Source organism: Vanellus vanellus (assembly GCF_965231255.1).
Source record: "Vanellus vanellus genome assembly, chromosome: 5".
NCBI classification, from domain to species: Eukaryota; Metazoa; Chordata; class Aves; order Charadriiformes; family Charadriidae; genus Vanellus; species Vanellus vanellus.
Genome location: NC_138910.1, coordinates 14,842,088 through 14,986,266, shown reverse-complemented (window position 1 = coordinate 14,986,266; position 144,179 = coordinate 14,842,088). Strand labels below are relative to the sequence as shown.

The window sequence follows — 144,179 nt, the reverse complement described above, 5'->3', positions numbered from 1 at the left end:
ATCTAGTGAAACTTGTGAAGTGCCTGAGAAGCTAAGTGATAGTCTGCTCCTTGAACAGTCTCTTGGTAATGAACGTTTCTCTATTGAGCAAAAGGACTTGGAGGGACAGATTTCCGCTTATTTTACTAGGTGAGAAAAATCTATTAATCTCTCTCTTCCCTCTGCAGGAGTGCTATAAATGCACCAAACCATGAAGTTAAGTGTTTTTTATACCTTTTAATGACAAATTGTCCATGTTACAGTCTTTCTTTTAAAAGCAGGAACTATGTAAGGCACTTCTTCAGGAAATTGGCTTTCTCCTCATTAAGCTAATCTTTTGCCCCAGAACGTAGAGTATTCCACACAGTCACAATTGCTGAAACATGCTCTCACCATAAAGTCATTAACGAAGGCAGCTAAGTAAGAGATACCATTAGAATCATTACCTAGTGACAAGATATAAAATTATTCTGACATCTCATCTCTTAGGCTGAAATCTGTTCTCATTTGGTGTTTTGTTATCAAGACAAGAATTAAAATAGTAAAGACCGAGTTTAGCAAATTTGTTTCTGATCTTGAAGCCATATGGTCCTGCTGCATGATGGTAACTGCTGCAGCCTTCACGAGTAAGGCAATAGCGGAAGTGTGGCAGTAAATAAAAATGTGGAAAAAAAATCCTATGGTAATTATTCTTAAAAGACATGAAGTAGGTGAATGCAAAATTGCCCTATGGTGGATAACCACCATTTACCTTGGCTGTCACTGGGCCAGAGTATCGTATCCTAATCCACTGTCTCTGCAGCAGCATCACCTGGGAATCGGATCAAGTCAGGACCTGTGCTGTCATTATCTTTTCCTTCTCAAAGCACCAAAATATTCTTTCAAAAGTAGTTACAAATTAGATTTTTCTATATACAAAAATGACAAAGTCATAAATATCTGACTTTGCATCTGATCAGAGACCAAGACAGAGAGACTTTAAGTTGCTGCTGGCATAGACAGAGCTCCTGTTTTATGACTTTCTTTCTGGTGGTTTTATTTTATTTTGAGGACAGGGGAGACATATTTAACAAGTAATACTCTGCGTTATTTTTAAGCAATGTGTGCATGTGTTCGATGGGTTTATTTTGCTTTGCTTCAGCTTCAGTGATCAGGAAACACAAATACAAAGCTCAGTACAATTGTGCAGAGGCAGGTATATTGTAACACTAGTAAGCGGTTTGCCAAAGCCTCATCACTGCGAGGAAGCAGTAATGCCAATTTTCAGCTAGAAGCTCTTTTTTCAATAGCACTTCTTTCTAGCAGAAGGGAGCTTGATCTGCTGCAGGAGGGTAACATCTGCGCGTAGCACTGTAGGGTGCATCTGCACCAGCACTTTAGTTTGGCTCAGGTCCATGCTTTGGAAATGTCTCTCCCAACTCTCCCACTGTCCCGTGCTTTGGGACGTGTTGCAGAGAGGTCTCACAACAGGCCAGCTCGTTTCCTGAAGGATGTGCTTTGAGAGGCCGGTGTGGCTCCCGTCACCTTAGCTGGTTGGCCAGTGCCACCCCAGAGCCCCCACGCTCCTGCGCACCACACACCAGGCCTACAGCATGACCGTCCTGGAAGAGCCTTGCTCTGGAGGGCTGCAGCACAGCCATCGCGTTATTTCACACACTGAACTGGAAAAAAAGCAAGCCAGCTCCTTTTATCACGATTGTGGTAATAATAACAGCAATAATAATCATGATGATGATGATTCATATCAAGAAGGGCCATCATGCAGTGTGGGCATGACCTAAGAGGGAGGGAGCCCTGATCGTTACGGACACAAGCCAGCCCGTGTGTCCAGGAGCTGGGGATCACTATCTGGATACATTTTATTTCACAGTATGCACATCTAGTCAAAATATAGAAGAGGAAATACTTTCCCTGAAACTTATGAAGTACAGGCTATCCATAAGGTTTTGCACCACAAAATGCCATGGTGGTCCTGGTTTGGCCGTTGGTGATAAATGTGGATTTTGTTCAGGGTGACTGTGTGTGTTGATATTTGAAAATTAAAGCAAAGATGACAAAAGCAGCAGCTGTGCATCTTGGGGGTGGGTCTTGGAGAACATTTGCATGGCTGGAGAATTATTTGTAGAGTTTGTGCGTTTGCAGTACTGCAAGCACAGCATTTGATCAGAGACTGGGGACTAATCACAAGCAAATATAAATTAGTCAATCTTAAACAGATAGATAAGGAAGTAATGAAAGACTGAGTGTATTCAGGAATTGAAAGGAAAGGGCAGAGAAGGATCAAAACCAACCTTAAGAATGACAGTCAGTGGAGTAAAGACATACCAACCAATAAATAACCAGTGATTTCATATTTCCAACTCTTGACTCATTTTTCTTCCTCGGTTTCCTATGTTTCTTTTACTTCCATTTTGATCCCAGAAATATTGTGGTAGTGTAGAAATCCACTTGTGTGCAAGAGCTTGCATGTCTGAAGCTAAGATTGTAAGTACTTCAGGGCTAGCACTATGTCTGTTTATTAGCCTAGACAGAACCAAGCTCAGTGAATAAATAACAATAGTTTATCCTAAGGAAACTGATTTGGAAATAATTATACAATGGAGGAAAGTGCCAATATTTCAGTGCGATATTTGCATGAAATATTATTTGCAGAGTATCATTGAAACATATATTGAGGTACTGAATAAGGAAAACATTTATCCATAATAAGTATTTGATAAAAATATTGCCCAGATTTGCAATGAATAGTTCAGTCTGCATTAGTAACATGTGCGTGACTGTGCACATTATTCATACCTTTATAAATGCTGTGATAAATTGCTACAGGTTAATAGGTACTTCTATCCTTTTCTGTGTAGAATGCTATTAGGTCCAATTTTTCAGAGATGTGAGCCACCCAGAAGTTTAACTATGATAATGAGTTGCTGATAATAAGTGTGTCTGTAAATTAGGCCGTGGCAATCTTAGTCACAGGGAGGCTGTTTGGGACTGGCATGGAAGGATAACGCAGCAGCCCGAACTAGGGGCATATTCCATAGGGCTCTGTGGAATTACGCATGTGTTAATTGCACCCTAAATATTCTTTTCTCCTCAATGCGAAAGACATATTTAGAATGGATACAATTAAGCATTTAAAAGCTGATTAGAAACTGAACAGGTTGCTGATGGAAATACCTAAAAGATGGACAAGACTGATTACTGGACACTACGACGAAAGATGACAAACCCTTGTGAAAAACAAGACACACTAATCTAGAAAGTTTACTGCAAAAAGATCTCCCTACTGTGTTTCTACTTCCGTTTCATTATACTTGACATTTAGGCAGGCAGTGGGAGTCAAGCGATGTAAATAGCTGTGAATCTGGCATCCCGTTGTTAAGCTCTGGACAGGCATTGAAAAAACCCATGCTCCAAGCCACGGGGATGTATATGAGGCATGTATAAGAGAAGAGAGAAAAATATAATGTGAAACAGTAATAACATTTTCTTTAAATTTAGCTCTGTGCACAGATTCAAAAAGCTCATCATTCTAAAGCAAACTGGAGTTGTTCGATACCATAAGATGTGTGGTTTCTGAGAGAATTCAAAGTTGAGCTGGTTCAATTATTCACCCTTTGACTTCAAAGAGCTCTCTAGACTGTATCAACCCATATGTCTGGTTAAAGTCTGCATATGTTGTAAAGCAGTTTTGATAACACAGCAGTAATATTGCCATAACCAACAGATATTAATAACAGGTCGTTAAGAAAGCATTTTATCTATTTACATCGCACTCTCTCTTTGTTTATACGCATCCTAATGGATCATTATTTCTGTTTATCGGGCTAGCCACTGACCCTAGAACAGGGATGTATGCATGACTAGATTGTGCTAATAACAACACTAGCTATTTTATCAGGAAGCCATGCCTTGAAGGCTGCTGGAGAAAAGCAGGGGATTATAGCGCAGGCCACCAAGAGCACAAGAACATGATGACCGCGGAGGCCTTGAAGGTACAGGCACAGGATGTTACCAGAAGCCTTAAGCACAAATCACAGGTAGTAAATTGCCGATCGCAAGAGAAATGCAATCTTGAGAGCTGGGTAGAACCAGTTTTAGGGCCTAACTGGGACATGTGTTGAGTTGTGTAAGAGCCTATTGCAGCTGGCTGGCAGCACAGGTGGAGACACCTTTAGATGGTACACAAGATTGGAACAAAACTGGCAAGTTGCACAGGAATCTTACTTCAGAATTGGGTATGAGAATCAACCACTCTGATATCCTATATTGATACACACGTACAATTATTCATCATCATATTTGCTCTAGTGTTGTATTGCTCGTCTTTGGTTTGAGGCTTTGATTGTAATTTGGGTGCAGCCCGCAGAAAGGTATACACTTTGGTTTTCCTGGCAAAGAAACATCAACGCTAACTGCTCTGTTTCTTAAAACAGCTTTGTTTTAAACAAAGCTTGCAGACCTTCATCATCCCAGATGATGTCGTTCCATATGTTCCAATTCTAGCATAATCTGGAATTATAAATATCTGAAAATGACTTCAAGAAGCAGATATGTTTAGACAGAAAATATGGGCTTTGAGCCTATACTGTCTTTGCAGGAACAAGTTTATGATTTTGTGACTGATCTTTAAGCTAAAGAAAACCGATTTGCCTCGTCTGCCTGCTATTATTTTGTGCTGACGTAGGCTCGTAGAGCAAATAAATAAATAATGTTTACACAAAGCTGTACTAGAATCATGTAGGTTGTATAACATGGTCACACCTGAACAGCTTGATGGTGTCGGGTATGTAAATTAAAGATGTTCTTGGTGCATAAAAAGATGCTGCACGCTCTAAGTAAGAAAGCTGAAATACTGACTTACAAATTAGCTGTACCATCCGGTGCACTTGTTGAACAGCATCCATCCAGAAGACAGCGGTAAATGTGAATGATCAGCCATGAATCCACTTAGTGGATATCCTGCAAGAATAGATTTTTGAGCCCACATTTTTTATCTGCAGACAGTTCTGACAAAACGGTATTTGTGAAATGATTCCTTAGTGCAGACATTTGCTACAGGGCTGGTGTTACAGCTCCAGGACCTCCTTTTTCTGATAGGAAGAGTAAAGCAATTGACTAGGAAATAATGTGAGCGGGATTCTCATCCACCGTATGTTGACAGTGCATGTCAGCCTGGTGTCACGGGCAACCAGCCTCCCTTGGAATCACACAGGACTCTGAAGGTTACGGCAAATCCACTTTCCTCCTCCTCCTCCTCCTCCTCTGGAATAGAAGTTTCAACCTGCAGAAACAGCGTAATTTCATTCTTCGCCTTATATTCACACCTCATTGCTAGAGGCATTACTCTTTCGTTTTGAAACCTTCTTATCGCTTTTCCAGATTTGATATGCTTTTCTTTTCCTTTTTCTTTTTTTTTTTTTTTTTCCATTTTTGAGAGCTAGCATTACCGTGCTGTTCTAAAGGTGAGTGAATTACCCTTAAATGCTCCTGAGAGATGCCTTCTCAGGTGGTTCTTTTCCAGCATTATACTTGATGCTGTCTACACAAGCACTGGGTTTCTAGGAAGACGTTGATCTCCGCGATATCAAATCTTAGCATCTCCCCCCTTAAGGACCAAGAGCTTCAAACAGGCAGAATGCTCTCCACTTTCCTTTTTTTCTTGATATCCTTGGTATGTGGCCTCCGGCTGATGTATTCTGGCTCCCCACGCTGCCTCCCTTCCCTCAGCACCCTTTGTTCTGGAAAGCATTGCTTTGTAAGTACCTGTCTTCCTCTGAGAAGCAGAAGTGCTTTGCTTTTCCCCTCAGTCTAGGAGAAAATGAAGTGCTATTGGCATCCCTTGGGAATAAATAGCTTCAGCCTCCATGCTGAGACGGAAGGACACGGTGCCTTCAGACCAAGCTCTGGGGTAGCTTGTGCTGTGGATCTGAGCAGGTCTAAACCCCCCGACATGGGGTCATGTATGCCAAGTCGCGGTTCTGGATGAAGTTTTACTGTTAGCACTTCAGTAACTGATGGTCCAAGTCGGTCACTTCAGAGGTAATAGTGGTAGGTTGCATGAAGTAAAAGCACAAATGCACCTATTTTGCTGAATGTCTGAGTGGTTGTATTTTAAATATATTTTTTTTCCATTTATATTTTTATCAACTCACCTTCATTTGTCAAGTGTAGTAGATGGGAGGCCCATTTGGGCAGACCTCAATACTTTGTCTGTCAGGACAGACCCCTGGGCTCCTCCAAGATGCACAGCCCTTGGGCAGTACTGCTGGTGTGGCGGAGCCAAGAGCCCAGAGCTGGACTGGTGCCTCCTGCTCCTGTGGAGGGATGTGAAGTTAGAAATCACAAGTGATGGGCTCTGGGCATCAATCTGCATGGACCTTGCTCCAGGATAAGTGGATTTTGGACCAGAGGAGGCCACAGGGACCAGTCAATCTGACCATCTGTCCAGCGAATTTCACCCTCTGAAGCTGGTAAATTTGTCTTGTACAGTTCAGATTAATTCATACATATTGCATTTCATTGAGCACTGTATTAAAAAAAAAAAATTCCTTTTTATTTGAGGCTCAGCTTTTGCAAATCACTAATCTACAATGACAAAAAGCTGCAGGAAAAACATTGTGAGCCTTAGGTTCAAAGCCAAGAAGTGTAATTACTGATGCGCGCAACAAGCTCTCACACGTGTGGTCAGAGTGTGATCCTGACATTGATTTTTCCATTACTCTATCAAACTCCATGTGTGAAGCATTAACGGCACTTCAGCGGATGTACATAAAAATCTGTCATTTGCTACAGCTGCCTCAGTGCCTGTCCTCTAACAGCCCCAAAACCTGCCCCGTGCCCCCCGCCAGGTATTTCAGCAGTGTGAGAAATGATCACTCATGACACTCAAACTGGATGGAGAGAGGGGAGACGGCAGCGCATCCTATCTGCGAGATTGCACCTGCCAGAGTGCCCTGGATGATGTGGGGAGGGGAGTCGGGCTTTTGCAAAGTGAGCAGAAATTAAAGGGGTAATTTATCCCCCAAGAACAGGAGCTGCCAGCATGTGTGTGCCAACATGCCCCGGTGCTGCGGCGAGAGCCAGACCTGGGGAACGACCTCCTTTGCTTGGGGCTGGGTGAAGAACTCTGTCTTGTCCTCTTATTGAGCCACTGATCCAAGGCAGACATGAAAAAGAGCCTTTCTGACTTGAAACTTCCCACAGTTCCAACTTCTATGTACGTATTCCAAATCCCCCCAAAACACCTGCTGTGTTACCCACCTGGTCCACCTGCTGGCAAATTTGGGTTTCAAATGCAGCTGGTAAAATTGTTGCTCTGTGTGGCATAGCCATCTTGCGCAGAGCCTTACTTCCCTCTCTGCCCCACCGTCAGAGATTCTTTACCTTCCCTAAAATGTGGGTGAGGTGCCTTACTAGGTTCTCAGGGCCACAAGAAAGGACAGCAAAAGGGGTCAGAAATGGCACACAGGAACCGCCACCTTTCAAAAGGTGGGATTTTGGGAGGAAGGAAAGTATAATGAGGCGGGGAGGTGGTGTGGGATGCTGTGGTTGGAGAAGGGGTAAGTGGAGGCAGGGGGATGCATCAGGATCGATGCAGTATTTGGATGAATCCAGAAATAATGATCTTGTACTAGCCCTACATCTGCTCAGTCTGGAAAAAACTGATGTGAGTTCAGGAGGTTACAGGCAAGAAGATAGTAAGCAAAAGACAGTGAAATTGGGAGAGAAAGGCAGAATCGGGGGAGCGAGAGGGGATGATGAGATAAGTTGTCAAAAAAGCAGTGCAATGTTTCTGTAATGTGCTACATAGAAAAGACAGTGAAAGCCTGCTGAGATTTTACATCATAGGGTCAGGCTCTCTGGTTTTGTTGCTGTATCTTGTGTGGTTAACTGGTGCAAAAAGGTCTGCATAAGATTTGGGGTTTCTCCTGAAAAATGGCGAGAACAAGCTCCAATCTAGAGACCTGGGAAAACCAAATACCACTTCCCTGGTTTTCCTTAGCAAGCAAAATTTCTCCACCCACAAATGCTCTGACACTGTCCAAACAAAGAAGCCGGCAGTAGAGGAAAGGGAACATGGGAATATTTTTTGCTTTGTTTCCTATTACTTGCAGAGAAAGAACAGTATTTCTCTTTACCCTCAAGCTTCTTTTAACTTTTACCATACTCCATCAAACTCATACTCCTCTCACCGCCCCCCTTGGCAATAACGTGCCACAAAACCAATTCTGTAAGAGTCACCCTGTCAACTGAACCCCGCTCCTGCTCTGGTTGGGGAGCATCGCGTCTCTCTGTCAGCCTGGCTCCACAGGAGTCACCTCTCTGGTCCCACTTGGAGTTCCTCACAGCTTGACTGAGACATAGGGCCAGCAGGGCCATGGGGGAAGCAGCCTGGCTCTGCGCTCTTTGCCACCGCTCGCAATGATGGTCTCTCTCTGGGCTGGTCACTTGCCAGGAATCACGTCTCGCAGGGGAGACCTCGGAGCCGTTCTTGTACTTGCAAATGGTGCTGCTCTGCCAGCATCTGGAGGACTGAAGCGCTCTGCCTGACCACCAAAGAAATGTATTTTGAAAAGCAGACATGAAAACCACCCACTGCCCTGCCACATTCGCCTTTCCCCGTGGTCTTCGTCCCCAGTGCCACCTCCAGCTTGGCCAGCAGGTATTCTCATCTTTATGGCTACTTCCCAGCCTCACCTTTCTATTGGAGGGCTAACAGCAGAATTAGAAATTAATTTCAGGTCTAGTGGCGGTTTTATTTGATGCAGCTGCTCGTCCGCTGGGAACACAGTTCGATGCCAAGATAAAATCGCTGGGCACTGAAAAGACTGTGCAGAATAACAGTTTTCAATCAATACTGACCTGAGCTGAAGACGAACCTGTCCATAAGAGACGAGAAGCTCTGCAGAGCTCCCATTTACAATTCCCTTCAGCACGCTACCAACAGCAGATCCCTTCTTTCACAGGTTCGTTATGAAGCAAACTGCGTTCCATTTAGGTCATGACCTTTTGTTTGATTTTTTCAGAGAATTATGACCTACTTGGTGGCACGGCTTTGGGCTTGTTTTTAGCTCTTTGGAGAAACTAATAAGCTAAGTACCAGAGGACAAGTGTTTACTTGTAATACTAGCCTCTCAGTGTAACCAACCATAAAATGTTTAGGGTTCTTCCTTGTAAATCTAACAGCTACTAGTTCTGAATCTGCTGTGTTTTCTCGTGACCTTGATGAAGTCTCCTATACCTCACTGCAAAGTATTACGTGAAATTCTGTCAAAATGAAGTCTCTGGCCTGCAACACAGTAAAGAGTCCACAGCTTAGAATAATGCTGGCTAAATTGACCTGTTACCATACCTTCTAGAACAAAGAAAAAAAAAGGAGATCCCCCCCCCCACACTCTCTTAATCCTTTCTCTATACTAATCTGAAGATGAGCCTGTGAATGGTCAATAAGGAGGCCAGGGCTCAATGACAGTTTGCTGAGCATCTGGCCTAGGTCCTCAGCTGATGTAGATCACTTATATTTTGAAGCTTATCGCACCAGCAGCAGATTGGGTTCCTGAACAGTAAATATTTACTTCTATAAGGTCCTATTCAACTTTAACAAAGCATCATTTTCTATTCCAGCTCTTGTCCCAGATTAATTCCAGATAAGCAAATTAAAGCATGTTACAGCAAGATGGGGTAACATAGGAGTGTTCTGAAGCCATGTTTTGATTTTTGCTGGAAAGGAAACATGTCACGGATGCTGTACCTTAACCAGGTCATATTGACGTTTCCCCAAATTATATTTGCCCCCTTCCTAAAACAATAAAAGTGCTAGCAGTTGGGCTGTAGCACACAGTGTATTTCTGAATAGTGTGACAAATGGCAAGGTATATATAATAAGCAGACCTCTAGGAACATGGGGTAACCAAAGACTTGATAGATACACAGCCCTGAAGACCTTACTGCGCTAAAACAGCCTCTGACCTTTGCTTTTCTTTGTCCAAGCAGAGACTCCAAGACAGGCTGTAATGCACTTATCCAATAAACTTGTCACACGAGAAAGGCTGCGCAGAAGTGCTTGGTTTGGGCCCACCTTCGCTGAAAGGTAAGAGGATCTCAGGTTGTTTACTAGAAGGTATTGCACAATTGGCAACTCAAGTTAAAAACCAGGCTGGCAGGCTCTGTGGGAGCCATACTGGATAGCACTTCCCCAGCTGCCTGGGTCAAAGGCTTGTGTAACGTCAGGAAAAAGAATGTTTATCTGTGATAGTATTTGAAGCATAAGCTTCATTAAAAATATCACCTACCGTAATTTTTTTCTAGCTAAATATGTCATTTTGGATTTCTAAGATACAAAGGGAAAAAAAGGACTACCTCATTGTATTGCCATGTATTGTTGAGTTCATTTTAGATTTTGTGGCACTCTCTTGGTAAACCATTTCATGCATTCATGTAATTATCTGACACATTTGCACGTGAGTAATAACACCAGGATGTATATATAGACTTGCTTTATTCCTTTTCCATGCAGCACCAAGTAGGAAGCTCTGATGAAGTCAGTGCAGTTACTCCAGTGCGAGTTGCATTAGTCTCATCTTCATACCCACAGATACATAAACAGAGCGATGTTGTCACTGTTTTGTTTTAAACACTTTATTCCGTGCTGAGTCTTCAAATTTATGTTATTTGACTCAATAAATGTTTGATGGTCTCAGTGTAGCATCTAGTGGAGAAAGGGTAAATAACAGAAAAAATGCAAAGCAGAAACGTGCCATTAACCCTTGCTCACGGCAGGGATGAAAATGTGCACTGCTGGGGAGTGGGAATACTCCCTTCCCCGGATCATTCAGCAAAACGCTTCAAGGGTTACGCGAAGTGGCTGCAGTTAACTGGGTACAATGCGGGGCTTGTAATCCTGGCAGAGCAGGATGGTATCGCTGGCTTGAATTCAGCTCAGGAAGGTCTTTATGTCTGAGGTATGCAATTGCTATGAAGGCAAATTGTCCTTTAGAAACTTCCCTACTCATTTTAAATTTGCTCCCACGCTGGCAGTAGTGTTTCTGTCCTGGCTTACCATCAGTTTTGTGTTTCTTCCGTTCATGCTAATGCTGTCTCCAGTCTTAACTACAGAGCCAGAGCTACTGTTCCCCAAATTCTGTCCTGTCTTATTCCCTACACAACCCACATGATGTTGGTGTTGCTGCAGCGGCTGGTTGCACTGGAAACACCGCAGCCAGATCTGGCTCAGAGTGGACTTGGCTCGGGACTAGCCCTGGACCCCGGCGCAGCCAGACCTGTGAATGCACGAGCAAAGCAGGAATTGTTCCTGCTGCCTTTCTGCAGATTTAATCTGGGATTCAAGGTCTTAGCTTTTGAGACATATCAAATCTCAGCAGGTCCTGAAAAATGGGGACCTCTGTGTAATTATTTAACAACAACAAAAAAAGCTTAAAGTTACATTTTTAACATCTTTTTTTTTCCCTGAATGTCACTATTTATAAACAAATTAGAGTAGAATATCCATGGCAAAGGAGAAGAAAGTTTAATTTTCAATAACCATGAACTTCACAGAGTAAAGAATAGAAGGCTTGTTTTATCATTATTTTCTTCAGACTTTATTGGGACTTTTTCATGTGCATAATGTCTTTAGCATTTTATGGGGAGCTGAATAAAGAAGCACAAATCCGTACACCAGAATCTGCCTCTAGGCACAATTCATAGTGGAGAGTCCTCCAGAAGCACCACTGTTAGAGGAGGGAGACAGCTATGAAATTAATGATGGGGCTGCAGAGCTAGTTCCTCATGATACGTCATGGAAATGTGCTGCCTTGGGCAGGAATACAAAGTAGTAGGTAAGTATGTCCCTCATTAAGAGTACCTCTAGAAAACACTGTGATTAATCCAAATTATCTGAGGTACAATTTCTTTGCAATTCATGAGGACTCTGTATATTGATTGCCATATACATGTAGCAAGCAATTACAGAAGCATCTGCATTAGCCTGGTGGCACTAACCAATATGTAGCAGAGACTCAAGGGCTATCCATTCTGTATTTGTCCTTGATAAATCTTCTAAGATCTGTTTACTCCTGCATCCCCGTTAGCCAACCAGAAGGTGTAAAGTGGAGGGGATTCTCATTTTCCTATCTTGGTGCAAAAAGTAAAGCTAATGGTGCTGCCTGTGAGTAGCGAGGCTGTGAGGTCATCTCCTGAAGTGCCTTTCAGCTCTATCCAAATCTCAGTCCAACCCTCCTTACTTGATGTTTTCCTGTTCCTCTGAACTGCTGGGGGTCCCATCAGGTGATCCCAGAACAAAAGCCCACTGGAATCAGAATAACTACCCTGTTTTCTGGGAACTTAAGAAAAGGCAGCAGACATCACCGAAACACTGTCTCACAGCAGTCCAGTAAGTGACAGCCTGGAGCTGCAGAGAGCGAGCTCCAGATTTTTACCTTTTTAAGTGGAGAGGAATTACTTTATGCACTTTCCTCTGTCCTAAAGGTAACTTGGGAGCGTTAGTAGCAATTCTATTGGTAAAGCCAAGCAATCAAAAAAGAGTTTGTTTCCAAGGTTGTGAAATACAAAATATAGTTGCGTTTTAATTTGCATTCTGTTTTTTTCTGGCTTTTTTGACTTTCATACTTCCAAGTCCCCGTAACTATTATGACTAGAAACGTCATTATCATTCTTATCATGAGTGCTATGGCTGCTTATAACAGTAATACATGAAAGCTAAGATTCTTAGATAATAAGGAAATTTCATGAGCTGTGGGCAACGTTACAGACCTGCTATAGATCAGATAAAAGCCACATTAAATCTGCAGGTAATTGGTAGCCTTGGTGGTGGTGTCACCAGAGAGATGAAGCCATCCTGTCCTCAGTGTGTGGTCCCTTTGCGGTTGAGTAAGATAGGTGCAGGTAGAACAGCAATGTAAATGCAATACAATGCTTTATTATTTTCAATGCAGACTACAGTCCATAGGGCTGACACTTCAGCCTTTATTGGCTTGTGTTCTTCTATGTCCCTGCTAACCCAGAAGCCAATGTTGTGTCTGTGAAAGCATCTTTTCAGGGCTCCATCCATGTAACAGCGATCAAATAGTTCGAAAACCTCCGTCTGATCAGCTTTCTGGTCCTCTTGTCTTTGCTGGTTGTTTCAGAATATGTCATCTGGTATACACCATCCATATTATCTTTAGGGTACATATATTTTTAAATAAAAAAGAACACATACAACCTTTTGCATCCTTGATCTGAAAATAAATCTTTTCACCCTATTAGAAAATGCAGTGAGCTGAGTTTTGTGTAAATGGTGATGCTTTTTATTCTAATTAATCTGGCTAATTTCTACACAATCAGCCCAAGCCTTCTAATAATTTTTTGCTATTTGTAACATGAACTTTGGAACTATTTCAGGAAGCCAGAAAGTGAACATTCTATGAATCAAGAATTCAGAACGAGTTGTACAGTTCCTGGAAAAACTTAAGCGGTCAAAAATCTCTCTTGACAATTTTAATTACTTTGCAGGGCGGCCAGAATGTGGGTGTACCAGGAAGTAGTTTGCACATATGTTTTGTTTAGCTGAGTTGCTGCTGTGCCGTCTTTTGTCTTTTTCTTAGGAAAGGTCAAATTTGGCAGTTTTCTGTACTGCACACTCGAATACATGGTTAATGCAAGGTAAAAGCAAACCACAACAGTCAATAAACACATTTTTATTTTTCTCTTTAGAGATACTTGTAAAGAACATTTACTTTTGAAACACGTCATGTTATACTGCAATGAAGAAAGATTTTTTTTTTTTAGGACCGGAGTTGCATTTCTGGCTATGGCTTACCAGCGGGGGAAGAGCCTTTCACTGGTGCTTGCTGTTGGCAGACAATGTCGACCTCAAAACCTCAACTGTGAAACTGCGGAGCGGTGAGAGGTGACATACGGCCTCCTCTGTGTTTCAGATGAGTGAGCAGTTCTGTGCAAACTTTTGTAAAGAAGACTGTGAAAGGCCAAAGTAACCAAACACTACAGTATTTTTTTAAATCCCCAGCAACAAAACGGAAAGGGATGACAGAGCAGCCATTTTCTCCTCCCTTCTTTTATATGTATTTGGGTTTTTCAAAAGGTTTCCCGATGTTTTACTTGAAACAGACCTGAAATATGAAAACTGCCCATCTGAAAGCCTGAGTTCATTCCAGCGCTTGCCTTGCAGACCAAGGAAACAAAAACAACAAAAGCAACTTATTTACGGAGGTGGAATGTGTATTGCTTATCTACACAGGCTTTGTCAACTTAAGAGAATAAAATGCCATGGCCTTCGCTTAGAAGTGGAAATCTTAGCAACACAAATGTAAATAGCATTGAATACAGAATGCAGCAACCTGTGCACATATGGGGCCATATTAGAATCACTGCTATCTGACTTTTAGCTTTGAAAGAAAACTCTCTACCTTCCTAGAATTCAGCCACATAGAGGTCAATGTAAAGTTAGAGTGATTTCTCAGTATAGATATTTACAGAAGGGCAACAAAAATTAAAGCCTGCAGACCTGGAATCTGCATGCCTGAGCTGCTCATTTCAAAATACTCATTGGATTTTAATTTTTTTTTGTTTTCCCTACAGAAAGAAATCAATAGCAGAATTGAACAAGTTCCTTACAAATTGAGCACACCGGTACTCTCTTGCTTTTTTAATGTTTCTTTTTCTCCTCTCAAATAGTCCAGAAATTTTCTGACAAGTTGCAAAGCCAGGCGGCTTTGGTGGCAGTTCTTAGCTGGACTGCTTAATGATGGACCTAGAAAAGGCAAAAACTATTTTAAAACATGCAACATAGTTCAAACCAAAGTTACAGGCTTGCTGCAGAAATTACTGGGTGAGGTTCTTTGGGCTAAGTCAAAGTCTAACTAAATGGTCATTGTTGGCTTTATATCTATGCGAGTGGTTTGCCTAAAATAAGATCACGATGGATCTCATCTCAAAACTTTGATCAAATCCCTCTTAAGGTTCTAAAAAAGTTCATTAGATGTTTCATTCATTACAATGTTTTATTGGGATTTCTCATGTTTTATACCCACGCGATATGATAAGAAGCAAAAAGTCTGAGACAGACTGCTGCAGCTGTTAATATAAGAAAGCCTGAACCAAAGGTCCAGATAACCTGGCAGCCTGCAGTTGCCTATAGTAGAAATAGAAGGACAGAGCAGTTACAGCTTCATTTCTCCTATTTACCATCTCAATTTTTGGCAATCTAAGCACAGAATTGGAGACTCTGCCCATCTTTCTGCAAAGTTAATTTGTCTAGTTACTTCTTGCAGCCCTTAGCATTTTTGGCATCTAAAATATCTCATGATAATGAATTACCTAAATTAAGCAGATGTTGTTTAAATAGTACTCCCTTTTGTTTGTTTTATACCTCCATCTGAAAAATTATTTTTAGATTCGTGGTAGTTCTCATAAGAAACGAGTAATTTCTCCCTGTTCGCCTTTCTCATGTCAGACGTGATTTTTGATAACCTGCATTATGTCTCCCATTTGTCATCTATTTTCCAGGTAGTCCCAGAGTACTTGATCTGTCTTTCTTAGAAGGCACTCCATCACTCTGATCAATCCGGTCACTCTTTTTTCTGTTTTTTTTTTTTTTCATGTTATTCTGATGCTTAAGATGCTACCACACGTCAAGGTGCTATAAGCAGAAATTTGTATTGTACTAAAGGACAGAACATGATTTCTAAGGATTCATACAGTAGCATTATGTTTTATGTTTGCTTTTTCATTCTCTTCTTTCCTTATCAGTCCTAACTGCCTCTCTGAGATAACAATTTCAGAAAACTATCCATAGTGACTCAAAAATATCTTTGCTGACTGGTTTGAGCTACTTTAGAGCCTACTGTGTTGCACAGGTGGACTTTTTTTTGTTTTCCTCACATGGACATCTGTGATCATTGCATTTTAGCTGCTATTTTATCACCTACTCAATCTTTATCATTACTTGTTTTGCTATTTTGTGCCAGCAGTCTTGGTTTTGGTTTTCCTGAATAATTGTGAATCACTGGAAAACACTGTCATCTCACTGTTCAATCCTGTTTCACTTACCACTTGTGAACACGTTTTAAAGCATAGGTCCCTTTGGAATCTCACTGGTTACTCCCTTCTTGGTGATAATTTACCCATCCATCTTCCTTTCGAAGCAGTTACTGATCACAAAAGGAGCTCCCCTTTTGTGCTTTGTAAAAATGTTTGGGGAAATCTCTGTACGTGATTGCTTAATCTAGGCTGCATGTTAAATGTTCTTCACGTCATATCTACAGTCCCTGGACCACACTCTGTCTCCCTCTGTCCCACACACTTGGATTTCCTTGCTGTGGAAATTAGACTGAGAGTAAAGGCAAGCTGGGAAGAGAAAGAGAGGAGGCAGGAGATAGCAGAAGATGGTACATACTTGGTCTTCTTCCAACAGGGAGTTGGATTACGGCTGAGAACAACTCTGATGTCCCAATGTTTATAGAAAGTCTATATAAGCCAGCTCCTCTTTATCAATGTTTGCTGACATTGCTGGCATTTTGAAAGCACTACCAGATTTGCAGTTTAAATCTCTTCCCATTATATGGTGATGAGCCATGTGTTAGACTGACTGGTCTGTCGTTTCTCAGTTTCCCCTGAAGTCTTTTCTAAAAACTGGAATGTCATATGCCACTTTCCATTCCTCCTGAACGGAGTTCACTCCAAACCATAAACTACAAAGCACAGTTAATAGTCTGGCAATTTCGGATCCAAGTTCCTTTAGAAGCCTGGGGTGAGAAACTTGTCGTCCTGGCAGGCAGGTTCTGTACAATTTACTGACTGGCTCCAAAACCATACATACTAAATTTTGTGAATGTTTTTTTCTGACTGAGCCCCTAAAAAGGATTTTGTTGTGGTGATCGCCTCAAAATCTGCCATAAGGAACAGTGGCAGAAAAAAATACTTAGCTTTTCTCCTGTGGTTTCCCTGAATGCTTCTGATATACCTCTGTTGCCTGCTAGTTCTTCATGTTCTCTGGCAGATCTCCTGTTCTTCATGTATTTGGAAAAGTTTTTATGCTTCAAAATGGTTTTTTGGCCTGCTTTATTATGGTTTTATATTTAACTTGCCAGAGTTTTTCCTATTCCTCTTTTGGACAGAAGCAGAAAATAACAGTGTTCCACAAGTGAATGCACAGATGGCATTCACAAAAGGCTCAGGTATTTGCAGTGTGTATCTAAAAATGTAACCTTGTGCTACTTTGATGTGTGTTAAAGGCAAAGGAGTTTGTTGAAGGCTGGCTGGAGAAAAAAGGACTTTGCAAAATGCGGTCTAGCGACTGTAGGTACTAATGTTTCCATCAGCTTTCTTCCCAGTGTATTCCTAAAGGGTTATTGTTTAAATATATTTTTAAGAGAAATACAGACAGCCTCCAAACTGGATAATAGCTGCAGCAAGCTTATTAAAATAAATTATTATTTCATAGTATTCTAACAACTAGTATTGTGGAGCCCTATTGCACCAGGTATTGCACAAACATAAAGAGAAAGTTCCTGCCCCAAACAGCAAAATGATTCTGTCCCCGTAGCTCATCGAGGACACTGCTGAACAAGCATTTATGTAAATACCACGTTTCACCAGTGATCCCAAAGCCATGTTCAAGCACAAACTTGCCTGCCGTTCACACTGATTGGTGGCACGCTCCACACAGGATTTGGCCAATCTCACTTTAAAGTTGTGCCTGTGCCTCTGAAGTTTCCCTGAGCGAGGTGTGTGTGGCTAAGTGTTTTGCTGAATCAGGACCCCACTTTATAGAAAATGGATCTGCTATTAAACATACATTATGCTTGATCTTAGCGTTAAGTGCCTTGTCTCCTGCCCCCTTCACAGCTAAACTCCACCTGTGGTGAGAGTCATTCATCTCAAATTGCTTTAATGCAGTGTTTAAGTATGTCATCTTGGCAACAAAGCAGTTTGCATGGTATTTCAGTGAGAGATTTAAAATCCCATTCACATTTTTAATATACATTTCTCTCACATAAATTATCGCAGTTTGGTTGGCAGGTCTTGCATGAGTAATGAGGTTGTTGGGCACAAACACATACCACAGATCTATTAAGTAAAGGAGTAGCTTTTGTTTGTTCCTAAGTTTATACGAGACCTGTGATGTTTAACTTGTACAAAATGGTTTAAGACACTGGCGTTTTACTAGCAGGACATTACTAGTCATGAGACAACATATCCTCCTCAAAATGCATCAGCGGCAGTACAGATAAATCCCCATCCACAGGTTTGAAAATTAAGCTCTTGCTATGTGAAGTATCTATGCAAAAGGCAGCTTTCATTGCTTATATGTGCAGGCAGACTGTAGCCGAAAACTTGCTCTTATATAAAAGACCCTCGCTACTGAAAGAGAAGTGAGCTGAATGCACTTTTTACATATGAAAGGAATGTGTTCTCTTTCGAGTAAATAATGACAGAGTCACATTTCAGTTTGCTTTCTCTCTTTGGTTCGTAATTTTGGGAAGTGATCACTCAGGGTATATAACACCTAATTCAGAAATCAGAATTCTGCAAAGTAAGTTCTCTGCTGAACTCCACACAGAAGGTCTGAGCAAAGTCTGTACACAAATAGCCTGCAGTGCAATTTTGCTCCATTGACGTTGTAAGAGCATGAGCTGGAGAACTTTGTCTCAATACTTATTTTTAAAACATTTAGCATTCTTGCAATGTAGGCCTGACCTGAAGTATGTTGCACACAGTGGGAATCTTCCACTGCCTTTATTGGGGGCTTTGAATCAAGCCTTCTGTAAACAACAAAATATAGGAATAATAATGTACTGCAAGGAAATAAATTTGGAACATCCAAATTGCCTTAGGGCAACTAAGATGATTAAGGGATTGGAGCATCTCCCTTATGAGGAAAGGCTGAGAGCGCTGGGACTCTTTAGCCTGGAGAAGAGAAGGCTGAGGGGAGACCTTATTATGGCGTACAAGTATCTAAAGGGTGGGTTGAAGGAGGATGGAGCCAGGCTCTTTTCAATGGTTCCCAGTGACAGGACGAGGGGCAATGGGCACAAGTTAGTACACAGGAAGTTCCGTTCAAATACACGGAAACACTTCTTTACGGTGAGGGTGACAGAGCACTGGCACAGGCTGCCCAGGGAGGTTGTGGAGTCCCCTTCCCTGGAGATTTTCAAGACCCGCCTGGATGCAGTCCTGAGTAATGTGCTCTAGGCAATCCTGCTTTAGCCGGGGAGTTGGACTAGATGATCTCTAGAGGTCCCTTCCAACTCTGAAAATTCTGTGAAATTCTGTGAAATCCAACCTTTAATATCTGTACATGTCACCAATTTTGTGTTAGATTAGCAAAACATATCCTTTCATAACAGCTTAAGGTTACATTTGCCAAGCAAATGTTCTACAGTCACATTGAGTGGTTTGGACTGCTTCTCTATTACAAGCTCTGTATAAAGTAATGTATTAATTATTGTTATTCTCAAATTGAACATAACTGTATGTTTGATATAAACCAGGCACAAGCAAAGAAAATTATATGAAAATGTGAGGCAGGCTTTGAAACTTATGTGCAAGTGGATTAAAATGCATCTATGCAATTTGTGAATAAATTTGCCGTGATCTGAAACTGAGACAACTCTGCAGCTAAGCATCCCTTTAATGCACAGAAGAATGTATCTTGTCCACTGCTGGAGAGGCTGGCAGTAGTTCAGAAATGCAGAATGCAGTTATTGGATGTCTGTAGATGCACCGCAATCAGTTTGTCAATATAACTATGGAAATGTTTAAGAAGAGCTGAAGGAACATGGCCACAATAAGGAATGGCATTACTGATGTTGTGTGTGTTATTTTGGGGCTTTATGAAATCATCAGCCTAGGAATTGTTCAATCCAGGGGAAACGTTCACATTTCAAACTTTTTCATCTTATTTATAGACTTTCATTAATAAAGTTTAAATAACAGCAATTTATGAGTTTTCTAGTCATAATCATTAAAAAGTCTATTATTTAAAAGTGCTGCAGAGATTGTGCATTATTTAAAATTCTTGCTTGACTGCCTGTCCCAAATTCAGTCTTCCAACTGCTGATTCAACTTAGTCCTGAAAGACAAGACAACTGGAGAATCCTGTGTGTCCTAGTGCTCACTCAGGAAAAGGGAGAGGAGGCTAAAAAAGACTGTATTATTTAGCCTAGTAAAACAAAGGGGGTATGACTGCTTTCTAAAAAATAATTGGGGGCAAATACTGCTAAGAGGGAAGGGCTATTTAAGCAAAAGAACAAAATTGACACAGGAACAATTTAGGCTGGAAATGTACAGAAGGTTTCCAAACATCAAAAGAACGATATTTTAGAAAGCGTCCAAATTAAAAAGAGTACATGTAAGCTCCCTTAGTATTATTCTGCATCTTACTATGGTTAGGAATTTAGTTGTGAAATCCAAGAACTCATTCCCAAACATGTATTCTATGTGTCTGTTCTTTGGTAAAGAGCTCATTGGAAGAGGCTGTATTTTAATAAATGGACATTAAAGACATTTTTAACCAGACTCTTTCACACGTAGTATAAATACATGAAAGTACTGAGTTGTGTTAAACTAAGTCCTGCAAAGCCAACCTTCCTGTGGGCCATGAATGAAAATCTTTACGTGGCCAGGAGGCACAATGCACCTCATACCTCATGGAGCTCTGGTAAGGACTCACAGGCAGAAACGGCTCTCTGGGACATCAGCAGGGTGAGGCTGGGTGGACATGCGGCCAACACCGAGGGTTACCCCATTAAGACAGCCCCATGCCCCCTCTCTGGCCCGTTTCCTCCCACCTACTGACTACCTGGCAGCGGACTTGCTGCCATTTAAGGGAGGTATCTCTGGCCTGGCAGTTGCAAGCCAGCCCCATGAAATCGAGAGGCCCAGCTCGCTGCGTGTCTCCGAAGCGCGCAATTGCTACTGTCCAGGTGAGCAGTTAAATGCTTCCCTGAGCTCTGCCTTCTCATGGCACTACCGTGTCCCTCCGGACGCGGGCCGCTGCCCCGCTGGTCCCCGGGCCTGCCCTCCAGGGAGGCTCCTCCCCGACAGGAGGGTCCCCAGGCTGTACCCGCGTCAGGGGCAGTAGCACAGGCGATGGGGAAGACCGCCGTTGCACCCCGCCTTCCCACAGCCCCACTGCTGAGGCCTCGCTGTCCGCGGGCACGCCGCAGGCCCTGGCGGCTGCCTGCGGCGTTCCGGGCTACCGTCCCGTGACAGGAGCGGAAACCGGGGCACCAGCCCGGGGCTCCAGAACCACGACCCCACTCGTGAACGCGCTCTCCGCCCCACAGCAAAAGCAGAGCAACAGCAGAATGCAGCCATCGCTAACAGCCCGGCAGTTCAGCACGACGGAGCGCACGGACCGACGGCTCAGCTGACCAATCCCCACTCACGGACGGCCGTAGAGCACCACCCCCTTGATTGACGGTAGACCGCCCAATCACACCGCAGGGTGGACGCTCTGCCCTGCCTTCTCTCTTTTACGGACACGCAGCTGGACCAATCACAACGGAAAAAACACTTCCCTTTCGACTCTCGCGAGCTTTCCCGGGCTGGCGCCCGTCCGCCCCCCACCGACGGGTGACTGCGCAGCCGCCATGTTGGTTGCTATGCTGCCAGTGCTGCCCGTATGAGGCGGGAGGGTGGCGATGAGGGGAGGAGGCTGCTGTTCCTCCCCCACAGACGCTCGCTCACTCACCGGCAGGGAGGGCGCCTCTGCAGAGCCCCGCTGCCTCTCCTCTCTCTCTCTCTCCCTCCCCGCTCCCCTCTGCCTCCCGGCCGGGGCTGCGCGCCGGTCGACTGCCGCTGTGTACGAGGCGGCGCCGTGCCCCCGTGAGGGGAGCCCCGGCCCGTGCGGCACCCGCCCGCCTCGCCGCCCCCTCCGGCCGGTCGCTGTGAGGAGAAGGGGGAAGGAAAGGCCGGAGGAGGGGGTCCGTCGCCTTCCCCCCACCCCCGCCCCGGGCTTCCCCGTCCCTTCCTCCCCCTGCCCCGTCCCGGTCCCTCGGCCCAGCCGCCGCAGTACGATGTGGTCCTCGCCGCTGCGGCTGGGCGCGGGGCGGCTGCTCTCGCTGCTCCCGAGGCCGCGGCTCGCCGGGTCGCTGCGGGGCCACTGAAGGCAGCCGAGCGGCGTGCCCGCTCCCGCGCGCGGGGGTGCGGTGCGGTGCTCCGCGGTGCGGCGCTGCGCGCGCGCGCGCCCGGTTCCCCCCCCCCCCCCCCCAACACCCCCCTCAAGTGCGCGCCCGAGCGTCTGCGGCGCGTGCACGTGCGCGCGCGGGGGGTCGCGGGGCGGCAGCGGCGAGCGGCAGCCCCCGCGCCTCTTCCCTCCGCCGTCCCCGCTCCATCTGGAAGGACGTGGCTGTTATATGAAGGTAAGGCGGCCGCCGGGGCCGCTCGGGTCTCCATGCTTGGGGGGGAGAAGGGGGGTGGCGGCGGTGGTGGTGGGGGGCTGCGCGCCGCATTCCTCTACTGTGACCCCCCTCCTACCGCCACTACCGGCTGTGGGGGCCCAGGCGCCGCCGCTCTCCTCGCCTCAGCCCACCCCCTCCCCCCCCCCCCCCCGTTCCCCTCAGCCGGCTCTCCCCCCTTCAGCCCCGTTTCCCCCATCAGCCCCGGCTCCCCCCCCCCCGCCTCAGCCCGGCTCCCCCCCCCTCCCCCGCTTCCCCCTCCCCACAACTTCGCGCACAGGTCGCCGCTGGCGGAGAGCGGCTCTGCCCGGAGCCCTTTTGGTGAAGGGGGGGGGGGGGGGGGGCGTGTTGGTGGGTGCCCCTTCTGCCCCCTCTGCCCCCTCTTCCGAAAAGAAAGGCGATCCAGCTCCGCTCTGGCGAAGGCGTCGGGGGGGCCGTGCGAAGGCGACCGCCGGCCCGCGGAGAGGGCTCGTAAACAGCCTTCGGGGGAGCCGGCGGCGGGGGCGGTTTGGGGTCTGTAAAACGTGGTAAACTCAGGCGAACGCCCGAAACGGATTTTTTAATTATTATTATTTTTTTTTAGTATGTTTAATATGAAAGTTTGCGTTCCTGTGCTTTCGAGGCACATGTGCTCGTTGCCCTGGTTATGGGCAGGGAAAATGGGTTTGAGTGCTGTCGTTGCATTCCTCTGGTACATTTTTAGTATCTCCCTCAAGCAGAAGGCTTGTATAATCGCGTGTGTCTATATGCGACAGAGGCTTTCGGCGTACCTGGTGATGGGTTAACTCGTGCATACTGTTGCAGCACCGGCTGGAAGAGGAGTTAACGTCTTTTTCCTTTCAAAAATCTCCAAGAGCTAGTTGCTAAAACTAGGTGGCTGCCGGGGTAGGTGAAATGTTCCCTCCACTTGTCTATTCAAAGAATATATGTCGTTCAGATGTAAAATATACAGGAGTGAACTTTGTGCTGCTACTTGCACCCTTCCAGAACTTCAGTGTGGCCAAGCTGTTACAATTTTTGTAACTAATAATAGAAAATATTTATGTGATTTATGTATTACAGAAGTGCTAATGGATCGCAGCTGAAGAATAATTGTTAGACTACTGCGTGCACATACATTTTCCCACCCGCGGGGCATTTCTCTTGCCCTGAGCTAAACTCTGTGTTGAATGGTAAAGGGGGGGTTTGTGAGTGCACGTTTGCCTGCTTGTTGTTGGCAAATAACTGCTCTATAATATTGGGAGCCACTGGTGTGTTCACACACATGCAGGTGTTTATGAGCTCGTCACATCACAAATGTGGGTTGCAGGAACACAAGAATGAGTTAGATGAGAATTGGTAAAACTGTTTTCTTATTAGATATGTGTATTGCAGAAAAGTTTTCCAGTTCATTGCCTAAACATAAAATATTCAGTATCGTAATCTTATGGATGCCATTTTCTTGACAATGGTTTTCTTGCTTCACTGACCTAAAAAGTTGTTTTTACATGTTGGCGTGACTCTGGCTTGCACCATGTTGATAAAATATGATTCTGGGTGATAAGCTTACAAATATGTACGTGTGTCTGTACATTTCCCAGTCATGTTTATGCTCTATAAACTCAGAAATGTAACTGTTGGTCTGATTTTCTTGAGATAATTTTGTTGGCATCACAGTTTCTGGGTATTTTTAGGTTGCGTTCATTTGTAGGTTTTCTAAGTTAGATTAAAGATGGAAATACAAGTGCATTTTCCTCAAAAGCAGAAATGTAATTAATAATTTACCTTTTGGTGCATTTTTCTTATGTTTGCAGTTAAATTTGTTTGGAATCAGTTTCAGCTACTTAAAGTTTAGTTTGATATTTATTTCTCGTTCAGTAAAATTTTCCATGAAACATATTGTTTGTTGCCATGCTTTACAATTGTGTTGTCCTGCTGATGTCTAATTTGGGTTGTACATAGCAGTATTGATTGAACACCCTTGCTAAAAATACTTTTTGGGCTGGGTATACTTACAGTGTAGCAGCAAGAAAGCTAAACCTACACTGTTTTTCTGTGGCTAGAGTTAATTTATTATTAGCAGCTACATTTTGTAAAACATGAATAAAGGCAAAATCCTGTAATCTTAGAAGTAATGCTAATTGCTCTATGGAGTGGATGAGCTCTATTAATGAACAGAGTTCATGAAGTACTATTTACATGTTATTCCATTAGCATATTAGGAATATATGGTAAGTTAATACCCAGGGTACATAATTTTGGCTCTGATCCTGCAGTGACCCCTGTTTGGGCAGAGGGATCCACCTACACAAAACTCTGCAGGAAATTAAGCTCAAACATTCGGTCTGTAGACACTAGGCCGATGTTTATCATGAGCATTTGCTGCCTGTGAAAGTTTTGTATGTTTTGTTGTTAGCCTTTGTGTTTGTGTGGCGTGTCATATAGATTGTGTGTGCAAAGAGCCGCAGGGTTGATGCCCAGAGTAGCAGCCTAATACAATTGTGCGTGTGACGTGATTATTTTGTGATAAAGAGGTTTTTTTTTTTTAAATTGCTTTCGTAGTGTAACTTAATGCTGCTGAAAGGTCCTGATGAGCATTTGTGGGTTCCATATCACTAAGGTCTTGTTATCCTTGGTGGGTTATTTTATCAACGTTTTGTTGAATGTACATGTCAGGTTTGTGCATTGCTTTATGCTCACATCTAAAAAGTGGAATCTGTACTCTACAAACATTCTGGAGACCTTAGTGAAGTTACAAGTTTGAATCTACTAGAGGGGAAGATACTTGGTTCACTTAGTCCCATAAGCTAACCTGGATATGGGAAGCAAAGACAAGAATGGCTTTCTCGTGACGGTTTAGACCTTTGGACAAGGTAAATGTGTTGGGTTAAGTGTCTTCTGAAATTTATGATACATTAAAAATTCTGATCAAAACTTAATTAAAATGGATAGTAGGTATACACATGCTTTTTTGTTGTGGAAGTCAATGTTAGATTATTTTTCTTAAATTGATAAATAGCATGTTTCTGTGGTCTGTCTTACGTTTTCATACTGCCATTAGTTAGATCCTCTAATTTTGCCTCTCTGACACACCCCCCCCCCCCAAGTTGGGGTTTAAATTTGGTACAAGATCACATGAATCCCATGCCTTTACATCCTGTTTTTGTGTCACCTCGCTTCCATTCTCACCAATTATAAAAATGGTCAAACAAGAGAATCTTTCAGCAGATGGTTGAGTGTGCTTTTTTTTTTTTTTTTAATACCACACTTTCACTCTGGTGCTGTCACTTCTTATAATACGGGCCAGACAGAGTTCTCATGGGTTTTATTGTGCTCCAGCCTAAACAACTGTAAAAAATGGTTTGTGTGCGCATATAATATGGAATTGTTTGTAGTGAAAAGAAGGAACTGTGAAGGTGGAAGAAAAAGGGGAGGGGAGGATGGCCTGAGCAGGAGACAAAACCAGAAGAGCTGAACAGTGGCCTGGTAATACAACAGCAGGTTTTTGCCGTCTGGGCCAGCTGTTCATATATGCTTGTTTGGGAACAGAGGCTGTTTTTCCTTGAGGAGTTGTAATCCATTGAATTAGCACAAAAATAGTTTTATGTAGGCTTTTGAAAGCCTCCATAGAATCACATATTCAAAATCTCCATTCTTACTTTGGAGAATTTCAGAATTATTAGAAAACTTGCTATTTATCACTTAGAAAATTAATTACTTCAAGTTTACAGTAGTTAATGTGTTTACAGTAGTTAATGTGTTCACAGAAGTTTTATTGACGTGTCGACATACCAGAATTAGATGTCCAGATGTAGGTTACAAGAATATGTTTTTTTTATGGTCATCTGGGTTACAGCATGCTGAAGTCTGTGCTGATTGTACACATGGTGTCCCCGTAATTGCTACAGAATATTACACCTGATAGTCACTTAGTTACTCAGGTAGATCAGATGAGCATGACTGGATGATTTTTTTGTTTGAAATGTGAGAATTGAACCAGCTTCTACTTTCTCAGATTATGCACCTTCAAAAAAGACTTGGTGGGGTGATGCAATTAGATCTCTCTTGGCACACTTTGTCTCACACTGCAATTACTTCTTGGACAAGTTATAAGGTGACTGTTGGATGATAAATGCAATTCTATTTGTGTGGTTTATGAGATACTGCCATCTCTACAGTTACACGAGGAAGGGGGAAATGGCTAATATCCATTTAAAAATAAACAGTCTTTTAATTATGAGTACTTATGATCTGTAATGAAGAATGCTGTGGGAAATATTTTCACTGAGTGGGGAATGAAAGGCAGTTGCCACTTAAAAGTTTTCAGGCCATCCGTAAGATTTAAGAAGGAAAAATTGATAATCCACTTGCTATGGCATGTGTGTTCTTACATTGCCTTTCTGGGCATTCCTTATCTTCTGCAGGGTAACTAGCTGAGAGAATAACGACTGAATTATTCTGCATGACCAAAAGCCCAAATTTTCAAATGAAAATCAAATGTAGTGCTGCTAGAGATTAACATTTTCGTACTTGTTTTTTTTTTAATTAGAATGGTGTAGATTAGATTGAAGGAGGATGTATTCTGTTCTCTTATCAACCTGAGATTTATACTATAAGTTAAAAAAATCACTAAATATCTGGTATTAAATGTTCAAAACCTTGTTCTAATTGGTGCTTTTTGGGGGGGTGATGTTCCAGTCTGGAGACCTTAGTTGCATGCAATTTTGCGATTCTGTTTGATAGTTTTCATAAACTAATTAAAAAAAAAATAATTTAAATGTAACCTCTTTTTTGGTATTTGTTAGGAGTAACAATGTACTTTGTTTTGGTTTTATACCCATTAGCTGTGCTTGGGTTAAACAAATGATTCTCACTTATTTTGTCTCTAAAAGGATATTAACTTTTAAGACAGTTGAGTGTACTTTAGGTTTTCCTGAGTCCTTTGGCCAGTTTGTTGGATTTGTGTACCAACATCTCTCCCTTGTACAAAAAAACCCCACCAACTAACCCCCCAAACAATGTTCTGTGTCTGCTGCAAAAGACAGAAATGAGAAACAGATTATATCAATACTCTACTGAAACTAAGTGTCTATTGAGTGCAATGGGAGTTATATAAAAAATGTTTTCTGAGATGAGAAAATTATTCTTAGATAAGTCTTATCATTTTTTTCAGTGGTGGTGTGTTTTTTTGGTTTGGTTTTTTTTTTTTTTTTTTTTTTTTTATGGCATCAGTCAGGTTTAAAACCAGAAATTGAAACTGTATCTGCAGCAGATAGTTCTCCCTGTAAACCAAAGCAGCAGCTGGGAAAAGATAAGAGCCTGCTGTGGCTCCTTTGTCTTGGAGAGATGCGCTAGCATACTTTGTCTTGGAAGAAGGTTAACAAGCAAGATTCCTGTGTTTTCTTTTCGCAGTGGAAGGTGGTATTTGCAGAAGGGTCAAGGAAGTGGATTTGATACACTGAAAAGCTGTGTTTTTTAAAAGAAGAGATTCAAGTGTGACATACCAGAAACTTGTGCTTCCTCTTGTCTCTGCCAGTAGAGATACAATGCTGAACTAACTTCATAGTTAGTTCAGCTTTGAATAGAAATGTGTTAATTCCTCTGTCCTTTAGGTAGAGAAATTACCACCTTTTCACTAAGAGCATGTAGAAATATACCAGTCAGTGGAAGGACAGTTATTGCTAATAATGCTTGCCGAACTGCCAGGTTAGCACAGTTTTGTCTGAATAAACACGTAATTTCTTGACGGTACTTTGCCTTGTATTTTCCTGAGCCATGTCAAATAGTTGTAAGTTGAGAAACATGTCCATTGTAACTTAAGCTCTTATCATAACTGATTTGAACAAAAATATAATCCAATATGGGATGTATTTGTCTTGGGACAGAAAAAGATGCTTCCCAGATCCTACTACTGTGGTTCAATGCCTTTCCTTTAAAAAAACAAAAAACAAACAAAACCAAAAAACAGACAAAATAATTTAGAAGGAACATTACATAGTAAAACTGTGGGTTTGCTTTTTTTACCATGAACCTTGTCAATGAATTCAGAAATGTTTTGATGAAAAAACCTGCAGTCTTTCCATAAAAAAATGGGCTTTGTAGAGAGTTAAAATTAACACATGTCACTTTGCGTTTGTCTGTCTTGATACTTGCAGCAAGCTTTTAGTGTCATCTGAAAAAGTAGGGAGACGTATTTTTGTCTTTTGATGTGTGAATAGGGTTGAATATGATCAGTGCTGATGACCAGTGATGTGCTGCATTGTAAATTGTTTTTTCCCATATTGATTGTATATGTGCATTGTATATGCCAGCTTTATATTGTGTCTCTAAACTGCATGTAGTCTTAGTATTGTTCTTAAAATGTTTTACTGAGTTTATATAGTGCCCCTATTTAGAAAAGATATACTTCAGGAGAAGGGATGTGTATCAATTAGTTTGACTTCTTAAAAATAAAATTTTATAGAACTTGGCACATGAATTTTAAATCACTGTGGCCTGTAACCTCCAAACTGTGAGCTGCTATTAAGGCTTTCCTTGGAAGAGTTTCTTGTTTTTTTTTGGGAGGCAGGCTGCTGTTACAACTGATGCCACAGTCTGTTTTTAGTACTTGAGTGCAAATGAGGCTATGGGTGAGTCTTGGGAATCCTAATCTGCAAGTAATTCCCCACTTACTATGTTTTAGGCTTGTGTGTTGACTCTGTAAGAAGATACTGCATCCTTTTAGCTCATCTGAATGCACCTGCTTTCTGTGGAGCTGATCTCTTTAAATCTAATGTTTGGAAGGACCTTTCCAGATGTAATGTCTATCAGAAATGGATTGTTTGAAAAATTAAAATGTGGATGCCTCTTTAAAACTGAAGGGATGTATCACCTTTGTCTAAGTCTGGATGGAGAAGAGGGGAAAGAGGAATAGAACAGCTGCCCTGTAGTGATTATAAAATGTATAAGGTTTTGAAAAACATAATTAAAAAGGAAAGGTGCATATGTTTGGTTTTTTGTTCAATATCAGCAAATCTCATGACCTCGTGGGAAGCTTGTGCTGACATAACTGTGGTACACACAACCATGGGAGGGGGAAACTGAAATGCAGAAGTGGCATTACAATGGAACAAATAGATGAGTCGCTATATTATGGGGTCATACCTCCAAATTAATTGGATATTTTTGGCTCACTTGTTTTCTGTGAGCTTGAATTAGAGTACCAATTCAGATGTTTCAGTATAGGGCTAGCAGTTGCTCCTTGTTGTGCTTCTAGCATCTCTTCTCAAGTTCACTATATGTGCAGCTAGGTAAGGAGGCACATGTCATTAATGGTGGTGAGTTATTTAACTTTTTTTTTTTTACTTTTTTAACCCTTCACTAATTAATATTTTGCTTCTATTTTCCTTTTATGATAAATTAAAATATAGTATATATGTCAAATTCATAAACTACTCAGTTTGGAAGTGGCTTGTTTATAAACCTTCAGATCTTCATATCTGGGACTAAGGAAATAATTTCATTTTGGATATCTTTGGGAAAATGTATTTTTTGCTTTGCTGTGCTTTCCTGTGTGGTGGGATTTGCTTACAATTTTTTTGGCATCCTCACTGAACAGATTTGCTATTACTTTAGAGACTTAAGGCATTGGTGATCCTGTCTTTTCCCTCAGTTCCTGGTATAGATTTGAGTCCTTTGTTCTACAATTCTTAGATTTGCTGGGGGAAGTGACTTGGTGTGAGTGCGTGTCTGGAGAGGGGCAGAATGCGGTGGATGCTCTCTGGGTTCTTTTTGTAAGGCCATTTTTGACTTTTCACAGTCCCTGTGCTTGCAGAAACTGGATTATTTTAAAATTTTGCATTAGTTAAATAAATTTTATTGAATTAAATAATAGGCATAATAAATATACTAATTAAAATATCTCTGCTTTTAAAAACATGCCACTTAAAAGGCTGAGAGAGATACAATAAGAAAAGGAGGCATGGGTAACCACTAAGGATATATGCAGTTACACATAGAACAGGATTCCTCTGTAGAAGACTAGAAAATAGACTGAAAATTAACATCTAACAAAAAGTCCTCTAAGAGGAAATTCCTATAGGAGAACTTCATTCTTGAGATTAATTAAATGAAAGATTAGAAATTCTCTAGATAGCTGTAAGCTATTTAATAAAACTGAAGTAAGCAATTAAGAGACTCAGTTGTAGTTACCAGCAGAGGCATTGCCTCCTTTTTGTATGATCCTGGTCCTGCCTGCCTGCCCACCTCCTTCCTTCCCCCCCCCGCCAACCATATGTTCTCCCTCCTTCTACAGGAAAGCTGTATGTGCAGCTCTATGCTAGATACTTTCTGCAGAAGGATTTTTGTATAAAGCATCCCTCTCTGAATAAGGGTGATGTAGATAATAACTCATTTGGCATTGAAAAAGCATGTGCAATCCTGAGAAAACAGAAATAAAAGTGCTTCGTAGGAATTATACTAATGAAATGTATGTGAGAGAGTAGCTTGAAAGAGAAACCTGATTAACATCTGAAACTTCAACTAACGTTTAGCCACCTTTGAATAGAACTTACATTGCCAATAAAGCTACTTTGTCCAATCTCTGGTTTTTCTTTCTAAGTTACCTTGATGTAAGCATTTTTCAATCCACCTCTTTACAGTATTTTTTTCCCTATATCTTCCAGACAAATAGATTAATCTTAACTGCTCTGGGAGATGATTGTAGTTACTCTGGTATCTGCAAAAGGCATTTTAAACTTAAGTCTTTCGTATTCATTCTGAATATATTTTTCATTCTGCTGCACCTGGTGCACCGTGACAATTGTGTGTGCTCTAGCAGTTGTGTACTATAAGCTGGGATGTGTTATATCACCAGAGATCCATCTATCGTCTGAGGGCAGTGTGTGATAGCAAATCATGTCATCATGTTAGGGAGAAAAATGTGTAACTGCAAATTGGCACTGCATTCCCCAAAATCGAAGTAGTTGTCATGGTTCAACAGAACTACTGTGCTACGAGTAAATGGGAAAAATACAAAAAATGAATTGTTATGTGTACCAAGTAGTGCTAGTATAATAATCTTAAGTTGCTTCAAAATAAGTTACTGGCTACTTAAGTCATTAAAAGGAAGAGCACTCAATGATGAGATTTTTTTTTTTCCGAAGTGTTTGTTACTTTCCGCTGTATAAGTTTATGAGAAAACAGATGTGGTCTTTGGTGAAAATAAAGATAGGCTGATGCAGAAGTTCTGAAAGTAAATTCTTAATGCTATTTTTTTTTCTGCTGCAAACAGAAAGCCACATTCTAAAAATCTGCTTTCCAGACTTAAATGACTATAATTAGTACTCAGAAAAAGCCACAGTGAAACTTTTTCTGTTGGCAATATATAAATATCTTTATTTTCATAACATTTAATGTTAAAACATAATCCATTGACAGACTTTAAAGCAAAACTCCAGAAAGGAAGAGATGTCTTTCCTAGTGGCCATTTATTGCATTTATGATAATTATTTGTGTATAAGTTACAATGGAAAAAAAAAAGTTGACTAATTATTACTAAAACTAATTAGAGTTATTTTTGTTTTAGCTTCCAAAATGGGCTTGAAGCCCACTTTGCTATGTACCATTAATAGAGAACAAATTGTGCTTTGAAGGCCTAAAATTTCTGAAGTTGAGGTGGGGTTCCTTGTCAGATAACACTTATTTCCTTCCAGTGTTTGTGGGATATCCAGTTGCCCTGCAAATGCTTTGAAGTGTATTAACGATGGCATAAAAATGAATGAATGCTTATGAACGAGGGCATTAGCGAATCAGGTCTCAAGTGCATCTGTTTAGTGTCTATAATATAATTAACATATATTGTACACTTCAGATATATCTGTACATGTACTAAATAAAATACCTTCATATTGATGTATAGTGGACAAAAAGATGGAGTGGTAACATTTTAAAATTCTATAACAATAAATACATGTTTTACTATAGAATATATTTGCAGAGTATCCCAAGATTTTTTTTAAATAATGCTTGAGAATAAAATACCAATGTTCATGCTTCCCATTCAGGAGTGATAGGAAAATGTATTTTGTATATTGTTTTTGTAATAGACTTAATAATTTCTGCCAATGTGGATATGCTTGCACTTCAAAAAAAATGTTGAAATGTTCTGTTGACTTTTTAAACTTTTTTTGGCAACACTAGGCTTTCCATTTATTTTGTCCCTGGTTTAACAGTTTTTGTGTGTGTTTTCAAAAGCACTTCCATTCACCATTCAAGGAATTCAATAGAATTCTAATAGGAACTGCACATAAATAACTACAGAAATCAATGCTTCAATTCAGCCAAGAGTTTTTTGCGACTTCAAAAGCCACAAGAGCATTTATTATTAGAAACATACAATTGACTTTTCTTGTATTATCATTTTGCATAGTGATTTGGTTTTTACCACCACAACAAGATGTTTGACAGTTTCATTTGAAAATGATGTATTTACATTTGGCATTCCAAAACAGTGTAATTTTTATCTTTTCTGTGAACCTCTATTCATGTCAATTTGCGTGTTCAGCTCTGTGCAAAGATTGTCAGTGAAATATTCACTGGTGGATTTCTCCTCAAAGGTCAACCAAATGTTAAACATAGTCTCCTAGTCCTGTATAGTAATGAAAATATAAAAGAAATCTTTAAAGAATTGAGTTGTTGGGTTAATTTTTGTTTGTTCAAATCATACAATGTAAAGCATAACCTCTCCTCCAAAATGCTCAATTTCCTGAGTATAACAACCACAGAAGTAACCAACCTTTGATAGAACTGGGCTGTCTTGGAAGTCAGTACAGCCTTTAGTTTTCGCATTGCACCTCAGGCTACGTCAGGTGTAACTGCCCTTTTGATCCTGAATTTTTAGGTGAGCTATAGAATGTGAGATAGTCTTGAAGGAAATTGTTTCAGCGCACTAGAAGCTTTAGAAAATTGGTGTTTTGTTTCTTTTGAAATATGCTGAAATTGATAACAAGATGTGACATGAAATACAGCGCTCTGGGTTCAGTAGTGCTTACTGCCTTGTAAATGCACCTCTTGAGTGCTGTGGCTCTTGTGGGCAGCTGTTGCGTGTCAGGTAATACTGTAGTGTTATCACCTTGGCTGGAAAGCGCATCCAGAAGAAAACATAGAGTTTTGTTCTGGTTGTCAGGAGGGTACTTACAGATTAATGGATTTTTCTGCATTCATGTTTTGTTTCTTACTGTTGCTGATAGTTTTAAAAACAAAGTCAAGTTACCAGCAGGGGCTTTTAGCTGGCAAGAGCCTTCTCCCACCCTCCCAATCTTCTGATTCCTGTTTACCAGCCAGTCTGGTTGTGCGTGAGGAGAGTGAAGTGGTGTTAGGAACTGCGTTGTGGAATTTCATCTTGTGAACCAACTGGTGTTGAGACTTGCACCCATACCTCCAGTTACCTTGAGATGCAGACCAGCAGTCCCAACCTCATCTACCTTGTTGCGTGAGCAGGTGCTGGTGGTGTATGTGTGTTTGGGCACTTGCAAAACATTTCAGTTAAGGGGAGTGGTAGGGAAGTGTGACCTGTTTCTTGTCCTTCTGTCTCCTAACATATGGAATGGAAAGACTATGCAGGTGAAACTTAACACTGCACCTGGAGAAAGATTTTAATGGTGATGAGGGGGAAGAGAGGCAGGGTAGTGCATGGTGAAGAGCAAGACTAGTAGCACAGACAATGTCGTAACTGCAGTTCCATTAGTGTTCAGGGGAGTTATATGCATTTAGGATTTGAGCGCTGTCATGGTATTATCTTAAAAAAGTGATAAAGGAAATGAAGTCAGACCTTCTGTTGGTTCCTCAAAGTTCTTCCTCATTTCCTTTTACCACTTCTGTCTAATTCAGATTGCATTTGAGTCAGCTGCTTTCATCTTGACACATGTCATTCAAGCATCCACAAAGTTAGTATGCTAATGTCTGCGTTTCAACTGACTGATAGGTACACCAAAACCTATCTTATTTTTGTCACTGCAACACGAAGCTTCTTTTAATTTCCTTGGCTGTTCAGCAGTTACAGGAACAAGATAATGGAACATTACTGGCATAATTTGTAAGCCTAACATCTGAAGTTTATTAAACATGGTTTTCTTCCTGAAACACACTCTGGCCCTTCCTGTGCTCTTGTAGATGCTTGGTATTTAACTGATATATAAGCCAGAGTGGAAGGCATCTAAAAATGGTGGTCTTGTGAGGGAAACTTGGTTCTGTAGAGGGGCAAAAAAGGCTGTTTAAATTTGTCTGAAAGCAAGCATACCTTGGGGTTTTTTCAGGTTTGTGGGTCTTCTGCTTCTTTATGAAACCCAGCTTATGACAGTAAATAAGACAAACCAGACAGCTCATGTTTTTCTTGAAACCTTTGTGGGTATTCTCCATCCTCTCTTGCACTGCTGCTCTTAGGTAGTCAGTCCCAAACATATCGGTGGAAATGAGAAAAACATCTGCTCTTTGGTTTGAATGCAGGAAAGAGAAAGAGAAGAGAAAAGAAACAGATAAATGAGAGATGGAAAAGAAACAGTCTTCCCATCTCTTGCAAGTAGCTGTTAGAAAACCTAGCATGGAGGTATTCAAGCACATTATTGGTATGGAGCAGCGAAGACTTTATTGGTTGATACAGCACATTGTGTTTTGTAGCTCCACCCTATCATGTAGTAATTCCTTTTATTGAACACTGTTTTGAACTGGCTGAGGTTCCTTATGCCCTGTTTGTAGAACAGGTGGTTAGAAATTTACCTCAGAGACAAAAATATAGTCTTAAATTTGAACTAAATTCTTCCCTGACCACTTCACTTACTGCATTTTGTACTCATTTTTGTTCCAGAAGTGCTTTCTTCTCCTGCCTGGGCAGTGTGTCTGTGAGAGTGTTGCTCTCCTCCATATATTTTTTTTTTTTTAAATAAATCTAATATCTAATTGGTGTTACATTTTAAGCTTCTTAGAATTAAAGATATGGATAATAAATAAATAATAATAAATAATAAAATGGATAAACATTCCGTTAGTTATATATGGAGAAAGAATTGTTTCAAAGTGGTTGAAAACTATAAATACATACAATTTTTGCAGTCTCGGATGAAGCAATATAAATTCTTTTTGTTTTATCATTATTGTGCTTTTTCAGGTGTTTCATTTTGGTACTACTTGGTACTGGAACAGTCTTTTGACTGTTCTTAATTGATCTACATCTTTTTTTGGAAGCTTAAAAATGAATCCATTTGAGCTTTTGCGATACTGAGCAGCATGAGAGAGGACCTTCATCTATCCCCTGGGCTGTGTGCCTGACTAAGCATCCTTATATGAGGAATTCCTTCTCTACAGCAGCATAGTTGATTTATGTTTGTATCTTATGACCTACGAAGAATATTCTCTTTCCTTCCCACTTACCTTTTAAGATCCTCTTCTGCAGAACTGGTGTATAGCCTCTTTGTATACAATTTCTATATTTTTGCAGTGGATTAGGCCTGCTTGATAGAGTATAGAGATTGTCCAAACTTACAAAAGAAATGTATGTTTTCAAAAAATAGTGTTATAACTAAATTTTTAAGAATAAATGTTGTTCTTATGTTCTGAAGACACTAATGACGCTTTAAGAATGTGGGCTTTTTTCTTAAATTTACAGTTGTGTTACTAGGAATGAAGTAAGTAGATCTTACCTAAATTTCAGTAAATGACTGGATACAGCGTCCATGAGGGGTTGTGAAAACTACTGGGATTAGTAGAGAAAGTATAAATTGGAGCAGAATTGGACCAAAGAGAAGACTGCAAATGGCTGTATTGTAAGAGTAACTAACAGGATGGAGAGAGATTATTGGTCATGCTCTTCAAAAATCAGTCTTAAAATGAATCCTGTCTCATTACATTCATTAATAACCTTGGTGCAAGAATTATGTCTCCTCTTATTAAAAGCTGCAGATAACATAGTTCAGAAATTTTTTTTAGTATTTCAGATGGCTGGATTATCCTGTAAGGAAAATAAGATAAACTCATAGATGTGAGTACTAAAAGAGTCAATACAATTTAATAGTACAAATTCAAGTATTTAAGGCATAAGAACATTTCTTTGGTTTTAGGAATCATGAATTGGTGAGTAGGAGACGAATTTGGGAACACTGCTAGTAATGTGAATAACAGTTCCCAATATGAAGCCTGAGCAAGGCTAACCAAATAGTTATCAGTGGTTCACTGTCAGAGCAGAATGTACCTAATAGTTTCTGCACCTGGTCTGCGTTGGCTAATGATTTTTATTACTGGCTTGGATAACAGAAGAAAATTTGGGATAGCATGTCTTAAGTTTCACACACAGCACCAGCTAGGGGTGACTATGAATATAGAATCATAGAATAGTTTGGGTTGGAAGGAACCTTTAAAGGTCATGTAGTCCAACCCCACTGTAATAAGCAGGGCCATCTTCAACTAGATCAGGTTGCTCAGAGCCTGGTCCAGCCTCATCTTGAATGTTTCCAGGTATGGGGCATCTACCAGCTCTCTGGGCAACCTGTGCCAGTGCTTCACCACCCTCATTGTAAAAAATTTCTTCCTTAATGTTGGATAAAAAGTTTCAATGCAGAATTTTTACATGTTTTTTTGTAAACTTGTCAAGGTAAATTAGGGTAGAATTCATTACTGTCTGTAGAATATAAGAGTGTGTTTTTAAAAATGTATCTAGAGAACTCTTTCTAAGAAATAGATCAGTCTTTTAAAAGTTTAGACAGTTTCTCTTGTACAGTTGTTTTCTAGACTTTCTTTACTTTTCATATGAAAATACACCTGGAAACAAGTAGCATTCCTTGAGAGTTCTGAAATGTCTTCATTTTTAAAAGGAATTACATAAATCGGATTCCAATTCATAAGACATGTTTACAATTTTAATATAAGTATTAGAAACTTAGTTTTAGCAGTAATCTGTATTATAGGTAGATACCCTGGTTTACTGAGTTTATGGCAATAAACTAAAATAAATGGTCTCTTACTTCAGGAGATTTGTGCTGAAACCAGCTGAGGTAGTAAGAGAAATTCTAGTTCTGTCCCCATTTCTCTGAAAAAGAATGCTGCTACTCAGTGCCCTATCAGGACAAACAAAAGGCTGATCAACAGGAGCATCTGGATCCCACTGTCCTAGTGTGGCAATACAACTAATTGCAGCTTGCTCTTATCATTTGTGTCCTAGTTCAGATTTACAGCATTTGCAATAAGATTATCAGTCTGTTACGCTTTTTTTTTTTTTTTTTGTATGTTTGGATAAAAAACGGGAAGGGAAAAAAAACCCTGTATTTGTTTCTGAGCAATTGATGTAATTTTAATAATTGTGAGGGGTAGATAGTGCCCTTTAAAGCCTTTAATACATCTACTCTATGGACTGGTCTGGTTGTCTTAAATACTTTTTTCAGTGCTGACAATGTGCCAGGGTGAGCTGATGATGCGTGTTTTTAAACCTTAAGGACGTTTGGAATGCTTTTGATGGTTTGTATATCTATATATGTTGTGTGTACCAACGGGAGTCCTCATAAAGTATTTTGCATTTTAGTTAAATGCTAAATTGCCTCTCCTATAGGCTTTCTCCTCCTGCTCATGTTTAGTCTCATCTGAGCTTACTTGCATCAGATCTATTATGATATTAAAAAAATGTACAGGATTTGTGTACATAGGAATTTCTGCTAACAAGCAAGATGATTGTTCCAAGCCTGTTCTTGTGGATGGTCTTATTCCGTAGAGTGTCTAATTGACTTTGGTTGAATTCTCTTCTGAAGTGAAATAGAGGCAGCCTTACTGTTGAATAAATGGGTGCTGTTTTCGATTATGTTAGAGAAGGAAAGAAGAAAAGAGAGGCGAAGAAAGAGAGGTGTCCAGTAAACTGGATTGAAACCTGAACATCTGAAATGATTTGTCTTGAGCTCTTGGGGGAGGCATCTTTTATTTTTTCTTTCTTGAGGAAAAAGATATTGTGAAGTCATCTTAAATCTCCTAACTAGCAAAATACATGGAAGCATGAAATATCAATATGTATAGAACATAAAATTAGAACAGTAGAGTAGTGAATATATTTCATGTGGTAGTTCAAAAATTTTTCATTACTTGGACTCCTAAGCACTTACAGCACTTCTGAAAAGTAAATTTAAAGTATTATTTCAATATCAGTCTCTGTTTTAGAAAGAAAACCTAGGTTTCTAAATCAGTTAAATTGGTTTTAAAGATTTCATTTGCCATCTGAAAGACATCTTACAACTTGTAACCTAAAGCTAACTAAACTGTCTAGTAGATATGTGCAGCTAAAAATATGTAGGGATCTTAATACTTCTCCTTTCCCTATGCCCAATTAAACATTGGCTACTGTGTATAAATATTTTTCTTCTGTAGAACTTAACTGTTCCAAGATGTATACCAATGCCTGGTGTAGTCATTTTTCCAGAAGACGTTAACTCAGCCACACATAGTTAAGCCTACATCCCCTCAACTCTTCTCATTGAGTATAGCAGTAATATATCCCTTGAGCACCATAAACCCTCTGAAGCAAGGTTTTCTATGGCTGTACAGGTTCCTAAGCGTATTTTTAAGTGGAATTATTCTAAATGCTGTTCATACTTTGTCTTTTCAGAGGAATGTGTACATTCACTGACATCTTAAGAATTGTGTTGATACATCAGAACCTTTCTGAACGTATCACTATGTTAACTCTTTCACTTACAAAGGTTTTGGCCCTTAGCATTGAGAAGAAGAACTTAAGAGCATGTGTATAGGTGATACAGCTCCACAAACCTGTAGGGAGCCTGCAGCAGTTCCTAGAGGCAGATTGTTTCATCCATTTTTAATTGCTTTTGCCCTTCTAATTCCAACGCCACCATCTCAGTACTTCTCGTGATCTCCTGCTGTGGCCAGGGTGTGATAGAGGTGGCAGGGTGTGATAGGTAGTGCAGCAGAAGCGATTACATGCAGTTGTCAGTATCTAGGATGCTGCATTCAAATAACTGTTAGAAACAGCTGATAATGACAGAAGTTTGAAAGGGAAGGAACAGATCCTGCTTTATTTTTTCTTTCTGCTGTTTCTTCTTTTCTGCTTTACCCACAACTGGGCATCCGTGCAGTCTTTGGAGTCCATCCCTGTACAGCTACACGATATTTTCAGGTAGAAGATGTATTATCAAGCAGCTACATAATCAACTTGGCCTTGCCTACCCCACCCCCTACTGCCTGAGCTGAAAGTTTTATACCAATTATGTTAGGTGGCACTGGCATGAAACTCTTCATAGCAGAGCATCTTTAGTCTCTTTTGTATTCTTGTACATCAGAATATCATGCTTTATATTTATTGGTAAAAGTGGCAATGATAACTTTCAATATGCGTTTATCTATTTGACATCTGCAGGATGAGAAAAAATGATTGTGAATTAAAGGTCTAGACTCCAGCAATATTCTGACAAATAGTAAAACTTAATACGCAGTAAGAAACTGAAGTGAAAGTTTCTGCTAGAGAGACTAATTGTAGAAAAGTGTATCAGCACCAATTACAACAGGAAAGTCTGTCTTTCCAGAAAGGTCTGCCAAAGTCATTGATGAAGATAAAATCCAGTCTTTCCTGAGCTGCCTTCTGTGATTGTGTGCCAAAGATGATATGCTAAAGAGATCATAGATTTTTATGCCAAGTTCTGTGGGATTTAAAGATTGCTTGTTAAACTAGAGGAAATTTTTTCTTTGAGTTGCATAAATTAACCTTTCTTCTAACAATTTATCTTTTGTTTATGTATTGCTGTTCGTTGTTCATTTGTACTGTCATCATCATTCCCCCCCTCACCCCCCACAGTGCGCTAGTCACTTTTTATACCACGGGGAGGAAAATTCTGCATCAAAAGGACTGGCACAGCACGCACTGCAGATAAGAACCCAAGTGCTGTGTTGGATCAGATTAAAGATCCAGAACTCGGTAATCCTGACAGTGATGAAGTATAAGATGCGAGTCCTGTGTGCAATGAACCTTTCTTGGTGTAGCCACATATGAACTAGTTATAAATCAGTTTCTTGGTTTTGTATGGTTTTAACATGTAGGTACTGATGGCCGTAACTTTCATTGTGTAGAAGATGTAACTATTTATATATGTTCATGGTAAACTCAAAAGCATTTCTGGTGTCTTTCAGGCAATGAAGTACTAGACTGAAAAAGGAAGCCACTAGTGTGTTATCTTTTAAATAGCGTTGTGTAAGCTTTAGTGTTCATTTTCTTCGCAAAAGAAAGAACAAGCATAAATTTGAAATTGTGAGGATCATGTTGTTAATACATATGGCATGTAACTATTATAAAAGACCTTATTCTAATGCCAGTACCTGATAAGAACAGCGAGAGATGTATGACCAGTGTGGGCTGCTGCCACTGACTCATTGTGTAATGACAGGCAAATTACTCAGTTTTCTGCATCTTGATCTACTCCTTTATAAATGAGAAATATTGTTTCCCAGTAAAACTCTTTGAGATCCTTGGATAAAAGGAGATTATTTTTTTGTACGCCTACTGAATATATACATTTGAAGTGAGAAAGTGCAGCAAATACCAGGTTCTATGCATGTATTTCACCAGTACACAGTACAATGTGCCTTGCTGCTCATTATGGATTGTATTAAAGCACCTTGTAGTTCTGAAGACCTTTGTAAAGCACAAGCGAAAAGAGGTGTTTAGGCCAGACTTGGGACTTGAGACTGTGTTCTGTTCAAGCCTTTTTATACTTCGTACAGCTTCAATAAAACTTCTCTGACATGTGCATTGATAAACTACCATTCAGTTTTCTTTGATACGCCAGACACTGTGCCACCTTCAGATGAAATAGTACAGGGAATCTTTTAGAGCAGTTTTCTGTCAATCTCTGTCACCTCTTTCACATTATGTCTTTGGCTATGTTTTATCACTGAGTTTTCATAATGTTTTGGGAAATCTGACCTTTCCAGAATCCTCTGTGTTAACACTACAGTCTTAATCTTTTCCTTGGCACCTCCTGAAACAAAATACAAATTAATGATTCAGACACCACAAAACAAATCACATGCTACTTGTTTCTTCCCAACTATTCTTGTCATTGTTTGCTGCATTGTATGCAAGTCCTTGTGTATTCTGTAGTGAAAGGGACCTAAATAATGCAGGAGATTTTAAGGGGGGATTGGTGGTAGATAAGTAGAGAAATGATGCAACAGTTTCAGGTATATACAAAAAATGATTTGGATAAACATGAAAAGAATGCCATTATTTCAGCATTGACATGTGGAAGTTAACTTAGGTCTGATGTATGGTTTGTTTGATAATAAATTTAGACTTATTTTGTGATACTCCATAAATAGCTGTGGAAATGGTGGAGGGTACGTGAAACTTGTGGTCTCTAGTGCTTCAAGGAAGAATATGCTGTTGTTTCTTTTTGTAAATGATTGCTTCTCTAGTTTTGCATCTTTATCTCCTTCCGTTGCATTTATCATCATTCTTCATCCCTTTTTAATTTGCTGACTTCCTTAGACTTTTCCTTCACAAGAAGTGCCTGCTTTAGCTTCATTATTTAAAAAAAATATTAAAATTTCATCCCATCAGTTACTCTAACTATCACCCCATTTCATCTGGTCACGGCTCTGCCCCAAATGCAGTAAATACGCAATCTAAATTTTCAGTTTTGTGTTTCTATTTACATTTTTTTTCCCCACCTTTTCCCCATTTTCCACTCTTTTATTCTTCTTTTGAAATTGTTTTTACCACAATGAATGGTCTTCACTTGGCTGAATGTTAATACCTTTACTCCATTTTACTTGTTTTGACCATGAAAGAAGCAGCTTCCCGCTGTTGTGGTTTAACCCCAGCCGGTGACAAAGAACTACATGGCAGCTCGCTCTCTCCCCCCACCTCCTGCTGGAATGAGAAGAGAATTGTAAGAAAAAGACAAAACTTGTGGCTTGAGATAAAGGCAATTTAATATAACAGCCAGGGAAAGAGGAAAAACAGCAACAATAATACTGGTAGAGGAATACACAAAACACAATTAATATACCACTGCTCATTCACTGGAACCCGAAGCCCAGCCTGCTTCCAAGCAGCTATTTCTGCCAGCTTCCAGGCTATAGACTGGGCATGGCATCACACAGTATGGAATACCTATGTCATAGAATCATAGAATAGTTTAGGTTGGAAAGGACCTTGAAGATCATCGAGTTCCAGTCCCCCTGCCATAGACAGGGACACCTCTCACTAGACCAGGTTGCCCAAGGCCACGTCCAGCCTGGCCTTGAACACCTCCAGGGATGGGGCGTCAACAACCTCTCTGGGCAACCTGTTCCAGTGCCTTACCACCCTTAAAGGGAAAAACTTCCTCCTAATGTTTAATCTGAACCTGCCCTCTTCCAGTTTAAAGCCATTGCCCCTCATCCTATCGCTACATGCCCTAGTAAAAAGTCCTTTCCCAGCTCTCCTGTAGTCTCCCTTTAGGTACTGGAAGGCCGCACTGAGATCTTCCCAGAGCCTTCTCTTCTCCAGGCTGATCCGTGCCAGATCCTTGTGAAAATTAACCCTATCCCCACCAGAACAAGGACACCCCCTTTATGGTCACCTGCTGACCTCCCTGTGCTGCTGTGGTGCTTATGCCACTTCACAGCAAACCATATTGGACTGAAAAATAATTTTGCCAAAATTGTGTTCTTTCTTAATTCCCCACTCTGGTTTACCATATGGCTATACAAATGGCTATGTCAGCAGTTGGGAGAGGGTGATGCAAGGCCAGACTCAGGAGTGGGTCGGGAATGCTGCTTTAGCTAGCGTTGGCACGTTATGTCAAAATAAAGAGTTCAGCAGAGTAAAGTCTAATTGTCTCTGACATGATCACATCCTACTTCTGGAAATCCTGCTCTCTGCTGCTTTTGTTCCTTAACCTCTCCCCCTCTCCCCCTTATTGTTTAACATATTTTCCAAAGCTACTTGTTCATCTTTTTCTTGTAATAAGTGATCAATAACAACATTGGTAGAAGCCTCCATTTCTCAGTGGGTGCAGGAGGAGGAAGCCTGTCATCATCAGGGCATGTTGAAAGTCTCCTATTTAAATCATTTGGGTGGGCATCATTAGTCAAACCTGTACGATCATTTGGAAATACTTATTAAATAATTACGATAAGGTTTAGACTGATAAGTTCATGGAGTTGAATACATATAAGTTTCAAAAGAATTATTTAAATCAGTTTTTTCCAAGGCAGCACAGCACGATACCTATTTAGTATGAAATTTTAAAGACTTAATCCATTTGGTAGAATCATTGGCAACAAAAAAGATGTAATATAACCTTGTCTGCTTTCATAGTGTCTTTCCAGCAGGGACCAGATACCTTCACTACAAATAATCTTGGGTTTTGTGTTCCTGAAATCACAAAGTGCACTTTGTAAACAAATGCACTAAATAATCCCACCCTTTTTTTTAGTCTACAGTGATGCACTTTCATTAGTATGCAATCAAGTTATTAATAGTGGCATAAAAGCGTTTGTTTTTTGGGGGAGTGGGGGAGAGGGTGGTTTGTTTTACTATACAGATTTTAAATTGATTCTGAAATGGTGAAATATACATCTGGATTTAAGTTACCTGCAAAGCTGGGTGTTTTCAAATCTAAGCCTAGGTTAAGTCCCACAAAGAATATGAATTCACATCTAAATACAGTTTTGCATACTGCCATGGTGCTGGGTAAATAGATGTTGTGGCTCAATCTAAACCTGTATGTAATGGTGCTTCTGTATGTGTTTAAGTCTCAAAATGGTTCAGCTAACCAAAGAATATCTTTTTGTTGTTGTTAAAATAAATCATGTAAATTATGTTCCCTGTATTACTTGGAAAAAGTAATAGAAAAAGTGGCATATTTTAAGGGTGTGATATACACCATTGAGACAATTTCTGCAGCTTGGCTTTGATATTCAGCTGTGTCCTTTCAGAAAGGAATGATATTAATTACCCTCTGGTCAACATATAAGCTGTCGTTCATTGTGTTGTCCTTGCCTTCTTTCTGGTCATCATAATCCTGACTATTGACTTTCAAAATTTCCATTTGTTTCTAGGACAAAAGGATCAATCTTTGGTTCTTCCAAAGATCAAACCATGAAGTAAAACAAAAATGTGAGCTTAATGCGCCGAAACAAACATGAGTTTGCTCAGGCTACATCATTCAGTATTAGGTTTGTTTTTTTTTTTTTCAGTAAATGAGTCATTTTCCAAACATTAATACCAGGATTTGATGCACTGCCGTGATGAAGGTGAACTGTTTATTTCCAATCTCTTGAAGTATAAACCCAAATCAGAAATGGAAAACAGACTGTTCTATGGCACGTAAAATGTACATAAATATGACTTTTAGTGGGTTTAGTCTCATGATCTTTACACCTTCTCCCAAAATATCCTAAGGCCTTACTATGTGTGCACTTGGGGATCTGATGCCCGTGTCATAAGGCTGGCAGCACTCCTCTGCCTGAGAGCTCTTACCATCGCCTTCTTCCTATTCTTAATAGTCATATAATGTCTTCTTAGCCTGTATCTGTTCTGTATTGCTGGTGCTTGCCAATAACATGGATCCTACTGCCCGCTCTTTCCCATAAGCCCTTGAACGCTGTTCTCTTTTTCCCTACTGAAAGGAAGGCATGATCTTCATTCATGAGTTGCTCTTGGATTTCTGAGGTAATATTTTTCTTGAATTGCTGCCAGTGGAGATAGTGGTTGTGTTCTCTTTACCTAAATGTTGCTGTCAAACAGTCAGTTTTCTATTTCTCCCCTGTTGCCTTGCCTAGATACTTTCCATAGATGTCATATTTTTCTCTGTAAGTGTTTTGAAAACAGGCATTTAAGTAAGGCTCTCTGATCTCCCTTAACTCTGATATCATTATTCTGGAAAGTGATTTTTGTTTATTCTTAAATTCTCTATCAATCCTATTCAGTGGAAAACTGAAAGGAGCTTCTTAGGAAGCCAACAAAACAGGAAAACAAGCTAAATACAAAACTTAATTGCAGATAAATGTTCAAACAACTGTAATTTTAAGACCTTTCCCATCCCTTGTGGTTCAGACTGAAAATTCAACAGTCCATGGAATTGCAAGATGAGATGTAAGAACCAGATTTGCGGTATTATTAAAACTTGCCATGTAATGGTGGCATGGCTGCTCCTACTCCAGCTACCAGTATCTTCCCAAATCACGTTTCAGAGGAATGTAACAGCAAGTTCACAAAATGGCTTAATAGAATATAGAGTGGCAAAAATATTAGTGCTCCTTCATTAATGTAAGTTATTTCGCTGTAGTGACCAGTGTGTGCCAGAAAGATGTACATGTAGCAGAGCCTATATGTCTGTTAAAAAAACAAAGCCTACCACAAAGTACGCATAAGCTGTAGGTTTGGGTATCTGTGCTGTTCAGTTACTTATTTTGGATTTCTTGAGAGCTAGATGAGATTTTTCTGCACTTTCGTGAGCTCTGTCAGCACTCGTTCAGTCTAGTTGGCACCTCTTCATTTCTCTCTGTTTTTTTTCAGCAGATTTTCTTAGAGAAAGGCAGATGATCTAACACTGTGAAGAAATTCTAATTTGTGTTTCTCTTTATATACTTCCAGAGGACAGATGGACACGTCTGTTATTTAATAATGCTCATGTTAGATCCTTCGTAAAGAATCGGAATAGCTCCTAGCAGTCTGCCTGCCTGTCGGTAGCAGACAGAAGCTTCTTGCTAGTTTTGTGTTAAATAGCAGGGAATTCTGCTCTCTGGGCTCCAGCTTTCAGAGTTTGAGAACAGCACATTCTCAGATGGGCATTGTAGATTCCTCATACTCTTGGCTGCTGAGAAGTTCTCTTTCTTTGAGAGCTTTTTGGGTCACCTTCTAGTAAATAAACATGCTGTGCTGGTTCTTGGAGAGTGGGAGCTATTTCTGTAAAGGATAAGGCAGTGGTGGTAATAAACTTTTCACCATTGTCCCTCTCTCTGATGCATGTAACATCACGCTCGTTCTTAAGCAGTTGCCAGAGCATCCCGACAACAGCTCCTGAATCTGGAAAGGACAAGCTTTGTTTCATTTCTTTCCTTTGAATAGTCAGAACTGAAGAACACTCAGATCTCCCTTGGCTTGCCTTCTGAGCCACCTCACCATCAACTAATGCTGAAGGAGTGGCATGGTGCACGGCACTGGCGACCCGCTGTTTCATGAGTGGTAGATAATGTTCCTGGCAGGCTCAGCTTGGTAATCGACTGATCCAGCTGGAACCACATCTCTTTTGTTCTCTGGCTTCACAGACTCCAGTTTTGGACCTGCTAGCACTGACTTCAGAGGAGAGGACCTTTTCCAGCACCAGACAAAGCTGAGACTTTTCAAACCTTTACTGGGTTTTAATGGCACCCATCAATCTGTGTGTTTCTACTCTGCAACTTTGTGGAGCCTCAGAAATCTTTCCAGTCATGGGTCACTAGGGTCGCCTTGCTGTGATCTAGGGAATAAATTGTATGCTGTTGTCGCATCTTTCCATGGAAGGTTTCAACAGTTTCACGGTAGACCAGGATGTTATTGGTGTTACTTGATTTCCTGACAGTTCTGAGACTATGAACTCTTGATAGTGGCAGCCCATTTCAACAACTGCATGGTTGTACCTAGATGTCTGTCGCTGTGGACTGGCAAATAGTGACTAGATACGTGCTGAAACATACTTCTTCTGAAATCAGTATTGCTAATGCTGGTATAGTGACTGGGATTCAGAAGGGATATGGACTTTGTCAGCTGGAGTGTTCCCTATAATCATAACGCAAATGTAGCATACTCAGATCCCCTTTGTATGCTAATAAAAAATGCAGTTTCTGTATCTTCTCCCAGTTTTATTATTCTGTAATGGGAAAAGGGACCTCTCCATTTCATGGGTTGAAATTTTTTGCCTCTTCATAATATGGCAAGCTTGTTCATCTCTGTCACGGATCCACTAATTATATCAGGAAGGGCTTAACTGGGAAAACTGAACTAAGTGGCTAGTGGTTTGGTTTTAGCTTGGCACTCTGAATCTTCATAAGCCTTACTATTCTGGGTTGTCTCCTACATCTTTGTTAAGATGAAGCTTGTTGCTAACCCAGTTTCTCATGGCATTTTTGGAAATACTGAATTTCCTAAGGTCCTCATTTAAAGTACCTGTAGTGAAAGACTTGGTCCCCCAGAAGAACTGAATCTGATCTGTGATACTCTGATGAGGGTATCTTGGTATTTAGAAAGAAAGTAATCGCATCCCATCAGCAAATATGGCTAGTGCTTGCGTAGTGTCTTCATTTTTGGAAAACATCTCTCCTGAATGTTGATGGGAGCGCGAGGAAGAGCTTTGTGCCCCCAGCTGAGCATGGTACCGCTGTGCAGAGAGACTCTGCTCTGCAGAACACCACTCCTGTTGCTTTCACCTGTGGCGCCTGCAGCTGCTTCCAGGAGAACTGGGCTGAGCTGCAGAGCTGCCGGCAGGGGAAAGTGCACGTGAATAGACATTGGAAAATAGAAGAACCCAGTTACTTGGTTTCTTTGTTAATGTGCACATTCCATACCCTGCCATATATCCCTTTTCTTTAACCTTTTAATTCTGGGATGTTATAGAGATGCCTTCAGAAGAGCTTCAGTAATGTTAGACTGCGTTCCTGTTGTAAAACACCATTAGAACTTATTAACAAACAATTTTTTTGAATGTTAGGGTAATGTTAGTGTTAATACAGCATGGAAAAATTAACTAAAATCAACAACAAACGACCATTTGGTTTTATACTTTATAGTGTTATGAAATGAGATTCCTTACATTTTCTTATATAAACCCTGAGAACCTATCTTTACAGCAGTTGGGAGGAATAATATTTTTCATAGGCAATATAAATAAACTGTACTTCTAAGATAATATAATTTAGCTCTTAGCTAAATAGCTTTTTAGCTTAGTGTATTCTTTTTATAAGGATATGAATTCTAGATAATGAAAAGTGTTGGAATAAACAGTCCAAGGCAGTATTACTGATGCTGCCTTATAATAAAAGAAGCATAATTTTTCTGATATTGTGTCTTTGCCTCCAAGGGAAAAAAATAGTGATTCTTTGTATGAGGTAGAAGTTTCACTTTCTGTCACGTAATGCAGAAGACAGCAGATAGTTTTGGGGAGCCAAGTTTAATTATAAATCAATGCGTAAAGAAGAGGATGTAAGAAAGCGATTTGGCCTGACTGCAGAGGCACATGAATGAAAAGAATTTTTAAACATAATGCCCAAGAAAAGCAGTGCAGGTGTGCTGACTCAGAGAGCTCGTCACCTTTTAATGCCTTCTTTGTAGATTCATTTGTATACTGCTAGACTGTTCCTTCTCAATACACTTTGTACAATATTTTTGCTTTAAAGAAAAAAATAAATGTAATATTTTACCTTCTGAGTGTTTCTTCACACTTGATAGAAGCTGTAAGTTTTCTTCTCCTTTTATGTATCAGAAAACTTAGCTACTGGAAAGCTATATCATGTCACTGTCAACATGTTTGTGCATGTTGAGAATAAACTTGTACTTAATCAGTTTTCCTGCAGGGATTTATCTTCTCCTGAAAGTCTTGTTTTGAAGGAAGTTGTCCCTAAGCATTACAGGCATTGAATTAATTCTGTTGGTGAAGATGATAGAAAAATGAAGCAGGGCTAAGTTCTGAAACCCAGAATTAACTCAAAATTTGTGTATCTGGGAGACTGTTAGGGAGATTTCACTTGACTATGCAGGTCCTTTACAGATTTTTCTGATGGTGTGGAAATCTTTCTGTACCTCATGTTAAAATCTGTGAAATTTAAAACATTTTAAATGACTTTTGATAATGCTGTGTAGGTAATGATGTTGCCATCCATCCCTTCCATTTATAACTATGTGGAAAGCATCTTAGCAGAGTGCATCATGCACCTTACACCCGTGGTGTTACTCTGACTTTAGATATACCCGGCATCTCTCTTTTAAGCTTGGGAGCAGCCTTGGGCATAGTTCTTGTCCCTTGGCTACAGTTTTTCTTCTTGCCTCCAGGTGGTACGTTTGGTTTCCTGTGGTTTTGGGGGACATTTTGGGAATTTCCATTGCTGTTCCATCTTCTGTTAGAAAGGAACTGTTAGAGCCTTGAGAAGTAAAGAAGGGACATGGAGGTGGTCTGGGATACTTGAAGGAGGCGGATGTTACGCAGCTGATGGTTTCACGAATAAATATTTACCTTTGCCCTTTCAGCATGGCTACTGCATCAACCTGTGAATCTGTAACCATCAGCTTGTGAATTTGACCTATGTTTGTACCTGCCTTTCCAGGGAAAACAGCAGGAACATGACCCAGGCTATTTTAAGATTACTTAATTAGTATATTATTTAAATTGCCTAATGATGCCTAATGACTTTCAAAGTGCTATTAGTAGCCACATTTAAATGTCTGAAAACATAAGCTTAATGATGTGCTATCTCCACTATCCACTGTTATCTGTTATTTCTTTCAGGGATGATAACATGTACTTGCTAAGACAAAAAGATCTTGCATTTTATGTCAACTATTCATAGAAGAATGATTCTCCCGAGAGAGCATATCTGTCTTTATAAGAAAATATAGTGAGAAAATTTCCTTGTTTATATTATCAGCTTGATAGGAATTTTTATTGTCTGTAATGATATTCGTAAAAGTAACTTAAATATTCATTATTGTAACTTGTTTTCATTTCTCTGTAAGTCTGTGCTGATACCTTTGCCTATAAGAGCCGTAGCCTTTTATTGTGACTTAATGAACTCTGAATATAAGCAAGAATTGTAGTGGGAAATTTTAGAACTGCATTTTCTTTTAAATAAAACATAAATGCGTGGAGTAAGCTCTTTTAGAGCTTTTGAGAAACTAAGCTATATTCTTCATAACGCCTTTTTTTTTTTGGAGGTTTGGTTGCTGAATTGATCTCACAGGTACAATTTCTCTTTTGTGCAAGTTAGCGCTAGTGGAAACTAATCACATCTGATCTAGTGGTGAACTTTTTTCTGTGGACTGCTCGTAATTTTGGGATGGCTGACACCAGGCTGAATTCTAGATATTCCTTCTGCCATCAACAGTCTCTGCACACGGCATTATTCAGAGGGAGACACTGCACAGATACTCATTTGTGCTCTGTATTTTGGGAAGTTTTTTTATTGGTTTTTGTTTTTTTTTCCCCCACAGTAGCTTCTCTTCCCTTTTAGAAGAGGGAAATGAATCTGTCCCAAAATGTTGACTGTTTGGCAGTTGAGCAGAAACAAGTGTTCAATGATGGCCTCAAAGGAAAGGTATTTAAGGAAGGTGATGATTTTACTTGCTGGCAGCTTCTCTTCCACTACTCTTATAGAAAACAGCGAAGATTTTGATTCTCACCTTTACCAAAAGGACAGGAAGCCAGGAAACTTGGGTACATTCTGCAAATCTTTTCCTCATTAGGACACTCAAATTTATCATTTCTGTCAAAAGACTTGAATCTTTTGCCTCCATAGGCTTGGAGAAATTTCAGAGTTTCTTTGTCAGAGATTCACATCTCTACATACCAGTGCACACTGGAAGTATGGGGTCACTTAGTACATATGGATCCTTGAGAACTGAAATGCCAGCAGAAATATGCCTACTTATTACGTCCTTTACTGTGTTTGGCCTGGACCACAATTAAAACTGAGGAAGTAGTCCTTCCTAGATTTAACAACTGCAGCATCATTTCCATGGTTATTTTTGACTGTGAGGAATTATTGCCCTGATAGTTTTCTTTGGGTAAACGTCAGCTGTCTACATGATAGCTTGTACTGAGTTTGCAGATATTACTATTATCATAAAAGTACATTGACTTGTTGTCTTACTGAGATGCTTTCAAATAGCTTTGGAGGCAAAATTTCACCCCTCGTACAGGGGTACGAATATAGTAGCAGGGTGCGTTTTATACTGTGACTGTTCCTTCGGCTGTTACTACAAATCAGCTACTTAAAATGTGTGTTCCTTACATGCTTTTGGAAATCATTTGTATTGTGGATGTTTGTTTTTTTTTTTTCTTGCAGATTTACATTACCTTTTTGTTTTGACTATGAAATCCCTTTCTGGCATTTGTAGCACGCTAACTTTGCTGAAAACATGCTCACTAAGCCTTGTGTTAGGTCTCTGCTGTCAGGTTTTTGTAGACTACTGCATGCTTCAAATGCTTGTTATGAATTGGAAACAGATAGACGTTTAGCACAATCATTCATTATTACTTAAAGTACTTTTTCAGTAGAATCAAAGGAGAACTGAGAGCACTGAGGGACTTTGTTAAAATCTGTCATTCAGACCTGCTGCCTTGCCTAGTCCCTGGCGCAGCAGAGGTGGGGCTTGGGAGCTTAGTGCTTGCACAGAGGAGCGGAGAACTGACTGCAGTGAAGATGGAACGGCCTTGCAAACTTCTGGTTTCTAACGGCCTGCGGATTATAACTGGTTTTGTTCAGTTACAATAGTATCTGTTAACTGCAGTATAGTGGAAGAGACTATCCAAAGGGGTTTTTTGCTAAGCTTTTAGTAAAGCTGCTGTATGTTGGAAGGTGAATTAGTTGGGATAGAAGGCTCTTAAGTCAGTCTGCCACTACAGTCATTTAACTTCAGAGAGAAAAATAATGCTATATCCTTTAAAACAGTGGGAAAAGGTTGTTAAAGGCTAGAACGTCTCATTCTCTCCATTATGCAGTTAAACAGCAAAATAATGTGTGTTCATTTTTAACAGTAACTTTTTTTGCGCAAGTGGTGTGAACTTCACTGTTGCATATAAAGCTAGATTAATCATTCAATTAAGATTTCTTTTAAGAGCAACTTCTATGGTTAGATTATTTTATTATGAATAAGTAGTTGTCAGTTACAGGCAGTGTAGTGGAATAGTTGATTTATGTTTCACTTACTGAAAGTTTAGTGACTAGATATATAACCAACCTTGTCAGCATGGTTTTCTTAGAATTAGGGTTTGTTTAAAAAAAAAAAAAAAAAAAAAAAAAATTGGTCTGATCTTTCATACCCCAAGTTTGAAAAGGTTTGCTGTGATGACGTGTGGACTTCTGTATTGGGCTATGGCTGCAATCAGGTTGTCGTTTATAGTTCCAGTAGGGGAAAAAGCAAAACCAGAACTTGCCGCCAGCCTCTCAGCTGAGGCATGGTAACTGTGTGCTTGCAGACTGCAACACAGCGAAGAGGCTCGGGGTGGGGATTTGAACGATCTTGCAGTTATAGTGGCAGAAAAAATATTTCAACAGGATACTTCCAGGCCTCCATTTGTTGAAGAATAAGATGTAATTTGATTACTGTCGAAGTATCGTCGGGGCTGATGGGCTGTTCCCGTGTTGGTTTGTGGCAGGAGGTATGTGCTAGCTTCCTATCAGGAGATTGATTTGGCCAGATTAAAGTTCTCAGGAGCAGCAAAGAAGTAAGTAAATGAAAGACCCTGTGATATGCAGGTGATTAAACTGCATTCAGGGTTTTTTTTCTTGCTTAAAAGCAGTGAATATGTGAGAGAAACCCTAAATAGCAGTGTGATAAATAGTAGTGTGACATTAAACTTATAAATAGCCTTTTATAATTTTGTAGTTCTTTCTCCTTTTACTAGCCTGTTGGTCTTTAACTTCAGCACACACTAACTCTGCATGTGTGGGTTCATTTACCCTTCTCGGCAATGTTTTATTCCAGCTGGAGCTGTGATGTTTCTTTTATTGCTTTGGTTTTAGTTGATTAGCTGGCTTGTAACATGGTTATGTGCCTGCTTTTTCAGTGGAGATGAAACTTCATACTGAACTGAGCCAGTACGATAAAGAAGCGTTAAAGCCTCTGTCTTCCTGAACATGCATACTTTGGAGGAGACTGTAGAAGTTATATTCCTACTAAAATTAAATTCAGTAAATTATAGAATTAAATGAATTCATCTCAAACCAACAATATTCAAAGTTTCTAGCTGATTCTGAATGGCAGCTGATTTTAGAAGTTTTCAGCTCTAAGTGAAATGGCCAGGTAATTTTTCTCAGTCTGATCTTTTATCAAATGCAGTGACACTAGATGTTTTTATATAGAAAATGTATACCACCTGGAAAATAACTCACTATTATGTTAGTAAAAAGAATCTAGCTTCTAGAGATGTAATTGGGTGGGCTGAGATGAATAGTATATAAAGTATGAATATATATGAGATGAATAGTATATAAAGAGTTTGTCACTGAATTTTAGTTTCGCTTGGGTAACATGGTGTGACTTCATTTTGGTGCTGTAGTGCATTAAAAAATTCCTTCTTTTTAGATTTTGTGCCTGTTCCCGTTGTATACCTGCAACTTTGTGCCTTTACTTTTTGGGCATGGGAATGTAGGGATTTTTGTTGTTGTTGCAGTATATTCATAGTTAGCCTTGACAGTGTGATATTGCTTTTCACACCACTAATAACATCTGGTATTTTTGCTCAGTTAATTTTGTGGAAACTTCTAAGTCTTGCTATGTAATTCTATAAAGAACAAAATTAAAAGGAAGTAAACGGTTATTTTCAAAAACGAAAAATAAAACTTTAAAGTTATTTCAGAAATCTACTTTGATGAACCCTGGTAAGAATTAAAAGCTTTTTATGCAAGTTTTGATCTTGTTTTTCCTCTTGCATTATGTTTTCTTCTAATGTTTTTTTAAAGAAGCTTTATATGCTTCTGTGAGTTTATCAATTGAGTTTCAAAAGAAGGAAACACATCACAAAAGGAAAAGCATTTTTAGATAACCCTTAGAAATATGCGTGAAGGTAATTTTTCTTCTTAGTTATGTACAACACTGATTATAGTTTAACAATTTACAAAACTCAGAATGTATGAAGAGAGGTGTGTGGAGCCTGTAGTCTGGTCTTACCGTTTCATCGTGTCATAACCCCCAGCAGGGTGCGGCTGTTGAGGTCAGTATGCCAGAGTTTTGGAAAACTTTTGGTTTGGCTGTGAGTTTCGCTTCATAAGAAGTACAGATAGAACTGTTCTGTCATTTTGAGGCCAAGATGTTTGAAAATTATCCTTTTAACAAAGAAAGTTTGTGCAATTTACAGAGCCTAGACCTCTTTAAGGTACTTTGCTAAAGAAACTAAGCCCCCAAACCAGCAATTTATTTTCTTATATTTCACTGTATGTGAATGATTATCAGATTTAACTGCTTAATCACTTGAACATGAGTAATATTTTTATTGCCATATTAACTCAAAAAATTTTGAGCTTCTATTCCGCTTGAGCTGGCTTGAAAATGAAAATTGTTTCCTATAAAGAAAATCTTTGAGAGGAGGCAGAGGCAAGTCAGAAAAATACTTACCTGAGCTGTGCTGAAGTTGTAAAAATGTGAGAGCTCTTAAATAGATAAATAAAAGGAGAATTTAAAATTTGGGATGGTATGGATAAGATGATTCTTTTGCTACTGGGCAGGTCCGTTAGCAGAGCTGCTCTTGTGCCTAGACATGCTTTGGGGTCTCTCTCTAGTGTATGCACCCAAGAGCAACCAAAGAGGTGACCTGCTCCACTCTCATAGCCCAGGGCCAAAAATCTGGGGAGAGGCTGAGGGCAGCTGGGAGCCAGGGGCACGGATGGAGTGAGGTCACTTCTCTGGGCAGTGCTGCTAGAAGACTTCCCTTGGTTTGATTTCTGTTGGAGGAGGAAGCGGAGTTGACAAGCGTTTTCCAGGCAGGTATCCAGACAGGCATTATTTTAATGTTTCCAGTGGAAAATTGGTGGGTTTTGGCAAAACTGAAATTTTCCATGTGAAAATTTATATTTTGTGGAAATGGCATTTCTGATTAAAAACTAATTTTGGTGGAAAGTATCCAATTGGTTATATTCAGTCTTGGAATTAGCATCTGCTGTGTTTAAGTATATTGAAGATAATTTGGCTTAGGTTTAGCAACTCAGAAGAGAATATACACAGACAACTTTCCTCCCTCTGTCTAATACTTCAGTTCTAGTGCCAGCCAAAATTCAACTTGAAGTTGGCTATGAGTAGAATAAAAGCTTTTTCTGAATTTTGCCAGTTTGTTTTCAATTCAGACTGCCTTCAGCTTCAAAGGCTTCACAACACAGATGCCATGGTTGGAACTAAAGCTGTCAATTCAACTGGATGCTCTGGACTTGAAGATCCTGCTGTGTGCAGCGGTGTTGATCTGTGGGTGCTCAAGTAGCTAATAGATAGCCCACAGATTTTCTCCATCGGTATGTTTTCTGTTGTTGTCTTCAGATAATGGTGGTTGAAGCTTGTACAGTGTATGGGATGTGGGACTTGTGTTCATCTACAGTCACACCAAGTTAGAACATGTAACTTTTCAACATGTGGTGTTTTACGTCTGTTTTATCTGCTTAGTTATATACAACTGTTGAAGACCAGCAGTTGTTATTTACATGTTTTTAGCTTCTTAAATTGTGTTAAAACCCCTTCCTATTTGTAGATGGAAAAGCTAAAATAAAAACCTTACTCTCACTTGCTACATTTCCTTGAGTCGGTGCATGTAGTCAGGCTGTTGCTCAAGTTTAGAGCTGTTAGTAATTACTGTCCTGAAAGGACTGTACTAGGTTATTCTAGCTGTAGGCAGTTGTACATTGTCATTAAAGGCTCAAAGATTACCAGGCTCCTTTTAGATATGAAAGAGCTTTTGGTTTCTACTAGGCCTGCAGAAGACTGTAAACTCCTTTTTTTGATAGGTAGTCTTTTTTGGAGTCACATAGCATAGGGGAATCAAATTTATTTACTCCTTGATACTTTTGAGGAAAATTGTAAAAGTTGTTTGGGTTTTTGTTGGGTTTGTTGATTTGTTGATTTGATCAGTTTGACTGATTTTGCATTGATCTCAACCCTTTTTTCTTTCGGTGAGTAAATATTTAGGCTTCCTAATCTTAGAGTTGTATGGGAGCCAGAATTTTCTTTTAATGAAAAATCTATTTAAATCTATTTAATCTAGTTTAAGAACACATTTTAAAAATTACTGCAAACTTATTTTGAGAAGTTTTTATCAAGAAGATATTTTAGTGATGTTTCTTTATAGTTTCCATTTATTACCTCTTATTATAGCATTGAGTCATGAAACCAAGAATAAGAGATCCTCTCCAGGAATGGGAAGACCTACATGTGGTAATCATCTGTGTGAGGGTCACAGATTGCCATTTTTAAGGCTATTTTCAAACAAGGGCAGGTTATGGATATAATAGTATCAAAATATTGGAGGTGGAACTCACCTGGAAAACTTTTCTGTTTATTCCTAGTAATCTTTACATATGCTAAGTGCCTCCGAATATCATTAGCTGGCAGCTGTGTACTAGGAAACAAGGTGGTTTTATGTCTTGTCAATGTATTTGCATATTTGTTTTAATTTATAATATTTTTTTAATATAGAAGGATACTTCAAGTCACAATTTTGTGATATTTAAACAGTATTCCTCTTCCTAGTTCTTTTTCCTGGCAGCTTTGTCTTTTTCTCACTGCTTTGGCTGTCTTCCCTTCCACAGGGTTTGGTATGCATTATTTATTTATTTATTTAAATAGTTAGATTTAGGCTTTTTCCCTGCTAGCTTTGCCATTTTCCATCCTAAAATGCTTATTCCAGGAACGTAGACTGCTGCTAAATCAGTGCACGTGTTTCTTTGCTGTCTATTGTACTGGCTGAAGTGGTTGTATAGCTGTGCAGTGACCACAGTCGTGCACCTAGGGGCTCTTCCTTCTCTGTGCCTTTGCTGGCTCACGAGCTGGCCACTGCTGTAGCTAGTGGTTGCCATCAACATCTGTCTTCATATTACAGGCCTTAAACTGTACCAGTATCTTTACTTAAAGACATTTCTAGCTTCAGTTGCCTGCTCTCTTGTTTCTTCACACCATGGTATGCCTTTCCTAAACCATTCTTTAAAGCAGTTGCGCTATGATCCAGATGACTCCTGAAGATCAATTATAGTTTATTGCTTAATAGAGGGATAGGTGGTTTTTTTCTGGTTTGTTGAGGTGCATATGGGTATATTGCTATCATGTGGAAATTTTCCGGACTTATGCTCAAAATAATCTCTGAAACCTCATGTAAACTTGTTCATACATTTGATCAAATCTGTGTGTGACTGTTGTTTCATAAAATTTCCCTTACCCCTGGGTATCACCTGCAAATGAAAGGTCTCTGGGTCAGTAACAATTCATATAGGACGGATGGGTTTGTAGTTGTCGTGAATAACCATAGGTACTCGATATGAAGCCTTTTCTTAAAGGCACGTGGACTCTGGACAGGTTTATTTTTGCATTTTTTGGAAGTGATGCAAAAGTCCTGTCTCTTCTGCAGTACTGTTGTTATCAGGTCAATAAGTACCTGGCCTTGAGCTGGCAGGAGCTAGCTGGCAGGAGGTTTTCTGTTGTCTTTGCATTCGTTCACACTCTGACCTGTAAGACTGTTGCAGTCAAAAGGGAAATGGGGTGAACCGGCTGAAGTAGGATAGAGTTTAAAAAAAAAAACCAACAACCAACAGTCTGTTTTAATTCTAGATATTTCTTAGCTGCAGAATTCTACTGTATTGGGTGTATTTCTTCAGCCTCCCTGAAGCTCAGTTCCCGATATAGAAAACTGGTCAAAAACTGAAAAAATAGATCAGATTTACTATGAAAGGATGTGCTGTGGAAACCTAGTGCATTTATCAGGCTGCCAGTTGTAATGTGGTGTGGACAGGTATTCACTAAGAATAAATTTAAACCTTAAAAATGGGTTTAAAATGAACCATAATGAACTGTTTGCAATCTGTAAGTCCATTTGTCTCTGTTTTGTGTCGTCTTGTTCCCTAAAAAAAATGTTTAATATCTTCTTGGACTGCATCTAATCTAGAGTCCTGGATAGTGAAGATGGAAGAGTTACTTTCTTCATGTGAAAAATGACTGGGCATAAAAAGGGAGGGCATAAAGGTTCGAAATAATTGGCAGTGTTGATGGCATGGTGTCTAAGAACTACTTTTTAAATTAGTATTACTCCGAAACTGTGCCAGTAAGTATTGTAAACTCTAATGAATTTTATCTTGCTGTTTTTGTGTTTCCTGAAATGTTATGTACAGGAGTGAAGAAAAGCAGATATTAGAACTTCCTGCTCTCTCCTGCTTCAAACCCAAAGCAGAGAAAGGGAGCAGCTGAATTTGAGAGGCTCTTTTTTGGAGTGTTGTGCATACAGTTCAAACATAATGAGTATTGACATTTAATTAGATACAAGTGTCATTTATAATAAGCTTTTCTGTTAGCTATGCTCTTGTTCTTGGGGAAAGGGAGAAGCAAAGGAGGGAATTGTCAAATTATCAAAGTAGTTTATTTTTCAGATTGAATACTAGATTCCTATAGTACTACCAAACTATTTTGCTGTGTTTTGGTATACATTCTCCAGCTTTCTCTAACAGATTGGTCTCTATCCTGTGTAGAGTAACCAAACACTTGTTAATTACTATTTTTATGTTGGAAAGAACGAAATTCTGGGAGTGACAGAGCAAGGTGTTTTGCCTTTAACCTTTGCCTCTATTAGTAACGATGTGATTAAAACAGTGAAAATCTTGCTTGATATTACACAGCAGTTGTTCAAATTTGAAAACCCTATCCAAAGTAGATAAAAAGAACTATCCAAGGAGGTCTTAATTTAAAAAGAAGGCCTTAAATAATTTTTAAATTGAGAGTAATTATTAATTTAGCTGTTGAGCCTGTACTGAAAGCCACAGCCAATCCCGTGAAATCCTTGTGTTTATAAAATGAGATGAATTAACAGTCTTAGAAACTTATCTGAGTAAGTGGATAGAATATTAATTCTCTGTTACTGGCTTATGTATAGGAGAAGCTGATGATGGAGGAGAGAGTCTAAATTCAACTTCTTTTCTCTCAGCTGTTGAACTTCTGGCCCAAAATTTTCAGAAACTCAGATGTACTTTAAGAATTAATGCTTTTTGTGTGGGATTTGGCTCTTGATGAGTTTGAGGATTGAGGGTGTGGAAAAGGAGGATGTAAGAGTGGCTCATTCATTGAAATGCAGGTGAGATTATGGACATTTTTGTGGGCGTGTATGTTGCTCTTTATTGCTCTCGAGTGAAATACTTGCAGATAGGAACTTCTTTTGCTGTTCTATACTCTTGCATCTGTGAGGATTTAATCAAGCAGCTCAGAGTGCCTGCAGGTAATAGAAATCTTGAGGGAATGTATAAAAGCAGCTGGAGATTAGATGAGTTTCGTGTACCAGTTTTGCATATGAAGTGTGGAGGCTGCTCAGGGCCAGGTTGCAGAGAAGGGTGCAGGAAGTCCTGACCGAGGAGTGGGGTGAACTTGGAGTCCCAGAGCCGCCAGCCCCACGCAGATACCTGGGCTAACGAGAGCACATCTGGTTACCCACCAGTGAAAAGAAGTCGCTGAGGTTTTGGAAACTTTACCTTCCTAACTTCCAATGCCAGTGTCTGCTTGTATCCAGCGTTCTCTTTTGACAGCTCTTTGGGAATGTGGTAGCACTGAAGGAACAGTGCTTGTAGTTACATTGTGTGGTCACTGCAACTGTCCCAGTTTGTCAGCAGGAAAAATGCAATATCCCTCTTTCCCAGTGGAAGTTTTAGGAAGAGTTTAGTAAGTGGCCATACCGTAGCTTTACAGGAGAATATTATTTTCCTTAAGCAGAATGAATTTCATTAATTTACATATTACAGATAATTTATAAATTTACAAAAGAAACAGCAGATTTTGATACAGCCCAGAATCATTAATGATGCTCTTTCCTGGCTAGAAGTCTAGCTTGAGCCTTTGCACCTGGTGATGACAAAGTGAAATGGCCCAAAGTTTATACACATACATATCAACTTTCAAGAATTATGGATACTTTGCATTTTTTGATCAGCAGAAAGCAGGAAGAAATGAATGAAGTATGAGTTGTTGGAACGAGTTCAGGATTGTAGTGCATGGGTCGATTCACTTAAATGAAAATGCATTTCTACTCTGATTTTATTTATAAGGAATGTCCTGACACTGTGTGCTGCATCAGAGTTGCTGAAAGCTTTCAAAACAAATTTTTGAAAGATAAAAAATTTAAACTTTAATTTGTTGGACTAATGTGGACTTCCCTCAAAATAGTGCTTAATCAACTAGTGTTTAGCATTTTCAGACTGGTTTAGGTCAAAACATTTAATGTAATTTCACTGACATGTTTTCAATAAACATATATGAAGATGTGTTCTAGGTACCACTCAGTGTTTGTTTGAAAATGCAGTATGTTGTATTACTCTGTTTAAACCTTCAAAATTGTCTTTGTACTTTTAATAGTGGTTTTTTCCTCTTAATTTGATTGTCTGGATAATTTTTGTAAACATGGGTTCTGCAGTGAATTTAATGTATTCAAGCTACCACATATTATAAGCATGTGGGTTTTCTATGAGTCTGGCCTACTTTTCCACCTCTTATAACAAATTCATGTACTGTGTTGGACCCAAATCAGCAGGTGGGCTGCAGTGGAAATACATGCCTTCTGGCTTGTTAAAATACCAGCTTCTAAACAAATGGAAATCTGGCAATGCGTTAGCTTCTTAGCTGCTTTAGATTATCCATGAAAAATGAAATTTCTCATGTCCTTGCATGCACGTGTGCATACTGTACTGTGCTAAGGTGGTTGTCTTTGTGTATAGTACATGATGTGAACCGTCTTTAAAAGAACTTTTTTACTTCAAGTTAGCAAATCGGATGCACTTTTGGATAAATTAAATTTCAGTTAATTACCTTCTTAACCAACTGCTTATTTATTAAGCTGCTTAAAATTGGTTAGTTTATTGTAAGCCTAAGCAAATTGTCGTTTTACTGTATATGTTTACATAAAAGAATAGAGGATGCCGAAAATCCACTTGTGAAGCTTCTGTATGCTCTTTAATGCCCTAACCGAGCCAGAATCGCAGGAATGTTCTGCCCTTTGATAGGGAACACTCCCTAGAATTGCTTCATCGCTTGAAACCTGAGCTCAGGCAGGAAATGTTCAACTTACTCCCTCCACAGACCTGAGAGGTAAGTGGAGTTTCATTGCACAAGTTCTGTCCTTTTCCAGTTGCTGTAGCAGCATGTGCTTTGGGTTGTTAATTCAAGTGTCTAAATGCTTACATGCTTAGCAGAAGGCGCTGAAAAATTATAAACAGAAACCTTCATATGCAAAGATTAAACCAATTTAAATCCAATTGCATATATAGAAAGATTTTAGCATAAGTGGCCATGGTACTGTCCATGACATGAATATGCACAGACAGTAGTATCTTGCTTAAGTTAAGCTGCTGTTTAAACCAGTTGTTCTCAAACTTTTTTTGGTTGAATCTCACCTTTTGTCTTTACTCCTATTTCTTTTGGGCCTGCAGATTTTACTTTAGAGCTTTAAGTCAGTCCTTTATTTTGTTCCATACTAACTTTAACTATAACATATTTTCATTGCAGAAGTTTGCAACTAGTGTAGCTAAATTTTACCACATTTGTCATTTTATACATCAGTATTTGCTGGGAAATAAGATAGTTATGATTTATAACCTCATAAGCCATCTCACTATTTTGCTAGTATGTTTTCAAAATGTATAGCAAGAATAGCAGTACCTGGTCAAGAGAAATAATGTCTGTGTTCTTGGTGCATGTACCTCTGTAACAAAGGAGTAGTAAAGATGTTATGGATACAGTTTGGGGCCAATTATATTGCAAAACAAATGTGTCACAGTAAGACCAGTAATTGCAGGGTCTGTCTGTGCTTAACAACTGCGTCCTTTTTGTATGTCCATATGCTGATAGAGGTTTAAATATGAGTTGTGTGCGCATGATTGGCCACAAAGCAGTTACATGTAATAGCTCTGGCAGATTGTAGAATTTTGAGAGTATGTGGTGGTGAAGGCATTTTTAACATAATCTCTACATACTTCCATAGTTTCTTTGCCGACACATGGGGAAAAAAGTAACTTTGAATGTGGTTTGCAGAAAATAGCCTGTCTTTTGTCACCTTCCTCTGTGTAACTTTCATGGTGGTTATATTTCCATTTTGTAGAAGTATTTCAGGGTTTCAGTTGTTATAGTTAATTGTAAAACTGCATTCTGTAGTTGCAGAAACCTCTCAGTTTCATGAAAGAAACTTGTCTACTACAAGATGGCTGTTCAGGGTACTACGTATTGCATGTGGGACATGGAATATAATGCTTCATTGCTTAACCTGAAAGTTCAAAACACGGTTTCTTAAGTCCATGAAGAAAACATTCGCGAATGACTGATGTACAGCATAATGTGAATATGTGCTCCACACCAGGAAGATGCTGAACTCCACACTGTGGAGTATGTGAGAAATATCTTTATGTGAGTGTGTCCTACTCATTTCTTCCTTCCTTAAGAGAGTGAGAAGGCATTGCCTTGCAGGTCTGTGAGCTAGATGAACTGTTGTTCTGACCCAGTATAGCTGGTCCTGTTTCCTTAGCGAACTCGTAATACAATGCCTTCTTTCTTGAATTTGAGCATTTTATTTATGTACTTTGAGAAAGACCCGAATCACTGTCTGTGACTATTCAATGCTTTTGGTTGGAGTGAAGATCATTTGTGTTACAACAAAAACCTTGCTGGGTCTGCAGGTTGGGTGTTAGAAGGATACTGTGAATGGTTGCTTGGTATTAAAGGATTTTTTGAGGATCACTGAGGGCAGATTTTCACCTTGCTCACCCTTGTGAATTTGTTGCTCTGTTTGACACTTAGAATTTTTCTGTCTAGTTTGGGGCAGTGATGAGGAAGGAAGTAATACTGTTGGTCTTGATCAGCAAATAAGACAAAAATAGAGAAGAGAACAGGAGGCAAAGGTGAGATTTGCATTTTCCTTCCCTTAAAGAATGATGGTTTCAGGCCTTTAACAGGTCGTCTTTTTTTTCTGCTGCAAAATTGCAGATTGTTGAGTTAGACCCTGCTAGATCACTACCAAATGGTTTTGTGAGGACTGCAATACTGATTTGGAAGCTAAACAGTCCTACTTAGCACACTGGTGTTTGTATTCATGGGAAAGGACTCTGAGATAAAGCCTCACTGTGTCTTGGTTGATTTGTCACTTATTCAAATCATTGTAAAATATGCCTGTCAAAGGGTTGTTTCTGTGGTATGGATAAACTGTTTTTAATCAAATTGCATGCATTTCTGAAACCTTCTTTGATTCAGCTCACAGGCAAATTCCACTCTGAAGTCTTGGCTATAGGTATTGGTTGTGTAGCTGCACTGATAAAGATGCTGATCTTTTATGGCTAGTAAGGCGACAGACTTTTAGATTGTGTCTATGTGACAGAATATTGTTTGTGAAATGTTATGTTGTTGGCTCAGATCACTAGTATGGAGGTTCAGTTTCTGTTCTTCTCTGTGAAAGGTTTTCTTCTGCCTTTTATTTTTGAGGCTTGTAGAAAGCACAGCAGAAACAGTCTCCTCATGAGGAGTTGTCAGACATGTACTTTCTTGTTAGGCTTTACTTTGGAATCTTAATGTTTGCGACCCAATTTCTCATTATTTTATCATTAAGAGAAAGTCATGTGTTTAGCGTGCAGCTGGTGGGTTTATCTGGTATCTTTTCTCAGTTTGTCATGTTGGTTTAGCAAAACAAAAATAAACTTGCTGTAATTCTACATGAATACAGTTCTGAAGCCAGAGTGACTGAGTAGCCATAAAAAAAAGAAAAAAGCTGTCTGGTAAGGAAACAAATACCTTTTAATCTGAAAATGCTGGTTAAGTCAAAACTGAAACATTTTGCAAGGATGGATTATCAAAAAGAATTTTTTATGTCTGAGATGCATGGTCATACTGAAAGAGCTGAAGATGTGCTCTAGAAAAGCAAAATACCTCAGGGATTTTTAGGGCAGTCACTCAGGAGGTTGGCTGCAGGCAGTGGGAAGAAAGTTAAACTGCAAAGTCCCAACCCTTCCTAATACAGGCAGCTTGGATCTTCCCCACAAGGGTCTAAGTATCTAAGCTATCAACTATTTAGGAGGGAATTGATCTTTTACTCGTTACCCTTATTCATTTGTGTATATTGGAGCACGTGCATCTCTTATGATCCAGGCAAGCTCTTTAATCATTGCTGGGATGTTTTCTGTTCTCTGCTAAATTCTCCTTTTTTTATTATGATACAAACCCACCCCCCCAAAAATAGGAAGCAAACATGTAAATGTTCTTGAATTCCTTATAATTTTTTGCAGAATAAGAAAAATCAACCATTTTATATTCAGTTTTGAGAATACCTGCTTTCTTTTACTATTTTTAAGGTCTTTTAATTTTCTATCTCAATATATTATCTACTTAAGTTATGAAACTTTCTGTTTGCTTACGCCCTTGTCAAAGGATGTAGAAATAGTTTGCTGAGAGTGTAATTAAGTGAATCACAGGCCCTGATCTTGTGAGGTGCTTACAGTAACTGGTATCATTGGATAGGGCTAATAGCATCAGGTGTGCATATAAGTACGTTGTTGGACTGGGATTGTGTGGTAGTCATTAGAATCTTAGTTTTGAAAAGTGAAAGTCACATTTCAATTTTTGCATTTTATTTATCAGCACTTAGCACAGGGTGTAGATTTGTGTTGGTCATGGTTCCTTATTTGGAGAATAAGAATTGCTTGTGTTTCCAGACTAGATATGTAAATCCAGTCAAGTTGACTTAGTCAGAAGATTCGGTAGTTTGACAAACCTTTATCTTTTCATGTTCTAATTAAAAAAAAAAAAAAAAAGGCAAAAAAGCAATGCTAATGTTTTTGTTATCACTGTGTGGTCTCATCTCTAATGGTTATACAGTAAGTGCACAGGGTTTGCAGAATAATGCTTCAAAACACTTGTGTGTTTACTGTTTTCTTCATGCTTTTTCTCTATAAAGTTTTTTTTGTGTAAGCATTTTTTTTTTCTGTTTTGCACTGAAGTTAATTACTTAATTGCCTCTAATATTGGGAGCCTAGTAGCCATGATGCCCAGCAAAACAACCTTAAAATAGGGAGAGAGTGGACAATGGCAGAAAGTAAAGGACTGAGCATTTTGGAATAAGGTTGTGTTGTAACTTGTAAGAATTTATTTTGTTATTGGATACCATGGATTCAGTACTCTTTTTTTTTTTTTTTTTTTTTTTTTTTTTTTTTTCTGTAATGAAGTTTTTTAACAATGGACTTGCTGTGTGTTGACCTTTATTTGAAGTATGACATTCTTGCGTTTGCATTTTTTGATCTTTTTAAATTTTATTTTTGTTTTGCCTGAAGACCCTGTGTGGACAGTAATGACCGCACGTTTCCGATTGCCTGCTGGCAGAACCTACAATGTACGAGCATCTGAGCTGGCACGAGACAGGCAGCATACGGAGGTGGTCTGCAACATTCTTCTCCTGGATAACACTGTACAAGCTTTCAGAGTTAATGTAAGTAATTTGCTTGTTGCAAGTCAATATCACTGAGCTTGCTTTCCTTTGCTGGATTTGTATGGCTAGAGTATGACTTTCAAAATAGTGTTAAGTACAGAACAAAAGGGAAAGTTATGTTCAGGCAGGCATGTTTGTACACGTACATACTAAGTCACTGTGAACTTCATCATTCTGGCATCCTCTATAGTACGAATACATTTTCATTTCAAAATTGAATATACAAAGCATAATTTATTTCTAGTAATTCTCTTTATGGACCAAAGTTGTGTAGTAGAAATGGAGGGAAGTTTTGCCACTGAGTTGAATGAGAAACAAACTTTTGATTTGCTCCATTTTGGTTTTTGCATTTTGAGCATGGATAAGGTGTAATGATAACTTTTCTCATGACTGTCTAGCTAACTGTGTTCAATCATATGGATGGTTACATTCACTTACAGCTGTCATCTTAAAGTATCTCTTTGCGTTTTGGTTTTCTCTGATTGTATTCTTGTTCAGTGCTGTCTCTCACTTAAACTCGCCACCTTCTAATGCATTAGTGAGGATCGCAGAAAAGAAAATAGGAAGCTGTTTGCTGAATGCTGAGGGCTGTTACTGGGCAAAGTGAAGAAGTTTTACCTTTAAGCCTGGAATTTAAAATAGGTTTGGATTTTCTAATCTGTAATCCTTGATAAGGAGTTAAAATGAAAATGTTCATGATTTTGTGCATACGTTAACACAAATGCAACCATTTATTTCAGCTTCTTGATGAAGAAAAACACACAAACAACAGGCAAGGACCTCACAGGAACACATTAAAGCATTTATAGTGATCTTTGTGTGAGAAGAATGAGAACTCAACAGGAAAGCAGCTGTTGGGAGTCCTGGGGCAGGAGAACTCAGCTTTTACTTTATAAGCTATAGAATTGATGACTTATCTGGAGAAAGGTTGAATAGTGTGATGGTGAAAGTTACAGGTGGCGTGTTTATTACAGTTTTTCAAGAGAAAATTCAACTTCAGCGAATGGTGTGAAGGAGTAGCTCAATACCAAATAAGGCTGCGGGACTTAAGATGGGAAGTGAGGGAGAAAGTGAAGGCATTGTCAACTCTATGTGAACAAGTTTAATTTGGGCTATTTGAAAAAGTTCTAATGCTCAGTAATTACATCAAATTCTGATATGCAGTGTTCAGTGAGGATATTGATACATCTGAATGTTTTAGGGAAGATTTGTGAGAGTGATTGTATTTCTCTGTTCTGTAATCAGGTGGTTAGAGCCTGTGCAGCCTGCAGCTGCCTATCAGAGGAGCAAAATTTCTATTATCTAGCAAAAACTTGCAAGGATCCAGTGTCAAATGGCTTAAGATTTAAAGGTAGACTTGGTGGTTATTATTTTAGATACTTCAATCAAGATAGAAGGTTTTAGGATGTTCTCTTAAGGCATTTTTGTAGTTCTATCAGGAGCTATTTAACTTCTTGGGATTTCTGAGTAGTTAAAGGTGGAAAGTTTGGATGATGGAGCTGGGATAAGGATGACCAAAGACTTCAGTTTATCAACATCAAGCCTTATTTACTTTCTGGGATAATTTCTCCTATATCCCAATATTCCCCTGCTCTTCTCTCTTATCTTCTCTCCCTTGCTAACAGTTTCCCAGTCTATACTGCCTGCCAAAAGGCAGCATGTGCAGAATGTAGTTGGAGACAAAGCATTAAAAGTGCAGGAGAAATTGTAATGTTGTGGGGTTTTCTTTCAGGTGCATGAGTTTTCCATTGAAATACCTGTCTTGCAGTTTTTTGTTTGTTTGCAGGAGTTGGCTAAAATAAGGAATAATTGTTGTACAATAGGTATGGGAGGTGATGCGTTTTTTTTTTTTATTTAGGTGTTCAAAAGCTGTTAGAGAATGCTAGTGCCTTACTAGAGTAGAATCACCAGTTACAAATCCTCATAAGTCTATTCTGTTGCTCCCGAAAAGAATTATGTAATATGTTCTCAACACCTTCCTAGTCTACTAAATATTTTAGTTGCATGGATCACTCTTTACTGCTTAAGCAGATCAGCCTGCAGGTTTGCCTGTTAAAACTGAGTTTAAGGAATAAAAAGATCCTTGGTCTTCAACATTTTGATCTTGAGTCTTAGCCTCAATCTGTTTTTTTTTTTTTTATAAATAAGGAGTAATAAAGTATTCAGTCATTGCAAATGTATGCTAACCTACATGGTATACAGGTTTTCAGGGTTTATAGCTGTGTTTTACTTTATTGTGGTTGACACAATACTTGGCAATAAATATTTATGGAATTGTTTTCTAAATAGGAAGAACAAAGATAACATCAAATAAATTAGCAAGGTTTTTTCTCCTGATGATTGCTATAGGTATTCTGTATGCTAATGATTGTAAAACTTAATCATCTGGAGTATGCAGTGCTATATTAATAAAAACGTACTCAAATGCTATTTCTTCTCCAACAGCAAAGTACGGATCACAGACAGTGTCTCTTGGTAATTTATGTGATATGTTCTAAGTTCACATTTCAACCAGCTTTTTCCATTGATCTATAAAATAGTCATTCCTTGTGTTAAGCCTTACCTTGTATAAAAGGTAACAAATCAAATCAAATAATCCCTGTGGATTGCAGCCAGACAGAGTTTATTTTGGTTGCCAGCAGAAGAATTGGTTAGAACTAACTTGTGCACATATTTGAAGAGCAGAAATCGTTTCTATAGAATGCTCTACCTACCAAATGAAGAACTCCTACTTTGACCCTGAAAAACATACTTCATAGAATGCGTAACTGGAAGAAGTGAGGCTGACTTGAGTTAATAACATAAACCTACTTATTCAAGATCAAATTCCTTTAATTGTTTTTAATTAAGTGTTTAAATACCTCAAATTGTATCTTTTCCATGCAGGCTGACTTAATTGTATTCCCTGGAAGCCAGTACATAGATACAGAGCTCACACTAAGCTTGAGAGAAAACTAAGTCAAGGTAGATGGGATGAATTGTTCTGTGAACAAGGCTAGTGTGATAGCGGTCATCGACAAACGTTTCAGTTTACAGCCTTTATTATGTCAGAATTCTTCTCAAAGTTAGTGAATTTGGACTCTAATAGAAGCAAAATCTAAAGATCTATAAAATAACCCAAACAAAAAAAAAAAAAAAGAAAAACAAACCAACAAACAACCCACCTGTAATTCTAGAAGTGAAAATTTTCAATAGGCGTTAAACCTATGTAATTGCAGATCTTTTCCTAAATTTTCAAACATGGGTGTTTTCAAACAGCTAACAGTAATTTTGCGATTAGAAATTAATGTGTATATATCTGGTGGTATTGGATGTTAGCCACTAGATGATAATGCTTCATAAAGTGTAGTTACTATATTGATTTCTAGTGTTAATGTCATATTTGTGCTGAAAGGCCAAAATTTATTAGACACTTTGCCTTCAGTGATGACTAATAAGAAGTACACATAACATTCTAGTATTCCAATTTAGAAAAAATGTTGATGTGGGTTGTATCTAACTACTGTGGTTTTATGCTGGATAGATCCCATTTTTCATATATTTTTCCATTATTACATTGTAAGAGGAAATATTAATGTTTAACTTTATCTGTAGGAATAAAGCAAGTTTCTTTTAATGCTAATACACATTTATTGGTTTTGCTTTTTTATTAAAAAAAAAGCAAAAGTAGAAATGTGTTATCATACCTCTTATAATTTACAGAAAGCTATTCAATGGTTATGATAGTATTACAAATAGTTTGGACCTTTCACAACAAGCAGGATTGTGACCTTCACCTGCTCTGGCAAGCTGCAACATCATTATATAAATATCAGAGATGGGTTAAACTGAGGTCTGGTTTTACTAGATGCTTATCTTTATTTTGCACCGAGAGTAAAATATTGTGATCAAAACAAATGCTTCATGTTGAAACTAGTCTTCTCTTACCAAATTTGCTGCTCTGTTGCAGGAGAAATACCTTCCTTGTGGTCATGAAATGACGTTCTGTATTACTAAATTCAAACTGATCAGCAAGTTCTAATCTTTTGCATTAGGAAACATCTATTCTGATATTTAAGAACCAGTATAAATTCTCAGGTTAGATTGGAAAAAAGCTACAGAATTGATAACTGAATGTTATTTGAAGAAGTAACGTCAGCTGTGGTAAATGTAATCCTAAACTTGGGTTACAAATGTCTCCTGTTCTCTTATAGTTACTATCGTAAGTTCTTAGTTTGAGTTCTGATTTAAATCTACATGGGGAAAAATGCCAAGAAGCAATTAGTGTTGCTATGTAATTTTAAAATTAGTTTTCTTTGCTGAAAAAATTGTACTGATTACTGGTTTATTTCAAAATATATCAGAAACTCCTGATTTAGTAAAAATGAATGACTATTTTTGGATTGTACATAAAAATTGCCTTATGCATTTTTACTGTTGTATGTTTATTATGTTAACTTTTTTCTTTTTTTTGTTTCTTAGTTATTGGAAAATAAATTTTTCAGTAGTGAACTTGTTAACAATTGCATACTGGCTGTTAATTTTGTTAAACAGCAAGAAATTTTCTCTGTATGATTTTTTAAAAAAATAAGATCTTCCTTCAAAGCAAATATAGCAATTCTTAGATCACTTTAACTTAGCAAAGTTTATATGGGACCTGAAATATATGCCTTTTGTAATTTCAACTAGAGTACACAGAGCTATGGTTATGATTGTCCTGCTGGGATCATTTCAAGCATAATTTGTTGATAACTTTTCTAATTTTTTTTATTATTATGAAATAAATTATGAAGCTTCTTGGAGTTTTGAGCCGCCAATAAATCTTTTTGACAGTTTACTCAACTTCAGTGTAATTTCAGCTGAACAAAAAAAAAAAAGAATTGTACTCTGAGAGGATGCTCTTAGATGCTAACAAATGTCTGAATGTGATTTATGGATCTTTCCACATATGGATATTAATGAAATTCTTGCAAGCTTCTTTTGACCTTTTAGTTACATACTTCTGTTTTAACGGCTGTAAAAAGTAACTGTTATATAATCTACATGAGAAGTGAGATCATTTGAGAGCAGAGCGGCAGGTTTTTTGTTTTAAAACTTTCAAAATAACTTACATCTTGCCGTGTTTACTGTAGGCAGTATCAAATCCTCTGTGGTATCAATAATGCTCGGCACCTAGAAGATTGGTAGAAGCTTCCTTGGTGCCAGAGAAGTAGAAAATCTGGGTGGAAAATGTATCAATCATCTCTTTCATCATTTTTTTGTTTGTTTGACAGTTGTTCTTGCAGCATTTTTCCTCATCTTTTGTACTTCAAGAAACTATGACATTTTATCTTCTTTGGGAAACTCCCTTCACATTTCACCAAATGTATTTATTGAGTCCTGTCATAATGGCACACTCAGCATTTCAATTACTGTATTTCAATTACAGTATTTTCAGGTTAGGCAAAAAATTGCAAGGTACCAACAGCTACAGACTCTTTTAGTATCATTTTGTGGGTAAGATTTGTCCCTGTAGCAGAAATCAAGTTTGTTCACTTGTCTCTGAAAAGTAGTGTTACTGTTATTCAGGTCATTTAAATTACTTCATTTAGAGTGAAGTAATATCTTTGAGAGAATGCATTTAAATGACACTTCTCAGTTAGATATTTGGCTGCTTCAGCTGTCTATGCCATTTAACTTTGGAAATATTTTCAATATATGGGTTAATTTAGATTCAGAAATAGATTTTTCAGATAAAATAAGTAAGAATAACTTGTACAGACCTGTACTTTTAAATTTAGTGACCCAAACAAGGCTATGCAGTTCTTTGTCACATCCTAACCTTTTTTCTTTTCTTTTTTTCAGTACTCCTTTTAAATATAAAATTTGGCTAATGACTGGCTTTCGGGAATAATCATGTAGCTAGCTGAGAAGTGAGAAATTCTTACTGTCAGAAAATGACAAAGAGGAAAAAAATAATTTCTTACATATGTTTCAAAAAGAGAGATGAAACTTATTTAAAAATAGTGCTCCTGGGATGCACTTTGTGATATTTAAAATCTATGCTGCTAGAGCACATCTGAAAGAATGTGTATGTGCTCTGCCTGCCTCAAGTCTCTATGTCCAATTATGTATTTATTCATTAAACACTATATGCATTTGTTCTCTGCAGAAGCATGATCAGGGACAAGTTCTATTGGATGTAGTCTTCAAGCATCTCGATTTGACAGAGAGAGATTACTTTGGTTTACAGTTGGCTGATGAATCTACTGATAACCCTGTAAGTTTACTCTATTTTATAAATACGATTGTATAAATCATGATCATGTTCATCACTATGCTCTGTGCCATTGTAAAGAGAAGTAAACAGAAGCAATTGCAATATTGTGCTATCTTCTCATACTGTGTCATTGGAGTGGTTCAGTATCACCTTGCAGTTTTGATAAAACTAAATGTAAACAGTTACAAGTTTGGAGTAAAATGTGAGATCTGTGCTTATGAATGAATACCTTAATAGGACGCTGCTTGTTTTATTGTATCTATTTACTAGACTGCGTGTTCATTGTCAGTCGGGATAAGAGATAGTAACTCTTTTTAATTATTTTTTTTATTTTTTTTTTCCATTAAGGCTTACAAAAACATGAGGGGGTTTTAGATTGTCCTGTACAGTGTTTTTGTTTCTAGTCCAGATACCTGGTAGGTCTTTTAATAGTGCTTCATATAGTCCACTGTCTGACAAGGGCTGTCAGCTCATCACCTTAACAGAAAAAAAAGGGACTCCGTTGAAAATGCACTTTAATTTAATGCTCATGCGCTTTAATTGAAAGGAAATTCCATAGGACTGAAACTTTGTAAATCACTTTATAATTCACCAGTAGAAACAAATAGATCCAGCTCTAAGGTTCAGTGGCTACAATAGTTATAACTGTACAGCTGAGATCATGATTGCTGGTGGAACACTTCTCGAATACTTTCTTTTATAGTCATCAAATGTTCAACACTTGTTTTAAAGTGCAATTTAACTAAGTATTATTCCTTATAATACAGTTCTTTACCTAATTCCCATTATATGCATGTCACAGTGATGAGGTCTAAATTTATCTCCCAACTTGTGTGTCAAAAGAAATTTTTGTTCGCAAAATGTGCAGAATGTGATCTAGAGATAAGTGACACTGTAGTGTTAATCATTCAGTAACTAAGGTGAATTTCAGAAGATAGTGCAACTTTCTTTGGTAAGTGCAGATTTGGTCTACTGTTGTTTTGCCATCAAGAGTGACTGTTCTAAATAAAAGGAATACTTTTTTTATCTTACTAAAAGGTTGGGTTTTTTTTAATGTAGAAGAGGAAGAAAGAAGTCACAATACAGCCATAATTTTTCTTCTTCCTGAATAGTTAACTACTTCCACATTTCTTTCTTCTCTAGAGCAAATTATTCTTAATTATATTCCTTTTCTAAATTTGGGTAAGATTATTAAGATGAATAAACCCATATAGCACAGTTGTAGATCTTCTAAAAAGTTTTCTTTTGTAACTTTGTGCATAGTTCTTTTAAGGCATTGGCAAGCTGGCCTCATTTAATCTTTTTATTCTAAACTTTGTTTCCAGGCTGAAAAGACCTAGCTGTGCTATAGAAAAGGTTGAATTATTTTTCAGCTTTGTTTAAAAAGTACTTAATTGAATATCACTGAATATTTTACTCTACATTCAGAAATTTGTGGTGTTTCTTATTCTCATTTATCTGGCTTCCCAAAGCTTAGACCTCTAAGATCTCTTTTTTTTTTAGTTTATCTATCAGCAGCTGAACACACCACTGTAATAGAAGGATCTGATTAAGAGTTAGTCCAAAAGAAGAATGACTTCACAGCTATTTGGTATAAGCACATGCTTTAAAGGTTTAGTATTCTTTGATTTCTAAATATTTTGGCTCTTCAGCGCATATCTAGTTGCCATGAAAACAGTGTGCCAGAGCTAAATGGAAATGTTACCAATATTAGTCATGTAAGCTTGAAGAATTTATGGGTTTGACTAATTTCAGGTTTTGATATCAGTTTACTTTTACACTCGATTCATTTGGACAGAGAAACCAGACTGGATTCACAAATATTCTAGTTACTTGTGAAATAACAGAGCTGACTATTGGTAAGATACAGTCAATACGGCAGGAGATAAAGGTGATGGGGAAAAGGGGATTCTGCTAATTACAGTATCACAGTATGCTAGGGATTGGAAGGGACCTCAAAAGATCATCTAGTCCAATCCCCCTGTCGGAGCAGGAACACCTAGATGAGGTTGCACAGGAAGGCGTCCAGGCGAGTTTTGAACGTCTCCAGAGAAGGAGACTCCACAACCTCCCTGGGCAGCCTGTTCCAGTGCTCTGTCACCCTCACTGAGAAGAAGTTTCTTCTCAAATTTAAGTGGAACCTCTTGTGTTCCAGCTTGAATCCATTACCCCTTGTCCTATCATTGGTTGCTAATTGAGTGTGAAGCCTCTATCATTGTGCCTAAACGTGGGTTTCGTAAACTGCACGAGCTTTATGTTCTTCTATAATATTAATGTCACAATAAAAGCCAATGCAAGAAAGCATTGGTGGTGTATTTGGCCAGGGTCTTGGGCTGTGGGTGCCTGGAGCAATGCTGAGAAGGGGGTAATGGTGCATAGTGGGAGTGAGGGTGCAGCGAATACTGTCAGTGTGGGTGCTGGAACACCCTTGGTGAGAGGGAGTGAGGCAGGGATAGTTGCTGGGGGAGGAGAGTGTACAGAAATGACTCTGTAAGGGGCTGGGGTCCATGAATTTCCAAATTTACCTGCCTCTCAGACTTATGGGGATGTAAAGGGGATAACACGTCTTGCTAGCAGCACCTTGATTCATACAGTTCTGGTACTTTTGCCTAAACACTGTCAACTTCAGCTTTTCAGTATTAAGTGGTTTAACCCTCTGCAGTTTCCCAGAGAGAAAACTCACCTTTTGTTTTTGGATATCACTTGAAAGCATGGATATTGCCAGTTAAATATGGTTCAAAAAACAGTTACGCTTCTGTGCTTTGAGCTGTGCTAGTACATACCAAATTGATATTTACAACCAGAAGGAAGTGTAAATACATGCTTTTCTTCTAGGCATTTCATTTCCAGGTTTTTCTGGATTAACTGTAATAGCAAACAATATTTTCCACAAAAAAAAAAATTAAAAAATTGGAGGATTATCAGTCAGACCTGCCTATTTATTAGATGTATTGGATCACAACCCCTTGCTTAAAGATACTACAGTATCTTTCACCATGTTTTGAAAGGTTCTTATATAAAATTCATGGGTATCCCTGGCTGGAGAGTTCTTTCTTAAGTCTTTACATTTAGTCTTACAAGTGAATTGATCCAGTGTGAGGTGGTTGGTGTTTGTTTTTCTTTTTTGTTTTTTTTTTTTTTTTTAAATAATCACAGTCTTTAAGCTGTGTCAAACCATCTCTTTAGTTCCTTTTAGGTCATCTACTACAAGGATACAGCATTTGGATGTAGTCATCATTATTTGTTATTCCTGATGAATTAAATGACTTCAGATCCATAGTGTGTGTCAGGTAGCTCAGGTACCTCCGTGTGTTTGTTTCTTCCTCCCTCACATGAAAAAAATAAAAAGCCCTGTCATAAATGTGAGGTAGTTACATGCCATGCAGAGTTAGGTCTCTGTCACTTCATAGGAACTGCGGCCATATAACCATTTCCTGAGGCTTGTGGGCTTGCATTGCAAGGCAGGATGAGGAATTGAACAGTATTTATAACAACGGTAGACTTATGAGTTAACTGATGTACGTTGGTATGTGCAGACTCTGCTGGGTTGCTGTTTAAACAACTTGTAGGGCTTTCTAGAGAACCATACTTCTCTCTGAAATTTGCAGCATTGATTTTTATAGAGATCTGTCTGTACTTCCCCACAGCGGTGTTCTCCCATAGACATAATCAAGACTGGGCGCTGTTTGGTAAAATTGTTCTGTGGTCCTTAATCCATTAGGCTGAGTGTTGAGCTTCAGGTTTCCAAGATCCAAATTAGCGACTTACCAGAGATGATACTCAGGCTGACAATTTGAAGAGAATCTGTGAGCCAGTGGGATCACTCCCGGGATGTGTCAGACCTGCAAAACGCAGAGTCAAAAGTACTGGAACTAGTTTAAGTAAATTAACTTCTGAGTTGGGTAAATTAGGCTGCTTATAGTTCTTCACTGCCACAGTTAGTTCACCTTAGATAATCAGTTTAAAGAGTAGCTGAAGATGGTTAAACACACCATAGTTGAGGTCTAACCTCTCTCAGGCTCAATCATAGAACCAAGTTATAGTTGAATTAGCATTGTAAGAGACAGATATCTGGACAACAGAGGTTAATCTCGGGGAAAGAAAAACCATAGCAAGTGTTGATGATAATGTTGGTGTCTTTTCAGAATCAGTAAGAAGACTTTGTATGCCAGTAAGACATTTTGGTAAAAGACCAAGTAAAAAGTAATAGAAAAGCAAGTTACTTGATGTATAAGGCTATAATTTATACTTTTATTGTGTCTCTTAAGTTGGTATTATAATTTGTCTTTCCAGAGGTGGTTGGATCCAAACAAACCTATCAGGAAACAATTAAAAAGTGAGTACATGTATGTATTTGGTCAATTCATATATTGTTATTATGCTGTTTTTCCAGGGTACCCTGATTAATTAGAAATAACTTTTCTTGACCGTAGGAGGATCGCCTCACAGTTTGAACTTCAGAGTTAAGTTTTTTGTAAGTGACCCAAACAAGCTTCAAGAAGAATACACAAGGTAGGTCTAATTAATTTATCAAGAAAACATTTTTCTAGAAGGTTTATATTTAAGGGGAAACCTATCATTAATTTTTTAAGGTCTAAAATGGAAATTTTCTTTTAAATCATTTTTGTGTCATATTTGCAAGCTTCTAATTTTTGCCTAATAATTGCAGATATGAACTATGCAGTTGCACCAAATCAATATAACAAAAAGCCTCTGTGAATAAATTTGCAAATTTATATGCAAAGTGAAGTAACTACATGAAGAAAATACTACCAAATAGAAACAGAAAAGGGAAAGTAGAGAAGAGAGGAAAAGCTTAATCCCACTATTCACCAATGAGTACACATTTAATTTTATCCTTACTTGTTTTCTCCTTTGTGATTAAAAAAAATTCCTGAGCTTTCTGCACTTTTTTTCTTGACCCCCCCAATTTTCTGCTTGTCACTAATAAAATTAATCTCTGTTTGTATGGTTGTAGTCCTAGCTTGAAGCATGTAAGCTTTTTTTTGATAGCAGTGTGTTGAAGTCTGTTGAAGAAAATGCTCAATGTGAATGAAGATAGGAGGCTTGTGAGTTGCAATTAGTCCCTGAAGAAATGCCTCAAATTTTCACTATTCTTAATTAGTTCTGGTCCTCTCCATAACTGGCATGATTTGACAGATTGGAATTTTTGGATGTCAGCCAGTCTGAAAACAGGTCAGCCCCACTCAAAAAACAATATCTAAATCATTAAGGATAGCTTTAGAAACGTAAGTACCAAAACTGTGAAAATATGAGTCCACATTTGTTTATGATTTCTTTTGATTTGTCATATTTTGGAGAAAATTTTAGAGGCATCTATGCAGACAGAATTTACTAAAGCAAGTCCCAGAGATCCTGGATCAGGCTTTGTTTTATTGAAATACTTACTCTGAGAAAATCTGGCAGTTTACTATATCTGAATAATGAAAAATGTGTTACTTGAATTAAAGGACAATATGTAATATTCTTAAGGAGGTGGGAAAAACAGTAAGTGTTGGTCAATGTGAAGTAAACAGTAAAGAAAAGAGAGAATTGTTTACTTATGTTATGCTGTAAATACAAAGTGATAAATACAGCATCCATTTGGATGAGAAATAATGTACGATTGCTTTATCTAGGTCAGCTTTGCCTTTTTTGCTAATAGGCCTAATTGCCCCTGAGAAAACTCATTTGTATTTGGAATTACTGTGACAAAAGAGTTATTATCCATGGGGGTTTTTGGAGTGAAGTTAGGGTGCCGTGTCAAAAATATGGGGTCCTTTCATGTAATCAGTATTCTCAAGAAAAGAAAAGAAACAAAGCGCAAAGTTCTGACAATTCTGGCTCAAGCTGAGACTCTTCGAAGATGCTCAGTTTTTATAAATTTCATGAAAACAGAGGAATGAGTCGACATACGAGGCAGTATGAATAGATATCAGGGAAAGGTTCAGTGCAAGCTTGTGCCTTATTAGACTTCTGCAAATTTGTGTGAGGGAGGCAGGTTACGAATGCCTCAGGTCAGAAGAGGTCAGCGGGAGCTCGGCTTGTGTTGGGGAGTTTAGCTTTAGGAAGTTGTCTTGGTAGGAAATGGAGCTTGATTAGTTCTGCTCATGGCAGAAAGACTTGCTTATTAATGTTAGCTCCAGCTAGCAATAACTCTGTCTTACCCTTTTCTAGGTCTGTATATATGTGTATATATATAAAAGGAAGAGGAAAACATTGTAATGCAATGCCACCTTCATTGTTTTAGCTGAATTTGTTGTGCAGGCTTTTTCAGATCTACATTGCTAAAGCTTCTATTGATTTCCCATCTTGCTCAATAATATGCGAGGCTTCTGTGTTAATACTGGGGTGGTTAGATAACAAGCAATTAACTTCACTGTTTGCTGAAAACGGTGGATAGAAAATGAACTCTGCTTGGCATGAGGTCCCTTAAATACTATGGGATATTTTTAATAAAGTATTACACCAAAACAGTAAAATAAAATGAAGGTGCAGCTGCACATAGAGGGTTATTTTGTCCTACATTTTTGCAGCCGTAAATGTTTGGTTAACAGGAAAAATAGGAAAAATTGATTTATTGGGTATATTTGTGAAGAGATGCTCAAGGCTAAGCATGTGAGGCATATTATTTTAATATATAAATTTAACTTGTCATTTACTGCTTTTTTTAATCAGGTAAAGAAATTTTGCTTTATCTGTCTCTTTTGGTTTCAATATGCATTTTAAGGTGGAAAACAAAAAAGTATTTTGAGGTCTTTAGAGCCTGGCTAATGTCTCAGATTTGACTTCTTGAGGTTAATACTTTAAGCTTCTTGCCATTCTGGTCAGTGAAAGAACCTTCAGATGGTTTTGTAGGAGTTGAGCACATGGGCTGACATCTTTGCTTGTCAGTTTGCAATTATTTTCCCTCATTTTCTTTCAAACATGGGATGTTCTACCTTTCCACTATATTTAGCTTGTAAATGATTGGATTTCTGTGTGTATATTTGTAAACGTTTGTGGAAGTCTTTAAAGTGGTACTTAATCCACTTTCTGAAGACTACACAATTATGAGAAGTCGTATTATGTGTAATATAGTGTTACATTTTATTTTTAATTTCTTAGTGCAAGTTAATATTGGGAAATGTTTAATGTTTGGTTTCAGTCGAACTTGAACTAGATGTTTTTGATAAGTAATTTTGATGACTCTTTACAATGAATGGGTATGGCTCACTCTCTACTTTCAAATCGGAATAACGAAGGAATCCAGATGATTTTTGTAATAATAATAATGTAGGAGGTCCCAAACCAGAATAAATTTATAAACAGGAATGATGTTTAAATTTTCCACTCAGTAAAACTTTTTTTGATAAAAAGGCATTAAAGCCTAAATTCTACAGCTGCTTTTACGCCCCGTTATAAGGGATTTTTGCTCAAAGTTTAAGCCTGTGCTAACATCCTGCCATCTCATAAGTCTTGTTTGTTACCCCACTTCAGTCTCTGTGTCAGGGGAGGTTTATAGCAGGTGTGATTTGCCACTTGATGTAAACATTTATACTACTTTGAAATTGTCTAAAACTTTTGAGTGAAATATGAAGGAACTAAATTGAATGAACAAAAGATTCATTCTGAGATGTTAACAAAATATTTGGGTTTTGTTGGAGAAACAAAGGAAGTAGTTTAGAGGGAAACCTGTTTGCAGTTTCAGGTTTGTTGGGGTTTCCGTCATAGTGTTTGTGCTGCTGCTGTTTTAAAGTGTTCATTTGTTCCTTTTGCTGTTTCTGTCTCGTTCCTGACTTAAAAGAGTGGGCATGGGAAGACTCGATGAATTTCTAAACCAAGCTTTTCTCGCATAATAATTAACGAAAACTTCAGAAATTCAAGGGAAGTCAGTTGGAAGGCGTTTGACATGATAGAACCCACAACTTTTTATTTAAGAATGTAACTCCGAAATGCTAAGAGAAATTCTTTTAATTTAAACAAAAAAAGAGTAATATCAAATGCTCAATGAGAATAAACTAATTTTGTCTACCTGGAGTACAAATCATTTTTATTAAGGTACTTCCATACACAGATGCAAACTTCAACTTTTATTTGCCATATTGAATAGTTCTGTTGTTCACACTCATCATTTTTCCTTTTTTTTAAACTTTGTTCAACATAAATACTGGAAAATAAAGCAGGTAGAATGTGAAATTTGCAGCCTTTTAGTGAAATATAATGTGTAACTCCATAGCCTGTAACTAGTTTAATTTACAAAGTTGTATTATTATTTTACTAATCACAGTTTAATTTCTTTCCCATAGGAGCTTAAGAAATAGCATGCCAAATGTTAAGTTTTAGTTTTGCACTAACTGAAAGCAAAATGCATTGAATTGATAAACGATTATGTAATTTTATTTTTAATTATAATGTTTTTTGTTTGTGTTTTTTTTATAAGGTACCAGTATTTCTTGCAAATTAAACAGGACATTGTTACTGGAAGGTAAGACGTTTTTGTTGTGTTAAGCATTAAATGCAACTTTGGTTGAGAGAAAGTTAATGGTGATGGATTTTACCTGCAAAAATAAAAATATATTTAAAATAAATCACTGTTTATGCAATAGAAGTGTTTATAATAGTTACCTGTCCAATTTTTTCATAGACTATGAAAGAATAGGCTTTTTGAAATAACGAAATTCATATAAAATATGTAATTTTATGTGTTTCTTATTTTAAAACCAAAAAAAAACCAGATTGCCCTGTCCTTATAATACTGCTGCTCTTCTGGCTTCCTATGCTGTTCAATGTAAGTATAATTAGTATTCTTGCACATGGTAGTACTGAAATGTATAAAATATAGCATTGATTAGTTTCTAAAGAATGTAGGTTGTATAGCATTATATTATGATGTTTCTGGACACGATGCTACTTTTCTCATGGTTAAGGAAATATGGTTGGTTGGTTTTTCTCCCCCAGCATGTTTTGCTGAATTAGATGTGGAAAAAATACTGGTAACGCTTTCCTTCTTTAAACCCATGCAGTTAAAAAAAAAAAAAAAAAAAAAAAAACAAAACAAAACAACCCTCTTGTATTTCTGTGTATTCTGAGGCATAGGGTTGGTTTTTTTTTCTTGAGAATTATACTAAAGCATTTTTTAGACACTTAAACATTTTCAACATACCATACAGTGAACCTCCGAGTAGGTGTGGAAAAGAGAATTCTGGCCATCTCTACCTAAAAAGTTCAATACCCATGTTGTCAATTTTAAGCCATCCAGTGAGTAAATAAGTCTTGAAGACTGAGATTTAGACTTCTTCCTCTCTCCCCAATTTCCTTCATAAACTTAATTTGTTCAGTGGAAAAAAAAAAAAAAAGCCACAACAACCAACCAAGAGACTGTTCAGCACTTAGTTCTTGAAATCTGTGATTGTTAGAAATTCAGTTTTCTAAGCAATTCTGATATATCCATCCACATTTATGTGGTTTTGTGCTATTAAAGATACTTATATCTACATTTAGTACTATGTATACTTTGTATGTATCAGAGAAATAGTGTCCATGTTAATATTTACTGTAATTTTTTTTCCCCCTGAAATGTTAATTTAATGTTTTATGCATAGTCTGGATAAGTGGTCACCTTTTTCCAGATCAATCGATAGAGCAATTTCTCTTAAACAAAATTCCCAAACTCCCACTACTTGGAAATAGATACATACTGCAAGTGCTGTCATGCCTTAGGGATTCGCCTTAGAAGAGATAAGGTATTTGATAAAAAAGCAGGCACTATGAAAAGTTTATAACATTTTAAGCTTTTAAGAATGCAATATTTTTATTTTTCAAATATTGTAAATGTGGCGGGTATGCGCAGTGCATTGTAATGACACACATATATATATATGAGTTCCTGCTGCCCTTAAGTTCTTCAGTGTACAGACCTCTGTCTAATGATTTTCTGTACGTGCCTGTTACTAAACTCTCTCTGGGCTTAGCTCTTGGGATTCTCTATAAATATAGGTAAATAGCAGACATAGCCCTCAGATAGTCCTGTATTCTCTGTAGTGGATTTTAGCAAGGCATGCACTCTGTTATGAAACCTGGTCCCATTTTCCAATTTTTAAGTTATTTAAAATAGGATCTGTTTCTGGCAGTGCAAGTGCTCCAGACTTTTCTACCTTCCTTTCTCTTGCTTATCATCCCACTCCATAAGTGCCTTCATCTCTCTTGTCAGTTCTTCCATGCCCCATGAAAGTGCCAGTAGACCTGCCCAGGACTCACGTCATACTGTGTTGCTGTTTTCCAGTTTTCACATGTTACATTACTTATCTGTCACTGTAGATCTGTTACATGGATTGCAAATATTTAAAGCTGTGGTTTTTTTAAAATTGGAGTTAGAAAGCCTCAAAGCCTGTATTTTTAGCAAATGTTGTTGTTTGCATGTTTTTTACTCTGACAATAAATGTGATTTTAGTTTATTCCCTATAAATCTAAGAAAGCGTTAGAAGTTATGTAAATGCACTTTTTTAGTAGTTTCACGTAAAGTAGTTTCAATGTAGGTGTATGTATGCATACTTTTTTCCATACATACAACTGAATGTGCAAAAAAATATTTTTCTAATGCTTCTGAATCTATCTTGGTACAGAATGAGTTGGTGGGTTTTGCAGATCTTAATAAAGAAATAGCAGTTATAGTGTTGAAAATATATATATTGTGTGATCACATGAAAGCAAGCAACGGTAAAAGAAAAAATCAAATACTTTGAAGTGTATTATTTAATGATAGCTGTTATGACAGCATTTGTGAATTTGTGTATATAAAAATTAAACACTATAAACTTCCTGCATAAGCACCTACTCAAAGCTTTCTTTAAATGTTCTCCACGGTATTCACTGAGAACATGACTGTTTATTCAAAAGGAAAAAATGGATTTCAAATGTATTCTCTATTTTTGTTTGCTGTAGATCATAAAGTATGTGGGAGCAGATTCTTGTGAATTTGGGGGCATTGCACAATGCCAAGTACATCAGTGATAAACAATAACCTCTCTTTTTAATATTTTAGCCGAGCTGGGAGACTACAACCATTCAGAAAACTTGCCAGGCTACCTCTCAGACTATTCTTTCATCCCTAGCCAGCCTCAAGACTTTGAAAAAGAAATAGCAAAATTACATCAGCAGCACATGTAAGGATTTACAGCAGAAGATATTGACTGACTTTGTCAAATCCTGACTGCTGGTGCTGTGCTATTATATTAAAAAACAAAATATGAGTATTTTGTCTTAAAGGTTTCTGGGGTTTTTGTTGTTGTTTTTTTTTTAATAGTACATTTAATGTGATTTTTTGGGGGGTAGATTGTCTGTATAATAAGTACCATTGATACTCTGCACAAATAGAATATCTATGACAGAATGACAGGGAAAGTAAGTGAAAGAATGAACTTGGTAAAGGTACACTGAAAACAGTATTTGTGCGTATTACATAGAATATTGACTTAGCAGGATGTAATTTCTTTAAGAGTTTTTTCAGTCTTTGAGAATGCTCTGTGCATAAAGGCTTTGTTTTCATGGTGCTCTCACCAGTAAACAAGAGTTAATTTAGAAGTAACAAAGTCCTTTTCTTCGATATCTGCTCTTTCCTGCGTGCAAGTCTGTGACCTTTTACTAAAGAGGAAAAGGCGATGAAGCAATGGAAAATATTTTTTTTCAATGTGTAACATTGTGATACTTTTTCAGTGATGGTTCCTTGGTATTTTAGAACTTAAGTGCTTTTTGTTACAGTTGAATTTAACAAACTGTAAGCTGTGTTTACAAATACATTTGCTTAATTGGGGCGTGTTGTTGGTTTTAGAAAATACTGAATGTTATCTTACATTTCAGTCAACGGCTTAGCAAATCCTGTTAGGTGTAGGGTAAAGAAATCAAGTGAGTTGATGGTAATTTAAACTTTAAGAGTGAGTCCTTGGAGAGAAATTGCTGTTATCAATACAAAATACAGGACTGCAAAAGTAATTTCCAGATTCTAGAGCTCCACAGACATTTAAATGATGCTGTGGATTAGAAATAAAATGTATGCGTTTGCAAGCTGTGTCACGGACTCTTGTCAAGACTTTGTCTATGTGGAAGCACAAATCTTTTTCTGTTATAATTTTTGGGTTGAAGTCTGTTTATGGTGAGAAAGGAAATTCAGATTTCAGGGTGGGGGTAGAAGTAGTAAAATGAATGCAGATTTTCTGTTTGAGCTCACTAGGGAGCCTGGTGTGGGGGATTATGTTAGAATGTTTCTGATTTGGCTTCTTTCTTTCAGAGGGTTGTCTCCTGCAGAAGCGGAGTTCAATTATCTCAATACAGCACGTACCTTAGAACTTTATGGAGTTGAATTGCACTATGCAAGGGTAAGTTTGGATGAACTAGTGTTGTAATTTAAAAATGGATTCCTCTGAGATTTATGGAAAAATAAATACTTATTTTTAGTAAGCCTTCCTGGCTGCTGCTTACAAGATAAAAAAAGAAGAAAATAATATTATCTTATTAGGTGTCTAACTGTGATTTACGAATTTTAGTAGACGCTATTTCACTCTAGTGATATTTCTTTGCTTAAATTTGGGCTTAGTTATACGTGTGTTATTCACGTCTTGTTGGCCTGAATGCCAGTTCAGTTGACACTGGTGAATAAGAAAAATGTACTTGTCGAAAGTGCTTTGATATTTAAGGATCTGTCAGCTTTAAAAAGTATTTAATCTGGTTCCGATTAGAACCGAATTCTAAATCATTATCATTATGCAATATGAACTGTTAATGTAAGGTGAGCGTACTATAATTTGATCTTGTCAGTTTTATCTGGTATAGCAAGTAGCTCAAGGTCTTGACTCAAATGATCTTAACTTGTCGCTACAGGGCTACCATTTATGCAAAGCCTCTGAATATAGTTATCTTTAGTAACTAAGACCCCTCTGGTTTTTAAATATTCTTGTCCTACTCCCTAGGGTTAGAGAACCCTGCAATAGAATTTGAAATGTATCCCACTTCACTGCTCTGTATCCTGCTCTTGTTGTACACATGTTGAGAGATCTATAGCAGGTGTTTGATTAGAGTGCAAAGATATTTTAGAAAAAATGTGCTATTTAAATACGCTTACAATATTGTTTGTTTTAGAGTCTCTGCTCTCTGTGTTCTGAAATTGCAATTTCCTTTCAGGTAGGAATTAAAGTTGCTGGTTGCTTTTAGTGTAGCAAATGTCAAGCCAGTCTATTAGTGCTGTTATTTGCAATAAACTGCTAGAATACTTTATATGGTATATTTCTTCCAAGTTGGTGGAAGACAGAAGATCTAATTTAGGAAATTAAAATTCTGTGGTAGCTCATAAAGAACTTGGAGCAAACATTCAGGCTTGTCCTAAATAGGAATGAATAATTTAATTCTTGCTTGTCTTATTAAAACCCATTTCCTTCCATGTTAATTGAAATCTGTTTTACTATGGTATTTGTGTTTTTAGAGGGGGAGAGAGAGAGGGGAGAATATAGATGAATGTTCAAAGATATTTATATTGTTCTTCAAGCAATTTTCTCTTTTCTTTTAAAGGATCAGAGTAACAATGAAATAATGATTGGAGTGATGTCAGGTGGAATACTAATTTTTAAGAACAGAGTACGAATTAACACCTTTCAGTGGTAAGGACAGCTGTTTAAGCTAATGTTTTTGTTCGGTATTTCAAAACATATTTTTACCACTAACAGTGTCAAGTACTTTAAAAAAGACTGAAACTTAGTTGTAGCATATCAAGTTGTGCTGTGGGTAATTTTACGATGGGGTTTTGTCCTGCTCTGCATGCTATGCTGCTAAATGATTGTGGTGCAAACTGTAATGAATTTTAATACATTTTTTCTTCAAGGGTTTGTAAGCTTACTTTATGTTCAGGGCCAGCGTTATGGTCTAGCTCACAGTCTTTAAAGAGACAACTGAACATAAAACATTAACTTGGAAAAGTGATTGCTCTTATCTCTTTTGTCACATATAACTAAATTGCACTGTGTGTGTTAAATGTAATGGAGGTTTGGCACTTGAGGGATAGCTAAGGTGGAGCACTCGGAGTATTGTCATCTCTTCATCCATAAATAACCATTTTCATGATAAGGATCAAAAAGTGAATTTATTGCGGAAAATTCTGTCATTTATTTCTTCTCTTAACTAAAATAGTTTTTAAAGCTGTTCTGTAAACATGGACTTATTCTCATTAAATAAGTTATTCTAGTTATCAGGTGTCTTAAGTTGGGAGCTTGTTCTTATTTATTCATATAAGAAGGGGAAAGATTGAAGAGAAATCCTGTCCTGCACTGTAACTTCTATAGTGCTTTATAGAAACGCTCTGTAACTTCTGTAGTACTCTATAGAAGTTACGTTACCTTCCCCAATGCTTTTTTTTTTTTTTTTTTTTTTTTTTCAGTTCTCTCAGAAGTAACCTTCCCTTGGTTTCCTTTGACTGGAATCCGCTTTGGCAGCCTTACTTATTAAGTATGTCATTGAGTATGCTATAACAGCATTCTGAGTGGGCGAAGTCAGCCATATAAAATTATCGTAATAGACACTAGTTTACCAGTCACAGAAGCTGTTCGCTCTAGAAAAATGATGAAAAGTTTTTCATTTACGTTTGCATTATGTGTGCTTGGGTAATGCAGCGCTGGACTTATTCTGGTCTGTCATCTTCATATAAACAGACTAAATTGATTGCCACAATTGAAACTGGAACAGTTTTTCATAAAAACATAGGATCATAGAATGGTTAGAGTTGGAAGGGACCTTAAAGATCATCTTCCTGATGGGGCCACTGCTCTGAGAGTAGGATGCTAGTTAGCCTTCTCAGATGGCCCATCTGAGGAGACAAGGACAAAGGAGGGCTTACCTCACAGACCTCACAACCGGTTTCAGTAACCAAGTTTGGGAACATGTGGAGGAGGCGCTCAAGCTGTGAGTACCTAGTCTCAGTTCAGACTTGTGCAAATAAGCAGGCATGCAGCAGGACCACAGCCCTGCCAAGCCACACAAATACCTGTTTTGCAATCAGAACATACGAATAAGTAGTCTATACTGAAATCACAGAATCAGAGAACCTTGAAGATCATCTAGTTCCAACCTCCCTGCCATGAGCAGGGACACCTTCCTAGACCAGGTTGCTCAAAGCCCCATCCAACCTGGCCTTGAACACTTCCAGGGATGGGGCATCCACAGCTTTTGTGGGCAACCTGTGCCAGTGTCTCACCACCCTCACAGTAAAGAATTTCTTCTTAATATTTAGTCTAAATCTACTCTCTTTCAGTTTAAAACTGTTAGCCTTTGTCATATCGCTACACTCCCTGGTAAAGAGTCTTTCCCCATCTTTCCTTTGGGCTCCTTTTAAATACTGGAAGGCCGCTATAAGGTCTCCCCAGAGCCTTCTCTTCTCCAGGCTGAAAAACCCCAAGTCTCTCAGCCTGTCTTCATAGGAGAGGTGCTCCATCCCTCTGATCGTCTTTGCAGCCCTCCTCTGGACTCACTTCAACAGGTCCATGTCCTCCTTCTGTTGGGGGCCCCGGAGCTGGATGCAGTACTCCAGGTGGGAAAGTGGTGTAAAGGGACAGAATCTCATCCCTCGACCTGCAGGCCTTGCTTCTGGCCTGATTTTGTTCTACCTGGGCTTTAGTTTTCCTAACCTGATCCCTGGTGTCTCAGACAATTTCTCTGTATTACATCCAGGCTACCTGTCCTTGCTGCCACCCTCTTCCTTTTTGTGTCTGAGTTGGTCCAGGAGCTCCTTGTTCATCCATGCAGGCCTCCTGGCTTTTTGGCTGACTTCCTTTTTGTTGGTATGCATCGCTCCTGAGTTAGAGGAAGTGGTCCTTGAATATTAACCAGCTTTCTTGGGCCCCTCTTCCCTCCAGGGCTTTATACCATGGTACTCTACCAGCCAGATCCCTGAAGAGGCCAAAGACTGCGCCCCTGAAGTCCAGGGTAGTGAGCTTACCGCACGCCCTCCTTGCTGCCCTGGGGAACTTGAACTCCACCATGTCATGGTCATTTTCTCTGAATTCAAACTGATACGGGCAGTTGAAATCCCTGGGGTTTTGTTGTTTTCTGTTAGCACAGGGTAAGATCCGTTACCTATAATCAGTGAACTGTTTTCTCGTACTAAGTTCCCTTGCGGAGATTTAAGATGTTAATCGCAGTCTTGATCTTCAACCCAATGAATTGCTGAGAGAGTCTGGTTTTATGTGCGAAGCTTAGTTTCAAGTTTTATTGTAGGATGTTACATATTCTGTGGTTCACGATGTTGAGAAACAGTGTGAATGGTGAAATTTTAGTAGATTTTCAGAGAGAAAGAAAAACCAAAGTTATGACATAAGTGTTATCCACAGCCAGATACAATTGAACATGGTAAACATTTGGCCTGTAAGCGTTCAAAGAAAAGTAAGTCTGAGGCAACTATGCATCATGTAAATTTTGAGTGTTCGTGGTTAGTTGGTTAAATTAAAACTGGATCTTGCAATGATAAGTCTGGAACTACTATACTAGTCAGTCAGACCCTCCTTTATAATAGCAGCACGTTCTAAGAAAGATACCCTTCATCTGGTAAGAATTTTGAAGTGTTAGAGCCATTTCTGTGTTAAGGCTGCTTTATAAATGCAATGCTGTAATGATCAGGAAGGTTTTAATTCAGGCTGCTTTTACTGCTGTTATTTTTGGGAAAACAGTAATAGTAGAAGTAGGTTCTGTAAAACACGCCAGTAAATTACTGAGTATATACAATATAAGTCATAATTAAGCTACATGTCCCTGCTGGAAGCTAGAGGTTTCTGTGAGCTCTCCTTCATATTGTTTGCATGCCAGGGATGCTGATCTAAATTCTTAGTGTGGTTTTTGTGTGTGTGCAATTACCTAAACAATTCTTCTTTGTATTCAACCATATCAGCTGACATCAGGGATATTAATTTCTTCCTGTGAAGACTATAGTACTAACATAATTACCTTTAAAAAAAAAAAAACCACCACCACCCCCCTTTTTCATCCTACTATAGGCTTTCTTTTGCTGTGACTAAGGATCTGAAATGTCATTTCTCACAGTACAGCTAGCTAGTAGACCTATTACCTTTCCTTTTTATCCATAGTCATGCAGCTGCTCCAGTAACACCAGTACTGATGCTTTTTCTCCTTGCTTCCACTTATTCTTGCTCCTGTGCAGCTGGAGCTGTGTAATGTCTTCCCAGTGCTTTATGGCTACAGTGAATGTTTAGCTATCCCTTTTTCAATACTCCTGAGCTGAGTTTTGAGACAAGTGAAAGGATAGACATGTGGATATGTGGGAAGAAATAAAGGTTTAGCTGTATTGCTCAGAGAATCAAGTAAAGTGTCTTTTCCCTCTCTCCTCTTAATTTGATATTACATCTAAATTACGTATTATGAACCTTATGATCATGGAGAGAAATGAAACAGAAGGGAGACAAGGCAGGAATAAGGCAAAACAAGGGACACTGCCTTTTATCCAGTGTGTCCTAACTTGATCTTCCTGTATTGTGGGTAATCCTGCTTTTCCCCAAACAGTGCTGCCAGGCACAGAGACCTGGGAATCCAGAGAGTAGATCTTGCCCTTGAAGACCAAAGGAGAAGAGCATGGAGTACCTCAGCCTGTCCTTTGTTACTAGATCACCCATTCAGCAGTGGAGACACATTTTCCTCTGCCTTTCTTTCATGGTTGATGTACCCCTGGAAAGCTTTGTTGCGTTTCCATGTCCATTGCCAGTTGCAACCACAGTTGCACTTTGGATTTCCTGGTTTTATCCCTAAATGCTTAGGTAGTACTGTGTTCCTCCTTGGCCATCTGATTCTGCTTCTGCATCCCGTACACTCCCTTTTGTGTTTGAGCTCACTCAGCAGTTCTGAGTTCATCTAAGCTGGCCTCCTCCTATGCTTGCATGTTTTCTAACACATCAGGATTTTTCCGGAGTAAGGAGATTGTCCTTTAAGACTGGCCACCTCTCCTCAGTTCCTGTGCCCCAGACGGCAGCTTCCAAGGGATTTTGCCTGCCAGAGCTCTAAGCAAGCTGGAGTTTCTTCTCCTGAACTCCAGGGTTGTTTAGTCTGCTGCATCCCTTCTGCATTCCCTCGGGATCTTTAGCTTCACCATCTAACAGCTGCTGGAGGCAAGTTTGTCCTTGACTACTAAATCTGGACAGTCCTTCCGTATTTGTGAGTTGTGCTACCAAGAGCATCTTCCCTAGCTGACCAGTCCAGAAACTGTGTCAAAGAAATCTTGGTCAAGAAATTTGCTGGATTGCTTGTGTCCTGCCTTATCACCGCCCTGGCAAAGGGTTGGGGTGGTAAAGTTCTTAGTGAGAACCAGTGCTTGATATCATGAGACTCCTTCCACATGTTTGAGTATAGTCCTCACTTTTGACTAGGACTTTTAAATATCTCTTTATTTTAAAAGATATATCTTGTGATTTAGGACGTCTGAGATGACTGGAGACTGGAAAAATCAAAAATATTGTTGATGTCTGCCTGTTCTCACCCTTTTCTTTGGAACCGCAATGTGGCCAACAGTCAGAGAAAGGAAACGTAGGCAGACAGGCCTTTTGCTTCAGCCGAATATAGATATTCTTATTTAATAACTTGCATGGTATTAGCAGTGCATATGAACTCTCTCTTATCTGCTGTATTTTTTGAAAATAGCTGAGATTCAGCTTTGCTGAGTCATTTCTTTGTACTTGAATGGTGACTCTTATGGGTTGAGTTCGACCTTAATGGCTAACGTTAGAGCTTTGAGTCTGTTCCAAATGGTTTGAGGCTTAAGAGGCAGCTGACCTCACTCTGTCTATATTATGGGGTGAGATTAAAAAACAGTATGTACAGCTTTCATCCTTATCATTCTCCTTGAGTCTGTAAATCACCAAAGGCAGTAATTTCTTTAGCAGAAGAAGGAAAAAAGAATAAAAGGTAGTAGGATGTTTTTATAAATGGAATAATTTTATTTATTTTCAGGTTTTCTGTTGGCAGGCGAAGCAAATCTGATATGTTGTAGTGTGTGCAGTTCTGTTTTTAGAAAAGGTGTATATTAAAATGTTCTTTTAATTGCCCTGTACCCCCAAATTTTAGAAAATTAATCATAGCATACTTCTGGTTAACTGCAGCCTAAGTAGTCTAATAAAACTTTTTTCTGTTTTTTCCACAGTCAGACTGCTGTAATCACTAGTGTGTAGCCCATCCAGAAAATTTAGGACCCATCCCTAATTATTCTTAAGCAATTGTTTGTGACAGAAGGTGCTAAGAAAATTCCTGCATTGCCAGTGGAATAACATGATTTCAGTAGATAAGTTGTAGCCCCATTTATAGTTTCTAATCTTTGAGAAACTAATTTCAATGGCAACAAATTGTTAAAGAATTAAAAAGAAAAGATGCTGCCTTTTTTTTTTAACTGATGGCAAAGCTAGGAGAGAAAAAAAGAAATGGGAAAAGATTTAAGTAAGCTTAATTTAAAGGCTAATATTCACAAACTGCCCTTATGTTATTTGAGATAGAATTTCTTTCAACAAATTAGGACATCCAAGTTAGGTTCCTGTTCTGAATGGTACCCTGGAGGAAAAATGTCTCCATTTGGTTTAGTTTAGAAGATAATTTCTATATACAGATAGCCAACTTAGGTGCCTGTTAATGTCTTGCTTTTCATCCTTCCCAGTCTAGAGGGTTTTTTATTCAACAAGGTGATTAATATGCAAGTAGTAATTCCAGTCACTATTGAGGTCCCTGTATGTTCTTCGTGAATACGTTTATCTCAAATATTGTAGCACTGTCTTCACTGATGTTTTTTTTGGTGGTGGTGGTATTTGGGTTGGTGTTGGTGTTTTTGTTTGTTTTGGGTTTGTTTGGGTTTTTTCTTTCATTTGTAGCTTTACCAAGCCAATATAATAACTTGAAGTACAGGAACCATGAGAGATGACAGTTCAGATTAGTAAGGGTGCTCTGTATAAACATGCTGTGTAAAGGTTGACTGTAACTCCTGAAGAGTTTGCTGTGTAATTTCCTGCAAGTTAACTGTGTGATCTAAACTCTCCTTTTGCTTTGAGTTTCATGATAATTGTCAGTGAAATCTCCTTTGAGTGAGGATAGCATTTGAATTTAGTAGTTTGCAGTATTGTATCGGTTGTTCTTTTTCAAAGTGACAGAAGTTACTCTGTTTTTTCTTGTTACAATTGTAACCTTGCTTTTATTTGTGACCACAATAATGCTCCTGTATTTAACATTTAAATCCAATATTGCATTTATTTGAAAAAGTATATAATTAGATAGTAATGGAAATATGGCCTGTCTTTTCCCATTTAGCATAACTAATTCTTTGGACTTTGGAACTGGGAAGAGATACTTAAATTAGCAACTTGGGTTTAGGATGAAAAGAAGTTAATTTGATAGATAAATGTATGGTTCATAATTTCAAATTATACAAGCTATTTTATGTAATCTTTGATATCTTATCTTTTGTCTATGGAAATTTCCTGGAAATGAAATGAAATCTGTTCTCTCTAGAGAGTATACTTTTCAGTAGGTGTATTTAAGCCTTTAACCATGATTCAGTATACTAAGTGTTTAAATATTGTGATTTTATTTTTCATTTAGGTTGAAGATTGTAAAAATTTCTTTTAAGTGCAAACAGTTTTTTATTCAACTTAGGAAAGAATTGGTGAGTACTGTCTTAAATTTCATCTCAAAAAATGAAAACAATGAAATTTCTCCATACTGCACGTCTGAATTGTAGTGACTGGTATTATCTTGATTCTTGCATTTATTTGCAATTAAAAGTTCAGTTTCACCAACGTTCTGGCTATTTCAGTTCTCAAATGGGCCATTACAGTGCTTTATAAGACTTGTTTTCATTTGATGTGTCTTATATTTTGGATACATTTAGTTTTACATTTGTATGCAGGAAATCTAACTTGCTTATATAAAAGGCGAACGTTGAAAACATTGAAAGTAAATCAATATTAAATTTAAATTTTAGAAGAAACTAAATTAAAGGTAATGTTTAATGCTGCCTTAGTTGTATAAATGCCTGTAAGTAAATGTTTGATTAAAACATGATTTGTATTATTCGGATTTAGTAATACAAGTTGGCTTTATTACTCATGGATAAATGGAAGAGATAAGAATGTCTTTGCAGTTTTAAATTACATATGGTAATCTTTTATGCCTACTTCTAAATTGGTTGGGGAAAAAGTTGAAGTTTTCTGTGAAGGATCTGTGTATTTCACTGCTTGTGGTGTGTGTTTGCTACCCTGTAAGGCACCACAGGACCACTGTGCATTGAATTTAGCAAGAAATGGATTGTTCCACACCTCCAAGAGATTAGTCTAAACCCATCACAGACATATCACTGGGGAAAGATGAAGGAATTAATTAAAAATATGACTATGTGATTTAACTCATCAGATTAGTTAAAAGGTTTTGTGCTGTTCTTACAGCTGAAAGGATTTGAAGACCTGAAATGCAGAGTTACTGAGTAGATAAAAAAGATGGATTCTAGGCAGAAAAGCATCCCAAGTACTATAGGACTACTCTAGATTTAGAGACAATGTGGTTAGACAAGAAAAATAGAAGGAGGAAACACCTGTTGCATCAGATCACACCAATGGCTGGTGACTAGTACTAGTACTGATAATAGGTCAGACTGTATATCTTAAAAGCAGATCCTTTCAAACGAGGCCCAGGAGTTTGCAGTTTTCACAAATGGAACTACCTGACCGCATATAGACACTTTCTTGTGTATTAATTGACAGGAGAAGTTTAACCTGTGTGCTTGGAGCAGTGTGAGTAGCTATCAGTTCAGAAGTAGGGTAACAGGATTTAGAGGATTTTGGAGTAATTATGTGTAGAAATAAATTAACTTTGGCTATTCGTGAAATAAACAGGAGTATCTGTCAACTTGAGCAGACATCATGCACTGTGAGCAGAAAAATTACAATGATACAAAAAGGGGGGGGGGGGGGGGAATATTTTATCGTGGTGACACAGGTATTTCTTAATACCCTGCAGGTGCTATAGGCTAGTTCTCAAAGGCAAACTGATCTCTGACAGGCACAGAGGTCAAATTTTATCTTCATACCAGTGTGTGTAAGTTCCTTTACAGTTGCAGGCATGTTGTATTTAGATCTGAGATGAGAATTTAGGTTTTTATTTGGAATTCAGAAGTTATGAACTGTACTTGTTTTCTAAATCAGAATTTGAGAAAAAGACTGTAATAGCAGAGCTCAGGACCTTGAGGATTGAGATATTTAGATAGAAAATTGGATTGGGTACTGTACTTGAGTGTTTTCTCTATTTTCTGCAGAAAAAATCTGCATGTAATTGAAGGTAATATGAAGATAGCTTTCTCATCTTGTTTTTTTTCTGTTGCTTTTTAATGCTCTGCATATTGTTACTTGCAACAGAATATAGTATACGTAACTAATGTAATTTCTTTTCTGAGACATCTTATCCAAGCCAACAAATTAAAAAGCCTTGTACTGTTTTTCTTTAAACTCTATGTATCAGATGAAAACTGGTGGCAAGAACTTCATTTTCATTCATTCCAACTCATGAATAACTTAAGATCAAAGCTCAAATTTGGCTTCCAAAGAAGGCATACTTAAACTAATTTTTTAATCAAACCTAATGTTAAAATTATTTCCAGAGTTACTTTCCCTGAGTAGACTCATAGGATAAGATTCATCTCACCTATATTCCGCTTCGGTTAGTTTAAAAGAACATACTTTCTGTTTCATGATGATTAGCTAACCAAAGCTGATCGTTAGACTTCCTCTATAGTAACCAGGCACATGCAAGGGGTGAAACATCTTGCATGAATTGGAAGTACATTTTAGGATGGATTAAGTTGCTCTTTGGTGGTATATGCTTACTTTTGCTTTCACTCCCATTATCAGTAAGGGGAGCCCAAATGGCTCTTTTTAGGCAGCAGAAGCTAGGTGAAGTGACTCAGTGATTGCACATTTGGTATGTAAAATATCTCTGGTCTAGTGCTTTGAGTGTATATTTAAAAGCACCAATTTATGATATGGCAGTGAAAATACATTCATGGTATGCTGATGATGTGTTTCAAAGTTGTGGGTAAATATATAACACATTGTACAGCTGAGTAGCCATATTTATTTGGATGCAAAGCTGAGGTGCTATAGGATATTAAATTAGTGGACTTGGGAGAGGAATTTTCCAGTGTATTTATTTTTTCCAAACTGGGCTGTATATGCTTTTAAGTAGTCCTAAACTGATATTTTTCAAATACTGCTAATGAGTGTTGGGAGCTTTTAATTGCAACTGTCTTCAAAAGTGCAAGTGCCTTATCTTTTAATCGCCTATTAAATTTATTCCCTGACTTGGCATTGCTTAGAGGCATCAACATAAGTAAAGAATTATTTGACTACTTTCAATAGATTATATCTGTGTTTACATAAATCACTTAAAGGAAGTCAGATGAAGCAGTTAAATGTCAAAGTCATTTTCCACTGGTAGCATAATATAATCTTGAATGGAAGCTGGTTAGATATTCTGACAATTATGTAGCCGGAGCATGCATCCACTGGAGCAGATTTTCTTGCCGTTGTTTCTTTATGGTTTTGTGGGGGGAAAAGAATGTTATATGTATGACTTCTTCATCTGATGTTAGAAGCCCCCTGAGCCTAACTTCAATGGCAGTTTTTTTCATCATATTTTTTATTCTGCCTGTTCCATATGCTGCTTCCTTTACGTGCTTTGAAGCTGTTTGAGAATAATTCAGTAGCTTTGTTTTTCTATGTGTTTCCCTAAGCTACTCTGGCTTAGTTGCACCCTTGGCTGTTGTAATGTCAATAGCATCAGATTCTTAATGCTGTCCAGCATACTTTAGTGGTCTTGATTTCTTGATTCTTTGATAGCCAGACAACCTGTTCAGCATATTCTTTTGCTCTTCTAGAGCGCAGATGTCCACTAAAAAGTTACATGAGTTGGTAACAATATAATAGGTTTTGTCCATGACTAAGACCTGGTTTCAGTGAGTGGCCAAAACGATTTTTTTTTTTTTTTTTTTTTGATTATATATCTGAAGTTTGTGCTTTGAATTTTTTCTTCTTACTGACTTTTGGGAAGAACTTGGGCTAGGATCAGAAGGTGATACATGTGTTTATCTGCCTGAGTACTTGATCTTAAGTACTACTGGCATCCGTTAGATGCCTAGTCGATTGTTGCCTAATCCTGTCAAAAGTTTCTGCTGTTGGGTTTTTGTGGGAAGAGCAGATACTGTTGGCACAATCTGTATTGCATTTAAGTTTTCACAGGACTGTTGTCTACTATTTGTGGAATATCTTGAGTCTCTGGAGCATCTGCCACTTATAAAGCGCAAGATTCTGTCTCTTTCCGAGATGGGGGTAGGAAATTTTGGCTTTATTCTGGGATTTTTCTTCATTTAGGAAAAGTGAGAGAGACCCACTAGAGGATGTTTTTCAACCCAGTTTCTCTGGGAGCAAGAGACCTGCTCCGAAGTCCCTGTTTCAAATTGGGCAGAGGTGGCTTTGAATGAATGTCCCCACCCAAGGTGAATGTTCAAAGGCTGAGCTGTATGTGAGAGGACCACCAATATCCTTCCTGCTTTTTTGTTTGGCTTTTGTCCTTTTAATAAAAGGAACCACAAACAGGAATTAGACTTTACTTTGCCCTATCCCTCCAGTGTTTCTTCTTGGATTCTGTAGGTAGCCTCCTCATAGTGTACACTTGTAAGGTTAGGATTTAAATTAACTTACATGGTGATATTTGGCTTACCTGTAGTTTCGCGCTTGGGCCCTGAGCATCATCAACCATATTGCGTTCCAGCTGCTTCACTCTTCTTCCCCTCCATAGCAAGCAGACTGTTTTCCTCTAATAGGAGCCAGGGACACAATGAGCAAGATCGTCATTTCAGAGCAGAATCCAACTGTGACTCCCTAAGATGGTCTTCTAACACTGCCTCAACAGACCTAAAACCCTGAAATACCTGTATGTCATTGTCATACCATTCAGCATCTTCCTGGAGCTTTGTGCTGTGAAAACGTTCTCATAGGCTGCGATATAGCTGTCTTGTTATTTTATGTGCTTTTGGCTGAAGTACTGTGGACATTATAAATGTTGCCTTGGGGTCTTATGCTGAGCCCACATTGATTCAAGCTCACTATTTTCAGTGAAAACGGGGGCAATCTTATTCTTAATCCAGCTACCAGACAGCAATAGAAGCAGGGTATTCTCCCCAGAGTCATCAGCAAAGGTGAATTTCAAGTCCCCAACTTAGGTTTGGATGTTGCAGAACCTGCAAGGGTGGATGGGAAAAGGATGGTTGCAGTTAGGAGCCAGTGTCTTATACTCTTCCTTATTTTAAAGATTGATTCCTAGCTGTAATTGAGATAAAGGGTAGAGTTTGAGAGTCTGTTCTCTCTGCACTGCAATGAAAGCTTTAAAAGCTATGAATAGAACTATTGTTAAGGTACCTTTAAAGCTCTAACACACCAAGTTCCTGTGAAAGTGCTGTTTCGCATTACAATTAAGCTGATCTAGCTGCAGCTCCTTCTCATCATGCGATACCAGCTCCTCCTTCATGCTTCATGCCTGATCTAGTGATCAGATGATGGCATGAGAATCAGATCAGCTCATTCTCCGGAATACAGACCAGGGGAAACAGGATACAACCCCCACCACCCCCCCAGTTATAATGCTTTGAGTGACATGAAAATGCGTGATCATGAGCTCATACAACTTGTCAAATTCTCTTTTCCAACAGCGTAAAAGGCTGACAGAGTATTAAAATTTGCTACATCATGAGAACTTCTTGTTGGAATTTAAAATCTTAGCTGGTTCATCCTTTACTGGATCCAGATGAGGCAGTCCATAATTTTATATAGTTGCTCTTTTGCAGAATAGTAATGTGTCTTGTTTATATTATTGTACATTTACATTCTTGATAAAGCCTTTTTTAACTGAATAGGTAATGGACTGAATTTCTGTTACCTTGTTTGTGACTTTTAATTTTTAAATACTTCTAACATGTCTAGAAAATACAGGGAACAGTTGGCAATACTTGGAAATTAAGAACAGAGATAAGTAATTTTTGTAAATCAAAGTAAGACATCAGCTTTTAGTCTCTTGTGTATAATTTCCTGAATTTCATCAACAGATACTCAGAATTTGCTGTTTACTTTTAAATCCATTTTATTCTTTACCCTAAGTTAATCTTGTGGCTGAAAATACAGTGTCTTAGCCGTTAATCACAACGACTTCCCAAATACAAACAGAGAGAAGAGTTGCAGGTCTATGCCCCAGTATCTCAGCAGATCTAAAGATGAGCAGGCCAGCAAAAGCTTCACTTGGAAAAGGAGTTCACTGCTAAGTGAAAACAGTTAAGGTGTGCTAAGTACTAAATGTTGTGGAGGATTTAGTACTGTGAAGAGAAAGCAGTGCTGCTGATGTTTTCTGACCTACAAAGGTGGTAATCAAGCTCCCTCAACAGGCAGAATAGCTTAGCTTGCTTCGCAAATTTGCTCCTTTCCTTTACCAGGAACCTAATTAATCATTTAGAAGTAGGTACATCACTTGCCCTTGAGATCAATACCTCTTCCCAATCTCTAATTGGCACACGTGCATGAGAATTCCTTGTCTTAATTGTAGTAATCTTGAAACAGGGAGGCATGTTAACTTTGAGTTTTTGAATCACAGAAATTTCTTAATGTAGTTTGGGTCCTACCTTTTGGGGCTATTTCTTCCCATCTAGACTTGTTTCAATATCACTAAACAGACTGTTAACCTTTGAGCAGGCTCATTTAAAGAAAAAAAAAATCTGTTAAAGAAAATTTAGAGATATTTTAAAAGCTTTTATAATGCATAAATTTAATGTAAAATTAGAGAACCACTTCTAAAAACAATTAAAAGAAAATACCAACCCCAAAGCTAACAGTATTTATCTTAATTTCAGAAGTAAATGGGAATAATTTTTATCTGAAATAAATTTTTCTCATTTTTAGCATGAATCTAGAGAAACGTTACTGGGATTCAATATGGTGAATTACCGAGCATGTAAGAATTTGTGGAAAGCTTGTGTTGAACATCACACGTTCTTCCGTTTGGACAGACCACTCCCCCCTCAGAAGAACTTTTTTGCACATTATTTCACTTTGGGTTCCAAGTTCCGGTACTGGTAAGTGCTGATTTGAAATGTATGGGAAAGAATATAAGAGAACAGGCAACTCGTCAATAAACATAGGGAATTCTTTAGAATCTATATTAAAAGGTGCCATAATTCAAGTAGCTTTTGAATCCTACAACTGTTCCTCTCCCCTGTTGACCTAAGTTTCAAATGTTGTCAGTAATTTTCTAGGCTATCTTGGACATATAATTAGTGTATTTTTAGCAGTCATTATTGAGCTAGTACTCTGAGATTATCTCACAGGCTGCATTTCTTCACCTGTTTACCTGCTGCATTATGTTTATCTTAAAAAATGTTGTCTCAGAACTTCAAAGTCTTTGGCCCAGTGTTTTTGAAAACTGATGGATCTCAGATCTTGTGTGCAGCTACAGCAACAAAACAGACTTTAAAGATCAAATAGAAATCAATGAAAAGAAGCTTGTACAAGTAAAGTCCACTTAAGCTAGATGCATGCAAATAGGAAACTAGGTGAAGACAAAAGAAATACATGTTCTGCACCAAAACCAGAAGTTTAGAAAATAAGGATGAAATTAAGTCCATAACTTTTAAGAATGAACTTGGCATAATAGGCAAAAATCTTGGAGGTGCAAAGAATGACTGTGGAATAACTATAATCCCCAAGTATAATTTCTGTTCTAATGATGGAGTTGGGTGGTGTTGGTTTTTGAAGTTTTTTATAAAAAGAACTTCTCAGTTAAGTAACTGAGTTAACTGTCTCTGCAAGTAATGCAGAATGCTGATGGTTTGAATTGTGCCTGGAGTAGAGAATAATGGAGCTACTACTAATCATCCATCTAGAATGGCAACAGTGTATGTGACATACAAAGGGAGATGATGAAAAGCTAGAAAACACAATAACAGACTATTTTTGTTACACTTGTGAATTGCATAAATGTATAAAGAGGAAAAGTAATTCAGCGGCTAAATTTTTCTACCATCTGCTTTTTTTGACCAGCATTCCCAGCACCCATTTGAGAAACAGACTTCTGTGCTCCTGAACAGTGTTTGAGAGTTGGTTCAATGTTATTGTAGTGAATTTGAGGGAGCTTTTTCATTTCTGTAAAGATTTTGAATTTGAATCATTGCGGTTACTATTACAGAATAGCTGTTTGATGATGACATTCAGCTTATGTTAATGTAAGATGAAAAAGGGAAACTGCATAAAAATGAAGGAGGTCATTAAAGTTAATGAAGCAGCCAAAAGGCTAGAATTTCTGTAAGTAGTTTGAGAGTTGTTTAGAGGCAGCATAATAGTAGTAACGTGACACACAAGGAGAGGGTAAAGGCACTGGGCTTGTTTAATCTGGTGAAGAGGAAGCTAAAGGGGAATTTAGTAGCAAGCCTAAAGCTACTTCAAGGGCAGTTTCAAACATGATGGAGCCAAACATGTGCTGGTAATGGCAGGGGGTAGAACAAGGGGCAACAGCCACAAATGTCACCTTGAAGATTCTAGCTGGACATTAAGAGAAGTTTTTGTTTTTCTAGGAGGGTAGTGCATTACTGGAACAAGTTACCCAGAGAGGTTGTGGGATCTCTGTTTTTGGAGGCTTTCAAAACTTGGCTAGACAAAGCCATGGACAGACATGACCGAGTGTTAGCAGAAGATTGGACTAGAGACTTCTAGCCAACATTTCTATGATTAAAACGAACTAATAAAATAGTAAACTGCCAGGGCTAGACAGAATTATCTCCAGTTCTGAAAGAAATCAGAGACATGAAATTGAACTGTTAAATGTGTTACGTAATCTATTACTTCTGTTGGACTAAAAGATTCTAATGCAGCAAATTTTAAAGCAAACTTTTATTTAAAAAAAAGCTTTCAGGAGTGATCAAGAATCACAGAATCACAGAATAGTCAGGGTTGGAAGGGACCTCTGGAGATCATCTAGTCCAACCCCCCTGCCAGAGCAGGGTCACCTACAACAGGTTGCACAGGACAGCGTCCAGGCGGGTTTTGAATGTCTCCAGAGTGGGAGGCTCCACAACCTCTCTGGGTAGCCTGTTCCAGTGCTCCACTACCCTCAAAGTGAAGAAGTTCCTCCTCATGTTAAGATGGAACTTCCTATGTTCAAGCTTGTGCCCATTACCCCTCGTCCTATCAATGGGCACCACTGAAAAAAGACTCCTCCCATCCCTCTGGCATCCTACCTTTAAGTATTTGAAAGCATTAATAAGATCCCCCCTCATTCTTCTTTTCTCTAGACTAAAGAGACCCAAGTTCCTCAGCCTTTCCTCATATGAAAGATGTTCTAATCCCCTAATCATCTTCGTAGCCCTAAGAAGACTGCTGACGAGAAAATCTGTACACTGTCCTTGGATTTTCAAAGTGGTTCTAATACTATTCCTCACCAAATTCTCATTAAAGAAGTTAAACTGCCAAATATGAAGTGTTTTACTGTTTATTAGCAATTATTTTAACCAGATGCTAAACAAGTAGGTCCCTTCTTCACAACAAAGGGAAGTCACCACTGAGGTGATACAGGTTTTTGTAGTAAAAGCTGAAGTTGACTGTAGAAGGTTCCAGTGGTATGTCGCAATGTTTGTAGGCGATAAAACGGTAGATCCAGTTTCATGTCCAAAAACGCAAAATAATCTACACAGGGAGAGAAAAGAGGAGGAATGTAAATAAGCTATTACTGTCTTGGAGCTTTGTAGTTAGTTCTCTGAAAACCTTAAGTCAATTATTAGTAGCTGCTAGAGAAAGGCAAATACAATGTTATTGGAAAGAAATAGAGGAAAATGTAGACAGCTTACTGCTTGTCAGAGTTAAAAATGTATAACTTGAGGAAGTTAGCAGGCAGCAGGTTTGAAAGGAGAGATTTCTTAGAATCGCATCACGGCAGAAGTTGGAAGGCAGCTCGACACTTGTCTAGTCCAATGCCCTGTTCAAACAAGGTCCACTGTAACAGCTTGCCTAGGACTGTGTCCTGAATGTCACCAAGGGTGGAAACTCTGCACCATCTCTGAGCAACCTGATGCAGTGTTTGACCACCTTCACAGTAAAAAAGTTTTCTTGTTTTGTGGGTTTTTTGTTGTTGTTTTTCCCTCACTCTGTTTAAGTAGGATATCTCATATTTCAATTTGTGCCCATTGCCTCTTGTCCTGTCTTTGGGCTCCCTTGAGAAGAGTCTGGCTGTCTTTTTTCACTTCCCCCTTCAAGCATTCATTCATATGCACTCATTTGATACCCCTGAGCCTTCTCTTCCTAAGGCTGAACAGTCCCAGCTCTCTCAGTCTCTCCTAGTATGCCAGATGCTCCAGACCCTTAAGTGCCTTCATGGCCCTTTGCTTGACTTGGGGGATCCTAGAATTCAACACAGCACTGCCGATCTGGTCTCACCAGTGTTGTAAAACCTGCTTTCTAGCCAGTTGGCCCTCAGCCTGTGCCTGGGGTTATTCCTCCCCAGGTGCAGGTCTTTGCGTCTCCCTTCGCTGAATTTAGTGAGATTCCAGTAAGCCCATTTCTCCAGCCTTCCCACATCCAGTAGCTCTGTAATATGAATGTGAAAATAGGAAATTATTCTTTGATTTCATAGCGTTAATGTCCCTGTACGTGTGGTTTGGGCTGGGCTGGCCACCACACAAACAATGGATTTGTGATTTCAGAGAGTGCGGTTAGTTAGAAGAGACTTAAATGAAAACTAAAATTACTGAAAAGAAAATTGATTCTGTTTTACCTCAAACCAGGACAGAAAAGAACAGAGGTTTAAGTATCAGTATCCTTTTAGGACATGTATACTGTGACCCTGTGTGTTGGTATGAAGTTATAAATGGGGAAGTGGCTGCAAGAGGGAGTTTTGCTGGTATCTTGCCACCAATTCTTAACTGCTGATAGACACTCCCCAAAAAAGAAGTTGGTTGTTTTTTTTTTTTTAAATAAAAAAAAAAACAAACCAGAAATTATGAAATATTATAAAGAATCTTTGATTTGACACAAGACATCTGGTCTTATGTGAAAAGTCAGCAAGTTCCAAGTTCTAATCTTGGTTTTGACAAGTTGTGTGGAAGAATACAATCCTGATGCGCTTATCATCTGATTTTGCTGAACTAAGTAGCAACTAAGTTATTAGCAATTCAGGGAATAGTTTAGGAGGAGTACGGCGGAGATGCTGTAACCTTTGTTTGTGGCTATGACAGGAAAGATTATAGTGTTAAGTATTATCCAAAGATCCAAGCAGAACTTTGTTATTGCTTTGGATAAGAAGAAAAAGAGAAGAGAAAGCTTTGTTATACCTAAAATTAATTGGTCTTTGTTACAGTTAAACTCTAATGGGAAAGATAACCTACTCTTACCTAAATGCTGTCTAAAGTTACACTGTACTGAAGCTAGCACAATTGCTTGAGCATGACTGAAAATAGAATTTAGGGTTTTTTTGTTGAGATGGTTGAGTTTTAAGTAAGAAATTGTTATCTTAAGTTCATTCAATTTAGTGTTTTGGTTTGGTTTTCTTTTTTCCAGTGGGAGAACAGAGGTCCAGTCTGTGCAGTATGGTAAAGAAAGAGCAAACAAAGACAGGGTATTTGCAAGGTAAGCAACTTACATTGGTACAGGATCAGTAAGTCTTCTGTTTGTATCTTTTAAGATGTTATGGAATCATTGTTTTCTGTTTGCAGAAATGTAAAATAAAGAGCAACTGTTGTCAACTGTTGCTGGTGGGCTGACAACCATATTAAGGAGTTTAATTTTGATATGGGAGGGTGTCTCTTTGAGGCAGCCAGAAATGGGGGAGAATCTTATGATGGTAAAGTTAATACGGGTATTTTTTAATATTTCCCCCTTTATGTGTTTTAAAAATTCTGAATTGCCTTCCATCTGTACAGTTTATTGTTGCATGTACTAGTAGCCCGCTTTGTGCTGTCTTTATTGTAAAGAATGGTCTTTTTCATTATTCCTTTAAAACATTGAGTTATTGAGTATGTTTTATCCCTGATAACCTACAACTGTACACACATACTTCCATTAGAATAAATTACTGTGAATGTCTGATTTGGTGAGAACAGCTTTGTCGCTATAGTCCCGGTGAGGTCTTTTACTATGAAAAATTTGCCTGGGAGTGAGCTGATTCTGAAGGTATTCTGTCACAAGAGTAGTTGGCTAATCATAGAATCTATTACTTAATTGTGTTTCAGACTCCTGAGGGGATTAGTGATTACAAGAAAACAGTCAAGACGTAATTTCGTTCTTCATTCAGAAATTATGATATGGTATTCAAAAGTAAAACTACTACTGCATCCATTTAGATCATTAATAGAAAGGTTCCTAATGAGCAGGGAGCATGCTCCATGCTCTTTTTAAGCTTATACTTTTACTGAGATGGGGAATGTCTTTTAGCATAGTTACCCCTTAAGGAACTCTGGAGTTCAACTTTATGCTCGCAGACTTTTAGTAACAAGCCCAGCAACCTTTCTCAAGTTACTTGCAAACACTGTTTTTCAGAGCATTGGTGAATTCTGCCTTGATTTCCTGCCCCCCTGCCTCCCCCCACTTCTTTTCTCCCCTGTTTAATATAATACAGTTTGAGTTTTTGTTGGGCACACTGTAGATACCCATCTCCATATTAGAAGGATTTGAGGGCAGAAGTGCTGTTCAACAGGTAAATTTTTGTAAGACCAATTTGTTCTGGGTACTGTAGAATTGTTTTTTACTCTATTTAATTTACCTTGTGAGTCCGATTAGATTTTTACTTGGGGCAACTTTTTTAGTACTGACAAGACTTAACACTGTGACAGCTCAGTTTTATTTGTTTAAATGACAGTTGCAAATCAGTTAAAATCTGGTTTTCTGTGTTGCGGTCTGAACTTGGCAATTCCCCACAAGTAAGTAGGGTGGAGGAGAGCCAATACTTGGTTTTGAGGAGTATATTTATCATTTTAGAAACTCTTATTCAGTAGATGGCACTCTTCCCTTTGAGTCAAAACTGAACAAGTGGTGCTGGGGTCACTTGTATTTTGTAATATATACTCTGGATAAAATTGAAAGCCATAGTTAGGTGTTTTCACAAGTCTCTTTGGCTTTTTTTAGTTAATAAAATACTTGGCTCTTCTGTCCTCAGTAATATTATTTTCCGCTGTTGCTTTTAGATTAAGGAATATAGCATTCATCCTCACCTTTTGAGGTGTTTAGTAGTGTTGGTGACTGATAAATGTCTGAGGCCTATATGCGTACATCAGTGAACTGAAATTAATGGCGTATGGTAACAAATACACCTCGATAGGCTTTTAATAGATCAACTGTTTCTTCCTCTGTCCTCCCCACCACAGTGTGCAATTACTGCATTTTCAATTTTAAAGACTTTTTAGTATTTTCAGGGATGAACAAACTTGAAATATAAGACATTTCTAGAACACCGTGTGGTTCAAGAAGCTTAATCTGAGAACATGATCCTTAATTCCTTGTCTTCTAAACATTTACATTTCAAGTTGAAATACTGTGTAGATTATACCCTTTTGTATTCATACAGAGGATAAATTTTGCTTTTTAAGTTTTTACAGGTATAATGTGTTTTTTGTTCCTGGAACCTGCCTTTCTCAGACGAAGTCATTGTGTTGTTGAACAGCTTTTTAAGCTGTCAAGCAGTGGACTTGTTTCAGTTGCTTTTGAAAGTTGTGCTAGGTATCAGTTGCCTTTTGCTATGAAACCAGGAGTGTGCTAGCATTACAGTCGGGTCTTTCTTGAGAATTAAGTGTACACATAAAAGACCTTAAATTATTACTGTTGCTTTTATTATTACCACATCAGAAGATTTATTCAAGATCAGTTTGTTTTTTTTAAAAAAAGATGTTTTCAGCTATTCAGATTTACACTGTGGTCTCATCAGTATCTAACTAGAAACTGCCTTAGTTAAGCTAATACTGTTCAAGCAAATTTTTAACACTTCATTGTAAGAAAGTAACACCAATAGTTACATTGAGATGTTCTGAGTGGTCTATTTATTCTAAGTTGGGAAATGGTGATTGCCACAAGTAATGATCATTTAGCCCTTGCACACTGAGCAGACCGTAGACACAGAGCACAAGGCATGGAAATAGAATTTCTTAACAGCCATTTGAATAAAACAAGCAGCTTGCAATTAGCTGGCTTAGCTGTTTGTCCTCAGGTTTTTACTTTAAAATTAGCTGAAGGATAGACTTGTTGGATATGGATTTTTTTTTTTTTTTTCCAAATCATAAAAACTTTTAAAAATAATTTTTAAAAATGGAATCTGTTACTGTGGAGGAGATAGTCTGTAATAAATTTGATACATTTTGTAGATGCTGTTTTCTTAATCTTCATGCAGCACTCACTTCAGCATTTAGAGGACTGTTGCTGTGGGTGTTTAGATGTTGGGGGTTTTTTAATCTTCATTACAGCTATTCTCTAGACCTTATGTGTTGCAGCATATTCACAACCCAAGAAAACCCATAAGAATTCCCAGGAGCATAATAAAAGTGAAAGTAGATAATAAAAGTGAAAAAAGTTTGATCAAGTCATCAATTCAGAGATTTCTTAAGGAGCATTGTTCTTAGAGTCCTTGCAAAATATTCTAATTCTGTTCAGTTCTGATGGTGTGTACTGGAGCTGAGACAAGGTAGTTTATGTGCATTGTATGATAGCGAGTGGGTATCTCAGTCAGTCATTTGTATTTGCAAACTCCCTATCATTAAGTTGCAGTCTCTGTTTCCAAAAATCCACTCTTGCTTCAACCGTACATTAATTCAGGTTAATTCAGTAATTCCTCAGTTGCTTTAAATTGCATATGTCATTTGTGGTGTATCTGCAGATTTGTATACAGGTTCAGTCTCTGAAGCAGTAGTTGCCAGTTTTGCTGAGAAACGCATTCCCTGTACTCCTTGTCAAAATACAAAGCAGGGCTGCGGCTCCAGTTTATATTTCTTTTGGGGACAGAAATGATTTAAAAGATTCCCACCTGTATTCCCAAACAATACCCTCTTTCTTTCCCAGTTCCTGCAAGAATTTAGCACTTCAGCTGTGGGACACAAAACAAATTCTGTCTTTGAAAGCTTTTGTGTACTGTAGCTGAGCTAATATAATTGGTCATGCTTTTTTTTAGTTGCATTGCATTGTGTAATTTCATCCCTGCTACTTGGTTTTTTTTTTGTATTTGATGTAGTATCGCAGCTCGTAAAACTGTTCTTGATTCTGGGGGCAGGTGAAGTTTTTGGTCTCTGTCCCTACTCAGAAGGATAGGACTTCCAACTTTTTTAGAAATGTCTCTGCAGATACACTAAAAATTAAATTTGAAAATAGCTTAGTCTGTTAACCAGTAGTGCTCAGTGCTGCGGTGCGACAGAAGCATCCAGACTGAGCAGACAAATGTAGAATTTACAATTTCAAAGTTTATCAATTTTATTTCAAAAGTTTTTTACAGCTTACTTCCCCCCTCCCATCTCCAACTGCACTCTGGCATGAGAAAGTTATAGGAATATTGTAAGGAAAATAATGATAGAGGAAAAATTTGCAGGATTATTTCAGAACATATCTTAAATGTTAATAAAAAAATAACTTATTGTTAGATTTAGAAGTGTTGGCAGGAGAGCTTGTATCAAAAAGCCACAGCACTGAGAACTTCGGTGCTGCAGTGTGGTAATTTTTTCTTTGAAATTTCTGCAAAGGCAGGAAACGGAGGCAACAAACATGAGTGGGTGGGACTCTGAGGTTAGAGCTGTTAATAAAATAATTGAAACGAACCTTTGCTGATAAACGCTGCAGCTGTTTATCATGGTAGTAAGGTATTACTTCTGAAAGATAGGACATATCCACAGTAAAAGGTGAGTTTTCTTAACATTGGATTTTTTTTTTATAGGGAAGAAGGTGGTGCTTTTCTCATTTTAGAGCTATGTTCATATGTTTCGTAGATTGAGGAAGTTTTCAAAAATGTAGTTACAAACTATGACTTAAGATACAATGCAGTGGGGTTTTTTGAAGCAGTGAAAAATGTAATTTTTGGAAAAACTCGTTTTATCCCCTCCCTATATATTTTTGTGTCTCTCTTTGTAATTTAATTTGTTTTATACAGGCAAGGATAGTGCCTTTTCACTGTTGTTGCACATTAAAAAAAAAAAAAAAAAACACCACCACCAACAAAAAAAAATATCAAAACCAGCCACCAACTTTCGTATATTCCACTTGTTGCTTTTTCACTAAAGGTAAATAAGGTTCAATAGCTGCCTTTGCATGTCTGTCAGAAAATACTGTATCTGCAGTCCTGTGTTTACCTAATTTAGCATTGAATATATTATGTTCCTCTGCATTTTTCTCTCAGCCTGTTCTTTGGTTAGTAGAAACAACCTCTTGACAGAGCTGGCTCTTGGTGCTAATCTGCTGGCTGCAGGCATGTTGTCAGCAAAATCTAGCTAATGATAGCTTTGATTCATAAAAGAATAATGAACGGATAACATTAGACATGCAGTTCAGTTCTGTTGATTTCTTGTTATTTTACGTGTTCAGAACTGCTTAATTTTGTGATGTTTGTGAAGAAAAATATCTAAGTGGTTTGACTTGCTCACAGTTGAAGCAAATCACAGAAATTGAAATGTTGGTTTAAATTGACATGATGTCAAGCTATTTACTTTTTGAATCAAATTAGTACTGCTTAAATATGTGCAAAGAAACTGGATTTGTTTTTCCTCAGGAATTAAATAATTGATATTTTCCTGTTTTCAAATACCAATATAGTATTAGCTTTTTTTTCACAGGTGGAATAAGACCCGAGACAGTAGCATTTAGAATAGCCCATATTGCTTAACTGTCTGAAATTTGTCAGCTGTTACTCAGTAAGTCTTTAGAGCAGCAAAGCAGCATGCAGTAGATGTTCAGAACTGCTTGGGGGTGTAAAAACAAAAATAAACCCTCCACATACAGATCACCACTGTTTTGGTATCAAACAAACACTGTTGACACCAGTAGGACTTAGGTATTTCTGCATGTGAAGACAGATTATTTCATATGACATGTGGTTTAATATTTTAGATTTTTTTGATAATATTGAGGACAGGACATCACCTTAAGAGGTGATGGCTTGCATTGAGTTTTAAGTTCCATGAGAAGCAAAAATGTATTTGTAACCAAGGTTCTCATTTTCAGAAGGATGTAATTTGTGTGCGGGTAGTTCCTTAATTTTTCAAAGTTCCTTTTTCCTGGACTTGCACTTTCAGTAAATCAGTAAAGTGATAATGGTGAAGATAAAGAACAGTTACCATGTGTCCCAAGAACGGCAAAGGCAGAAGTTTGTGATACGAGTGTATGGAGCTGAGGAAAGAAATGGAGGAGTTACCCTGATACAATAATACATTGTCACCTCATTGCGCAAAGCTGAAAAGTAGAGAATAGTGGTATAATATAGAGGCAAATGGGAATTAAATAATCGTGGCACAAAAGACTGATGAAACTGAGGTATCACTGGAACAAGAGAGGGTTGAGTAAGGATAGAGGAGAAATCTGAATTATATAGCACCATCAAAGTAATCAAAGTAAAGTAAAAACCCGGTAACACAAAATACACAGGACATATACTTAAGGATTGTTCAAAATAGTTTTTGTTGGTTAAAAAATTTTCAGTTGAAAACAACAAACAGCAGAAGTCTGGGGATGTTTAGTTGCAGGATGATTGAACCATCCCATGTGATGCTGAGGAAAAAGCAACCACAATTCTTGGATGATTCATTTGATGATTTTCAGCATAAAAGGGAAATACACTACTTCTTGAGAGACTGCAAGTATGGTCTCATTTGTATTTAAGAAATAGGTGAAAGAAACAGCAGAAGGGGGTTGGAGGTATCCTGGGATGACTGGAGAATGAGAAGAAAAAATTTCCTCAATATGAGAAAGGGCAACGAGTGGAAAATACAATTCCTTCTGTATAAAAACAGTGGCAATAACAACATTTAACCTGAAGGACGTTTCTGGCACAAAATCAAATGAAGTTTGGTTACCCGCAGAGAAGTTTAAATGGGATGATTGCATCTGCCTTATAGGTGACAAAACACGTTCTGGAAGAAAGCATGTCACCTTGATGGAAATCCCTGATGAGTAAACAAAACCCAGCAGCTCTGTTGCTACGTTGATGATTACCCCACTTTCAGTTCTTCATCATCTTGGGAGGTTTTTTTTTGTGCTGCTGTTTCCACTGCTTTATTTTTCCTGAGGTGGCTGAATAAAATTAAGAATTTATTTTTTATTTTATTTTTAATTTCAGACCTTTCTGACTCTTCTTTTGGAGTCAGATTCTCTTTGAAGTATTAGAAAGGCTTAGTGAAGCTTAGTGAGTTCCTCTTCCATCTTGCCTGCCTCCCTCCCAGCCAACAGTATTTCATGACTGCATTTCACTGATGTTCTTTTACAAAGTACAGAAAATGAGGTACAATATATTGAGAAAATACAGGACTGCCCATGTAAATATAGTTTTGCATTATTACATTTCCTTTCCTCCATACAATTTGGTTTCCTGTGATAGAACATCCACAGTTCCATTGTGGTGAATTTTATGTAATTTTGTTCGTACTCATAATTTTTGGTTAGTCATTTTACTTTCTTCTTCTAGATCCCCTAGTAAACCCTTGGCACGGAAATTAATGAGTGGAATGGACTGGGAAGTAGTGAGTAGGAACTCACTGTCTGATGATAGGTTGGAAACACAGAGCCTACCATCACGGTCTCCGCCTGGAACCCCAAATCAGTAAGTAGCATCGAATCTTCTCTTCCTAGAAGTGACTGTCTACCTCTAGTGTGAGTGATCTACTTGTGTAATAAAAGAATTAATGCGTTACGGAGACAAATAACTTCACAAATTATGTGCTGAGTGGTTCTCTGGAACATTTAGCTCCAGATAAGAGAAGCTATTTGGGGGTGAATTTTAGGTGTAATATTTAGCACACCTACGAGAGCTTGAGTTTCTCAAGCACAGTTAAAACAGCATTATTCATTTGGCTAAGAAAAATACTTGTAATAAAGTCCGTGTGGTATTTTAGAAAGAATTGATTCTGGTTAATACCACTTCTTAAAACAATGGGGAAAAATTCTTAATCAGAAATCTTTGCAGGTTTATTCCCCACAAATTTTCTGCATTTCCTTTCAAGCTCACTCTTTCCACATGATAGAGCTTTGTGGTTTATGTTTATAGTTAGTGAAAAATCATTCCTGATTTCTTTTGGAAAATAACCAGTTTTCTCAGTGTACTGAAACTGGCTTAAGAATTCCTATTATCCAATAGCAATAGTTGTATTGGATAAGCCAGAAGGTTTTAAGATTCTTTGGCATTGCAGCATATTATTGAAAAGGTTGTTGTTGTAAATACCTGTAGCATTTAAAAGTAATTGCAAAAATTGTGTAATAATGATACTTATAGCATTATGCGTGTTTCAAAGCATTTTAAGAAGAATGCCTATGTCACTATGCTGTTTTTCAAACAGGAAAGTTTTGGGTCACAGAAACGATAAGACACTCAGTGCAAAGCTTATGATTCTTCTGGGAGAAGATGCAGGGGATAAAATGTTTATCCTAGTGAATTCAGGTTAAGTTCTGCCATGAACAGAGCCAGGATTTTTCTTCTTGGGGACTCATTTTTGTTCTCGTTGACTGGACTGTAGTCCAGTAGCCTGTTCATTGAACCATAACACTTTCAGGCTTCTTTAATTAAAAAATAAAGAAAAATAGTAGCCATTTAGCATTAATGAAAATATTTTTGAACACTTTTGAAAAGAAAATTATAAAATATAGCATGTTGATCTGACATCGTAATTGTTTCAGTGATTTTTTTTTTTTTTAAAACCTTAAATTATTCAATAAAAATATGTATATGAACATATGCTTGCACTGAGAAGAAATAATTGTTTTAGCATTCCTCTGTAGTGGTGTAAGAAATTTAGATTAATAATAATACTCTTTTCACATTGCACTGCTATGCTTTCCCGCTTAGTCGCAACTCTGCCTTCACTCAAGAAGGAGCCCGGTTACGACCCTCATCAGTTGGACATTTAGTGGACCACGTAGTTCACACTTCCCCAAGTGAAGTATTTGTAAATCACAGATCTCCATCTTCCACCCAGGCTAATAGCATCATACTGGAATCATCACCGTAAGTTTTGTTGGTTGTTACTGTGTGGAAGCATGCAGGGCTTCTGAAAATAAGTCAGAAGTCTTTGACATTAAGAATTTTGTGTTTAATTTTTTTGGTCAGGGAAAGCCATAAAATCTAACAAAAAGGTAGCTGTTGTTTAGGGAGTATTAGTATAGGTCTTACTGAAAATTAAATGGTTCAGAACTAATACCTATATCTGACACGTTCCTGGTGCGGGATTACAATACCTTCCCCACCCACACCCAAAATGTTGGTTTGCTGTAATGTGACCATCAGTGTCTGGATGTGGAAACAAAAATTATTTTTTGGTAGAACTGAAGTATGTTTTTTTTGTAATAGGACTTTTTAATTCCTATGAGTTTGGAAATACTGGTTTTTGTCAAGGCACAGAAGTATAAGTGAGCAAAATACTTCCTTAGCACACCAGCATTCTGAGGTTCCTAGTATGGTTTTTCTATTGTTACAGAGTATATTTTAATTTCTTAAGATAGCAGTCTCAGGCTTTTTTTCTTTTATGCTAAATATTCTTGATACTGTAAGTTTACTGTGCTATGGTGGGGAAAATAAAAACTATTATTGTGTATTAAGTCCAGAAGGATGACAAACAAAAAAAGTTGAGTTATTCAAAGATTTGAAATACTCAATAACTTGTGGTCAGAGTGCAGATTAATTAATTGTGGGGAAAAAAGGTGCATGATATACATATTAATAGTGCCACTGTACCTTCTCATATGTAGCTAAACATGTAATGCTAAACTTGCCCTTGTAATTTTGTATAATCTCTGTTAGCAAGGAGGTTTCAAATGGTGCAAATGGTTTCAAAACCATTTGAGAACTATAAAATAGCACATACATAATTACATGTTTATAAACAAATTATGTGTCTCAGGAAAAACTACTCCGGGAAGGCATTTGAACACAGTTTTAAAATCTTACTTGGGCTGCACCTTCAGTTTTAACAACTGTGCATAACTTTGGGGAGGGTTATAGAATACAAAAGTTTTAAAGTTTTGTAAAATAACATGAAGATACTTTTTATGATAGGGTACAATAGTCATAATTTGACTATCGGATAGTTATTTAGCTTTCAGAGTTTTAAAACAGTAGTTTGGCCTAATACAAAATCCACCTTTTTAGGTGAGCTTTTTTAGCCTATTCCCATGGCAAGGGAGCCTCAAAACTGAATTGCTTGTGAATCTTTTCTCATATTAGAATTTTGCTGTACACACAAGGCCAGGTTCCTTCTTTTCCAAGACTTCCAACTGAAGTCAGTTATGACAAACACTTACTTGAATGATAGAGTGATACAGTGAAGTAAGGACTTAAATATTCTCTTTCATTCATATGCCTTTACTCTAAGTTGTAAAAGCTGTTCCTGAGTGTGCTTGGGATTTGTTTATTTAAGACCTGATTTCTTGTGTAAGTCACCATAGATATTAGTCTTAAGAAGAGAGGAAGTGGTTTTGTAAATTAGTTATGCAACTATGGCTGTTCTATTTCATGATTTTGCACTTTTTATGCACAAGCAGATAATTGTTGCTCTTCCATCACTAAGTTTGGGGGGTTTGTTTTTGTTTTTTCCCTTGTTGGAAGCTTACAAGTGGAATTTAATCTCCCAATGTAGATATCTAGCATAAGATATTTTTAAGAATGGGCATGTTGACTGTCAAAAATACATGAACCCCATTAAGGTAATCTTAAAATTTCAGGTGATGTTATTGATTCAAGATTGGAGATTTATGAAATAAAGTAGTAGGCATGAAGTTCATATTAGCTATATAATTTAAAGTGATACTGGTTTACAGTCCAAAAAGCTATTTCTTAAACAATTTGACCTTTCTGGGTGAAAAGATTTGAGTAGTCCATCTTCTGATTTGTTGGGAATTTTTATTTATCGGTCAAATTTACATATGTAAAAGTTAGAGGGGATAACTTGACAGGCAGTAGGTTTAGTGATCTCTTTGAGTTTGGAGTCAACATAGCAAAAGAAATCAGAGTTTCAGTGCAGTTTAGAGGGTTATTATATCTTAGCTAATACGACCTTTAATTCTAAATTTTTTTGTCTGCATGTGCTATTCAAAACTAAATTGAGAGATTTCTGCTTGTAGTTCCCTGAGGTAATTATAGTCTTAAATTCCAAAAGTATGTGATAGGTGTTTAGTTTAATATATTTATGGGGGGGTGTATGAAACTTTTGCTTAGTATATTAAAAGGTCAGACCGGATATCTGTAACAAAAATACCCAAAGCTTGTCAGTGGCAGGGTTTGTGTGTTATTTTATTGTTATGTAAATCGCTGAATGCAGTAACGGAGAGCTGCTTTGCCTGCAAAATAGGCTGCTTTCACTGCCATTGTCTACGCATTCATAAGGAAATTCAAAGCTGACTGGGCAAATATAAAGCAATGAAGGTTTTGCCCAAGGCTTGATTGTTAGTTCTCACAATTCATTATGCTAATATATTACAGTACTTGCATTGCTGCTTCTAAAATGCTCTTTTAAGTAACTTTTCAAATCTTTTCTATAAGTTTGTGTGTCCGATAGGAATTTAGTTGTGTTTGTTTACATGTATGTACAGGCATCTAGTCAAACATAAGATCCCATCTTTTACTTCTATCGGAATGACTTATTTTGTGTCTCTACTTATGTTTTCTGTTCCTCTTTTATTCGGGTTAAAACTTTGAGGAGTAATTTTTTGCAGAAAATACATTACTGTTGCCCTTCACTTAAAAGGCTGCATAATCTGTGCTGGCCAGATTTGAATGAATAAATACATAGGTAGTTATAAAGCTCTGTGACCTTTGTAAGTCAGCGTCTAAATAATTTATAGCTGCCTTGAAAATTCATTTTGCAAATGTTGACAATCATAATATTTTTCTCACAGAAAAGGATTTAGAAAATCTGCTTGTCCTGAAAAATAAAATATAAGGATGATATGTTCTTTTTTACTGTCACTTGCATTGAAAAGTGTTAAGAAATGTTATTTTTATTCCCTAGTGTGTTTTGAACATGAGATTCTTCAGAAATCAGATATTGAATAATTAGTATTTTTTTTCTTTTAACACTACATGAAAAAAAATTACTTTCTGAAAGTCAAAACTAAGCAAAAACATACAGAAAAAATATTGTTAGGATCTTTTCCAATGTACTGTTTTCATACACTGATAAAAAAAATGTTATCAATGTTTTGTTTTCTAAGAAAATTGACTAATTTTTTAAAACTGAAATGGAAAACATGTGGTTTTTCAAAGTGAAGCGTTCCATTTCCCATTCAATTTGTCATGCATTTTGAAAGAGGTTCATCCTTTATTTGAAATTACTGTAGACAATTGTGATCTGATTTTTTGTTTTTATTTGAAAGCATGTATCTGGGATCTGCCTTTCTTTAATTGCATAGAAACAAATTATACGGTAGGGAATTTGATGTGTGCCTTAGGTTTTCTAACTTGCAGCAACTTGAAATGTTATGCCGTCTCATAATGAGAGTCTTACTCTGCTAACAGTTTACTGTGGCTAGACCAGTTAAATACAGCAGGACTACTCATGTGGTTACCCGTGCTTTTTAGAGGGATGTTATGATACGAGTTACTGCTACAGCTTGCTGATAACGAAAGGGGCAGCATCCTATTTCTGGCTTCTGGGAGTGTGCTTCCCTCCCCGCATCGTGTTTGACCCTGTGTTGACCCAGTTCACCTTGTTGCAGCAGCGGAGAGCTACCCAGGCTTGCCCAAAAAGTCAATGTATTTTTGCTTGCTTGGTGAGCTGCCTTAGCCAAGGGAGGAGCACCGGAGAGCTTCAAGGAAGGGGAGGTGGGTGTGGGTGAAAGAAAGAACGGAGGCATCTGTTTCTGGTGGTAGCATTCTCTTTAGATTTAGCTGCAACCTGTTACTTCATTCTTGGTCGTTTTTGGATTTGCCACTAGTATCAGTGGGCAGTTGGCATAAGTCGTTAAACTGCTTAATAATACCTTTTAATGAGGTTCATGGGGAGGAAGGCAGGTATCCTCACTGGTATTTCAAAACTGGCATTCAAACGAAGTTAATCGGAACTATGTGCTAACTGCCCTTTTGGACCTCTCAGAATGTTCTTAATTCTTAAATATAAAGCCATATAATGAAAGATGAATCATGCATTTATGTAATACAAATTATACAGTTAAGCTTTTATTCCAAAAGGACTAAAGGAAATTATCCATATTAAACATAAACATAGAGAACATTTTTATTAATCTGCAGTAGAGTGCTTGCAGATTTAAAACAGTAGAAACTTCTGCTATTTTATCTTCATTAATGGTGTTATAACTCAACTAAAATATGCATGCAATGAATGCCATTTTTACAAATGTTTCAAAGCTGCACATGTTTCAAAGGGGAATATGTTCAAGAGGGGGAAAGAACAAGGTTCTCTTGAAATGTATTTAAAATTTAACACTATGATCTCCAATGAGCTTTTCAAATAAAAGCAGGGAGACAGCTGAGTTGTCTTAAACTTGCACTCCTCCTATTTTTAGATGAAAAGCCAAAAACTAGTGTGGGAGCACTTTATTATGCTGCTTCTGTCTGGTTTTAGGATTTAAATTGCAGGCATTAATTAAAGATGCAAACCAATTGATTTTCTTACTGAGGAAAACATGTTAAGTGACATATCTATTTTAGAATTTTTTTTCTAGCAAGACTGCAGAGGATAAATACAAAGAATTTTATAATATTCCAATATAAAGTGGGTTAAGAGTGCTAAACCCATTTTTTTAAAAGTCATGTGAAATAGGTGAACCGACTGGTTCTGTGAACAGTTGCTTATGAAGAAAAAAGCAGTAATCTATCCAAACATACACTTCCAATATATTCCACCACAGTATATTTTTGAGATTCTAAAAATATGTACAGATATTCAGCTCTCAAACTCTTTAGTTTTTTCTAGCATTTTCAGTTTACTTGGAACGTTGAAAAAACTGTCAATATTCCGTGATCCTCTTCATACTTCTATTTTGGTATTTAGATCTCAAGAGACTCCTATAGATGGGCAGCCTCCTGCGTTACCACCCAAACAATTTAAAAAGAACAGTTGGAACCAAATTCATCATTCACACTCGCAGCAAGAACTGGATAACCATATTAATGAAACATTTGATGTTCCTGCATCACCTGAAAAATCCACAGTAAGTTTTTGGACCCAGTTTGAGCATTCAGCTTTTTATCGGAATGATAGTCCTACTTTTGTCGAAATGATAGTCTGCTACATTAGAACCAACCTAGTCAACTTGGTTCTGATGCATTTCCAAGAGTTGTTGCGTTTGTGCATTACACTGTACCGTTTCCATGACACATCCTGTCTCTTTGCTAGCTCCCACTATTTTTTTGCCACCTGCTGGAGTAGTGCTCAAATGTCAGTTGTCATCAAATGACTACATTGGGATGGATATGCAAACATTTTGAACGTTAGCTTTTCGGCATATGCAGAAATTCCTAACTAACCTCTTCTTTGAGAAGTCATTTACCATCAAGTTTAAAGAAGACACTGCAGACACTACCACTGGTGTTTAATCTAGCTTTTATCAAAAAGCTGAAACTAAAAGTGCCTACCTGCTTCTAGAGCAGTTTCGTCAGAAGAGGCTTCTTGAATCTGTGGTACCATTTCTTATCATAATTTCCAAGAAAGAGATACTACCAAGAGACCCACGACAAGGAATGTAAAAGTGTGAGCAAAAGTCCTTTTTTCCACGCTTAAGCACATGCTAGACGAGTAACCTAGTCATGTCAGTCAGACAATAATCAAGTGACTTCTCACGGACCATTTTTGTGATTTTTGTCCTTCCAGACTTTTTCAAATAGTTCTTGGTTTTATACTGATGTGGGACAGGAAACGTTTTGCAGGATAGGAAACTTTGTTAACATCCAGATGTAGCAAATACTGTACAAACAATTTTGCCAACCTCAGACATTCAAAATTATGAATCAGCTCCCAAAATTGACATTTTAGAAATGCCTTTGGTTTATTTTTATTTGCATCCTGGACTCTTAAGTCCAGAGTGGTCTCTCGGGCCTCATTACAAAGTTAAGACTCCCATAAAACCCATATTTAATTTCATAGTTGGGGTTTTAATAAAACACACAAAATTGAAACTTGTAAATTTATGAGCATTTTGGGAATGAAACAGAATGAAACAATGAAACGGAATTTGTAACAGCTTTGTCGTCTGTCAGTGGTTACCTGGGTCATAGTAAAGTACTGTTCTGTTTTGAAATATAACACTACTTTACTCATCAAATTTTTCCGCTCTGTATTCAGTTATCTTTACCAAATTGACAAAAATAACTTTCAGTTGTTTTTTTAACTCTTAAGTTCTGCAAAACCAACACAGCTGCCTGTGAATGAGATTCTTTTTTTCTCTGTGCATTGTTAATGTGATTGTTTGCTATGCTACGATGGGCCACATTTATGCAGCCTTGCTTAAGGCAGTACACTGCTGTAACTGAAGATCTAATTTGGTCTTCTGATGGCTTTTTATTTGAGGTATTAGAGAAGAAGGAACACAGCATGAGACTGAATTTTGTGAAATTGTAAATTTAGAATGTGTTTTTTTTTTTTTTTCCAAAGTTGCTTTTCTGACCTGTACCACTAAACTCTCTTCTGCTGCTCCATCTCAAATATTTTAAGGAAAACCTCACCATTTTGACTTCATTTAGCTATTGAATGTCTTTCATCTGTTGTATGTATGAAGAGTCTATTTAGAAAGGTAGTAGGACACGTATGGGAATGACAACTTTTTACTCTACCTGCCATTCCTGAGATGTCCAGAAGTATTTGAAAACAGGTGTGGCCAGGAATCCCTTCAGTCAAACAGATTAATGATGATACACAGTGCTCTCTTCAGGTTTTTCATTATAAACTGCTGCTCAAAATAGCCTGTTAAAGCAGGAAATTATTACTCCCATTTTGTCTGGGGAGTGCAATGGCACAAAAGTTGCCAAATGCTGCAGGTGAGCACCTGGTTGTTTTTCATTCTGCCCAGGAAACTGAGTCTGGTCTGCTGTGCCAGTGAACGTAGGCTAAAATGATTTGCATATGATCAGGCTTGCTAAGCACCCTTCCTTCTCATTAATGTACTTTACACAGTTACTTTCCTCTCCTTCCCCAAATTTTTCATCTTTTCATTACTATGAATGTAGTTGGGGGGGGTGGGGTGGGGTGCGGGGTGTGTCTCTTTTGTTTTAACCAAGAGCTTAAAACACCTGGAATTGAGTTAACTTTTTATGAATCAAGTTGAGCAGACTTCTTTTACCTATTGAACCTGCAGGTTTTGAACTTTTCTTACATATAGAAATGTTTGTTTTAGTAAGTTTTTTCATTTTCTTCCTTTCTGAATATGTCTTATGCTTTGCCTCTAATTGGTAACACTGAAAACTTCCCTGAAACAAATTTTTTATAATGCTCCACACCCTCACCATAGAAACCATAGAAATACTAGCTAATGTTCAGTCTGTTAAATACATATTGATGGGAACAAACTAAAAATCACTTCAATGGCACAGAGTTGATTTTTCTAGATTAAAAAAGTATCTAGTATCCTTCAGTTTATTGGTAGCTCCTTTAACAGTGGTGTTGTGACCAAAATGTAACCAGAAGGAAAACAGCTAAAGTTGTCAGAGCTTCATCAGTGCAGAGCATGTGTCGCACCTCATAATCCACTACACAGGAAGTGGAATAGGGGATATGGAACCAAGATTTTGTTGCCAAACTTGTCCGTGCTTACTACCATCATATTGCTGTTAATAGAAACAAAACTTTCAATTACCTTATTTTTATCATAGTACATTCTTACTGCAGGCTTTTCACTGTGGTCTTAATTAAAACAAATTTAAGGAGTTTCCGTTTAGTAAACTGTTTTTAAGACTGCTTGAAGCCAGTTAGTCTTTTCTAATGCTGTTTCTTACTTTGAGTTTGCTTTGACAGAACACACTTTTGACCTAGTTGTGTCCAAGACTGTTAAATGTGTAACTTTTTCCTTCTATGCAAAACTCAAGATAAGACATTTGCACTACTACTTGATGTTTTCTCAAGTGTCCAGGAGCAATTACTTGATGAAGAAATTGCAAAATCATTACATACGATATCCTCAAAGTCTAACTATGAGCAAAAATATATATTAATATAATATAATTTTTGTTTACTAGCCCAATGGTGGTGTCCCCCACGACAATCTTGTTATGATCAGAATGAAACCAGATGAAAATGGAAGGTTTGGCTTCAATGTAAAGGTACGGTACATCTATTCCCTTCATGTCTATTAAGATTATTTTCTGACACTTGTGATTTATTACTAATTTAATTTGTTTTTAAAGGGTGGATATGATCAGAAGATGCCGGTAATAGTGTCCAGGGTAGCTCCAGGAACACCTGTAAGTTATCAAAAAAACCCAAACTTGGTAGCAATGTCTGTGTATCTTGGAAGTATCAAAACTGTAAATTATTTCATAGTTGCCTATGGAAATTAGTTTGTGCTATAACATTATCCCAACAAAGCAAATTATGTGCAGTAAGAATTTGATGGGGCTACATATCATATTTTTAAAAGTTCTTCAGTCCTCAAAATATATTTTTCTTACTGAAACAAAATATAGTTCCTGAAAATTACAGGGTTATAGATGTTCAGTATGCACTGTTTCTTGAGCTGTGTTATCCTAAAAATACATTCACTTTATTGCTTTTTTTAAATATAGGCATTCATATAATTGCACATAAATTATATATTGAAAGAGTCTTTTAGTATGTTAAAAATAACTAAAATAGCAAATCTCTCTTATTTTAGTGACAGATGTAGCTGAATAAAGCCAAGGTTTAGATTAAAATCAGACGTCATGAATCATTCATCAGGTCTGATTGTCTGTTGTTACTGGTGTTTAGGGACTATCAATAGTGTCTTCAAACCTAGGCACAATATTTTGTCACTTAATTGCAAAACATACTGACCTGGTATTCAGCTGACTGGAGTCAGCTCTGTTCATACCTTTTAGAGTAGAGTGAACTGTTTATTTGCTAACATTCAAGAAGTACAACTTTCTATTTTTTTGGCTATTTGAAACTATTAAAATGTTTGCCAAGAACATTGTTCTTGTCCCTTTTAATTATTATCTCTGAAATACTTAATAACATAAATAATTTTGGCTGAATGCTTTAAACATCCACTACCTAAGGAGAAGATATTTGGTGATGGTACGTGCTCTTTCTTTTCTGCAGCGATGCTTATAATAATGATTACAATAATGATTTTTATTACCCGATTCCTCTTGCTGGGATTGCTGGGATTTGTGCATTGTCTTCGATCCTTGTCTTATTGCAACTGTAATGACAAGAGTATTTCACACCTGAAGCATTTAAGCCTGTGAAATTGATTTGGACAAGGCTTTGCCATGTTACTCCCTTGCCTTCAAAGATAAGAACATCCTGCTTTTAATTGCCTATACAAAATGTGATTGAAACAGAGGAGCTTTCTACTTCAACCAGAGGAGTGGAGTAACAGTTGCTGAAAGACATGTTACAATGACAGCCACCTCCCAGTTGCAAATTGATTTGTTCATGTGAATGGCACTGTCTTATGTACTGTGTAACGCTTAAATTTGTCATTTGAATACAGTGCAGCAACCATAGCAACTAGGCTGTTAGCATTCGAGTCCCCAAGTATAGTTACTTTAAGTTGCTATTTTAAGGTGAGAAATTGGAAATGGCTTGTTTTACAGATATTTTTTTTTATTCCGCTTTGCAGGCTGATCTCTGTGTCCCTCGTTTGAATGAAGGGGACCAGGTTGTACTGATTAATGGCAGGGATATAGCAGAACATACCCATGATCAAGTTGTTATGTTTATTAAAGCTAGCTGTGAGAGACACTCAGGGGAACTTGTGCTCCTAGTTCGACCCAATGGTGAGTGATTTTTTCCATAGCAATAATTAAAAAAAAATAAATCCAGAGCTTGCTTTCATTTTCTAACCTCCATTTACTGTCCTGAGATGGAATGCTTAACATCTTTGTAAGAACAAACTCCCTTGCTTGAAAAGGAATTGCAACAACACAACATATTGTACATATCATACTCTTAAGGAGCTGTGCATAACTAAGTGTTGAAAATTAATAGGAAAGTCAGAGATCAAATATTTCTAGCAGAGAGCTTATTTAAATTTTGTTCTGAATCTCATTGATAAAAATGTCCAGAAAGCTATGTGGATATTGAATGAGTTTCTGAAGTTACTGTTATTCCCTTAAGGAAAATAAAAAACAAACACGAACAAAGAAACAAACTCTCACTAAACACCTAGTGTTTGGATGACTTTGGAGGTCGATATATGCAAAAGCCTTCCATATGTTTTTAAAACACTCCGGAATGACTGGTAACATTTCTACTTGAGGAGGCTTAATAGAAGAAAGTACTAAAAATGCAGTCTAAATAACAGCTTGTGCAATATAGTCATGAAATACAGTGTTGAAGCATTGCCAGCAGATGATCACTGGATTTAATTCTGCTGCACATGCCAATTATAATACAGTTGCAGAGGAAAAAGCAAAATGAGAAATAATGATGTTTAATCGGAATACTTGAAATTACTTTAGGAGAGTATTTCAGCCACCTCATAAGCAATTTTGCCTTTATTCACTTATTTGCACTACTCACTTGTGCTCTCATTTGGTAAGTTCCCTTGCAGCTTTTGTGTGCTTACTTTCTTTTTTGGATAAAATTGTTAGCTTTGTTTACAAATTTACTAAAACAGTTTCCCATTATGTGTTGATTATCTTTGTATTCTGGATAAAAACATTTGAGTTGTGGAAGAGAGGAGTTCACTGTTTCCTCCTTCATGGTCATGGGATATTTAAAAACAGGCTTTTTAACAGTATGTGTCTCTGTTATGTGTAGTAGAAGATGCATATTATTTTTCCATTTGTTTATAGGCAGGACATGCATACAGCATTGTTAGCGTTATAATGGCATATATTAATGCCATTTTCTCCATTGGTCTGCACATCTTACCCTAATTATGGAAGTCTAAAATCAGTTCAAAGTGAATTTAAAGTAAAAATGTAAATACAACTGTAGTGACTTGAAAGGCAAGATGTGAGAATCTGAGATTAGGGAGGTACATTAGACAAAGTATGGTATAACGCGTTTTGATCAAAATTTTAGCAGTCAGTGATGTGCTTTCCCTTAAAATTACTATTAATTAAAAAAAATTGTAATGGATTATAATGATCAGTAAAGGCTACTTGCCCTTGCTTATGGGGACTGAAATCACTGTCTTAATAAATGTGGATTTTTCTGCAGGAAAAGCACTTGTCTCTTTTGCTGTTTGAAATAAATGACTTAGAGTTAACTTCACTTGCCAAACAGCACGTTCAGTCAGAGTGTTCACACCTTTATTTGTTATAGCTGTCTATGATGTTGTGGAAGAGAAGCTGGAGAGTGAGCCTGACTTCCAGTACATCCCTGAGAAATCTCCACTTGATGGTGTCCATCAAGATGATAATGCTCTGAGGGAATCCATGATTCAGCTAGCAGAGGGGCTTATCACTGGAACAGTTTTGGCTCAGTTTGATGTGAGTACTGTGTCACCTGTAGCTGTGTGCAACTTCCAAGTCTTTTGGGATAGTGATTATTTTAAGCAGAGCAGATTTCAGTTGCATTTCAGTAGATCCAGCATTTTTTAGCAAAGCAATTGTCTTACACTCTTAAAAGAAAAATAACAACAAAAAATCTAATCTTGTATTGTATGTGCATAGAATAATCCTAATACTCCTTTTTAGTATCATTTGTTATAAATTACTTTATTGATTACTTACGGCTTTTTGTGGTTATCAGGGGCCTGTGCTAATAAAATACTTTCATAGAGATGAAGACAGAAAAATGTATACCAAAATACGCGTTCTGTGCTCAGACCTTCATTCCGTATCTTAGTTACTGTAGAAGCTGTACGACAGCTGAGCTGCTGACATTTTATGGACAGTCTCAATGAGGGAAGATAAAATTACCAATGGAAAATGCAACCCTAATCTTAAGGGTTAATGTAACAATGTATTTTATAAATAGTTGATTTTTTTAATGAAATATTTCAAAAGAACAGTGCACTTCCTCTGGGATCAAAAGGTGCTGATAGCTATAGTCTCTCTTTTTCTCCCAGTTGTGCCTTCATCATATTCCGTCTGTTATGCATGAGATCAAGCGACTCAAGCAGTAGGTTTGTAAGACACAGCAGTGTGAATTCTGTGAACTCCTCACCAAATGGAGACCTAGCATTGTGTATTACAACAGATATTTATAAAATACGTTTTCATACTATTCTTTAAGAACTTTGGTAAAATTTACTTTTATATATAGAAAAAGATTTTCTCAAAGTGCTTTAAAATCCCTCCTTAACCATACATTTTCAATCTCCCAAACCGGCTCAGTATTTAAAAGTTTTTTTAGTGCCTTTTACTGAACCTGGATCATTTCACTGATACAGCATTTTAGCACAAGGGTTGTGGCAGCGCATGGCTAAGGCATAAGAGGGCAGGAACCTCTTAAAGGTGATTTTGTGCAGGAAAAGCATGAATTAGCCCAGGATTCGCTCTAGTTACTGAAATACAGAAGGACATCTGGGAAAAAAAAGAATACAAAACTGCAATGTAGGTAGATGCCTATACACAATACAATCTGCTTGCCCCAAATCACCATGGGGAGTGTCAGTCAATTCCCTTACCAGTGTACAATATTTAATTTTCTCTGGATCACTTTTCTTATGGAAGCTTGAAGTTTAATGTTCAGTTTGTCTTTAAACAAATTGTGACGAGGTCTTGATTATTTTCAGTGTACCTAAACTCATAGTGCTTTCTTTTGAAAAGTATTTTCATGTGTGTTGAAGTTACCTTTGCTCAGTAGTTTGCTCTAGAAAGTACCTCTAGGCAAATAATATACTAACGTGTCTTTTGCATCTATTATGGCCTGACCATCAGTTTTGTCTTTTAGCAATTGTATAGGAAAAAGCCTGGAATGACAATGTCTTGTGCCAGATTACCTCAAAACATTTCCAAAAATAGATACAGAGACATTTCGCCTTGTAAGTATGTGTGTTTGTATATGTGTTCTAAAAGTATTTTACTGTGGTTTGTAAATAAGTAACATCTTTCTAAAAATTTTTTTCAGATGATGCTACACGGGTTATTTTAAAAAGTAACGAAGATTACATCAATGCAAATTATATAAATGTGAGTAGTATTTTTCAAAAGAGCTTCTGACATTAAGTAACTTTGCAGTTTTTCACTGGAGAAGTTTGTTAAAAATAGAAACATTTTCATGAATCTAGTTCAGACTAGAATGGCTGATAAACCTTTAGCCAGATGGTTTGAAATTTACTGTAGAAATACTTAATTGCTAGTGCTTTCTGGCAGGTGTTTATAAATCAAACCAAGAAAAAGAAAAACCTTTAAGAGAAGCTAGCCCTCTACCAGAGGAATTAATTCTTCTTTTCTGCTTACTAATGTGGCAGTAGTGTTCAACATCAGCAAAGTTTAATCTGGCAGCACTTTCTTTTACTTTTTTTTTTTTTCTTCTCATTGTCAGTAATGACAAAATTAGAGCTACTCACTTTTCCTATCAGGAACAAAAACCAGAGATTAAACTAAATTCCAAGATCAGTATTTTTAAAGCTAGTGTCAGAAACCCACAAAGCATGAAATGTTTGCATCTGAATTATTTGCCAACTGGTCTATCATTTCTTTTTTCAACCATTAATCTTGATTATGGCAACTGCGTAACCGTGAGTTAATAAGTGAAGTGTACTTGGATCTTTGTAATAATTCTGTGCATGAAACACTTGGAAGAACTTTTGTCTGTGCCAATCCATGTTTACTAATTTATAATAAATAGAATTAATGTAGTTGATGCTTTTTTAACGTACTAGTTACTAAACATAAAACGTCTGGTGCCTGACTTACATTTTCTGTAATAATTAAAATAATGACTTTGTCTTCTCTTAGATGGAAATCCCTTCTTCCACAATAATAAACCAGTACATTGCTTGTCAAGGTCCGTTACCGAACACTTGTCCTGATTTTTGGCAGATGACTTGGGAACAAGGCTCGTCTATGGTTGTAATGTTAACGACTCAAGTTGAACGGGGCAGAGTAAGTAAAAGACTTCCTTAAAATACTGCTTGCATAATCTTCTAAAAATCTGTTGGTGATTAGCCTTTAAAAGATTAGAGGAATATACTATTGTTACATATAATACGCCAAGGGGTAATGGTTTTAAACTAGAGGAGGGTGGATTTAGACTACAGATAAGGAAGAAATTTTTTACAATGAGGGTGGTGAAACACTGGCACAGGATGCCCAGAGAGGTGGTAGATGCCCCATCCCTGGAAACATTCAAGGTCAGGTTGGACGGGGCTCTGAGCAACCTGATCTAGTTGAAGATGTCCCTGCCCATTGCAGGGTGGTTGGACTACATGACCTTTACAGGTTCCTTCCAACCTAAACTATTGTATGATTCTATGACTTTTTTGCATAAGGGCAGTACATTCCTCGTACTGTTGCAATGATGATATTGTTAACGTAGCTAATACTTAAACCTTGTTCAGTTCTGAAATACACTGAAGTCTTTGTATTTCTTAAAATATTTTTAGACTTCTGTGTTTGATTTTTATTACAAAGTAAAAAGCAACTAAAATTTACCTTCATAGGATTTTTTTTCTCCAAACTTCACATGAAGGATCTCCAAGAAGTTTCGTCGGTTTTGGTAGATTAGTTCTTTGATATGTAGAGAGATATTTTTAGGGAGGTTAATTTTTTTAAGGCAGCCTAACACAGCTTTGCAGTGTTACGATCCCATGCCTGGATGGCTGTCTTTAATAGAATCCTTGATAAGCTTGAAATATAAAATTTTTTGTAAAATGTTCTTCTGTGGCTTTAAACATTTGTTTAATCATATGAAAGAATCTTTGTTCTTTAAGTCATTTCCATACAAAAATGTGTAAAAATAGACTACTAGTAATAAAGTAATCAGTTACACAATTATTTTTAGTAATTTATATGTGCTGCGTATTTTGTGGTTTGTTTGGGTTTTTTTAAGCTATAGTTTCTCCTCACTAGCTTTGTTATGCAGCTTTGTCCTTTGGAGACAGGCGGAGCAATCAAATCTGATCATACACACAGTGTAATTCCAGAGTTACTTGGTTTATAGTCTGGAGTGTTCACAGTAGTACTGGCTGGATGGGAGCATGGACAGAAACGACAGTTTGGAGTAATAGTTCAGTGGAATTTCTCCACAATCAGGATTTCTTTTGAAGATGGATTTATAGTAGGTTGTGGGTGTTCTGGTCAACTCAGACTGGAGTTCAGCTGTCTGTATATATTCTAACTTTTTAATAACCGTATATTTCCTGGGAGGTCAGGGCTCTAAATATAATGAAAATAATTGAAGGGGAGTTGCAGCGTTTTTTAAGCATTTTTCTGTGACTCAATGTTAGCATGATGCTGCCTGCTTCCAAATAAACATGATTAGAGGGAATTTCAGTACAAGTGCCCTTTTAATTTGAGCTTTCTTTGCAGATCTGCTAAGAACAGACTTGCAATAGCAGTTCTCTGAGGTTCCCCCACCCCTTCAATAATGATATTTGTGGAGTTCTTTGGAGAGCTGCTTAATAATGAAATAAAAGGACTTATCTGTCTTATACCCATAGGCAGACTCCCTGCTCTAAAGCTGATCATGAGGCTACTGACATCACTATCCCACTGCATGCCGGGATGTCTCAGTGGAGCAGGAAGTCTGCAAATCTGGCTGCTCTTAAAGAATCGCCAGGTGGGTTGGAAAAACAAAAGTACACTTGAGCTGAAATGACCTCTGTAATTAGGCATTTAAGCAATATACCTGAAAATCCTAGTGTTTGAAGTTTTCATTCACATTTGATGACTTGATCAAGAGTCTTTCAAGTCCACCATCTGCATCCTGCTAATTTCTGCATTAGTTCAGCAACTTTTTTGTTGCTTATCGCCTTTTTTTTCATTTGTTCTTTTCCCATATAAATGTGCTTTGAGAAGGTTACATTAGGATTTTGGAGGTCAGAAATGTTTATAAAGCAGCATCTTTGTCACTCAAGTGTGAAGATGGAATATTTATAGATACTTTTTAAAAATCGTAATAAAAGTTAAAAGCATCTATCTTCAGTTAAACTAACCTTGAGCTGGTGCATATGTCCTCTTGGAAAAAGAACCAGGAAATCTCTGCGATACCTTATTTTATAAACAATAAGTAACACAGTCCATTTGGTAAGTAAATTAATAGTGATTACAAAATGATCAAAATAGACTTTAAGGAACAAAAGTGTAAGGAAACTAGAGAGAATGAAAATAATACTCTGTGAATTCAAACCCAGGCATCTTTAAAACTGTGTTCACCTTAGGTTAAATGCCATCAGTACTGGCCAGAGCCATCAGGAAGCTCATCTTATGGGAATTTCCAGATTACCTGCCACTCAGAAGAAGGAAATCCTGCTTATGTCTTTCGAGAAATGACATTGACTAATCTGGAGGTAAAATCATAATATATATTTTTAAGTATTAGTCTGTCACAGACTAGCTAAAACTTACTTAAATCAGACTTTCTTTTCAACTTGGTGGCATATCCACATAAATGTTTATTTCTAGAAGCCTTTAGAAAACTACTTATATTGCCATGTACTCACCTAGTATAAACTCTGCTCTTAGAATGATAACAAACCTTTTACTAGCAAAATATCACAAAGATTCAATTTTCATAATCATATTATTTGGTTTTAAATCCCATGAAAGATGTATTATTTGTCTTAAAAGTCTTTACTGGTGTATTTTATACAAAGAAAAAGAGAAATTAAAGAAGTTGAGAAACTTTTTATTCCCTTGATGTTTTCAAAACATGACACAGAGCTATTTCATTATTGCAACTGAAAATCTGTCTTTGTAGAGGCAAACAGTTATTAATAATTCCATCTCAGAGAATATGTGCAAGTAGATGGAAGATAAATCCTGCTGAGAGAAAGATGAATTGGGATTGGCGACTACATGTAAACAAGGACTTCTTGGACATGCATTGCATCATTTTCAGGGTGTGCTTACATTTCAGCTTACATTTCAGTCTCAGGAATGTTTGGAAATGAGTATCTGGAATTTAGTTCACATGCTCATTTCTCACTGCTTGGGTTGCCAGATGAGATGCCAGTTTTAGAGAGCTGCCTTTTAGTCAATTTGCAGTTAAAATTCCTTCCGTGTGACCTGTTGAGACAATTGTTCATTTGTTATCAGCAGTGGAACCTCTCTAAATTATTCCTTGCCTAAAGGTTATTTAAGGTACTGTAAATCCTGTTCTTTGAAATGCTGCTGATTGTATGGCCCGTCCCCTCCACCAATCAGAGGCAGAATATGTTTGTGCTATTAGAGCAAGGGACAGGAGGGAGTGGAAAACAAAGTCATTCTGTATCTTGTGTGTAGTACGCTGGATAAAATTAAGAGGTGCAGATAAAACCCAAACAATGCTGCTGTTCATACGGAGTCTGAAGGAAAGGTTTTATGTCTGAAAGCCCTGCCTCTCCCCTCCTAACCCAGTTCTGTCATTTGACTTAGCAAGGTAGTACCTCTTTCTGTTAAATTTGTTTGCTAAAAATTTGATTAACTTCTTGTACATCTAGTGTTCAGATAGATCACCGGTATCCTTGAACTGTTTGCTGTTACATGGCATGTGTTTTTTTTTTAACCTGTTGAAGATGTAAACACTTGTGGATTGCTTTTTTTTTATTTTTAAGAGAAAATGTAATTATAAAATCCAGGATGAGCAATGGTTAACACTAATAAAGTGCTGCTAGTTGCCTGACGCCACTTTTATTACGAGTACAAGTTGCTGTAAATGTACCATTGATTAGTTTAGTTTAGTTTTATTTTGGTTTATTTTAGTTTATTTTTATTTTACTTTAGTTTACTATTTTTGACTTGTTTTTTGTTTGTTTTCTTTTTTTAATGGGGCTTGAATTACACTTGAATAAACTTCATGTTTCTGATTAGAAAGAGGAAAGCCGCCAACTAACCCAAATCCAGTATATAGCATGGCCTGATCATGGGGTTCCTGATGATTCCAGCGATTTCCTAGATTTTGTGTGTCTTGTGCGAAAGAAGAGGGCTGGCAGAGAAGAACCTGTTGTTGTTCATTGCAGGTATCCATTTTTCCCAACTTTATTAAATCATCAAACTGAACTTACTTATCATCAAATAGCTTTTCTGTGCTTCATTGTGTAAATAAACATGTAATTGTATCTGCTTTGGGGATGACAGGAGAACTCAACATTTGTATTAAACAATTACTTAAAATTGTAATCGTGTTTCAATAGGGAAAATTTTGAGTATCTACACGCATTGATCTGTGCGGGGATTTTGTTGGTTTTGGTGTTTTTTTTTTGTTTACAGTTTAAAAGCCTGTGCTCACGGTCTATATAATAATTCAGGGAAATGGCAAAAGATGCTTAGGAACATTTTCCTCATGGTGACTGTTCTACAAAACTCCACAATAGCTGTATAAATAATCCATAGCACCAAATGTGGGTGGTATGTGCAATGATCAAATAAGAGATACTTTCTCTCAAGTCTGCAGTCTCATGCTACACGATATTTTGATACATACATTAAGATGACACATTTTTTTCAACAATTTACTTTTCTCATGAATTAAAATAACTGTTACTCAGATTTCTGTGTACACGTGAAATATGTTTTTCTTGTGCAATATTTTTTAATAGCATTCTACATTCCTATAGTAAATTTCAAAATCTTAATCCTTTAAAATACCTAATTAATAAACTATAATAATGCATAATGCCAGATGTCTTCAAATGAACTTGTGCTATACCAATTCTTGGTGAGCACTTCTGTGAATAAAATTTGACCTCTAAATTCCAAAATACTCCCCAGACAGTCAGTGTTCCTGAGTCAAATGTGCATCGTTCCTGTTTCAGAGAGAAGCTGAGAGGTTTAAGGGATAAAATCAATTTAAAGACTATCTAATCTACAAGTGAACTAGAGATTTATTGAAGAATATGAAAGTAATTTTTTTTCCTCTCTTTAACACTCTGTGTATCAGAAATTGTATTTAATTGGTGTTGCGCTCTCTCCTGCTTTATGCTGGTCAGGGTGAACCAGTAGCAGAATGCCACTGTCTTAATGGAAATTGAGGAACAATATAATTTATTAATGTACTTTTGTTGATATGGTTGTGAACAAATAGTGAAAATATCAGCCAAATACAACTTTTACAATATAAAGTGTGTAAGTCTGCAGAGGCACTGGAACAACAAGTTTGGAGAGTATGAACAGTTTCTTTCATCTCAATGAGGCATCAATTTAGCTCCACACTGATAATTTCAATACCAACATTTATAACAGCTTTATGCTTCACAGAAGAAAATAGAGGTAATATCACAGTTCAACATAATTTATTTAATTTGCCTAACTTGGTGGCTGTTGGGAAGTGTAAGCAAATTCCACTCATGAGACATGTTGAAGTAGCCCAAGGGTTCCTCCGTATGGTGCGTGCACACTATTTTTAATGTCTGTTGAGTATAACAGGGCAAGGCATTAGTGCAAAAAAAAGGTAAAACTTGTTTTCAGAACTAAGCTACCAGCTTTAGTATGGGGAATCCAAGTAGCTAGTAGAGCAAACGTCTCTTTTGTACAATAGTAGTTTAAAAATAAACCCCCCAAAACCCAGAAAGATTATAAAGCAACAAAACCCCGAAGAAATTGGAAAGCTTTTTGTTATGTTAAACTACCTAAAACACTAGTTTCTAAGCTTGTGTTCATGTGTTAGTTTTTATTTTTACAAGGTTCCTACTAGTTTAGTTGAATAGTTTCTAATTCTTGTTCTAGATGAGATGTTGAACTACCCATCCTGTCTGTGCCCTTCGTGGTTTTCATGTCCTGTCTCAATGTTCCCCTCCATCGGTCAAAGATTTCTTTTTTCGAAGCTGAAGAGTCGTAGCCTACCTTAAACGTTTATCACATGAAAACTATCACACTTTCCATCATTCTCTGAATCTTTTGAATTTGTAAAATGAGTCATTAGGTTCTTTGACAGATACTGTTCCTGTTTGGATTTGATAAAAACTTCTGCATATCAATTCTATACGTATACATTCTAGAAATACAAAATGCTATTGAATAACGTTATATAACCAGCACATTTACATCTTGTCATAAAATTCTCATGACATCACTGAAAAATATATAGAGAGAGTAGCTTTAATGCCACCTTCTGGGCAAAGATTTAAATTAGTGGTTTGGCCAGACTTAACTTGAAGTTATTCAAAATCAGAACAAGTAAGTTTCAAAGTTTGGAATGTTTATATTAACTAATTTAGAAGCAAACACTTTCATTTATTGACTGAAATGCTAGTTGTGTGAGTTGAGTTAATGCTGGCATTTGAAAATATGGATTTGGTCACGTATTCATATATGAAGAAACATGTGTGTTTTCTTTCAAAAGTCCAGCATAATTTTCTTGAATATGAAGAATTTTAATTTAAAACCGATTATCAAGTTCAAGGTTAAATATTCAGTCTTTGAGGATTGCTACTTGTGGAAAACTGTATGTATATGTAAAACAAGGCAGATAAATCTTTAGATTTGTTTTATTTTTAAGCTGAATATGATTAGTGTAAGCTCTCTTAAAAATTTTGCCGTTCTGACATGTATATGTTATGGTTCATTGTCTTGAAAGGAATTGCTGTTACTATTCCTTTTCAATCTACACAAGTTAGATCTCTCTTGTACTTTTTAATACTAAGAAAATTATCTTTATTGTCATCCTCCAAAGGTTTCTAGTAACTGTTCTATTCCTTATTCTGAAATATGAAGGTATGGATCACTTCAAGAACATAAACATGATTTTATCAAATCAGCCCAACATTCCAGTAACGGTCAAATTGACACAAAGTGCACGGTGTATGCTAGGTATCTCTGTGTTTTGTTATTGTCTAGATATTAGTATGATTTATAATATAATCAGAATAAATATGTGTTTGTAAATTCTGCTCAAGTGAATGGCTGGGTTAAAACAGTCCCTCTTCCAAGGGATTGACAATTCTGCACTGATTGATTGCTTTTCACTCTGTTTGGGCAAGATGGAGGCTTCCAGTGACACAGACACAGTCTGTCTTAACCCCTGCCCTAATAGTGTGGGAATCATAACGATCAGTTGTGAGAATCCTTGAGAAGGAAGGTCTTTATGTATGAACTATATTCCAGACACTTTGTTTCATTTTTCATTTTGGGGTTTTGGTTATTTTTTTCAGTGCTGGGATTGGACGGACAGGAGTTCTTATCACTATGGAGACAGCTATGTGTCTCATTGAGTGCAATCAGCCTGTTTATCCATTAGATATTGTAAGAACCATGAGAGATCAAAGAGCCATGATGATCCAAACACCTGTGAGTATCATGCTTGCTGTTCTGTGTTGCAAAAGAGTAATTTCCTATTATCTAGTCATATCATTAGACAGGTTTTTAATAAACTTGCTGTTGATCATATTGCAAAGAGGCTTCAGGCAGGAATAAATTGCTGAGGCATTGGAAAGGAACAATTTTTTAAATTTCTATGAAGAAAACTTGAAAAAAGCAGCAGTGGTTTCGGGGATACCTGGAAATTAATGTCAAAAAGGGCCAGTTTTAAGTAGTGTAAAAATTACTCAGTGGAGAAAGCAGGAGGCTAATTCCAGGTGTTCAGAATGGGGGTTGTATAAAAGGTAAACACAGAAGGATTCAAGACATGCAAGAAAAACCTTCAGTGATACAATTCAGTGACTTTGTTGCCTTAGTCGTAATGAAAATAAGCCTTAACTCTGCCCTATAGTGACTCAATAAAAGGGAAATAATCAGAGAAATAATATGTTTAAAAATCAGTATAATTAAATCTGATGAAATACATAACAAAGTAATTTTAAGTGTATTTAGTCTAAAAAAAAGTAACTTGCTACCAGGATTCTTTTGGTGCTCTCTCTTCTCCTCTTGTTGACGAGGCTAGAATTTCCTGGATCTATAATGTTTGGGATTTTTTTGAGATATTTGTGATGTTGCTTTAATGTATTGTATTTCAGAATTGAAAAAGTTTTAGAACAGATTTAGAAACTTTTTATTTGTGTCAGTGTTGCATATGTCTGAGAGCAGTTTGTGTTTGCATTTTTAGAAAATAAGTAAACAGGGTCAAAAGATTGAGTTGTGTTGTCTTTTTTTTTTTTTTTTTTTAAAAAAAAAAAAAAAAGGCTCGGACTCTTGGTTGTTCCAAGCTTTGACCAGTTCCACTTTGGATGGTTTTTGATTTTATTTTTTTTTAATCAGTAATCAGTTGTATAGTTTTACTCGTAGTATATAGCATTTAAAGAGAAAGTATTTTGAAGGAGAAAAGGCACTAGATCTAGTATCAAATCTCTCCCACAATTACCTGAAGGTAGTTACTCGTTGTAGTAATCTTAGTGTCCCTGCTGCTGTTCCTCTAATCAAATTTGAATAAACCTTTTTCTATTCTTCATATAGAGTATTCAGACTGACAAAAAGTATATATGGGCCTCCATTTCTAGGTCATCTGTCATTCAGTGCGGATGCTGCCCAGTATTCATATTCCAGTAAAAAAGAAGTTGTATTATTCAGCTAGCACAGGAAGGATGAGGAAGATGATGATACATTAAAATATAGTAAAGGATGGCTCTCGCTGTTTGTAATGACTATGCAGGATGAACAGCTTATCTCTCTAGATATATACATAGAGAAGAAGAGAGTTTTATTAGTAAAGGTAGGAGGTGCAGTGGTAAGGGTTTTAACTATTTGTTTCACAGCATCTGCTAAATATCTTCTGGTCTTCCCATTTTTCTAAGAGAAAGAAGAATTTTCAAGCTTCAGTGAAAGGCAGGTGTCTACTGCATCAGAGGGAGAAGGGATAGTAAAAGACTTGAAGTTGGTTTTTTAAAGATTTCATAAATATTAGCTATTGTTATTTCTCCTTTGGCACTCTCTTGCCGATTTTGCATATCCTGAAAGATTCACTCAGTGTCCACAAGATGGCCCTACGCATGGGTGTCTGCTGCATGTGGTATACGAGGAGAGTTCAGTCTCCTTCGGGAACACTGGAGGCAAAAGAAATATTTTACACAAATATGTATAAGTTTAACTATTTTAATATACATGCAACAATACAGTAAATAATGATTCTATTACTAAATATGTTACTGTGCCCATTTAAGATCTAACATACTCCACGACACTGAAAAGGCAGGCGTACTGGCTTTCTGACCATCATAGGCACCGTTATGCAGTATTCAGCGTTGGTTCTGGTGATTTACAAAACAGTGATTTTATTTCCTTTTATTTTCATTATATTCTAATTTGATTAGCGTTAGGGTTTTTAACTATTATTTGTATAAAACAAAATATTAGTGACCTCTGTGTATGCAGGTGCTAGACTTGAATACATTGCAGAGATTGATATAGTGTTGAGAAACTGGAGTTCTGGCTTTTTAAAATATGAAAGAATTTTCTTTTTATCAAATTCTGAGACAGAGGTGCCAGTAACATACCAGAATTGATGTTAGTATGAAAAAGTGCTTTGAAACTATAGCTTCTAAATCCAAGTGCATGGAAACCTCAGGTCAGTGAAACTTCAGCAATGAAATAAAGAGCATAAAATTACTAACTAGGTGATGCTGCATTAATAGTACCAGTTGTGTGGCTATGACTTTTGGTATATATTTCAAAGTGCCATTCATCCCATTCTTCTGTTGAGAAACAAGATGTTCTAATATAAAGTTCTTGTTGTTTTGTATTTCCTGGACTAACTTTGAAGCACAGTCCTTGGCCTGTCAAGAGAACGGGGTGGGAAAATCTTAGAGGCCTTTTCTGCTTCCAAATGACATGGTTCAATTACATTTCTGCTCAATTTACTGAACCTACTTTCCTTTTCAGAGTCAATACAGATTTGTATGTGAAGCTATTTTGAAGGTGTATGAAGAAGGATTTATTAAACCTTTACAAGCATCACTGCATAAGTAAAGAGCTAAAAGCCTAGGATATCAATTGAGGAATCCTGTCCTCTATAATGAACTGGCAGCATTCTTTGTGCCATAATACTGCTTGCAGGAAATGATAGTGAAGTACAGCGAAGAATTGACAAAGGACTTTGAAAACTTCAGCACTGTTGCACTTTACGTTGAAACAAAATCAGTCTCTGAAACTCTTCTAACCTTCATCTGTTTGAAGACTTTATTTTCGTGCTTTGCTCCGAACAAACCATAAACTGAAAGAACTAATTGTGTTCAGGGTAATCTACGATATTTCATTGTAGTGCCATATACTGCGCTTCTGGTCGAATTGCTACAAACAAGGCTTGGAATTATTTCACTCTGTTTTACACCCATGTCTCTTAAGATGAAAAACAAATGAAAAAAATACACTAAGCCATGGTCTTTTTCCAGTGCTAGGTTTATTTACTATGTACAGACTCTTCACTGTTTTGTTTTTTACAACATTAGCAATATTGCCGGTACTAGATAGATACACACTGCCTACTGATGCAGCACACTTTGTCCTACACCCTTACTAGAGACCAGCTGGTTGTTAGAGGAGAGCTGGCGTCTGTGTTAACCCAGCAGTAGCTGCATAACGCCCACTTACCAGCATCTTGTACAAAATAATAACAATAAAAATTAAGAAAAAAAAAATAATAAACAGCATTTCTTTGACACAGCTTGTGTGTCATACACTGGTGTATTCTGATTCGTGTGACTTAAGATTACATGGTGGGAACTAGTGCATGCATTATGTCTTAACCCCTTAAGTGCCTTGAGACTTACAGCGTACATCCAGTGAAAGGCACTCATGATTCTGTGGGGGTGGTATTGTCCTGTCATATTTATCTCAATGGGTTCAGATTTTAAAAACGGCCCTTGGTGCTTGGAATGTGTTACCACAAGGGGTCATGGAAATACCGTTCCCTCTTTCCTTATACAAGTACCTGAGTGCTATTCTCAGTAGCAAAAGCACCTCTGCCAACTTAATGAATGAGCATTGTATGCTGCTGTATTGTAATTATGTGAAAAATCTGACACATTCCTTCATTCCTTCCAACTAGTAACTTACTAGCAGCTTACTATGAAATGCTGGTAGGTCATTAGAAGCTGATACTTTGTTTTATCCTTTTATTGAGAATAGCTGTCTTACTTGATTAGAACATAACTCTTTAATAGCACTGATAATTAAGTTGAACTTACAATCAGATGTGATTTAATTCCATTATCTGCTAACCAATTACTTCTTAAGTCCTCATAGTTGATTTCAAGCCATGTTCGTACAGGTCTGCCTTCTGTTTTTTATTTTTTTTTTGTTTTAATTGTTGGGGAGGGGTGGGGTGGGGTGTGGAGAACACTATGAAGTTGTCCCAGAACTTTAATTCCATAGTGACCCCAGTCACCTTCTGTCACGCTTGTGCAAAATTGTTCCAGTTGGTATGGGTTGCTTCTTATTTTAGTAGGTAGAAGATTTGTAAGAAATGTCTGTCTGATGCAGTATCTGAGCTCATTATAAAGACAAGTACACGTCCCATTTTTTTAATATTTTTCCAGTATAGGAGAAACCAGGTCAGAAGCAAGGTGTCCAGTGTAATATACTGTAAGAAAAAGATCAGTCACTTCTTTGACTGCCCCGTGACAACATAACTTTGTGCCCTCTATTTAAAAGTTTTAATTTATTGTATTGGTTTCCTGAAAATGTTTATCCGGTAAATTTTGTTGTAAGCTATATAGAGCATAGAATTAAAATGGAAAGTACTATGCTAAATAATTTTTAACTAATGAAGAATTATATAATATAATATACTGTGTTCTATGGACATTTGTAAGAGATCAGCTATGAACTATTAAGTGAAAAGGGATTCAGGCAAAGTGAAATCCTGGCTTATGACTTAGTAATAAACGTGAACCACAATGCCAAATGGAAGATAGAGTTTTAAATATTTTTAGAAAACAAAATAGTTTTAGGTGGCCTGTGGCCCTGTTACTTATATTTCTAGATTTGATGCATAAATTATCCCAATATTATCCCTCAGTGAAAAATGAATCTCACAAGAATCTCGAGATCTGATAAACTGAAAAAGAATAAAAAGGTAGCTTTAATCTCAGTTTTATTTTAAGCCATTTGCAACAAAAGAAAATTCTTCTTTAGGAAAGTATAAGCTTTAACTTCCATGTGACAAGATAATTAGCTGAGATGCTGGCTAGTTGGAAGGTTATTTTAAACTCAGCACTTAATGTCTGAAAATTAAAATAATTTGTCCATTATATTGAAATAAATTTTCTTCATAGTTCAAGTTGTAAATGAAAGTAGCATTTGCCCTTTTTTTCTGAGGGAAATCAGAAATGGAGTTTATAGCAACATTATATAGTGTTGGTATGTCACATATTTAAATATTCTTACGTAAAGTTGCCAAAGCAGTTTGAGTTCAAAAGACCCATTTATACCACAATTAAGAGTGGGATATTTGTTGGTTGTCTGTCATTACTGTTTTGATTACAAACACAGGTAAGAATAATAGCTCTCTTCAAAATCTTCCTCTGCGCTGACGTAAGCTGATTTCTGGTGTCTTAACTAGTTGCACTGGGGAAGAAATTGGAACAAAGTAACTATTCTTAGATAATTGGTCATCAGCGACTCAGTGGTTTTTTGGCTTCTCCAAAGCCAGGATAGTGGTAACCAAAAACTGATTAGGAAAGAGAACAGCATTGAAGTTTTTTCTGCACCATAAGTCATTTGTTCAAGTGTTTCTACCTGTTGTGGTATAAATGGCCTTTAAAATATTTTTATATGGCCAAAAAAAAGCAAAACTGCTAAATATTTTACTTTGGGTTATGAAGATCTGTATCATCCTTAAGAGTTTTTTAAAGAAGTTTTTGTATGTTTCATGCTGTACAAAACATGAATGTATCTTTCAGACATAATGACCTATAGACCTATATGTGATTGGTGTTATGACTGTTGGATTTTATGAATAATTATTTTCATACCATTTGATTAGGAAAAGTGTTGGCTGGGTGTGGGAAAGAGTATGTTTGTAACACTTCCATGATACAAATCCAGTTAAAAAAAAAAAAAGTTTTCATTGTAAATAAGAGCAATATTATGACAACTTTGTGCCAATGTATAATGTTAAGACTTTTGTTTTCCTTTTAGGTTGGGATTGAAAACTACCACTACCATCTCTTGTTTAAAGTGGATTTGAAGGGTTTTTTTAGTAGAAAGACATGGGGCACTAGTGGGGGCTTTGAGTGTTTGGGGGGCATTTTTTCATATTTGCTAAATATGAACTAAGATGGCAGTTATTGGTTAATAAACCAGCTACAGATTGTCAGCCAATCCACTTTGAGAAATACTGCTTTAGATATACCAAACTGAAGAAGCTGAAGAAGTCATTTATCCTGAATTTGGAAGCATTTGGTATTTTAAATAACTTATTTTTATATATTCTCTCCAAGTTATGAAAAAGAGAAAGCCTGATTTTTATTTTTTTTTCTTCTCTCTACATTTAATGCTAGCTGATGTTCCTTCCACATTTCTCTGTTAAATCTTGAAAGTTACGTCCCATATAGATAAAGCAGTAACACTTCTAGAATATCTGATCGCAGTCTTGGCACACCATCTACTAGAGAAAGGGTGAGAAAGCAGTTGGGAGATCAGGAATATGAGGAGTTTATGGAACCCGTGTAGCCAGCAGCTTTTCCTGGAGACCTTCCAAAAAGCTTTGTGGTATCCATGGAAGGGCCAAAATGCAGCGGACCTGCTGCAGTTGCACTGCCCAGGGAGCCAGGAAGTAGGGAAGGTCGGCATAGAGATGCTGGAGCTCCAGGTGTGCTGTGGAGCTGAATTACTTGATATTTTTATGCTTCTGCAGTGTGTGTGCAGGTGTGTGAGTGATGTTTGATGGCTCAGGGAGTTAGCATGACCATGAAAAACTCCACAGATCCACCAATTTCCAAGCGAAAGCAAGTTGTCTGATACGTATGCTGTAGTTTTGACTGTAGAGCCACTGTGCAGGCAATCTTCAAGACCCTCAGTCCTGAGGATAAAGGGAGGGATTGGGTTATGGTCCAAATTAAAATTTTGCATATTTGATCTTCCACACAGTACAGGAATGGTGCCCTCTGATCTCACCTGTAGTCTTTTTGTAGCTCACATCTCGGGTCCCTGGTTGGCTGGGTGTATTTGCTAATTTACTCACCTTTTGTCTTGAAACTTGAAAAGCTCTTTTCCACTGCTACTTTTAGTGCTAGAATCCAATATCAAAATCTGATAAAAACATATTCATTGATTAGACGTGGATCTTGCATGGAATCGCAGGGATTATAATTAGTGGTGATTAGGAAGCTGTTACAAGGGGAAAATGGTTGGTTTGTTTCAGTATAACTGTTCTGTCCAGTCTCTGTTATCCCACTGCAGTTATAAATTGAAACTGATATTTTTTTGTGTGTTTGTTTAGCAGTCTACAAAGGAGGCCAGTTTGTTATCACTGGATTTTACCTCTGTGCTGGTTGCTATCATGAGTGTGCCTCTTTTTAGTTTGTAGGGCTTCTCCAAGTTTTTAGATGGTGCATCTGCTGTAAGCTCTGGCTGATGGCTTTGGCAAGTTTTGCTCCTTGAGAGCGCAATGGTAAAAATTTGAGCTGAGTCACTTTTTAAAAAAAATGCTGATTTTTTCAATTAAAAAACGTGGACTTTTTGATTTCTTTGAACCAGTAGCCTCATTTAAAAAAAAAAAAAAATTGCCACTAAAATATCTATCATTCTAGCCTGCTATAGCATGGTTTACTTAAGACTATGGTATAGCTATGGTTTCACAGACTGGCTGACAATTTGTTCGTTGTGTTATTTCATATTTAGCAAGCTTACACATTTTAAAGGGTGATTTTTTTTTTTTTTTAATGTTTTGATGTTTGAATAGTAGCACTTTATCTCATGCTTACTACTGACTGAACTATTGGACAAAATAAATTGGGTCTGGAGAGAGATGCTTAATGCGTTTCTGTACAGAGATGATTTGGATTACACCCTGGTACGAATGCTTTCTGTTGTTCCAACCAGTTCTGCTTTATTGTGTATGTGTTTCTGAGGGACTTTCAGAAAACAGATATTAAGAAGATATTAATAATTTATCATCTTAATTTTTCTGTCTTAAAGAGAATATAAAGCTTGCATTTAAAAAAAGGTGCAAATAGAAACTACAGGGTACTCGTAAATTTATCTCTGATCTCTCAGCTAGCTGCAAATTAGCTGTGTTTACTGTAAATCTTTCTGCTAAGCATTATTTTTAACATTAGATCAATTACCTGGAAATCAGTATTTTTTTTTTTTACTTAACTTATTTGAATTTTGATAACTAAAGATAATGCACAACAAAGTTTAAAGAAGTTGCCACCCTTTTACTCCTAGGCCAGGGGCCTAAGACATGAGTGAAAGGGTTAAACAGTTTACATTAAGCTGTTGTTTTCTTTAACTAGAATATATCCACAAAGACTAGACTATAAGCGATCCAGTGCAATTATCTCAGTACATTGGGGCTCCACAGTAACAACCCATAATAATTTTACAGGAAAATTAAAGTAAGAAAATGAAGATTTTATTTTATCCAGATTTGTTGTCCGTTTGCTTTGGTTAGTTTCCCAGTGATCCCATTTTAACCAGTCAATTTGGCAGGGCTTTTTGTGTAAGGTTTGGGGTTTTTCTGTAACAGGTGCTATACTATGTGTAAATACAAAGGGAAGGATATTATTTAGATCATTATTAACAATCAGAATTGGTGGCAATATTTTTTTTTCTAGTTACTTCTGGTAATTACTTTGCATTTCCAGCTGTGGCTTTCAGTTGTCAAATTTCATCTCAGTTTCATACTGCTGAATGATGGACTGCAAGTGTGAAGTAAATCATCTCAGAGTTGAATAGCTCTTTTGTTGTTTAGACTAACTCTTGTGTATCTTTATTAATGTTGGGGGGATGGGAAGGTTCTTCCCAGAAGTAGACTTTTGCCTATAAATTTGTTTAAAAGCACATGAAGGGGAGAAAACAAACAAAAAAACAAAACCTAAATGCAACATCTTGGCTAAACAGCCAGGGTGGTTGATTGAAAATGATGGAAACTTGAAATTGGTCAACACTGGACAATGTGAAAATAAATTCAGCTTTTGTCACTGCAGCTACTGTATGCTTTAAAGGGCCTTATGTATTTGTCCTCATTTTGATAAAATGAAATTTCTTGCCATTAAAATGATACACTAACTTCTACCGAAAACCAGCAGTTCCCAGGATAAATATGCTAATTAACATTTAACAAGTCTTGTTTTAGTCTTAAGTAAAATTTCATTCTATTATGTGAAAAAATGCTGTTATGCATATTTTGTGGATATATTTAATTTCAGTTGACAAATAGTTGTCTAGGTACAGACTTGAAAATATATATATATAGTTTACTTGTGGATCTTAATTGTTTAATTGCAAAATAAAGATGTGCTTTAGTAATTTAAAGTTTAATTTTTTTTGCGATTTTTTGCTACTGTACACACAGTTTTGCTATGCTACTTTTAATACACTTATGATGCCAGATAACATTTATCTTGTGTTTCACTTTTTGATGCTTTATGCCGTAAATACAGCCCTATGGATTGAGCGCTATAAGAGGATGCTAAATTATCAGAAGTGAAATTGCTTGGCTACAGAAGCAGTGTGACAGTATCAGCCAAAGGTTTTTTATCTGAAAATACATACTGCAGTTTCTGCTCTAATGAAAGAACGACTCTTTATTTATCTTTTATACCGTGAGTGCTTTGGAGACAGTGTTCAATAGATCATAGTCTGATCAGAAAACTGAGGGCATGAGGAATACCAATGTGAAGAACAAAAATTCCTGGTGGAAGCTTGTGATTAAATATTTGTTGCCAAAAAGTGAGGACCCATTCAAAGCAAAAGTAGGAGAAGAAGATGAAAGGACTTGGGAGGCAAGATGAAAATTTCAGGAGGGATAAGAGTCTAAGAAAAGAGAGACCCATATGTTCTTAATTTCACTGATTAATTTAGGACTTTAAAGTGAGGACAAGGTGTTTGGATTTCAAGTACAAAAAGATAAACTACTGGGAAAGCATTCAAGGAGAGAAATAGAAGAGAGATTAAGTAGGAAGAGATTTGTTTAAACTGGAATAGGAAGACTGGATAGAAGACAAGTCACAGATACCAGTTTCATGTGCATATACTTGGACTGTATCTGAGTAGCAAACAAAGAAAGGAGTAGACTGTAATTACATGAAGAGTAGCGAGAAGCTGGTGTGAAGTAGAAAGAGGAAAAATGAGCAAAAGTATTTGTGTCACTGAAGCTACAGAAAGGAAGCTGGAAATAATGGAGTTATTGGCGGTGACAAGGGAGCTTGTGAGTGACAAAGTGAAAAGAAGCTCAGTTTGAGGAAAGTGTTGAAGATGGGCAGAAAATTTAGCGACAACTTCTTAAGAATCAGGTAATTATTCTCCAGAAAGCTTTTTCTGAAATACAAAAATATTGAATCGTTGTAGACTTAATGTCAAGGAGACTACCATTTATGTGACAGATCTGCGCTAAAAACTAAACATCCTTGTTATGCAAATGATTGGTTAGTTGATCTGCACAGAGAATTCATGAGATCTAAAAACTTTCAAGGTACTTTTTTTCTCCTTAATAAGATTTTGTATGTTTTCTCTGGGAACTTTATTGCAAACTCCCACATGTATTTCCTGATGGAGTAGTGGGAGCAAGCATAATCCCTGCTCCTCTGATAAAAATATATCTAAATTTTCCCATTTTGAAATCTGTGTTCCCGAGTAAATAACCACGCACAGACCAGAATCCCACCT

The 144,179-nt window shown here is 37.5% G+C and overlaps 1 protein-coding gene across 1 annotated transcript; it reads left to right on the top strand.

The window, feature by feature from the left end:
• The first annotated feature begins 65,605 nt into the window (after nt 1–65,605).
• PTPN4 (protein tyrosine phosphatase non-receptor type 4) lies at nt 65,606–137,608 on the top strand. Its single transcript, XM_082483474.1, has 26 exons — nt 65,606–65,755; nt 71,886–71,993; nt 76,287–76,329; nt 76,427–76,505; nt 80,416–80,460; nt 80,711–80,763; nt 83,017–83,137; nt 84,259–84,346; nt 85,533–85,621; nt 92,589–92,652; nt 98,981–99,153; nt 103,622–103,690; nt 110,703–110,837; nt 112,077–112,235; nt 117,235–117,394; nt 120,411–120,494; nt 120,579–120,635; nt 122,000–122,156; nt 123,652–123,818; nt 125,227–125,317; nt 125,404–125,465; nt 126,237–126,383; nt 128,660–128,788; nt 130,290–130,438; nt 133,568–133,703; nt 136,227–137,608. Exons 1-26 carry the CDS (start codon nt 65,618–65,620, stop codon nt 136,311–136,313), a joined length of 2,790 nt encoding a protein of 929 aa, XP_082339600.1. The 5' UTR covers nt 65,606–65,617; the 3' UTR covers nt 136,314–137,608.
• The last annotated feature ends 6,571 nt before the right edge of the window (nt 137,609–144,179 follow it).

Bases quoted from the DNA above. Each gene is read 5' to 3' on its own strand.
- PTPN4 (XM_082483474.1), top strand. From the start codon at position 65,618: ATGACCGCACGTTTCCGATTGCCTGCTGGCAGAACCTACAATGTACGA. The intron at 71,994-76,286 runs GTAAGTTTACTC...TTGTCTTTCCAG, and splicing joins ATGAATCTACTGATAACCCT to AGGTGGTTGGATCCAAACAA. The intron at 85,622-92,588 runs GTAAGGACAGCT...TTTTTCATTTAG, and splicing joins CGAATTAACACCTTTCAGTG to GTTGAAGATTGTAAAAATTT.